The sequence below is a fragment of the Canis lupus genome, chromosome 5, assembly GCF_003254725.2.
Source record: "Canis lupus dingo isolate Sandy chromosome 5, ASM325472v2, whole genome shotgun sequence".
Classification (NCBI taxonomy): Eukaryota; Metazoa; Chordata; class Mammalia; order Carnivora; family Canidae; genus Canis; species Canis lupus.
The window spans coordinates 39,171,583-39,293,478 of NC_064247.1; the positions used below are offsets into that span (position 1 = coordinate 39,171,583).

General features: G+C 44.1%; 3 protein-coding genes and 1 long non-coding RNA gene across 13 annotated transcripts; 1 reads left to right on the plus strand and 3 right to left on the minus strand.

The window, feature by feature from the left end:
• Positions 1-27,545: 27,545 nt before the first annotated feature.
• TVP23C (trans-golgi network vesicle protein 23 homolog C) lies at positions 27,546-47,041 on the minus strand. Of its 5 annotated transcripts, none has more exons than XM_025428315.3 (7): positions 46,902-47,041; positions 41,969-42,051; positions 40,467-40,611; positions 35,950-36,039; positions 34,625-34,756; positions 30,536-30,664; positions 27,546-28,732 (listed from the first exon to the last, which is right to left on the minus strand). In XM_025428315.3, the coding sequence occupies exons 1-7, from the start codon at positions 46,911-46,913 to the stop codon at positions 28,706-28,708; spliced, it is 618 nt and encodes a 205-aa protein (XP_025284100.1). In that variant the 5' UTR covers positions 46,914-47,041; the 3' UTR covers positions 27,546-28,705. The 5 variants fall into 5 exon arrangements, with proteins under 5 accessions (XP_025284100.1, XP_025284098.1, XP_025284101.1 ...); XM_025428313.3 differs by lacking the exon at positions 46,902-47,041 and adding an exon at positions 46,368-46,503 and having other exon boundaries at positions 41,969-42,046; XM_025428316.3 differs by lacking the exon at positions 46,902-47,041 and adding an exon at positions 46,368-46,496.
• Positions 46,900-58,075, plus strand: LOC112647316 (uncharacterized). Its single transcript, XR_003128234.3, has 3 exons — positions 46,900-47,034; positions 47,624-47,778; positions 57,867-58,075. It is a non-coding gene; the product is annotated as an uncharacterized LOC112647316 (long non-coding RNA).
• On the minus strand, positions 50,478-86,551 carry FBXW10B (F-box and WD repeat domain containing 10B). Of its 6 annotated transcripts, XM_025428311.3 has the most exons (15): positions 85,607-86,551; positions 83,446-83,622; positions 82,279-82,479; positions 82,029-82,156; positions 81,185-81,307; positions 78,507-78,616; positions 77,023-77,223; positions 70,339-70,460; positions 67,366-67,514; positions 66,211-66,353; positions 60,074-60,232; positions 57,019-57,287; positions 56,067-56,222; positions 52,814-52,918; positions 51,322-51,347 (listed from the first exon to the last, which is right to left on the minus strand). In XM_025428311.3, the coding sequence occupies exons 1-14, from the start codon at positions 86,109-86,111 to the stop codon at positions 52,821-52,823; spliced, it is 2,541 nt and encodes an 846-aa protein (XP_025284096.1). In that variant the 5' UTR covers positions 86,112-86,551; the 3' UTR covers positions 51,322-51,347; positions 52,814-52,820. The 6 variants fall into 6 exon arrangements, with proteins under 6 accessions (XP_025284092.1, XP_025284093.1, XP_025284094.1 ...); XM_025428307.3 differs by lacking the exon at positions 52,814-52,918 and having other exon boundaries at positions 50,478-51,347; XM_025428308.3 differs by lacking the exon at positions 52,814-52,918 and having other exon boundaries at positions 50,478-51,347; positions 82,279-82,476; positions 85,607-86,339.
• Positions 86,552-91,299: 4,748 nt separating this feature from the next.
• On the minus strand, positions 91,300-115,728 carry TRIM16 (tripartite motif containing 16). Its single transcript, XM_025428304.3, has 6 exons — positions 115,020-115,728; positions 108,484-108,579; positions 104,469-104,702; positions 102,115-102,280; positions 101,573-101,668; positions 91,300-97,185 (listed from the first exon to the last, which is right to left on the minus strand). Exons 1-6 carry the CDS (start codon positions 115,641-115,643, stop codon positions 96,602-96,604), a joined length of 1,800 nt encoding a protein of 599 aa, XP_025284089.1. The 5' UTR covers positions 115,644-115,728; the 3' UTR covers positions 91,300-96,601.
• Between the last annotated feature and the right edge of the window lie 6,168 nt (positions 115,729-121,896).

Sequence of the window (121,896 nt, forward strand, 5' to 3'; positions counted from 1 at the left end):
GGCTCAGTGGTTGAGCGTCTGCCTTGAGCTCAGGGCGTGATCCTGGAGTCCCAGGGTCGAGTCCCGCATCAGGCTCCCAGGAAGCCTGCTTCCCCCTCTGCCTGTGTCTCTGCCTCTCTCTCTGGGTCCTCTGGGTCTCTCATGAATAAATAAATACATAATCTTTTTAAAAAATTTAAAAATATCAACATATTTTTTAAATGGGAAACCTATGTCACTGGCCCTTTTTATTTTAAGGATAATGGGAGGGACAGCCCAGTCCCCCCTTGGGACATGTGACCTTAGCCAGGCCACTTCCTGCATTTCAGAGCTTCCCAAAAGTTAATCACAGGTACCCGGCCTACTAAAGTTATATTTTATGGAGACACAATACAAGACTGGATGTCAAAGAGCTTTGAAAACCACAGAGCCAGACGGATGTGAGAGATTGTTATAGGCAAACAATGACATTACAGATGTGAAAGTGCTCGCCGCCCTCAAGAACAAGGATCCTATTCCACTCCAGTGTGTCACCATAATAGAGATAGAGTCCCCGGCTCTCGGGGCATAAATCTGCCCGGCTGGAAGCTTTCAGAGAATGTCAAAGTCATAACTCGTTAATAGCAAGGCATCTTAAAAGTCTCTACAGTTTTCAGGAACCCAATGGAACTGGCTTTAGATCTTGAAGAATTGGAATCATTAAGAAACATAAAATCCAGGATGCCTGGGTGGCTTAGTGGTTGAGAGTCTGCCTTTGGCTCAAGGTAATGATTCCGGGGTCATGGGGTGGAGCCTCAGGTCAGACTCCCTGCTCATCAAGGAGTCTGCTTCTCCCTCTCCTTCTGCCCCTCCCCACCCCCACTTGTGCTCTCTTGCTCTCTCTGTCAAATGAATAAATAAAATCTTAAGAAAAAAAAAAAGAAAGAAAGAAACAAAGTCGTAATAGAATTTTCAGTCCAACAATTTTGGGTGTCTGCACCGTACATAAACTGGAAGACAGGTTTTTATTTAATGGGTCCCATTTTCCCATTTCTCTCTGTTCTGATCAGAAAACTGGTCCAGTCTCTAAACTTTTCCAAATCAGAATAACCACTGATTCCACTGGAGAGCTCAAGAATACCATTAAACTCCTCATTTTCCCTTTCAGTAGTATTTTGTGACTCCAGGAAAATAACTTACTTGCAGTATCTAGCAGGCAATCTGATGTCTTAAAAGCATAATATCAGATTTAAATTACAGACATGCAAGGAAGACTCCAGGAATTCAAGATCACGGCTTCATCTGTGGCTATTTAGAGCCCTGGCTCTCAAACTACAGGGAGCTTCAGGATTACTGGACCACTTGTTAAGACACTGACTGCGGGGCACCTGGGTGGCTCAGTGATTGAGCATCTGCTCTTCGGCTCAGGTCGTGATCCTGGGGTCCTGAGACAGAGTCCCGAGCCAGGCTCCTTGCTCATTGAGGAGCCTGTTTCTCCCTCTGCCTGTGTCTCTGTCTCTCTCTGTGTGTCTCTCATGAATAAATAAAATCTTTAAAATATGTATATATTAAACGGCCCATAGAAGACCATTGAGACGTTACCATGAATGTGGTATACTTCCAATTTAGAACTCCTGGGTGACACTCCTGCTTCCCAACTCCTAAAGCACCCATGGAATGTCAAGCAAACCAACCCTACTACCACGACCAGACTTAATTGCACCAAAGGAAGGTGCCCAGATTAGAAGCCACACTGAATGCAGGAGAGCCCAGCCATCTGCTGCCCTGCTTGGGGTGGCTGGAGGAAGGTGGGGCGAGACCTTGGGTGTGTGCCCTCCCCTCCTGGGCTCTCATTTCTCCTTCTGCAAAGCGAGGATGCTAACTTCCACCAGTGCAGGAGCTCTTTTCCTCTCACTGCCATGAACACAGTGACTTTGTTCTTCCACATGCCACTCCTGGTCCCCTTTTCTCTGTGCTATGTGAGGAACTTGCCAGATTGTCAGATTTGAGTTGGGGAGGGCGGGGGATGTCGGGTGCTCAGAGAGCCTGAGAACAGCCCCCCTAGGAAACCAAGGCAGACTCAGGCAGTGGGGGGTCAGACCCAAATGGCAAAGAGCTTAGACAATGTCACATTGTGGAGTTTAAAAACATGCATTTTTTAGGAGCCTGGGCTTACTGAGTCAGCGATCTGGAACATTCTCAAGAGACTAAACATATCCCAAGAGTGGACTGAATTTTAAACTATGCTTTAAAAAACTTTCTATGTGAAAACAATTGGGCATTTTTTCTTCCAAAATGGTTCTGTGTTTTTCTTTATTTAGATTTTCACGCTGCAAATAAGAAGTATCGAGGGCGTTTCAAGCCTCAGACATGGCGTTGGAGGTCATGGCCCAAAGAGTCATCTGGTCCTAAGATGATATCCAGGGCACCAAGATTTATAGCCTTAAATCTCTCAAACAAATTACACTTTCAGAGCAAAGAGGTAGAATGCTTGCCCTTGCCCTTCTGATTGCCAGTTTGAGGGTTCTCTGTCACAGCATCCACTAGCAGGACACAAGGTTATTTTCAAGCAGGGGTTTGCAGCTGCCACATGCTTAGTTCCTGGTGTCACCTGCCTTCCCCGAGCAAGGCACGTGTGAAAGACCTGTACACAGCCCAAAGCAGCTGAAACGTTTACCCGAGTATCACCACCACCCTCACCGCCCTCCTCCCCACCCTCACCACCTTTCCCCAGTTCACAGTAAAATATGCTTGGACTCCCAAGAGGCCAAAGTTCGTGGTACTGAGAACCTGAACCAGGTAAACCACTGCCTGAATCTCAGCACGAAGCAGCAGGACCTGGCAGGAAAAAGTACCTCCCCCGATTTTCTCAAGTGTGCTCTGAATCCAGGGACAGACAGCAAGGGAGGCCCAGAGACCCAGGGTCGGTCACTAACGGGAAAACCACAGCACTAAGAAGCAGCCTCTGCACTTAGCCACGGGGGCTTCCCTTCTGCCCTTGATGGGGTGCAGCACCTTACCTTGGACTCACGAACTTGAATATGAATTTGGGGAGGATGCGATTCAGCCCATAGCATGTGCATGCAACACCCATGGATTGAGTACCTACTATGCGCCGGCCATGTGCTGGGTGCCGGGGATATGGAAATTAGTAAGACATGGACTCTGACGTTAAGGGGCGCCCCCTCGGGAGGGGCACAAAGGTCGACACATAATTGCAGTTCAGTGCAGGAGCTTCAGTCATAGAGGCACAGGGAGTGCTATGCGGGCAAAGAGAGCCTGAGAGCATCAGAGAAGGCTTCCTGGAGGAGGTGGCATCTAAGCAGAGTTCTTTTTCTTTAGTTTCTTGGGTTTTTTTTTTAAGATTTTATTTATTCAAGAGAGAGTGAGAGTGAGAGAGATCACAGAAGAAGAGAGAGAGAGAAGGAGAAGCAGACTCGCTGCTTAGCAAGGAGCCCGATGCTGGGTCTGATCCCACAACCCTGAGAGCATGACCTGAGCCGAAGGCACAGGCTTTACCAACTGAGCCACCCAGGCGCCTCTTCTTTTACTGGGCTTTTTATTGTAAAAGTTATAACTGGGGGCAACTGGGTGGCTCAGCTGGTTGACCATCTGACTCTTGATTTCAGTTCCGGTCATGATTTCAAGGTCACGAGATCAAGCCCCACCTTGGACTCCACACTCCACCCAGAGACTTGCTTGAGATTCTCTCTCTCCCTCTCCCTCTGCCCCTCCCCCACTCATGTGCACACTCTGTCTAAAATAAATAAATAAAACCTTTTTTTAAAAAAGAGTTCTACCTGGGCTCAATATAACAAATAGAATAATATAAAGGTTTATGAGGGGGGAAAAAAGTACTAATCTTCCCCTCGCTGCCTACAGTCCCTGCTTATAATTGAATAAAGGGTAACAGTTTCCTTTCCTGTGGGGCTTTGCTCGATGCTCCTACAAATCTATACGCACATATATGGAAGAGTCTTACTAGTTTTCTAAACTCTGCAGTAAAAATGCAATTATGCTGTGCACAGCACTCTGCGCCTTGGTTTTCCCAGTTAGCTCTATCTTAGCCGGTCCTCCAGAGGCCCCAGCTCATTCTCTTTAACCAGCTGTACCTAGAGCAGCTGTGGGCCTTTCTAGCATCTTCGCACTCAGTGTCAGGGCATCAATGCATTTTTTTTTTTACTTATTCATATTTTTCACTCAGTTGTATTTCAATTAGAAATCTCACTCTTGTCACAGGAGTGCGGTGGTCAGACCCTTGACAGCGTAGCATGCAGCTGTCTTCGACGACACCAGAGCAGATGGCCAGCAGTCTGGCTGCCTGACAGGCTCAGAAGTGCACACAATTCTTAATTCCTGCCTTTCGTTGTCAACCCTACAAATTAACAAGGTGGTTTTCACACCCCAGCTGGAATCTCAGGCAACATACCTAAGCGTTTGGGATGGATGGCACGAGGTGGCGGACTGCCAGCCAGAGGCTGCAGGCCAGCCCAGCCCAGCCAGTCTCTTCCCCATGCAGGTGGCACCAGGTGGCGCTGGGCAGGTGCACCTGCCAGGTCCAGGAAGGACCGAGCGCTGTGTGTCTGGCAGGGCTAACCTGGAGTGGAAGGTGTGGGGCTGTCGGGGTGTGAGCTCTGCGCAGAGCCTACTACTGTGTGATAAGCCAGTCGACGCTGCCACTGACCCAACTGGTCAGTCTGCCCAAGCCAGTTGGGGGCAGACCTGACATTTTATTCCTCCTGGAGGTCATTACAGGCCTGGATAAAATCTTCCACATTGGCTGGGCTGGGGATACCAGGTTCCCCTCACTGTAGGTCCCCCATCCCCCAGCAGTGTTCCCCTAGCCTGGCAAGAGGCCACACAGCCAGAGGTGGTGGACCTGAGCCCAGGCTGCCCTGTCCTTGGCCAGCTCGCTGGCCCACCTCATACCAGTCCTCGCTGTGATGGTATGACTGGCAGGATCGCTGTCCCGCAAAGCAGCACCATCCCTCCTCTCAGCAAGCACATGTGCCTCGTTGGGAGGCAGACACATGAGCAAGGACACCGGTGCTACACCAGACATCAATTTTATGCTGAAATGTCGCTAAAGTCATTTAGATTCAGAGAAGGGTGGGAATTGAGTATTTTTTTGGTTGCGTCTTTGTGAAGAACCGGAATCTAGAAAAGCCAGAAGGCAACTTTCTGAACACCAAGCCAAAGAGTTGAGATGGTAATGATCCTAAAATCCAGCTTTCGTCGTGTACCTCCCTTGCTCTGGGGTCCCTCCGTGTGTCCAGGGCAGACTGCGGACGTGAGCCAGGGGGTTACAGACAGCGTCAGGCCAGCAGGGCACCAGCAAGGAGGCAAGGGCAAGAATGGGGAAGGAATCTTGGTGATTGCTGTGAAGGAAATCCAAAGGGTCTGGTAACTGGTGTGAGGTGGGATGAAGACGGTCAGCTTAAGTCTGCTCGGGCCGCAGTAACAAAGTGCCCCAGACTGGGGGCCTCTAAAAACAGAAAATTTTTGTCTCACAGGTTTGGGGGCTAGAAATCCACAATCAAGGTGCTAACAGAGTGGCTCAGTGGCTAAGCATCTGCCTTTAGCTCAGGTCATGATCCTGGGGTCCCAAGATTGAGTCCCACATCAGGCTCCCTGCATGAAGCCTCTTTCTCCCTCTGCCTGTGTCTCTGCCTCTCTCTGTGTGTCTCTCATGGATAAATAAATAAAATGTTAAAAAAAAAAAAAAGGTGCTAAGGTAGGTGCTAGTAGGGTTGGTGTCTCTGGAGGCCTCCCTCCTTGATTTGCAGACAGCCACCTTCTCTCCGTGTATGTCTGTGCCCTAACCCCCTTATAAGGACAGCAGGCCTGTTGGATCAGGGCCCAGGTAATGCCCTCGTTTTAACTTACTCCCCCCTGTAAAGGGCCTGTCTCCAAAGACAGTCACATTCTGAGGGCTGGGGTTTAGGACTTCAAAATATGAATGTGGGGGCAGGGGGTGATTTAGTCCAGAACAGTTAGCAAGAGGAAAATGAGTTTGGTTCCAGGGAGACCAAGTCTTAAGGTGCGGCCAGACCTCCAAAGTATAAATGTCCAGCAGGCTGTTTTGTAGATCTGGGCATAATATTGAGGGGAGGCCATGGCCACATGCAACTAGAAGCAGCTGCTTGCACGTCCAACTCACAGTGTGTGCTGTCCGGGGAAGCATGCAGGCATGGCTTCTCACCCTCCACGTGAAAGTCCAGAAACTCCATCCCATCCATTCACCCACCGAGCTCTGACCAAACCCCAGTGAGTTAGTTCACGCTTGGCACACTCAAAAGAGACTCCTTTGTAAATGAGAGGGCCTGTTTACCAATTAAGCCACAGAAATTCCTGGAAGGATCATGAGCACCAGCCATCCCCCTGGGACATTCCTTCCTGTTGACCATTTGAACTTCTCTCCCCTTCCCCATCATCCTGCACTGATGAGAAGCTGACTGTGGCCCCAGGACTGGGCCCCACTCCTGTTCACACTCCTTTACTTTCAATCCTAAACATATCTTATTAATACTTTGCATCCTTCCCAGCATCTAACACAGTTTCTTTCTGTGCTCAACAAGTATGTGTTGATGGTCACGCAGGTGATCCCTCTTAGGGTCTGGCCCCTAAGAGGGTGCAGTGGAGCACTTAGGAGCCCAGGCCATGGGTCAGACTTCCCAGTCTGAATTCTGTTTCTGCCAAGTACAAGTTGCGTGAGTGGAGGAGAATCAGCTGCTCTGTGCCTCACTTCCCTCATCTTATCAAATAAAGGTGATGCTCAGGTAGCTAACCTCACATGGTCGTCATGAACATAAATGAGGTGATGGATGTAAAGTACTCAGAGCAGCGCAGGACAGTACAATTATATTATACAAGTGATGGCAATTTTTAATATCCATTGTGCGCTTGCTGCATTATCTAGTCTGTCTCATTAAATCACCAAGCAAGGGACACCTGGGAGGCTCAGTGGTTGAGCATCTGCCTTCGGCTCAGGTCATGATCCTGGGGTCCTGGGATCGAGTCCCGCACAGGATCCCTGCAGGAACCCTGCTTCTGCCCCTGCTTGTGTCTCTGCTTCTCTCTGTGTGTCTCTAATGAATAAATAAAATCTTTTAAAAAATCAATCAATCCACCGATCTCCCAGACACTATTTGAGATAAGTATTGCCAGCCCTGCTTAAAGAGGAAGCCATGTACCAGCAGCTATTCAACAGGTAACTGGCAGAGACAGAATGTGAGCCTAGAGCTGAGTCTTATGCTTTTTCTCTTTCTACTCCACAAATTAGGCTGGAGAGAATCCTCAGCCAAGAAGAATGGGTCCTCGGGCTCTTACAGAGAACCCCATGGATGCCAAGAGTCATGAGGTGGGGCTCTCACCCAAAACTAAGGGGTTCAAAGATGCCATCATGTCCCAGCTCCTACTCTATATGGTTGGGACCCTATACGCTAAATCAACATCACATCCAAGCTCAATAACTTTCTAATATGCAGCATCCAGAAGGCATCCCTAGTATTCAGTGCCCCCAAAATGTCCCCCTCGGCACCCATCCAAATCTCCAGCATGCCGACATGCCCACATAGCTCCAACTAGCAAAACAGATGACGGCTGGGCTCCCCAGCAGCTGGTCAAAAACATAGATCGTGACAAGGACAGGTTGTTACTGTGCCTTAGAGAATCGCAAGCATTCCTTCAGCCCCAGGATGGCGAACAGTAAGACACTGTAGGTACTAATTCTAATTAATTAGAAGACATCGTGGAGAATCAGTGTTTCCAGAGAATGTTGGCCGCTAAGACTGAGCTCAGTGGAAGAGATTGACTAGTGGTGTCTGCTGGGAGCACAGGACGGGAAGCAGCGCACCAGATGCACGTTTGCCAATTGCCAACCCTTCTTCAGCCACAGCGCTTCACGTCCACTCAGTTGTTGATGAAGCACCTGGTTATCTGTGTGGTTTATGACAACAACGTGGATATGACACATACGTGCAAAGGCACACGAAGATGAGAAATCAAATAAATATAAATGCAATTGCTATGTAGGGGAAATTCCTGGTTTTTTTAAAGATTTTATTTATTTATTCATGAGAGACACAGAAAGAGAGGCAGAGACACAGGCAGAGTGAGAAGCAGGCTCCCTGAGGGGAGCCCAATGTGGGACTCGATCCCAGGACCCCAGGATCACGACCTGAGCCGAAGGCAGATGCTTAACCACTGAGCCACCCAGGTACCCCAAAATTCCTGCTTTAAAACCTTAGGTACTCTTTTGTTTTATTTATGGGGTAGGGATGTCATGGATTCTTACTTTTCTCAACATTCTTCACAACACAGTCAGTTGGTGTCAGCTGCCTCTTATAGAGTCCAAGCTATAAAAAATTGAGCCATAAAAAATCTTGAGAATGGGCCCCGGATGTCACTTAGCTCAGTCCCTTGGCCACGGCAGGAACACTTCTGGCAACAACCGGACACACCTGTTCAGTCCCTTTATCGACCCTGCTGGACGAGGCAGCCAGTTGAACGTGATTGACATGACTGACATGATTGCCATGAAGCGTTTCCTTAGACTCAGCCAAAATCCTCTTCCTCTAAACTCTATCCATCTGCCCTACTTCTGTCTCCCAGAGCCATGTGGGACACGAATACTCTGCTCAACATGACAGGGTTTCTTTTTTTCCTTTTTTAAATTTTATTTATTTATTTATTTATTTATTTATTTGAGAGAGAGAGAAAGAGAGAGAGAGAGAGAAAGGAGGGGTAGAGGGAGAAAGAGACAACCTCAAGCAGACTCCCGCTGAGTGTGGAGCATGACACGGGGCTCAATCTCACGACCCTGAGATCATGACCCAAGTTGAAACTAATAGTCAGCTGCTTAACTGAGAGAGCCACCCAGGCACCTCATCGTGCCTACTTTTAATACCTGGATTTGAAAAAGGATCACACTGAAGTTCTAGAAAGATCTTTGGTCAGATAAAGTCCCAGTGACCAGGAAGCACATATATTTTGCCATTTAAACTTTAATATTAAAAAAAATAAAAATAGTAAAAAATAAATAAACTTTAATATTATGTGTGTTTAGGAGGCTGGGACTCCCAGGAAAGGTATTGGCATCTTGCTTGGCATTATCCGGTAAGGACAGGGCTGCCTTGTCAGATGAGGGGCCTGCTCACTTTCCACCTCATTAGTCTTTTCAAGCCTGGTTTTTTTGTTTGCAAAATGGTGGTAGTTATACCTGTTTCACAGAAATAGTGTGGAGTAAATGATCACATACTGCAAGTACCTGGTAACGAAAAGCTAGAGATTCAGATATAAGAGAATCTTTGGAGAACTTCTGGACCAAGCATTCTTACACATTACTTGTGGGAGGCAAAATGGGATGAGTCTCTAAAAAGTCTTAGTAATAACTTTCAAAATTGTAAATGTGTAGGAAAGAATGTTTTCTGGGGACTTTCATGTCCAGCCAAGATGTGGTTAACAAGGACTAGACTCAACCTCCCATAGAAAACTGGACAGGAGAGATGAAATAATTTTTTTCCAGGCATCAGACAACAGGCGGTGCATAACTGCAGTGGCTGAGAACAGGGAAGTAAATGAAGTGAGCCTTATAATCACCCTGGCTTTCTGCCTGGAGGCAATTTCTGACAATGAGATCAGGGAGGAGGAACCTAACCAGAGCCAGGATCAAAGATGATCTAAAGAAGGGAGAGTCCAGGCTAAGCAGGTGATCTCAAGTCTGGTCACCTGGGAACAGTGCAAGTCCTGGGTTGTTTAGCTGGGGGCAGGAAAGACTTGGGGGTGGGGGGGCGGTACATGCAAATTGTCTTCAGAGATTAGAAAGTGTGTCATGTTGGGGCACCTGGGCAGCTCAGCTGGCTGAATGTCCGACTCTTGATTTTGGCTCAGGTCTTGATTTCACTCCCCAACCCCCCCACCCAGCTAATGCTCTCTCTCAAAAAATAAATAAATCGTAAAAAAAAAAAAAAAAAAAAAAAGAGGGCAGCCCAGGTGGCTCAGCGGTTTAGCACCGCCTTCAGCCCAGGGCCTGATCCTGGAGTCCTGGGATCGAGTCCCATGTCGGGCTCCCTGCATGGAGCCTGCTTCTCCCTCTACCTGTGTCTCTGCCTCTGTGTGTGTCTCTCATGAATAAATAAATAAAATCTTTTAAAAAGAAAAGAAAAAAAAACTGGGCAAAATGGGAGAATTCTCTTTTAAAAATATAAAGAACTAAACAGGCTAAGAAGAATAGAAAAGACAATGAAAAAACAATGAAAGTAACTGAATCAGGAACTTAAAACACACATACACGCACACACACACACAGGCACACACATGCACACACCATCACCATGCTTAGAGTCTTACAAGCAGATTCTATCAAACATACAAGGAAGAGATAATCCATATTTTGCACAGATTGTTCCAAAGGAAGAAAAAAGATACAGTCCTGAGCTCCTTTTATAAAGCTGACATAACCTTGATACCTTCCTACAAAGAAAACACCAGGCTCAAGCAGTAACTCCAGCCACTGTGACCAAACACTACAGAAAACAGTATTTCCATCTTTACACAAAGAGGTCTATGATATTAAGAGGGAATGCCTGCCAACTCGCTTTACAAGGCAATCCTACCCTTGTAGTGAAATTCAATAGGACAGTTTAAGAAAGTAAAATTTCAAAAAAAAAAAAAAAAGTACAATTTCAGATCAATCTCACTCATAAACAGAGGGAAAAAATTATTTAAAATACAAAAGCAAACCCAATCCAGCCATACGTAAAAATGGTGAGGGGCACCTGGTTGGCTCAGTCGGTAGAGCACGCAACTCTTGATCTCAGGCTGTGAGTTCAAGCCCCACATTGGGCATGGGGCCTATTTAAAAAAAAAAAAAAAAATGAAGGATCATGAAACACACTGTATTTATTTCATGAGTGTAAGGTTAGTTTGACATTAGAAAATTATTTAATATAATTTACCACTAAAAGAGAAAATGACTCTCACAATGAGCACATAAAAAAAGTTTGATAACAATTCATTTCCCATTCATGACAAAATTCTCTCAGCAAGCAGGAAATAGACAGGAACTCCCCTATCTTGATAAATGGTATCTATAAAAATCCAATAGCAAATATATTTAATGGTAAAATGTTGAAAGCATTCCCTTTAATAACAGGAACAATACTATGCTATTACCACATCTTTACAACATTCTACCAGAGTTCCTAGCCAGTGGAGTGAGGCATAATCAGATGAATAATATAAACATTAGAAATAATCAAATTTATCTTTACTTGAAGTTTGCATGATTGTATACATAAAAATCCCAAAGGATTTATACAAAAAAAATCCTACAGTATGTTAAGTTTAAAACATTTAGGAAATGTGTTTGTAGGGGCACCTGGGTGGCTCAGTGCTCGAGTGTCTGCCTTCAGCTCAGGGCGTGATCCCAGGGTTCTGGGATCGAGTCCCACATCGGGCTCCCCACAGGGAGCCTGCTTCTCCCTCTGCCTGTGTCTCTGCCTCTCTCTGTATGTCTCTCATGAATAAATAAATATCTTTAAAAAAAAAGAAAAAGAAAAAAAAAGAAATGTGGTTGTAAAAGATACCATTTATGGTAACAACAAAAAAGGAAAAGTACCAGGGCACCTGGTTGGCTCAGTCAGTAGAGCATGCAATTCTTGATCTCCAGGTCATGAGTTCAAGCCCCACAGTGGGTACCTAACAATAAAGCTAACAAATATATAAAAGATCTCTGGAAAAAATTATAAAAATTTTATTTAAAAATTATCAGGGAATGAAGTTATATGCAACGTTCATGGATCAGAATAATTACTATTGAAAAGATGAGAATCCACCATGGGGTACCTGGGTGGCTCAGTCAGTTAAGTGTGAGAGATCGAGATCTCTCTCTCCATGTGCATTCACCAAGAAAAGGCTGTGTGAGAACAGTGAGAAGGTGGCCATCTGCAACCCAAGGAGAGAGTTCTCATCAAAAAACTGAATTGGCTGGCACCGATTAAGTGTCTACCTTGGGCTCAGGTCATGATCTCGGGGTCCTGGGATCGAGCCCCACATCAGGCTTCCCCACTCAGCAGGGAATCTGCTTCTCCCTCTTCCCACCACTCATGGGAAAGTGGAGAATATTTTGCCCACAATGAACCATGGCAACAGCAGGAAAGAATAGAAAAATTATGAGCAAGTAATATAATTCACTACAGATCTCTATGTAACACCATACCAAAAAAGTCTATATTAAAGGCTTAAAGACATAAATGTAAAATACAAAGTTATGAAACTTTTAGAAGAATATCTTTATGTCCTTAGGGAAAAAAAGAGGTTCCCAAGTATGAGACATAAAAAGAGAAACTGTTACAAAATGTGATAATTTCAATATTAAAATTAAAAACTTACTTTCAACAGGATTTCAAGATGGGACACAACATTTGCAACATGTATCATTGGCAAAGGATTTGTATCCAGAATACATAAAACATCCTTCCCAATATGGTATTACAAATTAGTAATAAAAAGGGAAAATTATTAACTGAATTATTCAGTACAAGGTGCTGAGACAATGGGCTGTCTATACGGGGAAATATAAAATGAGATCCCTACCTCACACTATACACCAAAATAAATTCTGAATTATTTAAAAAGCAAAATATGAAAAGCAACGCTTTCTCATTTTAAAAGAAAATCTTAGAGGGCCTGGGTGGTTCAGTCGGTTAAGCCTTTGCCTTCAGCTTAGGTCATGATCCCAGGGTCCTGGGATGGAGCCCCACATCGGGCTCCTTGCTCAGCAGGAAGCCTGCTTCTCCCACTCCTTCTGCCTCTCCTCCTGCTTGTGCTCTCTGTCAAATAAATAAAATATTTAAAAAATTATTAATAATAATAATAATAAAAGAAAATATTGGGTATCACTATGTACTACTTAAGGAGAGAGTATCTTAAATGAATACCAAAGAGACAAGTTTATAAAAGGAAAGACTGGTAAATCTGATTACATTAAAATTGTGTAAGTCAAAAAAACACACTGATCAAAGTTACAAGTGAAGTTATAGACTGGAAGAAGCTATTTGCAACACATGGCAGACAAAGGATAAATATCCAGAATATTTAAAATGTCCTATACACACCACAAAACTCAGCCCATTTGGAGAACAACCAGATGTTGCCGATGACTATAGCCCAGAGTGGGGTGCATAAGTGTACGCGTGTACCTGCGTACTACTCTCCATACCTTTGCATAATTCCTTGGACTTAAAATGCCCTTTTTATGTTTTGTTCCTGAAATTGGGAAAGAGTTCATGAAAATTAATATTTCTTTCTTTGGGCTTCTCTGGCTAATTCTACATCCTCAATAGACAAGCTTTAAAATATTATAATTCATTACGACCAGTATTGTACTAGTCTGCTTGGGTTGCCATAACAAAATGCCATCGGCCAGGTGGCTTATAAGTCCAAAATCAAAGTGCCAGCCAATTTGGTGTTTTGATGAGAACTCTCTCCTTGGCTTGCAGATGACCACCTTCTCACTGTGTTCTCATACAGCCTTTTCTTGGTGAGTGCACGTGGAGAGAGAGATCTCTCACCTACTCTTCTAAGGCCACCCATCCTATTGGATTAGGATCCCAGCCTTATGATTTTACTTAACCTTAAGTACTTCCATAAAGCCCTATCTCCATACCTGACCATCTGCCATAACTCCACTTCTGTCCTAGGTATTAGGGTATCTAGATGAGCGTGTGGTTGTTGCCAGGCTATCTCTGTAGGTAAGTCTAAGGAAGGGGGTAAAAGACAGGATTCTAGGAAGCAGTGTAATGTGATCCCAGAGAGAGGAAAAAATGTTCCAAGGTGTGTTTAAATTCTCAAGTAAGAGGTGACACCATTCGCTTTGATGTGGAGGTATGAAACAGATGGCCAAGGAAACTCCCCAAGGGAGTGTGTTTTTAGCCTAATATTTGCTAGATGCTTTCACCATCTGGGTAGCATCTGCTATCCCATCTCTGTTTTGTTTTGCTTCTTGTGTGTGTGTGCATTTTTTTTTTCTTTTTTCCAGAAGGGGCTGCCAAGGCTCAGAAGAATGCACAGGGCTGGTCTTTCGGCGGCCATAAGCACCAAGAGATCCATAGTTACTCACTCTTACCTAACCTTGGCAAGTTTTGCTGCTTGAAAACCTTTGTGCCTTCATTCCAAAATATGAACTTGTAACTAAGCATCAGTAGCTGAACAGACATGCCAGCAGAAGCCAAAAATCTAACAGTATATACACAGTGTCCTGCAAGGACGACCGCCCAGCTCTTGCTGGTGGCAGCCCTACTCATGGCCCCAGATGGCCATGACCATCAGCTGCTTTATCCTTATCTCCTGCTGCTCCATCTAGGGATCCCCCAAAGAAAGCTACCTGTGATTTGGGAACACTGGAAGTCCATAGCCTAGCCCAAATCTACAGTTGAAACCAAGACACATATGTTCACTTTCCCCTGGGCTGTTAGATGGTGGGCACATGCTCAGTAGACGTTTATTGAGTGCCACGAGGTGTCTGGCATGGGGCTATGCACTGAGAATATAAAATTAAACAAGAAAGCTAGGATCCCTCCTGCCATAGAGTTTACAGACACCTGGAAGGCCCTGACAGCTAGTTTTATGTGTCAACTTGTCTAGGCTGTAAGTACCCCGTTATTTAATCACACACTCATCTAGGCGTTGCTGGGAAGGTATTTTGTACATGTGATTAACATCCACAGTCTGTTGACTTTAAGTCAAAAGAGATTCCCTTCGGTAATGTGGGTGGGTTTTATCCAATTAGTTACAGGGCCTTAAGAGTAAAACTGAGAGTTTCCTGAAGAAAGTTGGCCTAGAGATTGCAACATGAGCTCCTTCCCGAGAGCGCTGGCCGCTGGTTGCCCTACAGATTTTGGACTTGCCACCTGCCACAACTGCGTAAGCAGCCAATTCCTTGAAATACATCTCTTTGCATGTGTGTGTGCATGAATTAGATGTACGAGCTCATCTGTAGAGACTTATTTCATGGGATGTATCCTGTTCAGATATGTAGATACAAAAATATGGGCAGAGATAGAGAGAGAGAGAGAGATACATTTCTCTCTCCTGCTGGTTCTGCTTCTCTGGAGAACCATGATTGATACAGGGAGACTCACATGTGCACAAGGCAGTGTCCCAAGTGCTAGGACCAGGAAGCAACATACGTGGTTTGCAGCCTAAGTCAGGATCTCCAGATCTGAAACTTGGATCCATCCACGGGACACACCAGGCCCCTTGGATCAATTCTTTAGGCCTCACTTTGCTCGCATGTAAATGGAGATAGTCCTCGCCTCCTCATAGGGTTATTGCAAGGGGTCAAAGTGGTTAACAATCTGGCCTACACTGGGTTGGGAGTATGGGGCCAGGATTTAAACTCAGGTCTGCCAGGCTCCAACTTGTGTATCCTTAACCCTTGCTCTGTCACCGCACTCTGTCTATTGTTCTGCAATAGACACTTTGCCATAGACAAACCCATACATTGTCATGGCTTCAACTACGCTCTGCAGAGATGCCTCTTAAATTTATTATACCTTAGGTCCAATCCTAAGGTAGAATTCCAGGTCTCCACTGCATTCCAGTACTTGGATGTGACCACTGGCTTCAAACCCAATGTATCTTATTTATTTTAGAGAGAGAGGGAGAAAGAGAGCAAGTGAGCAGGAGGAGGGGCAGAGGAAAAGAGAATCTCAAGCTGACTTGAGGTTGAGTGAGGAGCCCGACATGGGGCTCGATCTTACAACTCTGAGATCACAACCTGAGCTGAAACAAACAGTTGGGACACTTAACGACTATACCATTCAGGGGCCTCAAACCCAAACATATCTTAAACTCATCATCTTCCCCCACCATCAACAAATCCTGGCTTCATCACTCTCTACTTACATGATTCTGGGAAAACAACTGACCTTCTAATCCTCAGACTTCAGTTGGGGGCGGGGGGTGGGGAGGGTTGGCAAGCAGACAGACAGTTCTTATTTTTTTGTGTCTTATTTTTTATATCTCTGTGCCTGGTATATTGTAGGTACTAGATACACTATTTCATTTATTCATCCAGGATCTATTCACCAGCACTGATTTTAATTTAATTAATTGTACCACAAGAAACGTGAATTTAGTCCTAACTCACTACTTGCAGGCTAATTTTCCAAGAAAATCATTTCCCATTAAACCAAGTAAAAAAAGTGCTGCAATGGGCCGGTTTCGTTTACATTTTATGTTGGTGTATTGCCATCTAGTGGACAATGTGCAAGTTACAAGCAAAAAGAGGACGGGGGCGCCTGGGGTCATGAGTCTGTTTAAGCATCTGACTGGATTTCTCCTCAGGTCATGATCTCAAGGTTGTGAAATCAAGCCCCATGTCGGGCTCCACAATGGGCGTGGAGCCTGCTTAAGATTCTCTCTCTCTCTGCCCCTCTCCTTCTCTTAAAAAAAAATTTTTTTAAAGGAAAGAGCGGGCAAAGAAAAGCACCATCCTAGAAGAAATGTTTATAATTATGAAGACTGAGTCACACATGGCATTGTTGGATTTCAACAACCATCTGAGAAACATACAGGCCATGCCTTTTAAATATAACAAATTATAAATGAACACTATAGCAAATTACCAGCTCATATAATCTTATGATCCCTCACTTGTTCTAAGCCAAAACTCAAAATAAGAGAATCAGCATTCTTTCCTACAACTATTTTGCTACATCTGAATTCTCCATGCCATATGTTAGATGAGACTCTAAATTAAAGGGAAGCCACTCGACTAGGAGTTAGATTTCCTAACTGCTTTTCCTTTAACTGCTAAGAACTCTGTTTTCTTTTCTAAGTTACCATCATCAAGTGCTTACTGTGAGCTTGGGGCCATGCTGAATATTTGACATGGATTATCTCACTTAATCCTTGTGAATCCCTCCCCCTGCCAACTCAAGGGGTAGGTGATCTTACTTATGAGACTCAGCTTACCGCCTCATCTATAAAAATGGGATAAATGACTTGTTCAAAGTCAAAACCAGGACGTACAACTGGATCCGGGACCCAGGTGTGTCTGAGTCAAACACAGGTTCTTCATGATTGCATCTTTCCACATCCAACACTCCTGCCCAATTCCAACAATGTTGTGAGGACGAAACAAGTCATGGAGAGCACTTTTTGAAGAAACAGCAATGTTTGAAGGCTTATATGCAAAAGCTTACACAAATCGATGTAAAATGCTCTGTGTTCTAGTAGGACAACCATTACTTTACAAAAGTACCATTGTGGATTGGTCTTTCTCAGGAGTAATGTCCCCTCTTTCATTACTGATTTTAGTAATTTTGATCTTTTTTTTCCTAGTCAGTTGAGCTAAAAGTTTGTCAATTTTGTTGATGCTTTCAAAGAACCAATTTTGGTTTCTGTTAATTTTCTCTATTGTTCTCCTATTCTCTGTTTCTTTTAGCTCCTCTCTAATTTTTGGTATTTCTCTCCTTGCTTACTTTGGGTTTACTTGGCTCCTCTAGTTTCCTAACGTGAAAAATTGAGCTATTGATGGACTTTTTTTTTTTTTTTTTTTTTAGTTTTAGATTCATAGCCCAATTGAGAGGAAAATATAAAGATTTTTCATATCTCCCTGTCCTACAATCCATAACTTTCCACATGAGCAACACCCCTCACCAGAGTGGTATCTTTGTTAGAGTTGATGAACCTATATTGACACATCATCACCCAAAATCTATAGTTTTCCTTAGGGTTCACCTTTGCTGTTGTACATTCTGCATCTGGACAGATGTACAATGCCATGTATCTGTCATCATAGTATCACACACAGTATTTTCACAGCCCTAAAATTCATCCTTCCTCTCCACCCCAACCCTTAGCGACCACTGATCATTTTACTGTTCCCATAGTTTTTGCCTTTTCCAGAACTTCCTGTAGTTGGAATCATAATGTGCAATCTTTTCAGATTGGCTTTTCATTTGGTAATATGCATTTGCCTCCTCCATGTCTTTTTATGGCCCGATGGCTTTTTAGTAATGAATAATATTCCATGGTCTGGGGGGTGCCTGGGTGGCTCAGTCGGTTAAGTGTTCAACTCTTGATTTTGGTTCAGATCATGATCTCAGGGTCCTGAGATGGAGTGCTTCATCAGGCTCTGTGCTCAGCAGGGAGTCTACAGGAGATTCTCTCCCTCCCTCTTCCTTTGCCCCTCTCCCTCCACCCTAAAATAAATAACTTTTTTTTAAAGCAAGATATTGAAGTCTCCAACTACTATTGTTAGATTTCCTGACCACATCACCTTTCACTAGCAAAGCAACTCAATTTATCCTCCTCAACAACAGTTACCATTACAACAGTTACATTACACCAGAGTGCATGCCATGACCTGGTACTATGCTGAATATTCTATATGCACTATCTCTTAATCATTAAAATTACTAATAGCGAATCATCAGTAATAATACTTACTGAATTCTTTCTACCTTCAATTCTCTCAGTATTTGAATTTTGGAGCTCTGTTGCCAAGTGCATATATAACTGTTATGTCTTCCGTATGAATTGACCCTTTAACCAATATGTAATATCCTTCATCTCTTGTAGCAATTTTTTTGTCCATTTTGAATATGTCATCTTACAGCTTTCTGATCTCATCATTTCTGATGAGAAGCAAGCTTTTAATCTTTTTGAGCACCCTTTATATGTGATGGATTGTATTCTCTCATTGCTTTCAACATTCTGTCATTGGTTTTTGACAGTTTGACTGTTTGTGTTTAGATGTGGATCCCTTTGAGTTTATATTTAGAACTTGTGGGATCCCTGGGTGGCGCAGCGGTTTGGCGCCTGCCTTTGGCCCAGGGCACGATCCTAGAGACCCGGGATCGAATCCCACGTCGGGCTCCCGGTTCATGGAGCCTGCTTCTCCCTCTGCCTGTGTCTCTGCGCCTCTCTCTCTCTCTCTCTCTCTCTCTGTGTAACTATCATAAATAAATAAAAATTAAAAAAAAATGTTTATATTTAGAACTTGTTGAGCTTCTTAGATGTGCAGAATAATGGACGGGTTTTTTTTGCCCAAGCCCTTCATCAAATTTAGGAAGTTGTCAGTCATTAATTCTTCAACTGTTCTTTCTCCTCCTTCTCAGATGCCTATAATGTGTATATTGGTATACTTGTTGGTGTCCCACAGGTCCCTTAGGCCGTGTCCACTCTTCTTCATTCTTGTTTTGTTCTGCTCCTCAAACTGGATGACTACAGTTGTCCTAATTTCTAGTGTTCTAATTATTCATCTAACTGCTCAAAGCTGGTGAACTCTTCTTGTGAATTTTTCAGGTCAGTTATTTTACTTCTCAGTTCCAAGATTTCTACTTGGTTCCTTTTATTTTCACAATGTTTAATCTTTTTACTGATATTCTCATTTTGCACATAAGTAATTTTTATAGTTTCTTTTAGCTCTTTGAACATATTTCAGACAGTTAACTTAAAGTCTGGGTTTCAAATGGTTTCTGTCGATTTTTATCCCTGGTGTGTGAGCCATATTTTCTTGTTTCCTTCCATATCTCATAATTAGTTGAAAATTGGGTAATTAAAATAATATAAGGTGGCAATTCTGAAAAGCAGGTTTGTTGCCCTCTCAAGATTTTTTGTTCTTACAGAGATTTTTTCCGTGATTTTCTGTAAAGAATAGTTATTCTTTCTGCATTATTTGTCATGTGTAGCCACTGAATCTGTCAGCTTAGTCTTCAGCTAATAATTAGATAGGATGTGCTTAAGCACCTGAAGCAGTATCTCCCACCTTTTGCTGAGGGGAGCATGTGTACTAGAGCACATCTTCAACACTCTTGCAGTTTACAGCTCTGCCTAAGCCTTTATTTTTTCTGTTTGTGCAGAGCCTCAAGACCATCCAGAGCTGAAAGACTGGGGCCTTTTTAGGTCCTTCCTGAGCATGCAAATCCTGTATATGCATATGCTTTTCTGCATCTCTAGAAAAAGCTTAAAGCTTTTCAAAGCCTCCTAAGGACATCTCACTTTAAAACTTTTCAGTTTTTTGACCAGTCTCTTGTTTGCCCCAACTGACATCACCATTTCAGGCAGCTGTGCTGTTTACGCAATTATCACTGATTATTTCCAACAAACAACCTGCAGACAGGGTTTTTCTCAGTGAGTCATGTTAAATAAAGATAAACCCCTTGACTGGGATTTTTTAGGAAGCTGCAAGACACATTGAATAGTGACAATTCTTTTGTCTAACTTCATATCTATTTAGAGGAATTCCAAACTATTCCAGTGGTTGCTAGGCCATTGTCTTTCACAGTTACTGTGGTTCAGAGATGTTGGTTTTCAAGGCTACCACAGAGCTGGGCAAAGGCAGATGGGATCCAGACCAGTTAAAATACTACAAAGCTTATTGTTCTCACAGAGACCCAAACATTTTTCTTGAATACCTGTTCCTCAAATTGTTGCAATTCTTTGGTTAATTTCTGGAGTTTGAAAAAGTTGATTTTGACAATTTCTGCCAGTGTTCTCATTGCCTTTTATGGAGGATCAGAATTTCAGAGATCTTTACTTCACCATTCTTGAAACGCTTTTCCAGGATTTCTTTCGATAGAAAATGAGATACATAAGATTTCTCTTAATGCAATCAGCATATACTGAATTCACTTAGAACACCAGACATTTCACCTATGATATACCATCCAAATGAGAAAATTGTTTGGCTTCGCAAATTTCACAGAATATCAGCACTGGTTTCCAGAGTATGGCATCCACCTCCAGTAAGCATCACAGATTAGAACACCAGAATTCAAGCTCAAATTTATCTGCTCTTCAGTTCCACCTGAGCAAAGAGGACCTAAGGGACAGATTCTCCATTAATAACTGCCAAAAAACAGTGTTTCCTACCCCTTCAGACCCACAGCCACTTGTTATTACAAATATTTTTAAATGCCCTTTTCATTATTCTAACAAATGTATAGACAGACAATATAACTTACCTTGGGCATTTTTCTGAATCAGTATGTTTAATTATAACTTAGGGGAAATAAAAGGAATCAACTTCTGGTGATATGTAATTCAATATGAAAATAACTGGTCACAACTCCTGAAGACACAATAAAGTAGCTTGCATATAGGTATATATAATTACCATGAATGAGGCCACTGCAGATGCAGACCAACGCAGCTGCCATGATTTTGAATTCCAACTCAAATGCCATGAGCAATGCTGCCACTGGTGACAAGAATATTTACCAAATACCCTTGGTAAAGTACTGAACAAAGAGTACAACCTTCTCTTATGTGATAGTTGCATTTTTGGGTAAGTATGGCATATCTACAACAAATGTAAATTATAGCTGATACACATAAAATGGACTTACAATGTAGGCTCAGATAATTACTGTCAGTGCTCACCAGCTAAAGACCATGAGGAACAGAGCTATGGTCACACCAAGTTGGGTTTATTAGCACTCTTTGTACAAGGGAGACCCCACACCATGTGGGATGCCTCAGTATGAGGGTTTTAGGAAGGACTTATTCTAGGATTTGGGTTTGTGTTAGGCCCTTTCTAGAAGGGTTCCACAAATCATTAGGTTTACTCTGGACTGAGGACTTTGAGAAAACAAAGTAATTCTACAATCTAATCTGGAAGGTAGCACAACTAATTGGCAAAGCAGCAGCAGTCACTCATGTAAGCCAGGAAGGGGGGTGTTTGGTCATTTTTTTGTGGCTTACACAGTATTGTTTCTATACTCCAACATGATTGTAGTGTCCTTATTTTCGCCTTGCTCTATCATGGTCACAAAATGGCTTTGTCAGATGTTAGTGTTGAATAAAATTATTTATGTTCAACAGAACGCCATAGCCTTAGCTGTTAGGTTAAAGGTCAGCTTCCAGCAGACAACTGTGGGGGGAGGCATGCTTTCTTTTTCTCATTATAAACAAAATTTTCATGTAATTGTTTAGTGGGAGATACAGAAGTTTTCAGGGATGCAGGACAATATGGGGCTGTAGAGAACTGTCCTATGCTCTACAAGTGCCTGGCATCCCTAGGCTCCACACGTTAAAATATCACCCAGCAAAGTGACCAATCACTGTGTTAACCAACCCCTCTCCCCAAATTACAAAAACGCCCTCCCTTGGGGGTGGCACCATCCCCCTGAGAACCACTGCTGTGAATATCCTAAGTCCAATCCCCACATTATATTGAAGAATATATATATTAAGAATACATCAGACTACACCTTCATAGAACCATCTTACCCAGTTGTATTGAATGGCTTTTAGCCAACCCAGCAGCCAGTGTCCTCTACATAAAACCTCACATGAGAAATATGTAGTCAGCACTGCTAGTTGCCTATCCCTTTCTTTTTCCCCTAACAAAATCTCACATTTATGCAAGACAGCAATGTGCCTACCGAGGTATCTGCTTTTCCAGACTTCCTGACACCTGAGTGACATCATTTTGGCTAACAAGATGTGAGAAGCAGCAGGTCTTCTATAACTTCTGAGAAAGCTTTTTGCTTTTCTGATCAAAGAGGACAGATGCAACTAGAGCCTATAATCTTCTTCCTCAAAAATAGATGAGTCATCTTCAGCTGTGACAGTCATCTTGTGACCCTGAGGCGATGAGCATGGAGACAAAAACTCGCTCTCTAAAGAACTGTTCAGTAACCACATCAACATACTAGCAATAGCCCACTTCCAGACTTCCTTTGTGGAAAAATACACAGACCCTTTTTTTTATCTAAGCCACTATTATTTGTAGGATTTTCCATTACTTGTGGCTGAACAAATTATTAATAGAGGAAATCAAGTTACAACAGACATCTGATGGAATAAAAAAAAAATACATTATGTTAAGCCTTTAATATAATACTAAATTGGACAAAAAGCAGTGCTCAAACAACGTGTGGGAGAGGCGTTTGAGTGAAATCTTCATTTTTCCATAGCAGGAAGTCAACAGCTGATGTACCAAGTTGAAAAGCCAAGAAATATGTAAGTAGTGAAAGAATATTATTTAGAGGTATGGAAGTAAATACCCCAAAATATAAAAACAAAAGCAGTTGAAGACATTTGCTTCTGGAAGCAGAATTGAGTGAGATAAGATAGTTGCTTTTCTTTGTAGCCTCTGTAATACTTAATTTTCTGACTCCTGTGCTTTGTTTAAAAATTAATTATAGTGAAAAGTTCTATGAGAACTTTTTTTACTTTTTTTTTTTTTTTTTTTACTTTTCTCTTGGCAATAAATTGTAACTTCTTCAGGAAATTATAAGTGCCCTCCTTTCTTATGTAGAATAATATAAAGGTTTCAAGGAGTGCCTCCTGCTTCTCATAAGATATTATTTCTGGGCACCTGGGTGGCTCAGTGGTTGAACTTCTGCTTTTGGCTCAGGTAGCGATCCCTCGCAGGGAGCCTGCTTTTCCCTCTGCGTCTCTCATGAATAAATATATAAAATCTTTTTCTAAAAAGTAGATAATATTTCAATTTTATTTAACTGAAAACATATATTTTTAGAATGTGCTGTTCAAAACCAGCAATAGACTGAAGTTTGAAAATCACTGCACTATGGTAAAAATTGGCATAACTGAATTTCACCTGCAAATATACTGTTTGGCTTCACATGTGTTTCCTTCCTTTTTTTTTTTTTTCTTTTGAGAGAGAGAGCATGAACGGGGGAAGAGCAGAAGGAGAGGCAGAGGAGACTCTTAAGCAGGCTCCATGCTCAGTGCAGAGCACAAGAGGGGGCTGGATCTCAGGACTCTGAGATCATGACCTGAGCCAAAGTCAAGAGCTGGACACTTAACCAACTGAGCCATCTGGGTGCCCCATTTCTTATTTTTAAATTTAATTTATAAGCACTAAAATATCAGATTTCATGTAAACATCTAGACTTTTTCATTTCTCTTGAAAAACCAAAAACTCAAGCAACAGAGGGACTATATTCCTGAGTGGCAACAAATGGCTGAAATTGAGAAGCTTCTGGTCCCTCAGAAGGTGTGTAGACTCTCCTAGTTGACAGTTTTTAACTGGTCAACTCCATCTATCTGGTCCCACCTGCACTATAGGGATAAGGAATCCAATTTCTTTTCTTGCAAAAAGAAATAGCATGGAGCTGGGCGCCTGGGTGGCTCAGTCAGTTAGGCATCTGCCTTCAGCTCAGGTCATGATGTCCAAGTCCTGGGGTTGAGCCCCACATTGGGCTCCCAGCTCAGCGGGGAGCCTGGTTCTCCCTCTCCCTCTGCCCCTCCCCCTGCCTGTGCTCTGTGTGTGTGTGTGTGTCTCTCTCTAATGAATAAACAAAAAATCTTTTTAAAAAGTACCATGGAACAATAGAAAGCTTACTGAATGAGGACTTAAAAGTTGTCTAAGTGTGACTTATCAGTTGTGCAACTAATAAGTCAAAGTAGGCTAGTAAGTCATGTTGTGGGAACAAATGAACCAGGTAATCAATTGGCTTACCACACCAGAATTTTCTCACTTGCACTGTATGTCTCATAGGAGTAGGTAGGGAGATTCTGCTCTACAAGTCCCCCTGGGGACCCACACTGGCTTGAGCACCACAAGTTGCCACCAACGGAGAAGAAAGATTAGAGATTTTCCCTTCTTCACCCAGAAATGACACTGGTCACTTTTACTCTCATTTCATAACTACTCACATAGGCTCAATTAATTAAGGGAGCTGGGAAATGTAGAACAAATGGAATACTTGGTGAACATTACTATCTCTTAACACATGCAATCTTCTGTAAATTATCTTACTTATCTCACAGGGCACCTGAGTGGCTCAGTTGGTTAAGTATCCAACTTTTTTTTTTAAGATTTTATTTATTTGAAAGAGAAGAGCACATGAGCTACAGCAGGAGCAAGGAGGAGGGGCAGAGAGAGAATCAGACTCCTGCTAAGCAGGGAGCCCCACACAAAACTCGATCCCACAATCCTGGGATCATGACCTGAGCCGAAGGCAGACAACCAACTGAGCCACCCAGACACCTAAGCGCTGGACTCTTATTTTCAGCTCAGGTCATGACCTCAGGGTCCTGGGACTGAGCCACAGGACAGGCTCCATGCTCAACAGGGAATCTGCTTCTCTCTCACTCTCCCTCTCACTCTGCCCCTCCCCCTGATTGTATCCACTCTCTCTAAAATAAATAAATCTTTTTAACTGCACTACCAGGTATTTACACAAAGGACACAAAAATACTGATTCAAAGGGACACATACACACCCCAGTGTTTACAGCAACACTATCAACTACATAGTTTCCAAATTATGGAAAGAGCCCAATGTCCATCAACTGATGAACGGATAAAATAGATGTGGTGTATAGACAATGAATATTACACAGACATAAAGAGTGAAATCTTGCCATTTGCAACAACATGGATGGAACTAGAGGGTATTATGCTAAGCTAAGTAAGTCAGTCAGAAAAAGACAAGTACCAAATGATTTTACTTATAAGTGGAATTTAAGAAACAAAACAGATGAACATAGGTGAAGGGGAGAAAAAAAAAGGGGAGAGGAAAGCAAACCGTAAGAGATTCTTAAAGACAGAGAACAAACTGAGGGTTGATGGAGGGGGTGAAGAATGGGTTAAGTGGGTGATGGGTATTAAGGAGGGCACTGGTTGTGATGAGCACTGGGTGTTGTATGTAAGTGATGAACCACTGAATTCTACACCTGAAGCCAATTTTACCATACATGTTAACTAGAATTTAAGTTAAAAAACTGAAATTTAAAAAAATGAGATCATACACAAGAAATTTGATGAGCTCTAAAGGGTTATACAAATTTAAAAGGATCACAGAACCTATGGTGAAATTAATATGCTATCACATGTGCACGCATGCGCACACACACACACACCTTTGCCTATTTATTTCAGAGGTGTGGTCACAGAATAGGTACTCTGGGAGCTGTAAAATGCAATGTTGCTTTCATCTGAATGGCACCATGCAGCCAGTTCACCTGCACACGGCTTGGGTCCACATACCCTTCCCTTGGACTCAGGGGGACCCTGGTGACTGTGTCAACCACCAGGGAAGAGCAGAAGTAATGTTATGCGGATTCTCAAACCAGTCATAAGAACACCACGGGCTTCTCTTGCTCTTAGAATCCAGTTGCTAGGTTGGGAAGAAGGCCAAAGAAGCCTACACAGAGACCACACAAAGGGGTCACAAAGGTAGGTGTTTCAACAACAACCTAGCAGAGGTCTCAGCTAACAGGCCACATCAACTTCCAGGCCTGGGGCTGAAGACACCCCCTAGAGTTTCCTGCCCCTAGCCAATGTGTAAAGACAGGCCTTCAAATCTTCCCAGCTAAGCCCCAGATCCTTTTTTCTATATAGCAGAAAAAAGCTGACCCCACCAGGCTATTTCCAAATTCTTGTCCCACAGCAAATTCCTGTCCCACCACTAAATGTTTACGCAGCAGTGTGCCATCTTTAGCACCTATAACAGTAGCATAATTACCACACAGAGGAAAGGACAAAATACATGTTTACTGAATCATTACATCTCAAATGCTATACTTACAGAAACAATCCTAGGGGATGCTAAAAATATACTGTATTAATAAGAATTCCATTAGGCTATAGCAACAGAAAAGCTAAAACAGTTAACACTTCAACAAGCAAGAAGTTTGTTCCTCACCTAAAACTTCCGACGCTGCAGCTCAGGGCTGCTATTCCGGTCAAGGAGGGCTCAGACAATCCCTACCTTATTTCTGTTATTCATAAAAAGAGGCTTCCACCTCACAGTCCAAGATGACTGCTCAAGCTCCATCTATTATGTCTACATCTCACCTAGCAGGAAGGACATTTTTTTCAAGATTTTTTTTTTTTTTTTTTTTAATCTAGCTAGCTAACTATCTGACGTGGAGGAGCAGAGGGAAAGAAACTCAAACAGACTCCCGCTGAGTGCAAAGCCAGAGGCAGGGCTCGATCTCATGACCCTGAGGTCATGACCTGAGGTGAAATCAAGAGTCAAGAGTGGACACTTCACTGAACCAGCCAGGTGCCCCTAGACCCCTCCTTTTCAGAATACTTCCTGCAGGTACATCCATTGGCCAGAACATGCTCATGTAGCCACATTAAGCTACAGCAAGACAATCTGAAGAAAGCTCTCTATTGCCATGTCCCTGCTGATAAATGTCCTCCCTGGAGGATGGAAAAATGGACTCTGGGAAATAAGTCTGCCACATATTCCAAAATTCAATTCATACTTGGCTTAAGATTACAGTTTCAAATAATGACACAGCTACCTCAGGAACCATACCAGTGTGGCCCCTGTCAGACTCTCAGCTCTAAGGATTTAGTTCAGAGCTTTCTGATCAAACACATGTCTTTACAAGATTATCAACTTTCCTCACCAGATAGGTATAAGCAAAATGGCAAATAAGCACTTAATAAATTAATGAGTCTTGAGAAAGCAAAAGACATTTAGTGACAAATAATTCCTCTAAAAACAAAAACATATCCTGGTGGGTAATCTGTGTTTCCTTAGACAAGGCACTCGATCAACCTAAAGTCCCATCTCATCAGCTGTAAATAGGTATCACATGTAAGTGGTTTGTCGTGAGGATGAAAGATTACACGTGTTAAAGTGTTTTGTAAACAGCAGTTTTATACAAATATAAAGTTATGAACCTTCAAAGCTATCACTCCAATAAAGACACTTAATCAATTAAACATCTTTTTAAATTTTTTAACAATGTATAAATACATTCCACAAAATAATCTGTTGGTTAAAAGATTCCAACAAAGTTTACAGAACCAAGAACAGAATTTGTAGACTCCTACAACCATTTGTAGATTGTTTCATATATTGCTTTAAGAAATATCATTAATACAAATGCATGATTTACAATAGCCCCATTATAGCAAGAAAAAAAATAGATTCATAAAATGTTTCTTAGGCATTTATTATGCCAAGTATTTAAATGATTATTCTCACTATGACATAAGAATAATACTCTTTTAGTGATAAAAGATAGAATTCATTAGGCCAAAGACCACTGAAGAGCTTCCAGGAAGTTCCAAAGTAAAATCTGGCTCTCCCTTCCAAAAAATAAATAGAACAGCAGCAATCTCTAAGGTATCCCCTAAACATAAACCATGAAAATTCCATTTATATTAATTGGGCCTTAAGTACATGAGTTATTACAAATAAAAATAAAATTTACAAACTAGTTAACCACTGGCCCAAATTTGGTTTGTACCTGCCTGTGAGCGCCTAAGATGAGAAGTTTCATCACAAAGTATATATTATGTTGTAAAATTAACAATTACCTCTAACTTACACATAAGCCAAAGTGCTCACTCTTACCATGGAACCAAAACTTTCTTCTGGCAACAATCTACAGAAATAATATGTACACATCTAGAGTTCTGAGACAGACCGAGAACATCCTCCTACATCCTACTGGATCCAATTACAAAGGTCTCCCTTACAAATGTCCATGAACACACTTTCAGTAATCCGGGATATACAGGTTACAAGGACTATGTGCATACATATGTAAGTCGTGAACCAGTTTTGACAATGTTCCTGGCAACACCATACTTTCAAACCCGAAATGCTAGAAAGAAAATGAACAGTTGATGTGAAAACCACCTTTCCATTTTTTAAAGTAAATTTTAAACTGCAAAAACAAACCCAATGCTCCTCTTTGCAACATGTACTCAGTTTCAAAAGGTTCAGAGTCAAGAATCTCTTCAGTTGCTCCCCAGTGTAACAGAACACAGGAGCTTGCTTGCACTCTCCTCAGGAAGTCTGGTCTTCTCCAGCATTCTGCAAAAGAGAAAGAAATCCTTACTGTAAGTGAGAACTCTTTTACTTGGTGAACCAGACTTCAAAGCACGAGGAAAACATTCCCTATCCATCAGCAGAGCCAGCTGCTACACTACCTTACAGTGCATGGCCCAGTTACGTTAAAAATTCTGGACATGCCAGAGAAGCAATCGATGGTTCCACTGAGACATCCAGCAAGCCAATGTCATGTTAGCAGAGCACCACCAGGTGCCACGTAACTCCACTAACCCGACCCATGTTATGGCAGGGTCAAGGTTCAATTTCCCTGTGCTCAATGTCCCTCCCTGCTTTACAAACACTAAAAACCCAAAAGAAAAAAACTAATAAACACATGCTTGATGGGAACCTGGGTGGCTCAGTCGGTTAAGCTTCTGCCTTCAGCGCAGGTCATGACCTCAGGGTCCTTGGACAGAGTCCCACATCAGATGCCCTGCCCAGTGGGGAGTCTGCTTCTCCCTCTCCCTCTGCCTCTCCCTGCTGTTCCTGCACTCTCTCTCTCAAATGAATAAAATAAAATCTTTAAAACACACACACACACATTTGACAATAACCACACAGTGGACCACAGCAAAGGTCTATCTGGGACTGTGCAAAAATCCCTCAGGAGAAGAATCACGTCCCTACAAGACTATTCGTTTTCTGTACTTTTTATCATTTATACAAGAGAAACTGTACAGTGGAATGAAAGAACAATAAATTTCAAGAGAAAACAGGTGGGTTAGGCCCTAGCTAAGTATCATGTGTTGGTGGTATATCCTTAAGAAGTCACTCAATCCACCAGGGTACCAGCCATCTAAATGTAGTTCCTGGACCAGAAGCAACAGCACCACCTGGGAACTTGCTAGACGTGCCAATTATGAGACCCCACCCCAGGTCAACTTTGGGAGTAGGACTCAGCAAACTTTCTCTTAGACTTGTGGGTGATTCTTAGGCATGTCCAAGTTTGAAAACCATTATCTGGTATTATCTGCACAACCTACTGCACTTAAACAATTGGGAGGTATCATACAAAGTAGCTAGTCAATTTCTCCCAAGCTATTTAACCATTACTACTCACCTATGAACAGTACTTTTTCCACTGAAAACCCTGACTTAAATCTTCATACTGGGAAACTAGTTAAAACTTAATGTTCTAGAAAACAAACAAATAAATCTGAGTACTCTAAAACAATCTTTAATGATACAGTCTTATGTCTCTACTTGTTCTTACTATAAATCCTAAAATCATAATATACATTCTCCAAAACTGCTCATTTTAGAGCCACTAGAATTAATGGAAAGCTACTGAACTTAAAGCAAGTTTTTTAAGGCAATTTTTTAAAAACAGATTGTTATCAACGGTAAGTTATCCCTGTGGTTTTAAAATAATTTCAGGGCAGGGTGCCTGTGTGTCTCAGTCGGACTCTTGATTTCGGCTCAGGTCACTATCTCAGGGATGTGAAATCGAGCACCTGCTGAGAGATTCTCTCTCTCCCTCTCCATCAGCTCCTCCCCCCAACATTTTCTTTCTAAAATAATAAATAAATAAGAATAAAATAATCTCTGGGCACTGACAATACATTTCTAGAATGTCCTAAAAGTCAAGAGTAATTAACATAACTTTATCATCATCTCATAGTTAAAAAATATGTGCCTTAAAAAACCTACTTTTTTAAGTATTTCACAAATAGTAAGAAACTCTCTAAGAATTAGAAACTTCATAAAATACTCAATAAGAATTAGAAATGATTCCATCAGTCACTGGCCACATCAAAATTACCCTCACATCCAGAAAACACTTACTTGTCTTAAAAACTGCTTTCCAAGATAAGATGTAGCCATGTTGGTTAAATTCTTCCTGCTGCCCACCTTGCACCTGATATAGCCATACAGGTTGGCACCTTGTAGCACCACACCCATGATAACCACCGCCTGAAAGAAAAAATAATCAATGGTTACTGGCCTAAAAGTGACCTTTCTCTGTGCCAAAACAAAACACACATATGCCAAAAAACAAACAAACAAAAAGACACCAACAACAAAGCAGATTGTCATGGGAAAAAGAAGGAAAAGGAAGCTCATGGGTGGGGCTTGTGCCAAGGAGACTCCTTAACTTAGCAGAACAGACCTATCTAATACATGCTGAGAACAACACACTCATCATCCACCCAACAAATACTATATTAAACACATATGCTATATAGCAGACCCCATGGCAATGCAGTGGATGAATCGTTCTCTCTCTAATATTTTATGTGCATCTGCAAATAAAGATTTATAAAAATTAAATAAATGAGATTCAGAAGAGGCTCAAATGTTAATTATCCCTTTAACAATCATGAGAGAATGGCCAAGAGATAAAGCTCAACAAACCAGGAGCATGCGGAAGGGCATCTCTGCTCCAAGCTGACGTGTGTGACAACTGGCTTCTGGGGAAGCAAAGCAGAGTAGCAAGGCAGCAATCAACAGGTGTTTGCCTTCTGTGATGAGCAGGGTGCAGGGGGAGGCCTAGGAGGAAACGCACTTTGGCAGAGTGGTTTCTTCCTTGGCCACATCTAGGAACCTACAGGTGACCCCACTAAGAACATTAAAGACTGAGAATAAAAAACTCAAGCCTACTTTTTAAATATCATGGAAGAAAAGTGCATTAGGACAATGTGAGGAGGTCTCATGGGTGGACCTCCACCCATGGAGGGGTGGGCTAAGTTCTTCTGTTAAAGGCCAGATAACAAATATTTTAGGGGGCCAAGGGATCTCTGTTGCAAACACTCAACTCTGCCTTTCTGGCCCAAAAGCTGCCACAGACAATACATAAACAGACAAGGCTAGGCTCCAATAAAAAGTTACAAAAACAGGGATCCCTGGGTGGCGCAGCGGTTTGGCGCCTGCCTTTGGCCCAGGGCGCGATCCTGGAGACCCGGGATCGAATCCCACGTCAGGCTCCCGGTGCGTGGAGCCTGCTTCTCCCTCTGCCTGTGTCTCTGCCTCTCTCTCTCTCTCTCTCTCTCTCTGTGTGACTATCCTAAATAAATAAATAAAATATTAAAAAAAAAAAAAAGTTACAAAAACAGGTGTTGGGCTGGATTTGGCCCATAGGCCATCGTTTGCCAACCCCTGCTCTAGAATAAACAACTCCTCAACCCATCGGCTGTTAAAAGGATTACCCAGGAAATATTTCTATCTGTAAAAAGCAACACAGCTAAACAGAGTCTCTCTCTCCAATCCAGACTTACTCTCCTTAATCCTTAAGGAGCTGTACAGCTGATTTTAAGGAAGTTAGAGGATTTGAATGTTTAATTAAGGAATAGATTCAAATTCCTAGTAAAAGTAGATTTGTACTTGCTATTTAAAACTTGTGTTTCACAGAAATAAACACATTAGAATTAAACAAGGTTAGTTACCTAAATAAATATAAAACTGTATTTTTATTTAAATAAATCTCTTTCAACTTCTCATGCCTCTCAAACTGGGACACTCCTAATATGCCAGGGATCACCTGAATGCATAGACTGAGCATGAGTCCTGCAACACATTTTAAAATGTATTTATAAGTTAAGCAGACATCTGGTTTAAGATGGTTATAGGAAAGCCAGACATCAAGATCTCTCTATCCCTAATATATAATAGTTTTTTTAAATACATAGGTTTAAAAGAGATTTTTTTTAAAGTCTTAAAAAAAAAAAGGCAAACAAGCTGATGCTAATAAATATTTTAAAAGAGGTGGGGGGGGGGGTGCTGGTGGTGGGAGAAAGAGCCAGCTTGGTTTTGCTCTATACAACTCCTAGCTCTAATGGAAATTTAACTGATGATCACTACCCCCAACACCTTAGAGGCAGAAGTTCAAAGTATATAGACAGCTCTGAGAAAAAAATGCAAAAAGAGACATGACTCCTACCACATAACACAAGCTACAAATCCCAGCAGTTTGCCATGAGATGGATGCCCCCTCTGATAAGGAGAAGGAGAAGAAGGACTGGCAATCATTAAGTCCATGTTCTCAGCAGAACAGGGGTAGGAAGAGGTTCCTGGAGAGCCTGAGTGACACCCCCTTACCACCCTGTAGTCTTCACCCAGGATCCCAAGCCACCTTTTTCTGCATAACCTGTCCCAGTTCTGTTTGAGGGAAGTGGAAACAGTGCTAGAGAAGAACGGGGCTGACTCCCCCATATGGATGATAAGGCTCCAGGGCCTCACAAATGAACTAAAGCACCAGTATGGAGCACATGCCCACCCAGGACAAAGAACTGCACTATCTAAGAGAAGGCAAAACTCAAGCAAGCAAATAAGTAAGTCTATAACCAACAGAAATCCAAAAGCAGAAGCCGGGAAGAGAAGTGGGAGAAAGAAGTGTGCCATCTTTCACAGCAGGAAACCAGCACATATTCACTACATTTCCTAATCCACGAAAAGAGGGTGTGATACAAACATAAAGGAAGAGAGACCTGCTAGAAAAACTAAAAATACAGAATAAACCTTCCCAACCCCAAGAAAGAATGTATGTGCATATACAACGAAAAAAAAAAAAAAGACCCTATATAGCAAAATAGAGACAAGAATATTAAAAATACAAGGAAAAACATAAAGCCAAAATATACCTGATATCAGTAAATGTTAAAGTCAACTATGAAAAAACAAGATTCATGGTTTGGGTCAAGTGACAGATTATATTTTCCAAAGATGTAGCAATAATACCTGTCCCACATGCTTTTCTAGAACCTCATCAAGCTACAGAGCTTATTTCCCATTCCCTTGAATGAGGACAGGTGGCAAAAGTGATGATTTCTGAACCTAGATTGTTCTCATGGCCTGAATTGTGTCTCCCCAAAATTCTAATGTTGGAAGTCCTAATCCTAGCACCTTAGAATGTCACTGTACTTGGACACAGACTTTTAAAAGAGGTAATAAAGGTAAAAATGAGGCCACTAGGGTGGACCCTAATCCAGTATGACTGGTGTCTTTGTAAAAAGAGATTAGGACGGACGTGCATAGAGGAAAGACCACGTGAAGGAAAAGATGGCCATCCACAAGCCAAGGACAGAGGCCTCACAAAGAAGAAATCAACCCTGCCAACATCTTGATCTGGGATTTCTAGCCTCCAGAACCGAGAAAATGTTCTGTTACTTAAGCCCCCTAGAATGCAGTACTTTGTTATGGCAATTGTAGCAAATAACACAGCTGTAAAAGGCAACTCACCCTCTGAGCTGAGACACTCCAGATTAGAGCTATGACCCTCCAAGGAAACAGTCTAACTGCCATGAGAACCACCATGCTGTGAGGATGCCCAAAATGGCCTTGTGGTGAGACAATGTGGAGAAGCCACAAGACCTCATGAAGAGATGCCTTAGCAGCCTCCAGCCACTGCCTAGCTGCAACCACATGGACCCCAACCCACAGTTTCCCAGGCAAATCCTCTCCAAGCTCCTGAACCAGAGAAACAGTGAGAGATAATAAAACAGCTCTTATTTCAAGCCACTACATCCTGGGAAGATTTACAACATAAGCAATAGACAACCAGAATAAGTTACCAGCTAATATTTTCAGAAAAGCCCATTCTGTTAGTTCCAAACCAAGCTAACCATTTTTGTTTGGCATTTATTGAACATCCCCATCCAACAAGATAATACTGCAATAAATATATGGTGACCTCTGTACAAGGCAGTTGTTAAATCAAAAACTCTGTTAGGCACTTGGGGAATCAGTGAAATGGGATCTTTAAGAGGATTCTGCTCTCCAGTTCAGAGAGCAAGGAGAGTTGGGGACTAGAACTTGGGAAATGTGTGATGGAGCTGCCTATTCAATAGAGGTCCCTAATGTTAACATAGGTGGTTGCTTCTGGTGATTATTCATCAGTCTTCCTAACGAATCAGTCGGTACATCCTCACTGATACTCACCAACCACTTCACTCGGAAGGAGAAAAGCGCGCTAAAGGCAAATATCACCCACAGCACAGGACAGGCAATAAGTCCTAACCAAAAGATTCTTGATTCGGCCTCAGAAACTGTTTTACTCTCTTGAGCAGATGCCTAAAAAAGAACATGAACTTAATAAACCAATATTTTAGCACTTATCAGTAAAAAGTTTAACATTTTTAATTAAAAATACCTTAATTTAAAATTCAAATAAATTAATACAGATGATTCAAGTCCCAAGTTAGAACCCCCCCCCCCCCCAAGGACAGTTAACATATTTACCACTATTTAATTTTAGGAACTAGCTTAAATGTGCTTTAACTCGAGAATTTTGTATTTTCAGTTCAGAATGGACAGTCTGTCATGACCCAAGATGGTAAAGGGTTGTTTCTGACAGGCTTCTGTTCAATTCTTCTTGCACTCTACTGTTTATTCATAAGAAAGCTTTGAATCGCACCATACGAGGTAATGTTCAAGGCAATGAAGGCTACAGTCACCCTGGAGACTAAAATCAAGTCAGGGACCAGAGAAAGAAATGGAATTGGGATTTTGGACAATGACCAAAATGTCTTAGCAATACCAAGAAATTTTAAAGGGTGGTAAGCTGCTTCCATATAGAGTAGTAATATAAAAGGAATATTACTGAGCACAATACTGTGTTCTCAGAAGTGTTGTCAAGGCCTTTCCAAGCAGAAGGCAAACAACTTAATCAGTAGTGTCCAGGAATTCTGTCCTCTGCCTCCCAGGCTGACTTCTCCAAACTGAACGTTCGCTACAGATAAGCAGGCCAACCCAAAACAGATCAGCCTCCCCGAGGGTTCCTGAAGGCAGAAGCTTGAAGAACCCTGTTCTGGTTGACTCAGACTTTCTATCTACTTATAATCCCTCTTCTTTTCTTTTTCCTGCCCACATGTGGGAGTGAACCATGGGAGCAAGAACAGAAAAAGGTGCTGGAAGCAGTTATCTGCTGACAGGGAGAGATCCCTGGAGACATCAGGCACAGCCACACAAAGCTAAGAGACCACAGAGATCATTTAGGAGCAGCCCCTAGATAAGCAGCTTAGCACACAGTACAAACTGACCCCAAATCCTTTCTCAGAGGCTTCTTTCCTGTATGTGCCTTACTTCCAACCTCAATTAGACAGAAAACGCAGATAGTTTGAGAAGGCCGTCTGGTTTAGTGCTGACAAGCCAAGCGATCCGGTTAGTACTTTTCATCGTGAATCCCCCACCCAAAAATATTCAAATGTAATCTACACATAACTTATTGAATGACATTTTGGAAAAAAGGGGGGAGGGGGATTTACCTTCCTGGACTCAAACACCCAATGGCTTTTTCCATCTTCATCTATATGATTCCACCAACGCAGACCAACCATGAGTCTACCGGTGACATTCTGATAAAGATTAACATACACACATTTTAAAAGCATTGTTTAAAAGACCTACCATAAGGTCATATCTTAGTGCAACATATCACAAACCCAAAAAATCTTCGGCTTTTCCTCCATAATACCCAGTTAACAAAGACCACCAGGTAGGCCTGGACATAAAAAATAAAGAAAACGCAACAGCAGGACCAGCAGGGGTGGAGGTGACAGGGTAAGTTTATCAATAAACATCACCCTAGGGTGCCTGGGTACTCAGTCAGTTGAGCATCTGCCTTTGGCTCAGGTCATGATCCCGGGGGTCCTAGGATCCAGCCCCACACCGGGCTCCCTACTCAGCAAGGGAGGGGTGGGGGGCTGCTTCTCCTTCTCCCTCTGGTTCTCTCTCTCTCTCTTTCTCTCTCTCTCACTGTCTCACATAAGTAAATAGAATCTTTAAAAAAAAAAAAAAAGAAGAAGAAGAAAAAAGTTTCTATCAATTATAAGCCACCCAGACTATGGTACTGTTTATAGCAGCCCAAACTGATTAGACAGTGGTGATAGACCAAGGCTTTTTTTCCTCTTATTAATGTAATAAACTACTTTAATAGCTCTCTCAATCTTTATTTACTCAACTAATATTTATTGAGCACCTACTCTGTGCTACAAATAAAATGGTGACTAACAGATACCACCCCTGTCCTCATGGAGCTTCAAGTGTTATGGGGGAGAGAGGCAGTGAACCAATGCACAAATGTGCTGCCACCAACTATAGTTAAGTGCGGTGAGGGAGAAGTGCAGGATGCCTTAAGTAAGAGGAGAACAGGGAAATCTGATCTAGTCTGGGAGTCAGAAAATGTCTCCCTGAGGAATCAACTTTGGGAATGAGATTTAAAGGATAAGCAGGAGCCACTAATGCAGAAGAGTGTTAATTAGAGGTACCCACTAACAGATTCAGGAGTTCTGTGAACTTGGTGAGGAAAAAAAATTCTATCTTCATTTTCACTAACTTCCAGCTGAAATTCAGTTTATCTTTATATTATAAATGTAGACAATAAACCCCAGTAGAATTATCAGTACCTGTGACTTGGACCAATAAAAACCAGGATATTATTTGCATTGTATTAGACCTGCTGCATGTATCACAAAATCGTGCTTATGCTCATCACGGCTTGGGAAGCAATTAGACCTGCCTCTAGATCTTCTTGTTAATGCATTCGTAAAGAAGCACATAGTACAAAATCAGAAATTTGCCTTTCTTAATGTTTTCATTATATGTCAAAATAAGTGACTTCCTTCGTAATCCTACATATTTTCCTTCGTGTATTTAAAAGCGCTCATAGAAAATAAATAAATAGATAGATAGATAGATAGATAGATAGATAGATAGATAGATAGCGTTCAAAGCTTCGTGAGACTGTGAAACCAGTCTCACATGGCACAAAAAAGGTTAGGGATCCTGGGGCCATGGTGATGGGGGGTTAGAACAATATTCCAGAAGAACAGTCGGCACAGAGCTCTGAGGAAGAAAGTAACATAGATAGATTTATAGGACTTGGTGACTGACCGGATTGGGAGTAGGAAGTAGGAAGAAGGCAATTCCTATGACTGATTTGCTCAAGTTAAAAACCAGTGACTCAAAAAAAATAATAATAAATTAAAAAAATAAAAATAAAATAAAAAAATAAAATAAAAACCAGTGACTCGAGACCCTGTGAAAGGGAGCACGAACAGAAGAGCAACATCTCGGGGCCAGAGGAGAACAGTGAGATTCCATCCAAGCGGGGTGAATCTGAGGTTCCTTCAAGACAATGAGGTGAGACCATCAAGAGGACAGACAGATGGGTCTGCAGCTGTGAGGGTAGGCCTGGGCTGGCAACTGAGGTCTGGGGGTCACACAGCTCACAGACCACCGGAAATCAGAAGCACAGACATACTGCCCAGGAAAGGAACACGGAAAGAGAAGAAAAAGAGGAGCCTTCACGCCAAAATCCGTATTGAAGAAAAAGGCTAAGGAAAAGAAAAGAGCTGGTAGGAAAGACGGAGGACAGCTAGAGGCCGATTTTACTGGCATTTTCGAACACCTTCTCAGAATATTTTCACACTGTTTTCCCATTTCCCCATTCTTTACATTTCTGCTTTGATCATTAGATTATTTTCCAAATTTCTCTTGGGCTTATTGTTTTTTGTTTTTGAAGCTTCTGGACCTCTAATAATAAAAACCTTTAGTCTGCCATTTTTCCTCCGAGTTCAGCCTTCAACACATTCTGAAAGTTTCGATCATTGACACTAACTTATAAATAATCTGTATTTATAGTCTGTTTCCTGTTTAAGCCAAGAGCTTTCACCAGGTTGGCTTTAATTTGTAATTCGGATTTTAAAAACCTTTTTTTTTTTAGATTTTATTTATTTGAGAGAGAGCACAGAGATCGAGAGAATGAGTAGGGGGAGGGGCACCTGGTCATTTCATTCAGATCCTTTAGACCTTATTTTTTTGTCGCTTTGATGTGTTAGACTCCTGTCACAATAATTTTCCCCACCTCCCTCTAGAGCTTCTAACAGTTTCTCCCTACACACGGTTGGAAGGAATGTCACTCTGTGAATGGTCCTCACTGTGACTCATAAGATGAGCTTCTCTGTTCCCCTAAGTGCTGTCTTACTCTCTATTTAGTCTGATCATATTACAAATACCAGGTTTCTTTTTGTTTCAGTTGGGCTGATTATGATTACTATCTTTGTGTCCTTTTACTTTTTCTAATGCCACCATTTTAGTTAGATCCTTCGGTTGGAACTTTTGATTTCTGACCCAATCTTCAAATTTTTGTCTCTTAAAGAGAGTTTAATCAAATTACATTTAGTATTATAACTAATTTGCTACTACTTCCATCACCTTGCACTCTGCCTTGTGACATTTAAGCTTTGCTTTCCTTCTCTTACTATGTGAACTATGCTTTAGTTGCTCCTAGCCTCTCCAACACTGTAGAAGATACACAACTTATTTTAAATTTTATTAAGTTACTATTAAAATTCTAAAACGATTAGTTAACCTTTTTTAGTGTCAGAAAAGGAATAAAACAAAAACCCCATAGAGGCTATTACATTTAAAATTGCTTTAATAATCTTTTATTTGCCTCTTATTTTTATTAATAAGTTAAAATTAAAAAATTAAAAATTAATCTCATTTGCCAAGTGCACTGAGGTTTATAAAGATCGTGATGCATCTCTGTTCTAACAAGTTTCCCAACCGGGCCTCCCCCTTCTACCAAGTCCATTTAATAATTTCCCTATTCTTGACTTCTTAATTTTACATCGTATCTCAATGGTTTGGATATCTATAAGTAATTCTGCCACAGATAAAAGTGATATTTCTAAAGCCCCTGTTTAAAAATAAAAAAGAAAGAAAGAAGTTTATCAGAAAATATACTTTTGGGCAACGTTTTTTTAAAACTCTAAGCCCAGAAGGATTTAATTTATTTATAAACATTGGGAAATGACCAGGAAGAACTGACCAAAGGCCTAGTTCTCTTTGGCTAAACAGAGATTACATGAAAACAAAAAGAAACATTCCTCAAAACAAAATTGTGACTGGGATACAGTAAACACTGCAGAGCATAAAGCAACAGAAGAAATTCAAAGAAAGACAAGCCAAAGACAGCACAAAAGAAAAGCCTACATAAAAAGAGACCTTTATAATCCTCATTCTCAGCATTTCGCAGCGTGTGGAAGCTGGCCAGCACCAAGCCAGCCACTTTCAGTGTCTGTAAGAATCCAGAGGTCTAAAAATGGTGGATCTGCAGACTGTGAATATTGTAACATCTTCCTGGTTTTTGAATCAATATACATCTCTCTGAAATCCCAAAATTAGCTTTTGGTTCTTTTTTTTTTTTTTTTTTTTGGTATTGTTACCTTTGATTTTTTTTTTCCTCACCATTTTACTAGGAAAATTTCAAGATACACAGAAAAGTCAACTTTTACAGTTACCACCCACTTAGCTATTACTAGAGTCTACATTTAATATTTAATATTAATATAGTTACTTTATCCTATGTTATATGTCCATCTACCCAAGTACCTGTCTATTCATCTATCTCTCCACCTATCACTCATTTGAGTGTAAAGCCACTTACTCCCTCCTATCCCTTACAACAGTTTCTGAACCTCAGCACTATTGACATTTTGGGCCAGGTAATTAAGCAAAACAGGAGGTATGAATGAGAAGCAGTATCTTCCCCGGCTGCTTATCACATTTTGTCTGTTTCATTTTATAGCTGATGTAGGCTGACATAAGGCAGAGACAAATCAGTGGTATTAACACGATGAGGGCTGACATAGGTAACAAAAAGATAACTAATCTAACACAAATCCAAACTGTTAAGAGTAATTTTTTTTCACTTTTTACATATCATTCAATCTCATCATATTAAATACAATGTTAAAATAAAAATGATTAAACCTACCTTGACTGCCCAAAAGTCACATGACAACAACAAGATAATTGTCACCATACAGGCAATAAAGCTGCTGCTGAACAATTCACAGAGAAGATAGACTACAATTGCACTGACTCGAAAGAATAAATGGAAAAATGATGCCACTGGATGTCTGAAAACCAAAACAAAATAAAAGAAATGCAATTACATTTCACCACAGGTACTGCAGACGGAGATGAATGTTTCAGCCATAACATAACCATGCAGAGTTTTGTCAAAGCAAAAGAAATGACTTGAGGAAGAAGCAAACCGCCTACCTCTCTTTTTTCCTAAGTCCCATTATTTGACTAGACCCTGTTGTCACAGAAAATACACTATGGAAACAGGACTTTAATACCTCACTGAATATAAGCTTTCACAAAATATATAATGAGAAACTTTGCCGATCTTGGAGAATTAAGAAAACTATACTCTTAGGATTAAAATCCTATCTTCACATAAAAAACTCATTCTGGAGCACCTGGCTGGCTCAGTCAGAAGAGTGTGTGACTCTTGATCTTGGGGTCTTGAGGCAAAGAAATTACTTAAAAAAATAAAAAATAAAAGAATTCCTGGGCCCTCAGGAAATCACTTCAGGCTTTAAGGCAAAGTAACTATCAGGTAGACCTGTTTTTAACAGCTTTATTGAGATATAATCCACATACCATACAATTCATCTATCTAAAGTGTATATCCCAATGTTTTTTTGGTATAATCACAGAACTGTGCAATCACCACAATCACTCTCAGAACTTTTTCATTACCCCAAAAGAAACTGTGTCCCCACTGGCAGTCCCTCCTCACCAACCCCAACCCCACCCCATCCAGTCATAAGGCACCACTAATATATTGCTGCCTCTACACATTGGCCTCTACACTGGCAGTCCCTCCTCACCAACCCCAACCCCAACCCCACCCCATCCAGTCATAAGGCACCTAATATATTGCTGCCTCTACACATTGGCCAATTCTGGACATTTCACATAGATGAAATCATACATTATGTGGTCTTTTATGACTGGCATCTCTCACTTAGCATAACATTTTCAAAGGTCAGGTAGACTTTGTAGTAAGCAAATTTCTTTAGAGGGAACTAAATTTGGAATAGAAATATGTTTGGCTTGACATGTTCATGTTATTTTATTGATAAAACACATGATTTTGAAATTTACATAGTAAACCAAACTGGAATGGGTCTACAGAAACTAAAGAAATGGTATGTTCTTGGTAAACAGGAGCTAGAAGTAAAAATACCAATGATCACAAAATCGGATTCACAGATGTGAAAACTCGGCAATGAGTAAAATTCCATATGCCAGTTATTCCCAAAGCAAATCTGAAAGGTCCTCTTTGTCTCAGATCAAAGCTCAAACTAGTGATGTCCACTATTCATAAGGACATAACAAGCGTTCTGCCTCGAATCCCATCAGCTGGTGCCCATCTACAGACAGAACAGCACTGGGCACTCACACAACTCTTAAACCTCCTACCTGATCTTGGATTTTTTTGGTCTGTTACTCGTCTCCTCTTCCGCATCAAACAGGGAAACATCCTCAGTGTCGTCATTACTGTCCTAGCAGGAAAATTAAATCTCCATGAAGTAAGGTGAAATTCAGTACCCACGTGCCTCCCACAAAGAAGGCAGCACGCCAAAAAAAAAAAAAAAAAAAAAAAGAGGCAGCACGCCAGTCCAAATGGAAGACAAGAGTAAGACACTGTCATGGACATCAGGGAGTTCACAACCTAGGGAAAGGGCACCCCAAGATCATGTGGCAACGAGCCATCACTCCCCGCTGCTGAGCCCTATGAGAAAACCCAGGGGTGCCAATGATGCTCCTGCAAACTTCCCACGTGCGCTCTCAGCGGCTCTCTCCCCAGCCACAGCGAAAGCAGAGACCATCGGGGACACATTCGATGCTTTTGGCTCCTTCATGAAACCATCTGCCTATAATATCCTTGTTTCCCTGGCCCCTTCTCACCCTTCGATTTTTAGCCAAAGTGAACGCAAACTGTTGGTCTTGGAATCTCCTGCCTCCTTGGGGGCTTAACTCCATCAATTTTCCCTTTATTTACACTTCCTTGTCTCTTCGGCTCTTCCAATTGGATCTTTCCAATCAGGAAATGAACTTTTTCAGGTGTCATTTATTTCTTGAACAAGATGTTTTAAAAACCCTCATCCTGAACCTCCCCTTCTCTCTTTGGCATTGGTCCCACTAGGCATTCCTCCCTTTCACAGCCTTAGATTCTAAGTGGCTAAGATCCCAACTCATTGCTTCAGCCTCAACCACAACAAACCTGCTTTTACACCTTGCCTAGTGCCAGCCATCCACCACTCACCTGTCTTTACCTCATCCCTGCCAGACTCCAGACCCTCATTACCCACAGAAGTCATCTCCCTTTTTTTTTTTTTTTTTTTAAAGATTTTATTTATTTACTCATGGGAGACACACAGAGAGAGAGGCGGAGATTCAGGCAGACGCAGAAGCAGACTCCCTGCAGGGAGCCTGATACGGCACTAGATCCCAAGACCCTAGGATCACAACCTGAGCCAAAGACAGACACTCAGCCACTGAGCCACCCAGGTGCCACAGAAGCGATCTCCCTAATGTGAGCCACACCAGGTCATTCCCCTCTGCAAATCTGTTCAGTGGTTCTCCTCCATGTATAAGATAAAACTTAACTCCTCCATGCATAGTACAAGACGTCTCATGATCTGATCCCCCTACTTATCTTCAGACTGTCCCTCCCACTGAGTAATGCAGCAGCACCACTGCTACATGTTCTCTGAAAACACCATGGTCTCCCATCTGTCTCCCTTTCTCATGTGTTCTCCACACAGAAAACTCTTCCTGTCTCCATCCTCTACATAGCTCACCATTAGGCAACACCAGATCTCTTTCTAATTTCAGCTAAAATACTGAAAGAACTAAGAAACTTTCACTGAAATCCCCAGGCTTCCCATTTCCCATGTTCCCACAGCACCAGGACAAATGCTCACCTGCACAACCATCTCAAGGTACCTGCAGGTCTCCAATGACTACCTCCATCTAGACTCTATGCTACAGGAGAGCAGGGAGTGTCACTCCTCGTGCACTGCATTGTAGTAAGTCCTAGTGTCCAGTAGAGCACCCTGCCAGGTGGTACAGTATTTATTGAAGGCAACAGCGAATGCACAAAGGAGGTGACTGCAGACTATGATCAGAGACAGGAGAAATACAAGTGCAAATGAGAGCAGGGGAAGCAAGAAGCTCATTTCTGTTAGTGAGTTCTGGAAGAGGGCTTCTGTGCTGGGCACTGACAGAGCAAGGGGGCCCCCTGTTCACACAAGGGACTTGGTGTATTTTCAAAGGCAGAAAGTAGAAATACACAGGTATATATAGGGAATGGCCAAGAAGTCCACATGGTAAGTGAACAGTGAGAGAAGCAGAACAAGAGCTAAAGCTTTAAAAGGAAAATGGACTCAGAGATCGGAGACCAGTAGTTCTCAACCTTGGTCTATAGGCTGGAATTGCCTAAGGTGCTTTTAAAAAGGAAACAAAACAAAACAAACAAACCCTGATGTTTGGGTCCCCACCCCAAGGTTCAGATGTAATTGGTCTGGGGAGTGGTCTGGGCATCTGGATTTTTTTAAACTCCCCTCCCCAAGATGATAAAAATGTGCAGCCAAGACTGAGATCCACTGTATGATGCTATGGATTGAGACTTCCGCCCTTGATCCCAACAGTCCACAATTTACATCCAGCAGCCAGGGTGACCTTTCACACTTAGATTATCAACCTCCTGACAACCTAGAGGACTTTGAAAAACTGACTCCCTATCAGGACCCATGGTGATCTAGCCCCGCCCACTTCTAAGACCTTATCTCCGGACACCCCCTTCACGATCTGTATGCACTGAATAATGCTTCCTCTCCCTCCTGCCAAAGACACCCTGGTTCTAATGCCTGGAATTCATAAATATGTCAATTTACTTAGCAAAAAGATTTTTTGCAGATGTGACTGAATTAAGGATCTTGAGTGGGGAAGTGGAGCCTAGATTATACAGGTGGGCCCAACGATGTAATTACAATGGTCTTTATAGAGGAACAGAGGAGGGTCAGAGTCAGAGAGGGTACTGAGACCATGAAATGCAGAAGTCAGAGAGATTTGAAGATGGAAGAAGACCACTAGCCAGGAATGCAAGTGGCCTCTAGAAGCTAGAAACAGCAAGGACAAATCTAAGATTCTCTCCTAGAGCCTCCAGAAGGAACACAACTCAGCCAATACCTTCAGGTTAGCCAGCCCTCAGGACTCATTTTGGACTTCTGACCCAGAACTGTGATGTGATAAATCTGAATTAAGCCACTAAATTTATGATAATCTGCAGCAACAGGAAACCTATAGAGTAACTGTGCCCATGCCACACTAAGTCTTCTTTTTAATTCCTTGAACATGCCAAATTTGCACCCCACTGGGTCCTTTTACATTTGTTCTATCTAGTTCTTCCTAGAACACTCTTTTCTCTTACCCTGTTCTTTGTAAAACTGGCTTATTAAATAAATACCGAGCGCCAAGCACTGTTTTTAAGTGGTACACCCTGTAATAAGAAAAAAGACAAATAGTTCTGCACTTTTGGAGCTGCCTTTACCAAGATGGGGAAGGCTGTGGGCACATCAGGGCGAAATTAAGAGTTTTGAACTTTAAGCTGAAGATTCTGATATTAAGAACTTTAAAAAAAAAATTGAGAATAGGAACCATTAGCATGTCCTGCGCACAGGACTATCACATTCCAATTTAGGTATTAAAAGGAAAATTCTGGGGCAGCCCCGGTGGTGTAGCAGTTTAGCTACTAGCCCAGGGCGTGATCCTGGAGACCTGGGATCAAGTCCCACTTCGGGCTCCCTGCATGGAGCCTGCTTCTCCCTCTGCCTGTGTGTCCCTGCCTCTCTCTCTATGTCTCTCTGAATAAATAAAAAAAAATTTAAAAAAAGGAAAATTCTGGCTACTGTATGGAGACTCTGGGAGGGAGAGGGAAAGACAAAGACACAAAGCTATGAGGCTGGTTTAGGATTCTAATCCTAATAACGGAGTCAAGAGGTAATGGGTTGCTCTAGGGTGGATGCATTGGAGGCAGTGAAATGAAGTGGACGCCTGGGTGGCTCAGTCCATTAAGCTTCCAGCTCTGGTCGTGATCCCAAGATCAGGCCTTGAGCAGGCAGCCTGCTTCTCCCTCTCCCTCCGCCTGCCTTTCCCCCTGCTTGTGCTCTCTCCCTGTCAAATAAATAATAAAATCTTAAATTAAAAAAAAAAATGGGAACAGTCAGCATGGTGTTTTTCTTCAGCCTGGGTTCACGTTCTGAAAGCGGAATCTAACCATCATTGGAGGGACGTCTGGGTGGCTCCGAAGCTGAGCATCTGCCTTCGGCTCAGGGCGTGACCCCGGAGGTCCCGGGATCGAGTCCCAGGTCGGGTTCCCTGCGTGGAGCCTGGGTTCCTCTGCCTCTGTCTCTTCCTCTCTGTGTCTCTCATGAATAAATAATTAAAAATCCTTAAAAAAATAATAATAACCATCATTGGATCTTCTCCACTCAAGCGACCTCCTCAGAGTGGTCTTTTCTGACCATAAATTCTAAGGTTGTCCTGTTTCTCTGATACTTGCCACATCACTGTGTGTTTGCCCTCATTACCTGAAAACCTCCTCAGCTATGTGACTTATTCTCTCCTCCCACCCCCGGCACCGTAAGCCTGTCTGTCTGTACTGCTCACAGCCCTATCCCAGGCCCAGAACAGTGAGTGCCAGGCCCATAGTAATCCCTCAGTAAGAAAAAAGTACCTACATTTTTTAGTGAAAGTGCACTATAAGCAGCAAAAAAGTTTCTAGCATGGGAAGAGATTATTAAATGATTCTTACTCATCTGGTCGCAAACGGCAACTAACTCTTAAGGGCACAGATGCGATCACCAAAGTGGTAACAATCACCACTGGCGTCACTCCGGCAACGGACGCACGGAGGCAACGGACGCACGGAGGCCAAGGCTCCATCCCTGGCGGTGCCTCCTCCTCGCACTGGACGGCGGAGCAGCCCTCGGAGTCCCGGAACGGCTGGGGAAAGCCGGACCACCCGCAACTTCACACCTGAGAGCGTCCCCGCAGCCCGGCACCCGCGCCGCCCAGCGCCCCGCGTCGGCGGCCACGGGGCTTCTGCACAGGCGCAGCCGGGCCACCCTCCTCCACCACAGGCCTCGGGGCTCCCGACCGCGCTCCCGGACACGCGCCCGCGGCCCTCGCCCCCCCGCGGCCCCCACTCCCAGGCTGGGGCTGCAAGCGGGGCTGCAGGCTCAAGGGCCCGGGGCCGCCACACTGGCGCCCCTCGGACCCGGCAGGCCCGGCGCCCAGCCACACCCACACCCACACCCGCCCTCCAGGCGCGCCCGCAGCCCCTCACCTGCTGCAACATGACGGCCCTGCGCCAGCCCCACTTCCGGGAGCCACGTCAGCCCCGCAGCTGACGCGACGCGGTCGCCACGGGAGGGGCGGGACAAAGGACAAGCGCGGACCGTTCCCACTTCCGCTTCCAGGTGCTTCCCAAGGGGCGTGACTGCGGGGGCGGGGCGAGCACGTGGGCGGGGCATCCGGGGCGGAGCGCGAGGCCGGTTGGGGTCTCGGGGGCGGGGCGAGGGCGTGGGCGGGGCGAGCTGGGGCGGAGCGCGAGGCCGGTTGGGGGGTCTCGGGGGCGGGGCGAGGGCGTGGGCGGGGCGAGCTGGGGCGGAGCGCGAGGCCGGTTGGGGTCTCGGGGGCGGGGCGAGGGCGTGGGCGGGGCGAGCTGGGGCGGAGCGCGAGGCCGGTTGGGGGTCTCGGGGGCGGGGCGAGGGTGTGGGCGGGGCAAGCTGGGGCGGAGCGCGAGGTGGCGGGCGGCGGGCGGCGGGCGGCGGGGGTCTGGGCGAGCGCAGGGAGGGACTCGGCTCCCGTTAGCCGGCTGCGAAGCGAGGACTGAGCGGGGGCGGAGGGCTGGTCCCAGCGGAGCGAAAGACCCTGGCGAGAGCATCCCCAAGGCTCCATCCGTGACCTGAGAGCAAGGGGCGTGGGGCCCTATTGTTTCACAGTTGCATTGTGTTTGAATGTTTTACAGCATATGTTCATGTACTGTATGTGTACCCTAAATTGTAGAAGCAACTGAAAAAAGATAAACGTGCTCCTGTAAAGAGGCGGGAAGGTGCTAAGAAGAAACGAGATGGAGGGCTCTAAATGCAGGGAGGAAGACAGGCCAGGAAACAGGAAGGAACAGAGGTTGAGAGCGTGGGTTTGAGTCCCTGCATCTCCAGGTACTAGCTGCCCAGCTAGCTTCTACGTCCATCGCTCCCCAGTTATAAAGTGGGGATGAAAACAGTATCCCAGGGCAGCCCGGGTGGCTCGGCGGTTTAGCGCCGCCTTCAGTCCAGGGCGTGATCCTGGAGACCTGGGATCGAGTCCCCTGTCCATATTGGGCTCCCTGCTTCTCCCTCTGCCTGTGTCTCTGCCTCTCTCTCAATCTGTGTCTCTCAAAATCTTTAAAAAAAAAAGGAAGAAAATGGTATCCCAGTAGGGTAAACGTGCTTACTAAATGGAATTCTTATTACTGCTTTTAAGTTTAATCGCTGGAGGTATCATTTCACTCCGTGAAGGACCTGAAATTCAACGACTTTACGTCATCTCTGACACTGTGATTATAATAGTGTGATTGTAACAATAGCCTATCTGCCCAGCCTACATCAAAGTGCTGTTGGGAGACTCATGGAATTAACACATTTCCTTCATGGAGGGGATCCCTTCCATAGAAATCACAATTTTTACATGGCTATTTATTAGTGCTGCGTTAATTTACTTGAGAGTGAGCAGGGAGGAAGAGAGAGAGAAACTGAAGCTGATGCCACAGAGAGCGCAGAGCCAACTCAGGGCTGTATCCCAGGACTCTGAGATCATGACCTGAGCTGAAATCAAGAGTTGGTTGCTTACTGGACTGAGCCACCCAAGCACCCCTGCATTCTATCTGAATCTATTACTTCCTATGTCAAAAAAGCTTGGTTCAGTCTACCTGCTGTGCAGGCAAAAGCCCAATTCTTCCCTACTGTGTTTTTCCACTATCTCCTTTACTCTTCCCATAAAGCACTTCTCTTCTGGTCACTAGATGCGTGGAAGTTTCTTCCCCACGCCAAGCAATTTTCTGGAATACCAGCTGGGTATCCTACAATTCAATTCAATTCTGACAGTATCTATCTATCAGGAGATAGAAGCCAGATCCCACAGGTTATAGGCTCAGTCCCAGAAGACCCTCACACACATGTGTTTGCACTCTCTCACACACACACTCTTCAGATGCCACTTGGAGGCCCAGTTTCTCACCTGGGCTTCTGACCAACTGGCTATAGATCAAAGGTTCCAATGACCTCCTTCTTAAGTTCAATTAATTTGCTAGAGGGGCTCACAGAACTCAGGGAAACATTTACTTACCTGTATTAAAAGACACAGATGAACAACCAAATAAAGACATACAAGGCAGGGCAGCCCTGGTGGCTCAGCGGTTTAGCGCTGCCTTCAGCCCAGGGTGTGATCCTGGAAACCTGGGATCGAGTCCCACGTCGGGCTCCCTGCATGGAGCCTGCTTCTCCCTCTGCCTGTGTCTCTGCCTCTCTCTCTCTCATAGAGAGAGAATTGCATAAATAAATAAATTTTTTTTTAAAAAGACATATAGGGCAAGGTCTGAGAGAGTCTGTGGAGTTGGGGTGTGTCACCTTCCCCATGTGTTCACCAACCTGGAAACTCTCTGAGCCCCATGCTATTGAGATTTTTATGGCGGCTTCATCACAGTAGGTATCATGGATCATGAACTCCATTTCCAGCCACTCTCTCCTCTCTGAAGGAAGGGGGGGGGGCGCTAAAATCTCTAACCTTCTAATCCTGACTTGGTCTTTCCGGTGACCAGCCCCCATCCAGGAGCCATCCAGGAGCTCACTCTGAGTCCCCTCATTAGAACAAAAGATGCTCCTAGTGGTCATATCAGTTAGGAATTTATAAGGGTTTCAGAAGCTCTGTGCCAGGAACTGGGGGCAGAGACCAATATATATTTTCCATTATTTCACACCATACTGTGGTCATGCTGAGCCATCAAGGAGAAGCCACCCCTTTGGATAGGGCTTGAGCTCTCCAATGGGCCATAACTCCCATAGTGTACTACATTTTTTTTCTTTAATTACTTGCCTCGTCCCTGACATCATCCTTGGAAGGTCTAAGTGGAAACATCAACACATTTGATATGAGTGTCCTTCTTTGAAGAAAAGACAAATATGCTTAATTCTGTTCCACAGGAGTTAGCTCTGAGAAGGAAAAGAATACATAATGTTCTCAAATGCAATAGGTCAGCCCTACTAAGGGCCTCTCCTTTTATTTTTTTTTTTTGTTTTTGTTTTTTGTTTTTTTATTTATTTATTTATGATAGTCACACAGAGAGAGAGAGAGAGAGGCAGAGACATAGGCAGAGGGAGAAGCAGGCTCCATGCACCGGGAGCCCGACATGGGATTCAATCCCGGGTCTCCAGGATCGCGCCCCGGGCCAAAGGCAGGCGCTAAACCGCTGTGCCACCCAGGGATCCCAGGGCCTCTCCTTTTAGATTAACTGGACTCATTGAGCTTCATCAGGCTTCAGTGCAAAAATACCAGGGAATTCCAATGCATTATTCCGATACAGTATTATCAGTTCATTTGCTATCAGAATAATAGCACTAAATTGGTGGTGATGAGTGGTATTTAATTTTCCAATGATCACTTTCCCATCTCCCACCAGTGATGTTGGGCTTTCATAAGTTTCATTAAATGGTTTTCAGTGGGAACACAGATGGCAATCTCTCCCAGTAACCCCACCCCACCCCCGTTTTCTTGATGATAGTATCAATTCTTTGGTTCTTAGGAAGATAATTAAGACTACCCACATCGCCAAGGTATAGTCCAAAACAAACAAACAAGCAAAACAAAAGGCCAAACACCAACATCCACTTGGTTCTCTGTTTATTTTAAGATGTTCATTTCCCAAGGCTGGTTCAGATAAACATGTTTTGTCCAAGTTCAGGGGCTGCTGTTTTCCCTCGCTTCATGAAATTATCGATAGGTAGCCCTTTGATTTTCCTGATCCATGCAGCTTTGCTGGCTTTTTCTGGATTGACCACTCCACTGGGCTCTCTGGCCTGATACTCCTTCATCTTGGCTTCCCCATACTCTTTCTCCTCCTTTACCGTCAACAACATGAACTCAGTGTTCATTCTAAAGGGATCAAGGGTCTTGTAGAAGCGAGGTCGTTCTTTCTTGACAGACTTGGTTGTCATGCCCATTGGTGGAGCCAGCATGCGGTTGGGTTTAATAACCTGCAGGCTGGTTAATGGGCTGAAGTTGCGCACGGTCCCATCGATGGAGCTGGTCGCCTGGTCTTCACCCCTGAGGCTGCTCTCGAATCTGGGGCGGATAATCACAGGCTGGGGTATGGTGGACTGGACCCTGGGACTGTGCAAAGAGTTCTTCAGGTTGGGCTGCAGTTTCTGGATCTCAAGGGGAATATTGGTTTGTTTCACATTGATGGGAGGGTGGTTCCACCTCAACCTATCGACTGCGTGTTGGACTGATTTTCCTTTGAAACTCAGGACCTTCCTTGGATGGGAAATTGAAGGTCCCCAGGCATCAATGACTTGGGTTTGGGGCCTCCGGGGATAGGCAAACTCCCCTGAATTATGAGCCTGCTGCAGGGCATTAACTGTCAGAAGGAACTGATCTGGCGACATAGGGATTTGCCAGCGCTTTTTCTTTGAACGCCTGATCAAGTCTCCAGGAGTTTTGAGTTGTCCTTCTTTTTGTACTTTTTCCCCATCCTCTAGTTTTTCAGAAAGAGAAAACAAAAGCAAGTCAGAGTGTTCCATGAAAACCAGTAAGTAGTTATGCATGAAAATTAAACCCATTCTAATGGCTGTGCAAACTGAGGTCTTTGTTATCCAATGGCCATGCCAAGATGTGGACAAAAATCCTCTGTGACACTGGAAATGATGACATATTCAACACAACAAGTGTTTAATAAATCTCCTAGAACCTGAGGACAAGTGTGTATTAAACTCTAGATATGCATGTTTTGGAGGGAAGGGATATAATCCCAGTATTTCACACATTTTGAAACCTCCCTGTAGGAGGGAGCTTCACCCCTCTTTTATGATTCACAGAAAATAGGCCTTCTAAATTTATAGTAATGAGGGATGCCTGGATGGCTCAATGGTTGAGCATCTGCCTTCGGCTCAGGGCCTGATCCCATGGACCTGGGATCAACCCTGCATCAGGTTCCCTGCTCAGTGGGGAGCCTGCTTCTCCCTCTGTCCATGTCTCTGCCTCTCTCTCTGTGTCTCTCATGAATAAATAAATATTTTAAAAACATAAAATAAAAAAATAAATTTATAGTAATGAATCTCTAAACAAAAATTGTATCATAAAGTTTGATCTCCGTCTTATTGATTACTAATCAAACTTGATTCTAAATGATCTTTGGGCATTTCCAAAACCAAAACAGCCTCCAAAATATATATCACCTCTAGGAAATGCAAAATATCACAACATAACCAAAAAGTGCAATTTCTGAAAAGGAGTTCCTAAAATGTTTTTGAGTAATAGCAGCAGTTCCAAAAGCCACTTGACATGAACAAGAGATTCACTCTAGCATACTAATACAATCAAGGCTTCCAAGATGCTAAATACCTATGAAGTAACAAGGATGTCTTCACACATGAGCAAATCTATTTTATCTCTCCCATTTGGGCTTTTCAATCCCTACAATACCTCACAGATATACTGAAAGCATTATCCCCATTTTTTAAAAAAGATTTTGTTTATTTATTCATGAGAGACACCCAGAGAGAAGCAGAGACACAGGCAGAGGGAGAAGCAGGCTCCCTGCAGGGAGCCCAATGTGGGACTTGATCCCAGGACTCCGGAATCATGACCTGAGCCAAAGGCAGACGCTCAACCACGGAGCTACCTGGGTGCCCTGCATTATCCCCATTTTACAAAAGGAATAACTCAGTCATGAAAAATAGAAGTTATTTGTCTAGTCCAACCTAACAATTAAAAGTCTGTATCCCAAATTATGTCAATGCATAACTAGCAAATAAAACGCAAAGTGCACTGAGCATATAATTTTCCTTGACAAAAAGGGCTTTATCCCAAGATGTTTGTGTATGGGAATACTAAGAAGGAAGTTTCAAATATCTCCCTGTCTACTTTGTTAGAAAAATAATATCTCATTAAATTATTAAATGTTGTGGGGAACCTGGGGTGGCTCAATGGTTGAGCGTCTACCTTTGGCTCAGGGTGCGATTCCAGATAGGATCAAGTCCTTCATGGGCTCACCGTAGGGAGCCTGCTTCTCCCTCTGCTTATGTGTCTGCATCTCTCTTTGTGTCTCTCATGAATAAATAAATAAAAATCTTTTTAAAAATTATTAAATATTGTTAAATCATTAAATATTATTTAATAATTACAGTATTAAATGATTATATTACATATTATTACATTCCTGTTAAATTGTAAAATATTAAGTATTTTTACTAAAGCATACAAAAATAAAATTAAGATGTCAAAATCTGTCCTTCTAATCTCATAATAAACCACTCTGCATGTGTGTGTGAAAACATACATAGCTTTTCTCCTCTAAGAAAAAGAATTGTGTCGGGGCACCTGAATGCCTGAGTCAGCTAAGCGTCTGACTTGACTTTAGCTCAGGTCACAAGATTGAGCCCCACCCAAGTCAGGCTCCCAGCTCAGCGTAGAGTCAGCTTGAGATTCTCTCCTTCTCCCTCTGCCCCGCCCCCACACTGTCTCTAAAATAAATAAATAAACAAAATCTTAAAAAAAAAAGGAATTGTGTTGAAAAAGTGGGGTTAGAAGGAAATACCTCAACTTAATAAAGACCATATATGAAAAACCCACAGCTAACATACTCAGTGGTGACACACACACACACATATACAGAAGAATATTACGTAGTCATTAAAAAGGATGAAATTATGCCATTTGAGACAACATAGATTGATCTGGAGGGTATTATGCTAAGTTCAATAAGTCAGACCAAGAAAGACAAACACCACATGATTTCACTCACAAGTGAACAAGTGAAACTTAAAAAAAAAAAAAAGAATAAACAAAAAGTAGAATCAGACCTAAAAATACAGAGCACAACCTTATGTGCAAGTAGTTGTGCAAGTGGTGGGGAAATGAGCAAAATGGGTGAAGGGAAGTGAGAGATACAGGCTTCCAGTAAAGAAATGAATGAAGTCTCAGGAATAAAAGGCACAGCATAAGGATTACAGTCAATGATATTGTAATAGAGTTGTATGGAGACAAATGGCAGCTACACTTGTGGTGAACAGGGTGTCATATACAAATCTGTCAAATCCTTATGTTGTACATCTGAAGCTAATGGAACGCTGTGGGTCAACTATACTCAAATTTTTTTTTAAGGAATTGTGATGACTCATTGTTCATTAATGTGTCTTTTTTTGTATAAGAATATATTGTGAATCTCTAAGTCACTATATGTGGATCCTCATGATACAATTTTTAGCTAGTAGATCATATTCCACAGTATGAATTTTTCTTTATCAACTTAGTCATTGCCCACTGGTGGACATTTCATTTGTTAGTGATCAACTTTAAAGAAATGCAAATACTATTTTTATTTATCACATAAGCAAGTGCAAAATTATGGATAAGCAAGTACAAAACTATGGATAACACCCAGTTTGGGCATGGATGCAATGGGAGTTCTCATGCATTGTTGGTGGGACTGTAAGTTGATGAATCATTTTTTAAGGATGACTGTGGCAATATCCTTCTGAATTTTTTCTATTTTTATTTTTTTATTTCTTAAGAAAACACCCTCAAGGCAGGGCTTAAACTCATGACCCTGAGATCAAGACCTGAGTTGAGATCAAGAGTCAGATGCTTAACCAACTGAGCCACCCAGGTGCTCCTCTAATTTTTTTTAATCCAAAGAAAATAATCAGTTATGCTAGTGTTATCTTCTTTTTTCATTATTTTAAAACATTTTAATTCCAGTATAGTGAACATACAGTATTATGTTAGCTTCAGGTATACAATATAGTAATTCAATCATTCTATACATTACCTAGTACTCATCATGACAAGCGTACTCTTCATCCCCTCCACCTATTTTACCCATCCCCCCTACCCACCTCCTCTCTGGTCACCATCAGTTTATTCTCTACAGTTAGGGGTCTGGTTTTGGTCTTTATTTCTTTGTTTGTTTTGCTTTGTTTCTTAAATTTCACAAAAAAGTGAAATCATATGGTATTTGTTCTTCTCTGACTGACTTATTTCACTTAGCATTATACCTAGATCCAAATGGAAATATTTTTCCTTTTTATAGCTAAGTAATATTCCAGTGTGTGTGTGTGTGTGTGTGTGTGTGTGTGTGTGTGTATGTACCACCTCTTCTTTTTTTTCCAATTCTTTTTAAATTTATTTATATGTGAGAGAGAGCATGAGCAGGAAGGACAGAGGGAGAGGGAGAGAGAATCTGAAGCAGACTCTGCGCAGAGCATGGAGCCTGATTGCAGGGCTAGATCTCACAACCCTGAGATCATGACCTGAGCGAAAACCAAGAATCAGTCACCTATATATCTGAGCTGCCCAGGCACCCCTATACCACCTCTTCTTTATCCATTCATCTATTGATGGACACTCGGGGAACTTCCATAGTTTGGCTATTGTAAATAATGCTGCAGTAAACAAGGATGTAATATCTTTCCAATTTTTATAGGTTTATTTATTTATTTACTTACTTACTTATTTATTTTAGAGAGAGAGCCCAAGCAGGGGTAGAGGGAGAAAGAGAGAAAAGCAGATTCCCCACTAAGTGCAGAGCCTGCTGTGAGGCTCAATCTCACGACTCTGAGATCATGACCTGAGCTGAAATCAAGAGTCAGATGCTTCACCAGCTGAGCCATCCAGGTGCCCCAATATCTTTCTAATTTTTAAGGGCAGTTATCCTTTGCCTCCGCATTGCCACTCCTAAGACTTTACACTATAGATATACCTCTATGGGTACATAAACATTAGGTATATTCAAGGATGCCCATTGTTAGTATAGCCCTCCTGAAACTTAGTTTTACCCTCACCTTGAAGCTGGTCTTTATAGGGAATTTGATTCAAAGAACCACTATTACATTAGCAAAAAATATTTGAAAGCAATCTAAATTTTTACCAAAGTCTCTCTCAAAAACAACAAAGGGATGTCCTATTCATGATGACACACCAGTCCAAGAAGTGAGAAGTCTCAGTGGCAGGCATGGGAGGCAGCCTGTGAGCCCTAAACTGGAAACACAGCTCTTCCAAAGGTTTTCATGCTGGACCTCAAGTTAGTAAGGAAAACCAATAACCCTTCAGCAAAGTCAGACATTTTACCCACTCTGAATTCTCAAAGATAAGCAAAGTCATTGACTTGCTGAAAAACTAGACAGGACAGACCAAGTGAGCAATAGAGAGACAGGGAGGGAGAGGATCTTGCCCCTGATCTGGAATAAAATATCACCATTGGTTGTATCTCCTGTGAGGGATTTTGTTTCAGAACTCTCTTGTCCACCATCTATGCCATTTGCTTCCTTAGAAACAGGACTTGCTCTCTTCTTGCCATCTCTCCGGGGCGATTTTAACTTTCCTTGACTTTGAGGTGCCTCTAATAACACTTCTAAAGGAAGATTAAGGAGGAAATCATAGTAATTACATAATTCAGTTAGGTCTAAATAATGGGGGCATAGCTGGTAATTTGGCTGATTTTCACCCAAACTATCACCTTGTTGTTTGTCGTCAGGTGACACTAGGTAAGTCGTCTGGAGCCTGAGGTCTGCATCACCTCCTGCCTCTTCTCTCACCCACTTTTTCAACTGATTGTCAAGCTTTAGGCATTATCTAAACCTACTGGTCTCTCTTTTCAAGACAGAGCTCATCATTTGTCGTGTAACACACCTGGACGCGATCTCTTGATGTTCTCTCTAGAGCCGCAGATCCAGTTTCACATAACAAATATGGGACAAGTGAAAGGAAGGAGTCTGGCATTCCACACACCACTCACACGCATGTACACACACGCGCATCTGCTTCCTACTAGTATTCTCTGGGTATGCATGTTATCAACCAGGGCTCTAGAGATAATACATTCTGCATAGAACATTTTTCTATGGTATAATAATATCTTGTCTCTGTTCTAAGGAAATAATTATGCAATCTATGTTTGAATGGGGGTGGAGAGCGTTGGTTGTTTTTCGTTTTAATGGCAAGTGGTAAGGGCCAGTATCATCTACTGTACAAAGATTCTAGTATGTTTGTAAACCCAGGTCTTGAAAATCAGGAGATTCTCTTGAGCTGGAGAATGGTCTCCCACCTTCCTTAAAGGTTCTCATACAGAAAAACTAGTCCTGCCAGCCCCCCCTCCCCAGGTGGTTCATCGGGTACCACTGAGGTGGCCTAGGATGCAGCTCTCTTACCTGTAGGTACCTTGGTTGCCTTGAGGAAAACTCGGGACCTGTAGGGTTTACTTAATAAGGACTCCTGGGCCACAGTTTGTTTACTGGACATGGAGTCCTTCAGGCTGAAAACCTGAGTGCTAGACCTGGAGAGAATTTCTGTGAGGCCATTTTCTTCCCAGTCATCCTCTTTATCCTTCTTCTTTTGTTTGGCCCGGTCCGGAGCATACTGCCACTTTATATTCTCAAACTGGAACATGAGAATATTGCTCTCCGTGTTGATCACCATCCTGGAACCAAAACAACAAGATTGCCCACAAAAGGCAAGGAGGCCACAACTACCCGGCCTCCAGCATTTCAAATACTGTCCCATCTGGGGCAGCCCCAGTGGCGCAGTGGTTTAGCACCGCCTGCAGCCAAGGGTGTGATCCTGGAGACCCAGGATCGAGTCCCATGTTGGGTTACCTGCATGGAGCCTGCTTCTCCCTCTGCCTGCTTCTCCCTCTGCCTGTGTCTCTGCCTCTCTATCTCTCTCATGAATAAATAAATAAAGTCTTTAAAAAAAAACAAAACAAATACTGTCCCATCCAATGCTAAGCCCAAGGGCCTAAGAAATGACTCTACAAACAGGATGGTGGAGGTGATTGGAGGGTCTGGAGCCATGAATGGTAGCAGGCCAGGCAACAGGGGTAATTCTCTTTAAAATTAACTGTAAGCAGGGTACATATGTTTTGATCACTTCACTTTTCAAGGTAAAATATTTTAAAATAAATTTCCGTTCATAGAGTGAGTGCCAAGTCCCTAGGGTGCCCAAAGCAGAAAGGTTAGGTACTCATTAATGTCTTAAAATTCACTCTTTTTTTTTTTAGGGCACAGCATCCAAATGCCATGTTTCGGGGATCCCTGGGTGGCGCAGCGGTTTGGCGCCTGCCTTTGGCCCAGGGCGCGATCCTGGAGACCTGGGATCGAATCCCATGTCGGGCTCCCGGTGCATGGAGCCTGCTTCTCCCTCTGCCTGTGTCTCTGCCTCTCTCTCTGTGTGTGTGTGACTATCATAAATAAATAAAGATTAAAAAAAATCAAATGTCATGTTTCATTGCTGTGATGGGGGTAAGGAAAATTCTGTAATGGGGAGGAATTTGCTCCCTCGTTGACCCTCCAGCCAACTCTCCATCCCTCTATCATTCCAGGGTCCCTTTGCATGTTCTACATTTAAACAAAACAGCTGCATTTTTATAAAGCAGGATGATTTCCATCTTCCCTAATCCACATTTCTATGCCCTGGTAGGAAAAGAACTCCAAACCTGAGCCCCCCAGCAGGGCCCCGGCCCCCCAACCACCCACTGGTTTCTGTTGTCCACAATGCTCATAGATCTACTCTGTGCCTTGATCTCCTGGAACCATAAACAAGAAATGGCAATACCAGGCGTAGGTTCCTTTCTGCTCTGAAATGCTGAATTTGAACCCCGTAACTGTCAGCATCAACTCTCTGTAAAAGTGGCTTGTTTTGGTTAGAAATGCTAGAATGAAATTTGGGGAATCATTCCAATTAGGAATCCCTTTTGGACTCCACTTTTACTCAGGTTCAGAGGAAATTGTCTCTCTTTGGATGTCATAAAAAAGAAAAGGGGATCCCTGGGTGGCGCAGCGGTTTGGCACCTGCCTTTGGCCCAGGGCGCGATCCTGGAGACCCAGGATCGAATCCCATGTCGGGCTCCCAGTGCATGGAGCCTGCTTCTCCCTCCGCCTGTGTCTCTGCCTCTCTCTCTCTCTCTCTCTCTCTCTGTGTGTGTGACTATCATAAATAAATAAATAAATAAAAGGTCAGGGGACTCCTGGGTGGCTCTGCAGTTAAGCATCTGCCTTTGGTTCAGAGCGTGATCCTGGGGTCCAGGATTGAATCCTGCATCGGGCTCCTTGTGGGAAGCCTGCTTCTCCTTCTGCCTATGTTTCTGCCTCTCTCTCTCTCTCTCTCATAAATAAGAAAGAAAGAAAGAAAAGAAAAGAAAAGAAAAGAAAAGAAAAGAGAAAGAAAGAGGGATCCCTGGGTGGCGCAGTGGTTTAGCACCTGCCCTTGGCCCAGGGCGCGATCCTGGAGACCGGGGATTGAATCCCACGTCGGGCTCCCGGTGCATGGAGCCTGCTTCTCCCTCTGCCTATGTCTCTGCCTCTCTCTCTCTCTCTCTCTCTCTGTGTGTGTGTGTGTGTGTGTGTGGCTATCATAAATAAATAAAAAATTAGAAAGAAAGAAAGAAAGAAAGAAAGAAAGAAAGAAAGAAAGAAAGAAAGAAAGAAAGAAAGAAAGAAAGAAAGAAAGAAAGAAAGAAAGAAAGAAAGAAAGAAAGAAAGAAGAAAGAGAAAAGGTCAGAGGTGATTTTTTTTAATGGGATTATTACCTGGTAACTGAAAAGTGTCCCTTTATTGAGAATTCTTACCAACCCTGCCCCTTTAAGATGGGAAATAGCACTAGTATAGTAGCATTAAAAGGAAGGCAATTAGGCTCAGGAAAATTAACTGATTTCAACTGAGCCGGTGCAAAAGTTAATTCTATTTGGGCATTTTCACAAAATATTGCCTTCAACCTAGCCTATGACAAATACAATACTACCTAGAGATAGTCACAATTCTGGTTTCTGTAAACTAACCTGCTCAGCTCTGCCCCACTGAACACTGGACCCCCTGCTAATACCATCCCATACCCTCCTATGAGTCTCTTTGCACCAGGAGTGAGTATCAGAGACAGAAGGTCAGAAAAAGAACGCTCTGCAAGCAACAGGGGCTACACATCGACAGCGGAGCCACACTGTACTCACTGCCTGATTAGCCCAGACATCCAGGACAACTTAAGAGTAATGCAAACCCTGCTTGCTAAGTTTTGTGCAAAGTCTGATTAGCCACTCTCCCAAAATTATTATTGCCTTTCTACAGCCAAAGTATTAACTTTCTACAGCTAACATTGTAGGGGGAGCACCCACTCTCGCCTACTGCCGGCAAATGCAGGGCTGGTGTCCCAGAGGAGAAGAAAATCATCCAAACGAAAGAGCTCAAGGCTCTGACCTCCACGCCTACCACCCACCTGTTGCCCTGAATAAAGAAGGACAGCACAGGATCACCTCTGCCATTGGCTTTCATCACCTTCAGACAGTTCCCATTTAGGAAATTGTAAATGCGGATCTTGCCATCTGCACAGGCACTGATTACCCGGAGGAAGAGTAGAGCCACGTGGAGCACTTCCCTGGAAAGGAACAGAGCAACAGGCAGTACATGTCGGCTGTCAAACTGCTGGGGTTTGTTTGTAAGCTTGGGGTATGTTGTGGGCATGGCTGGGAGGCTTTGGTCACAACTGCCCTGCATGTGATGTTTGCCATCATTTCATAATTCTGGATGCAAACCTTTAACCTTCAAGACATGGTTGTGCCCTCTCCTCCCCTTCTGCTGTAAGTTTTCCACCAATCTGGTCGCAGTGCCACAGGATAGCAAGAAGCAAAGGCTTAGGTCATGGGTTTGTGGGATTTTTTTGTCTTTTGTTTTGTCTGATCATAGATTATCACATATTTCCTCTTACAATTTGGTTCCTACCTGCTGGTTTCTACAAAAGTCATGCAGAGTAGTGCTTGATGTTTTGATTACTTTTCAAGCAGCATTTATAGATAAAGAACAGAACAGATGGGAAAATGATCATCTTTATATGAAGCAAAAACCTGATATTTCAGCAGTTTCATTGAGGGTCTTAAATTGATGGCTTCTGTTCTTTCAGTGAAATATCCCAAAAGAAAATTGTTCCCAGGGATGAGAGCTCCCTTTTGTGGTAACCAGCAGAAACAGAGAGAGGACCAGGAGGCTTAGATGCCTCCAACAAAACCTTCCTACCACGGCTGTGGCCAAGTGGGACTCCAGGAGTGTGGAATATTCAATTCTGCAAAATACAATTACCCCATTCCTGTTAAGGATACTATAAAGTTGAATTTGGTGCCACCAATTTGTTAGATCTTATGTGCAAAGCAAGTCCTTTGATCCCTGCCATCTGTACCCATCCAAGTCCATCCATGGCCCAACTCATGTGCTACCTTCTCCATAAAGTCACACTTTATTTCCATTTCCCCTTTCCCATAGACACATGCACAAACCTCAGGTACACTGTTAGATTCTCTTGGGCAGAACACATGTCTTACTCATCTTTGCATGCCCAGCACCTAACACAAGTCCTAGCCCATAGAAGGTCCTCAATAAATATCTGTTGAAAAGGCAAGTGTCAGCTCAAGTTTCAGAGTATGATCATTGATACAGTAGATTCAAAGAATGACATCCACCCCATACCATTTGGCCTTAGCCCTGAATCATATCTAAGGGCCAGATTAAGACGTTTCAAAGCCCCAACTTCTAGCAAAACAGAAACAACAAAGACTTTGAAAGGCAGCAGCATGCTTAGCATGTTAAAGGACAACAAAAAGGCCAATGTGGCTCATGTGATAGATCAATCAATCAAATGATGACTCACTCCACAGTGTAAAATAAGTATAAGAAAGTCCAACAAAGTTCTAGTTTTATTTTTAAGATGGAAACATAAAGCATTTATTGGTGCCTTAAATGCATCTTAGTCTACTTGTAGGAAAATCCAGAGCTAGGAGAGATACCCTATGATAGAAGGGTTTGTCTCTTTCAAAAGTATCTATTTTGATCTTGCAGAGCTAGACCTGCACTTCTCATAGGCTCTGATGACATTTGGTAGTTCAGCCTATACCATTATAGCCTCGTGATGGAAAGCATGGGCTCTGGGATCAGAAAACCTGGGATCAAAACTTGATTCTACCACTTACTGACTGTGTAACTTTGAGAAAGTACCATAACCTCTCAGTCTTTAGTTTTCTCCTCTATGAAAAGGGGTTAAAGGGCAGCCTGGGTGGCTCAGCGGTTTAGCACCGCTTTCAGCCCAGGGCATGATCCTGGAGACCCAGGATCAAGTCCCACGTCAGGCTCCCTGCATGGGGCCTGCTTCTCCCTCTGCCTGTGTCTCTGCCTCTCTCTTTCTGTGTGTGTCTCTCATTGAATAAATAAATAAAATATTTTTTAAAAATGAAATGAAAAATGGAGGGTTAGTGATTTCTGCCTCAGAGGACTGCTGTCAGGATTAAATTAATGAAGGCACCTTTCAGACAGCCCAGTATCAACCCAATAATGATTATTATGATCCTATCATAGCCCAGTCTCCTTTCAGATTTTATCTCACCCTAGAAATAAGTCATTTCTTTCTTAAGTCTCCTTTTTTGTTCCTTCTTTATCAAAAGACACTGCAGAGAGTGATGTCAGGAAGAATAGTGGAAGGAACTCCAAAATCCTTCCACAAAACCCTTCCATAAAAGCAATGAAAAAACTAGCAAAAACTATCACACTCAATTTTTTCAGAACTCTGGAAAATAACCAAAGGCTTACAGCAACCCAAAGAGCACTCAGACAAAAAAGAATGGCTTTGTCCCAGTACAAAGAGTGAACTTTTGATATATTGACTTACCCGACATGGTCCCATTTCCAACCCCCAGCTCAGTGGTAACCATGAAAATAACAGCCCACATTCCTGGCACTAGAGGAAACAGAACAAATTTCCTTTACAACAAACTTCCTTTACAGCCTCTCTCAAGGCTTCCTGGAAGACTGGCTCAAGAAGTTTGTCTTTATTTTGCCATAGTAGGAACTCACCCAATGCTAAAGCCACTAACTTGGCCGATGGGGGGAGGGGGACAGGTGGAGGGGGCACAGTATTCCTTGAAATCCTTCATAGGCAATTATTGTAGTCACTGCTGCCTAAGGCAATAGATATCCATTAGATCAAACATTACACTAACCAAAAAGCTTTAAAGTTAAAACCAGGAAATAAAATGTCCATAAGGATTTTGAAAAGTTCAGGCATATTCTTGGGACTCTATGTGGCCATATACAGGGTTGTACACATACTGAGGAAAGACCTGAAAAAGCCCTAAGCTCTCACTCTTAGCTGACCTTAATATTCTCCACAAGCAAAAGTAAGAGCAGAGTTGTAAACTGTCTGGCTGATTGAAAGTTTCCCTCAACAGGCACACAGAGCTCCTTGGCAAAGAGTGGGAGATATTTTACTTCCAGGTGTTCAAATAAACCTTATTCCAGTCAGTGCACTACCCAGCTAATAGAATAGAGGTTTCAGCAGTCAAACAAGACACCTATACAGACTCACTAAACAAACACACAATAAAAAACACAACCAACCCTGGGAATGGGGAAGAATATGATTTCCAGAGACATCATATTAAAATATGCCAAACGCCCAGTTTTCAAATATATATATATATATAAAGCATAATAAGATACTAAAGATTATAGAGAGGAAAAAATTTAATCAATAGCAACCATCTACAAGGAAGCCTAATGGTTGGACTTTCAAGACAAAGACTTTAAATCATCTATTCTAAACATGTTCAAATAGCAAATACATGTCTACAAAACTAAAAGAAAGTATGAGAATAGTGTCTCACCAAATAGAGAATACCAATAGAGTTAGAAAATACTTTTTAAAATGTTCAAATAGAAATTCTGGAGTTGAAAACTATAATAACTGAAATGAAAATCCACTAGAGGGACTCAACAGCACATTTATGTAGGCAGAAGAAGCAAAAGACTTGAAGAGGGGTCAATTTAGATTTTCCAGTCCAAAGAACAGAAAGAAAAAAGAATGAAGACCAATGAAGAGAACCTCAGAAGCCTGTGACATCATTAAACATCAACACATCATACTAAGAGTTCCAGAAAGAAAGGAGAGAAAGACGCAGAAATATTTGAAGAAGTAATACCCAAAAGCTTTCCAAATATAATGAAAAACATTAATCTACAAATCCAAGAAGCTCAACAAACCCAAACTGTGATAAAGTTAAGAATTCCACATCTAGATATATCATAATCAAACTGTAAAAAGCCAAAGTCCAAGACAATATTGAAAGCATCAAGAGAGAAGCACCTCATCCCATAAAAAGGATTAACAACTGATTTTTCATCAGAAACCAACAGAAACTATGGAGTCCAAAGGCAATGAAATGACATACTCAAAGTGTTGGAAGGAAAAAAAATAACTGTAAACCAAGAATTCTATATCCATCAAAAGCATCCTCAAAAATGGAGAAATTAAGACATTCACAAATAATCAACACTGAGAGTTCATACTAGCAAGAAATGCTATACAGGTTCCTTCAGGTTGGAATGAAAGGGCATTAGATAGAATTCAAATCCACATGAAGAAACAAAAGAGCATCAGTAGAGGTAACTACCAATGTAAAAGACAGTATAAATGTGGGGTTTTTTGTTTAAAAGTCTTTTTTGGGGGATCCCTGGGTGGCTCAGCGGTTTAGTGCCTGCCTTCGGCCCAGGGCGTGATCCTGGAGTCCCAGGATCAAGTCCCACATCAGGCTCCCTGCACGGAGCCTGCTTCTCCCTCTACTTGTGTCTCTGCCTCTCTCTGTGTCTCTCATGAATAAATTTTAAAAATTAAAAAAAAAACATTTGGATCAAGAAGACAGAAGGAAGACCCTTTTCTTCAGTTCTTCTTCCACCAAAGGACAGATAGCATGACACCTACATTGTATTCAAAAGATGGGTAACAGTCCCATCGTTAGATCCCTCCAGCAAGGCAATCTGCAAATTGGTCCTCATTACCAATCAATTAGAAACATTTATTGAGCACTTCCACGTGCACACCACTACTACAGTTGAGTGGAAGAGGGGCCTCACAAACAAGAACACTGACCATGTCCTCCCCATGTCTATGGATTTGCTGTAACTGTGAAGGTATCAAGGACCAATGTGAATGAGATGTTGAGGTTGTCATTCAATGGCAATAGAATGGTCTGAGAAGGTCTCATTGCTGAGGTGGAGTAGGAGGCTCCCAGGTTGACAGAATGGCTACCAAACTTCGAGGTTTGCTGGGAACAGGTTCTTTTCCAATACCTAAACTAAATCCTACAGAATCGTGCTTGGAAGGTTTTAAAAACATATAGTTAAAATTTTCAGGTGATGTCATAAATATTGACTCTTTCAAGTTTTGATGATCCAGATAACATGCTAAGAGGCTTACTGGTCATCACATAAAGGTTGGATAAATCACGGAACAGAAGCCCTGCCCAGCACACACTCATCAATAATGTAGTCATACACCACCAAGAGTAAACATACACATGTATACTCAAATCCCCTCCTACCTCCCACAAAGTCAGCGTGTCTGCTCAAGAGGTTCTTACGAAGATATGAGGAAATCTAGGGCCATATTTTACTAAACAACTATCCCCAATAGATCCCCTAGAAGATCCATTTATACTTTTAATCAATTAAGATAGTATTTTGTTTCCCTAGAGTTTTTAATAGTGCACTCAGGGGAAGAAGCACCATTTGTAGTGTATAAGAGTGACATAGCCTATAAACCCATGGCCATGGCAGAACCATTAACTGACCACAATATCCTTTCCAAACAAGCTCAGATGTGACCTCAGACTACTTCTTAATTGGCTCCAAGCAGCCACCACCACTAAATTGGGATTGGAATTGTAAAATGAGATCCATTTGCTGTCCTAGAATAAAACGTAGCCAACATGGGGCACCTGGGTGGCTCAGTCAGCTAAGCATCTGCCTCCAGCTTAGGTCATGATCCTAGAATCCTAGGATTGAACCCCATGTCAGACTCCCTGCTCTGCTTCCCCCTCTCTCTCTGCTCCTCCCCCCGTTCATGCTTTCTCTCTCTCAAATAAATGAATAAAAGCTTAAAAAGAAAGAATGTCACCAACAGACTCAGATGAAAGCTCCTTTTTCAAGCCCTTATTTTTAAAACTTTGGCACTTGGATGATTTTAAGCCTTTGTGAACATAAGCTTCTTGGGGTAAAGACCAACTCCAAGTATTTTGTTTATTAGAACTGGCATTTTTGGGGACAGTTCTGCCAATATTCATAAGTTTGGTAGACAACAGATATAAACGTATCATGTGTGTCATAAACATAACATTTCAATAATTCCTCAAAGTCCACATCTAGTACTGCTATTTCTTAAGAGAAATAAGTGACAGTGGGAGATGAAATGGCCAAATGGGGGCAGAGTGGGGATAAGTAACAGGCAGAGGGGACAAAAGGTCAGCAGAGAGCAGAAGGGACCAATCTGCCAAAAACCAAAGTGTAGGCTATGAGGGAAAAGGCTTTCCTGGTACCTACTTTGGATGCTTGAAGGCCATGAGGCACCGCTCATACTTTCCCACCATGCTCCAGGCCATGACCAGGCCATCAGCACTTCCCGAGAGGAGATGCCACTGGTCAAAGCACAGGCACTTCACGGCTCCCTCGTGGCCACTGAGAGTCTGCAAGAGAAGATGCCTCTGTTTCCAGCCCATCTTCAACTCAGATTGCGAGTTCTCCAAGGGCCAAAGCTGAAGGCTTCTTTAGGTGAATTGCAAAGCCACACTCTGCCAATCCATGACTACCACTCACTTGGTATTTACCGGAGCCAACTTTACTTTTGTTCTAATAAGGCTAGTGGTGTCCATGCCTCCCTCTCTCCAGAGCTCTGTTCCCATTGAAGGAAGAATGTGGTCAGGGAGAGGCCTTGCTCTTGGTGGATCTGTAGCTGGGAACAGGTCTCATCTTCCTGGAATACTAGAGAGGGCCAGAATTCACCACCCTCTGCTGCCGCAAGGTGTAGAAGGTGTAGGGCCAGGCATTCCATCCCCAGTTCCTTGCCAAGACCAGAGGACACCTGGGGTGTCCCTGCACCTGTAACTGCTGGTTAGACCATGGTGACAACAAGATTGATGGGAAAAAATCCACCACCCAGGCCAGCAGATTCTCACTGTGCTCCTGTGCTCCTGGCACAAATGTATCTCACCACCACCCACTAGGGCCAGGGGGGTTTCAAACCCAACATTTTTGTGTGTGTGAACATTCAAGCACTTCCAAGACAGCCAGTGTTCTCTTTTCACCAGAGAGTGAAGAGAAAAACCACTGTGACTTTGTTTGTTCCCTTACCCCATGCAAGAGTTGGGGTAAAATGTTCTAGAAAAGGAAAAGTCAGTTTACCTCTGCTATTAAAAGACCCTGAACCCATATATCATACCGAGTCAGAATGTAGCCTTCTACCACCACCTCCATGAAAATGTGGGTCATGTGATCCTTGACCCTCCACTGACTCCAAATGGCCCCCTTTGGTGGAGGGCAAGGAGGAGCTTCCACATCAGCTCTTCAGGACCACCCTTTTGGAGACTGTAAGTTGATAGCTTTAGGGATTCTGGGGAGCTCCATGGGGGAGGCCGTGAGTCTCATCCAGTCCATCACCACTAGGGTGCCCCTTCCCCCCACAACTTACTTCCCTCTCACCTTTACTAGCTGGGCCATGACAATGTGCCACACTTTGACCAAGCCCCGCTCGCAACTGCTCACGATGTAGGTGTCGTTGATCCTGGTGGCCAAGATGGGGTCTTTGTGTTTAAATGTCTTCAGACACTTCCCTGTTTCTATGTCCCACTCTGAAAGGGAAGGGAAGGGGAAGAAGAGGGGCATGAAGGCAGGTTAAGGTAGAGTTCCATACCCCATCACAGAAGCCAAGCCCATCAAGTCAGACCCTAGAAGGCCATCACCCAGCCCAGCAGGCTCACCAACAGCTCTGTGTGCCTCCAACTAGAGCTCCCGACCATGGGCCCCTGGGAGAGCCAGCAATGCACACACCTTGCCTCTAAACCTAGAATTTTGTGTTGGGGTCCAAGTGCTAGACAGCTCATCTCTAATAAGCCTCCTTCTTGAGCCTGAAAACTACTTGCTATTGAGTGGACTCCAAGAAAATCAAGGCATGTGTTCATGGCATCATTGCTTCCAGACACTATTCTCCTGACTCACTCTTTCTACCCCCCAAAGAAAAGAAAGCTATCTATCCTTATTTACATTTTAAAATATTTCTGAATCTGACTTTTGGATTTTACTAACTGACAGATTGCCACAGCTGGGGGCAGGCTTAATGCTGCTTCTATATAGATGGTGCTGGAGCAACTGTCTAGCGTACTGTAAGTGTTGGGAAGTATGAAAGTAGAAAGGTAGGTGGGAAAACAGAGCTTAAGGAAAAAACTGAAATTAGGCACCACAAATTCATCAGGCCCAAAGCACCTCTCAGGCAACAGGATGCATAATCTAAGACAAAATAATAACCACAGCTGATACTTAACCTATAGCACTTACGAGCCAGGCACCATTACAAGTGCTTGACATGTATTAACTCCTCTTCACAAGACAATTACTATCATTATTCCCCACCACACAGATGGGGAAACAGGCATAGAGGGGTTCAGTAACCTGGTCAAGATCATGCAGATGATAAGCAGATAGAGCTGGGTTTCAAATCCAAAGATTCTGGATCCAGAAGCCATGCTCTTAACCACATACATTAGATTAACCCTAACATATAAGAATGTTTTTCTTCATGTATTTTTACATATCCATTAGCCCTTTTATCCAATTAGAAAGAAGAAAATTGAGAGGCACTTGGCTGGCCTAGTAGGTGGAGCAAGAGACTCTTTATCTTGCGGTTGTGAGCTTGAGCCCCACATTGGGCATAGAGATTACTTAAAAATAAAATCTTCAAAAAAAAAAAAAAAAGGAGAAAGTTAGAAGATAAATTAAAAGAATCTATGGGGCATTCCAGGTGGCTCAGCGGTTTAGCGCCACCTTCACCCCAGGGCCTGATCCTGGGGACTCAGGGTTGAGTCCCACATCAGGCTCCCTGCATGGAGCTGGCTTCTCCCTCTGCCTGTGTCTCTGCCCCGCCCCCCCCCCCCCCGTGTGTGTGTGTGTGTGTGTGTGTGTGTGTGTGTGTGTGTGTGTCATGAATAAATAAATAAAATCTTTAAAAAAAAGAAAAGAAAAGAATCTGTGGGAAGGTGCCCTTGTTTAAAAATTTAACAAAGGGCGCCTGGGTAGTTCAGTAGCCAAGCATCTGCCTTTGGCTCAGAGCATGATCCCGGGGTCCTGGGATCAAGTCCCGCATCAGGCTCCCTGCATGGAGCCTGCTTCTCCCTCTACCTGTGTCTCTGCCTTTCTGTGTGTGTCTCTCATGAATAAATAAATAAAATCTTTTTTAAAATAAATAAATAAAAACTTAACAAGTGGGAGGTTACATTTCAGATCTCTAATTGTCTCTTTTTCCTTCTATTTTGGTAACCGAGGCAGGTGGGAGGACCCCAGGGGAAGTAGGCAGGCTGGGGTCTGGGGCTAGGATTCTATAGGATAAAGCTCATGATGCAGAAGGCCCTTGATAATTTGGCCTCAACAAACTAACTAGCCTTATGTCCAACACCACATGCTGTAGTCCAGCCATACCAAGCAAGGGGAAGTTCTAGAAATACATCATTTTTTCAACCTTCTGTGAATTTGCCTGTGCTGTGCCTTCTGCTTATAATGTTATATATTCTCCCTCTGCCTGTAGAACTATTTATCCTCAAGGCTGCACTCAAATAGCACCCTGTCTGTGGTGCTTTCCCTGTTACTCTTATTTCTATGGTCCCTTAGAATTTCACATGTTGGGGTGCCTGGGTGGCTTAGTCAGTTAAGCATCTGCCTTTGGCTCAGGTCATGATCTCAAGGTCCTGGGATAGAGCCCAGCATCAGATTCCATGCTCAATGGGGAGTCTGCTTGTCCCTCTCCCTCTCTCTCTGCCCCTCCCCCTGCTCATGCTCTCTCAATCTCTCTTTCTCTCAAGTAAATGAAAATCTTAAAAAAAAAAAAAAAGAATTCCATGTGTTGGTTAGGAACACATGATTTAGAGTCAGACAGCCCTGGGTTCAAGTCCCCACTCTACCACTCAGCAGCTCCAATTCAGGGCAAGTTGTTTTTCTCTCTGAATTTTAGATTCTTCATCTGTATCCATGCCATAGGCTTCTTGTGAGGGTTAAATAATCAATATGTGTAAAGCATCTATGTCAATCACAAAATTAGTATTCAATAAATGGCAGCTGTTATTATTCACATATTTATTATAGCCTCCATTGCATACTCATGTATCTATCCCCATTAAGAGATTATGAGCCTCTTGAGGAAATAAAAAGCCATATTGAAAGGGCCATATTATATTCATTTTTTACCTTAGCACCTAGCAGTGTCTAATATATTGTAGGTATTCCATAAATAGTCGTTAAATGAATGGATCAATAGATACGTGGATGAATGAATGAATGGATGGTTCGATGGATGGTTGGATGGATGGATAAAAGAATGTCTTCCTATAGAAATGAGCAAAACAAGTATTTTGACAACCCATGGATTTGGGGAAATTTCTGAGAAAGTTTAAGGAATTTCTTTCTCACCTTTCACCTGGCAATCTCTTGCTCCAGATACGAGCCTGTTCTTATATAAATCCATGCAAGTGATTGTCCCCTGGTGGCCATTGAAGATTCGTATACAAGCCCCACTTTTCAGATCCCAGAATCTGTGGAATCAGGCCAAAAAAAAATGTTTTTGAGATTTTTCTGAGGGCCCAAAGGGATCATACTGTATATGACTTCCCTTAGATCAACATTTGTTGAAAGGCAGCAAAATTCGTGGTCAAGCTTAGAGTCAGAGGTCTGGATTTGAATCCCAGTTGCAGCTTTGGGAAAGTTACTTAATTTGAATCCCGGTGTGACTTTGGGAAAATTACTTAATTTCTGTGTAAGCTTCATTTCCTCATTGGCAGAATATAAATGATAACTATGATAGTTACACGTCATTGGGGTTTTGTGAAGAATTAAATACACAAATGCAATGATTGTCAACTAGGAGTGATTTCCACCCCTAGGGGACATTTGATAATGTCTGAAGACACTTGGCTGTCTCAAGTGGGAAGAGAGATGCTACTGTTATCTAGTGCATAGAGTCCCAGGATATTGCTAAACATCCTCTAATGCACAGGATAGCCTCCACATGAAGTATTTTACAGTCCCAAACTGAGAAACCCTGCATTAATTCATGTAACATTGGAGCAATGATCAACATGTAGAAAATGCTTAATAAGTGTTGGTTGGTATTAGGTGGAAGAGTTTCTAGAATTACCATCAGGCTTAAAATCCATGGCACTGATTCAACAGTAGGGCTGATTTTCAAATAAGAACAAAAGAACAATTTACTTCAGTCACTTAGATCTAAAATATTTTATGTGTATTTCTAAGACATATCTAAGAGATATATAGGAACATGTATGAGTCACACCATTTTTAATAAGCAAACCTGCCTGAGGTCTTTGAACTATCACTGATACCTCCACTTCAGCCAGTTTGCTTTTGTGACAGGGCAAAGTGTAATATTAAGATATTGGGCTCTGGGATCCCTGGGAGGCACAGCGGTTTGGCGCCTGCCTTTGGCCCAGGGCGCGATCCTGGAGACCCGGGATCAAATCCCACGTCGGGCTCCCGGTGCATGGAGCCTGCTTCTCCCTCTGCCTATGTCTCTGCCTCTCTCTCTCTCTCTCTGTGACTATCATAAATAAATAAAAATTAAAAAAAAAAAGATATTGGGCTCTGAAGCCAGGTTGTCTGAGGTACAATCCCAGGTCCAACACTTACTAGCCGCATGATCTTGGATAAGTTAATGAACCACTCTATCTCAGTTTCCTCACATGGAAATTGGAGATAATAATGATAGTTACTACCTCATAGAGTTATTATGAGACTCGGCACATAATAAACAATTAATAAATGTTTCTTTTGTTTTTCTTTGAATGTGCTAAGCTTTTTCTTCCAATATTCCCAAAGGTCCTGTGGCTTTAGCTGTCTGTCAGAGCCTGCTATGCACCCACAGTGCATTTAATGATATCCCACTGGCCTGGAAAAAAGCAAGTTTTGAATTTCTGTTTCTAGCAACATGGCCAACCACGTGTTCAGGTTGTTTTTCTTAATTTGTGCAGAAAAGATATTTGATAAACACTTTTAGAGAAATAGGAATAGGGATACCTGGCTGGCTCAGTCAGAAGGGCATGTGACTCTGATCTTAGAGTGGTAAGTTCAAGCTACGTTTTGGGTACAAAGATTACTTAAATAAATAAATAAATAAATAAATAAATAAATAAGCTTTAAAAAAAATAAAGAAAAATAGGAATAGGAATAGAAGGAACTTCCTTGATTCCACAAACTTATAAACAAAGAGTCATAACAGCAAGCATTATACTTAGTGAAAAAACTATAGATGTACTCCCTTCAAAAAGGAGAACAAGATAAAGATGCCTGCTCTCACTGCTTCTGCTTAACTGGAAGGTCTAGGTAAAGTCAGAAAGAAAGAAAAAGAAAAAAGTAGCATATAAGTATTAGAAAATAAGATAATTATCGTAATTATTTCTGTTTGAAAGACTATCAGCATAGAAAAACCAAATCAGCACACATACTTTTAAAACTAATAAGAGAGGTTAGCAAGGTTACTGGATACAAGAACAATCTATAAAAAATCAATATCATTGGTATAGAGATACCAGCAATAATCAATTTGAAAATATAAACAAAAATAAGATACTATTCACAATAGCAATAAACTTATATAAAGTTTATAGATATTAGGGATCCCTGGGTGGCGCAGCGGTTTGGCGCCTGCCTTTGGCCCGGGGCACGATCCTGGAGACCCGGGATCGAATCCCACGTCGGGCTCCCGGTGCATGGAGCCTGCTTCTCCCTCTGCCTATGTCTCTGCCTCTCTCTCTCTCTCTCTCTGACTATCATAAATAAATAATAAAAAATAAAAATAAAAAAAAATTAAAAAAAAAAGTTTATAGATATTAAATAATAATACACAGACTTAAAAAGAATAGATAGACTTTTATAAATAAAATTTTAATATTTTTTAAAGAATTTATTTCCAAGTAATCTTTACATTGAACGTGGGGCTTTAACTCACAACCCTAAGATTAAGAGTCGCATGCTCTACTGATTGAGCCAGCCAGGGACCCCTATAAATAAAACCTTAAAGGTCTAAGAAAGAAAAAAGAAATGAATGTGTTGACCAAATTAGTCAATAAACTCAATGCAACCACAATCAAAAGTCTAGTTTATATTTAAGTTAATGAACCTACTCTAAAAACTAAAAAAGATATATACTCTAGCTAAGTTACATTAAAAAGAATAAAAGTAAAAAAAAAAAAGAAAGAAGAAGAAAAGTAAAGAGTAGAACTTGCCCTACCATCATATATTATAACATTATCCTAATGCATAGTTAAAAACAAAACAAATTAAAAGCTAGAATGTTCCTGATTGACATCTCAGCAAGTTATTTTGTGGGTATCAACAAGGTTATTCTCAATTTTTACGGGAAGAATAAATCCTAGAATCGCCAACACAATACCAATGGAGGGAAACAAAGTTGGAAAACTGACACTACTTGACCTCAAGACTTACTGCAAAACTATAGTAGTCAAGATGGTGTGGTATTGGTTAAAGAACAAATAGATCAATCAATGAAACTAAATAGAGAGCCCAGAAAGAAATTAGCAGAAATATAGTCAACTGGTTACAAAGATAATACAATGAAACAATAGTCGTTTTAACAAATGCTACTGCAACAACCCATAAGCAAAAAAAGTGAATGTAGGCACCGACCTAACACCCTTCACAAAAATTAACTCAAAATGAATCACAGACTTAAATGCAAAGTGTAAAACTGTAATACTCCTAAAAGATAATGTAAGAGAGAACTAGCTGACCTCGGGTATGGCAATGATTTTTTTAGATAAAACACCAAAAGCACAATCAATGAAAAGAGATAATTGATAGGCTAGACTTCATTAAAATTAAAATTTCTGCTCTGCAAATGACAATGTCAAGAAAGTGAGAAGATAAGCCACAGACTAGAAGAAAATATTTGCAAAAGGCACATCTGATAAGTACTACTATCTGAAATATACCAAGAACTCTTAAATCTCGACAATGAGAAAACAACTCTGGGATGCCTGGGTGGTCCAGCAGTTGAGCCTTTAGCTCAGGATTATGATCTCAGGGTCCTGAGATCAAGTCCCGCATTGGGCTCCCTGCAGGGAGCCTGCTTCTCCCTCTGCCTGTGTCTCTCCCTCTCTCTGTGTGTCTCTCATGAATAAATACATAAAATCTTTAAAAAAAAAAAGACAATAATTCTGATACTAGAATGATGGATACATGTCATTATACATTCGCCCAAATTCATAAAATGTATAGCACCAAGAGTGAACCTAAGGTAAACTGTGGATTTGGGGTGATTGTGATGTGTCAATAGATGTTCGCCAATTGTAACAAATGCCCCACTCTGGTGGGGGATGTTGGTAATGGGGAAGGCTGTGAATATAGGGGAGCACAAGGTATATGGGAAATCTCAGTATTCTCCTCTCAAATTTGCTGTGAACCTAAAACAGCTACATAGAAATTGTCTTTTTTTAAAGATATTTTTGATGCAAGATCAGAAAAACAAACCAATAGTCTAGAATAGAGAACTCACAGAGACACTCTCATGTATGTGTGGGGAAATTACCATGTGATAAAGAAGGTACCACAAGTCAGTGGAGGACACGTAGATTCCTTACTAAATGTTGCTGTGGGGGAAATTGCTTGCTTTATTTCAAAATAAATAAATGAAATGGAAATTCTACCTAACACCACGTACCAAGTTGGACTTGGTTAGGTTAAAGAACTTAATCTTAAATAGGTTAAAGAACTGAATGTAAAAGGTCAAACTATAAAGTTAATAGGACAAGGGGTGCCTGACTGGCTCAGTTGGAAGAATGTGCAACTCTTGATCTTGGGGTCATGAGCTCAAGCCCCACACGGGGTGTAGTGATCATTTAAATAAATAAATAAACTTTTAAAAAACTTAAAAACTCAAGTTAATAGGACAAACTATTTTTTTAAGATTTTATTTATTTATTCATGAGAGACACACAGAGAGAGAGGCAGAGGAAGAAGCAGGCTCTGTGCAGGGAGCCTGATGTGGGACTCGATCCCAGGACTCCAGGATCACACCCTGGGCCAAAGGCAGGCACTAAACCACTGAGCCACACAGGCGTCCCAGGACAAACTATTTTAAAATATCTTTGTGAACTAGGACTAGAAAGACTCATAGACAGAAGATTAAAAGTATGGATAAACTGATACATTTTATTACAGCAATATAAATAATTTTTATTCAGCAAAGGACACTATAAACAAAGTTAATGGAGTGATGAAGGAATAGATGATATTTGCAATTTTTAAAATGACAAGGGACTAATAATACAAAGAAGAAAATGTAGAACTGCAAATCAAGAAGAAAATTAGAGGAACCCCAGTAGAAAAACAGGAAAAAGATACAATCAGGCCATTTATAAAAGAGAAAGCAAACTTATTAGTAATCAAAGTATACAAATGGAAATGATTTTACACATATCCATCTGGTATTTGGATGCACATATCCAATATTTTGAAAAAGGAAATTAAAATCTAGATGATGCCCAGTGTTGGTAGGGAAAGAGATACAAGAGGTCTGCTAGTGAGAATATGGACCCATACAGTCACCGTGGACTCCAGTTAGTACTTGGTCAAATCAGGTAGCACCTACCCTATATCCCAGCAAGTCCATTCCTAGGTATATATACCTAAGAAATCTCATAATGTCAATAAGGGGACAAAGATGCTCAAAGCAGCATTATTTGGAGCAAGCTGGTGTCCTTCACTCGGGAAGCAAGCAGGTGAAACATATTGGAGTACTACATGACTAACCAGGTGGTAATGGGTACATCTTTGAAACATAGGATGAGGGACACCTGGGTGTCTCAGTGGTTGAGCAAGTGCCTTCAGCTCAGGGCATGATCCCAGGGTCCTGAGATAGAGTCCCACAGGAGCCTGCTTCTCCCTCTGCCTGTGTCTCTGCCTCTCTCCCCGTATTTGGGGACAAGATCAACATTTAAACCAATGGACATCCAGTAAAGCAGATTGCCCTTCATAATGTGCATGGGCCTCATCCAATCAAATGAAGGCCTAAAGAGAACAAAAAGAACAACCTCCCCTTACTCCAACAGCGGGATTCTCCAGCAGACCACCTGCAGATTCATCGGCACCCTCAACTCTCCTGGGTCTCCACCCTGTGGGCCCACACTGTAGATTTGAGACTTTGCAGTCTCCATAATCACGTGAGACAATTTAGTATAATAAATCTCTTTATATATATATAAAGACACACATCTCACTGGTTCTCTTTCTCTGGAAACCTTAATACACACATATAAGAGTATGCCCAACCTCATTAGTAATTAAAGAAGCTATGATTAAAACCACAATAAAGATTATTTAAAGCCCATCAGATTGACATTTAATATCATTGGTCTTGAACATTTAAAAGTGTTGGTGGGATCTAGAAGAAGGGATCCTCTCATACCCTGCTGATGAGAGTGTAACTTAATGCAACCGTTTTGGAAAATAATTTAGCACTCCTACCAAGAAATTGCACTACAGGGGCACCTGGGTGGCTCAGTGGTAGAGCGTCTGCCTTTGGCTCAGGTTGTGATCTTGGGGTTCAGGGATCCAGTCCCGCATCAGGCTCCCTGCAGGAAGCCTGCTTCTCCCTCTGTCTATGTCTCTGCCTCTCTCTGTGTGTCTCTCATGAATAAATAGTAAAATCTTTAAAATATGTTTATATGTGTATATGTGTGTGTGTGTACATTTTCAAACACTATTTTGCTCCTAAAGCATATTTCACACCCACAGAAAACTACTTTCCCCTGAGGAATCTATAAAAAGAAATACAGCCATCATCTAAGAGTGCTAGAAAAGATACATTCTGATTCACAGCCTTCAACTAGAAAGTAGCCTGATAATAGCTATAAATCTATCTCATTCAAAGTTTAAACAGTATACAAATTATTGGTTTTTACCTGGACAAATAAAGAAGAAATATTATGGGATATTCAAGAAATCAGTATCATTTAAGGTAACTTTTCAAAAAATACGAAAAGGAAAAAGCATGCATGCTTCTTCCACAAACTGACTTTGGGCCTTGGGTAGGGTGGACCACGACTCCCTCAGACCACTCACCTGATACTCAGGTCATAACTCCCGCTTAGCAGAAAGTTCTCCTCCTCACACAAGAAGAGAGTGCGGACACTCCCAGCATGGCCTCGGAACTCGATGGGTAACTCCTTTACTTGTATGACATCTAGAAGCTGGATCTTACGGTTGGATGACACTGCCACCAAATCTCCCCCAGAATAGTGGATGACTCTGTTTCGGTCCCACCTGAGTTGCCAGGGAAAAAGATGATCCATGAAAGAAGAGTTAGTGTCCTTCCAAGAACTCCCTTAGGATGGTGGCTGTCACCCTCAGCAATAATATAATGGAAAGTTCAAGGCCTTCTGACAAGGGATATAGCAGAAGGCACATCCTTGGCTGACCCTTACCTCATACTATACCAAAAAGCCATTTTAGGTTGAAACCTAAAGACAAGGGGTCCCTGAGTGGCTCAGTCAGTTAAGCATCTGCCTTTGGCTCAAGTCATGATCCCAGGGTCCTGGGATGGAGCCCTGCATCCGGCTCAGGGAGTCTGCTTCTCTCTCTCCTCCTCCCCCTGCTTATGTTCTCTCTCTCTCTCTCTCACTCTCTCAAGTAAATGAATAAAATCTTTTAAAAAAACTAAAAACAGACAAAACCATGAAAAAATCTGCTAGTGTATGATAAATCCCCAAGAGAACAGAATATGCATCATTTCCCAAACTTATTTGACCATGGGAAGCCCTATACCAACTGCATATCCCACTGTTTCTTTTGTTGTTGTTTCTCTTAACCAATATCCAATGAGCACATATCAGGTTCCAAGTCCTGTGCTAACACAGGAAACACAAAGATGAATTAGATGTGGATCTTGCCTACAATGAGCTTGTAGTCCAGTAAAACAGGGTAAGTTAAATTAATTTTCCAATCATAAGACTTTCAGCAAGTAGATAAAATATGAGCGAGATGACCAAATCATTTATAGTCCAAACTGAGACTTTGTTATTGTGAAAGGGGACACTATTATTAATAACCCCAGGACCACAGAGTAAAGCGGGATTTTTTTTAAGATTTTATTTATTTATTCATGAGAGACACAGAGAAAGAGGCAGAGACACAGGCAGAGGGAGAAGCAGGCTCCCTGCAGGGAACCTGATATGGGACTCGATCCCAGAACCCTGGGATCATGACCTGAGCCAAAGGCAGACACTTAATGAATTGAGCAACCTAGGCACCCCAAAACAATGAAAATATTTCAAAAAAAGCAATGCTATCATGCACATGACTTGTGTGAATGACCACTGATCAGTACACCAAAAATTATAACAGGAGAGCATCCTCCGCCCACTGCGAAGAATGGTGCAAACATCCAGCATCTATGCTCCGGAGGGATCTCATGTTCATGGTGGGCCAGAGCTTGATGTGATGAAGGACTGCCTTCCCAAGTGAACAGGGGTCATGGGAATCCTAAAGACACCGTTGTGGATGATTCAAGGGTCCCTGAAGACCTGGATTCTGACCCCGGTACCTACGTGTCAGAGAGAATGCGGATATTATAAGTCCCACAGAAGATATTTCTCTCTTCCATCTGGACCTGCTGAGTTTCCTGGTTCTGGTATGCGGCCCACAGGTTGTAGTCATTCTAACAAGGGAACACTCGGAGTCAAAGCACAGTGGCAACTTTACCGGGCCCCAAATATGCACCCCCTAAGGTCTTCCCCGGCAAGGACAAAAGGGCCCAAGGATTCTTCCTCTTTGGGCTGTGGCTCCTCATGGGAGGGACCCATGAGCAAGCACCATAGTAATCCACAGTGAGTCAAGGTTCCTGACTCATCCTTCATCTCCTTGTAATTTCCATGTGTTCTGATTCCATGAACTTTCAAGGTCACTGATCACTCAACTTTTCCAAAAATGAGCTCCCAAAGGGTAATGCTCGTGAAATAAAATCACAGGTGCCCCCTGACAAGCTATGTTGCAGAAGTCGGGGTTTTGTGGTTATGCTGCATACGCCTGACAGTACAAAGTGTGCTGGTGGGAACTCAAGCAGTATGTGAAATCACAGCCACACACTCCATGCGTTCGTGCCTGGAAGTCTGCGCACATAGGCAAGCTTGATTTCTCCTTTCTCCAGGATCACGGCCCGGCTGCAGGCAGCGCTAAACCGCTGCCTGCGCCCCTGGGGCTGCCCGGTCCTTCCTTTTTAAAAGCTCCTTCCTTCCTTCCTCTCTCCTTCCCCCTCCCTCCCTCCCTCCCTCCCTCCCTTTCTTCCCTCCATCCCTCTCTCCCTCCATGGCACACTCTGAGCCACTATGGCATGCCAGACATGCTAAATTCTGGCATAGATGACTCTACCAGACTCTCAGCTTCACTCCTCTTTCCAGCCATACTCTTCACCCTCAAATAGCAGGAAATGACAACCATGATAGCAGGAAACTGAAAATCAGGGTGAATTTATCATGAAACCAAAGAAGACCACAGCATCACGTTTAGATCTGGGAACATCTCTTCAAGGTCTCCTTCCCACCTAGACTTCTCAATGCCTATAGACTCTTCCTGGGGATGCCCATTTTTCTCAGCTCAATCTCCTTCTTGATCTCTAACCAAGTAGTGTTGTTCACCTAAAAGCCTCTCCCCAGAATCTGTCAACCAACTTCCCCTCCCATGTCCAAGTAGCTCTGATATCCTGCCTTGAATTAATCAAGACTTCCTTGACTTCTCACGGCCTGGGCTGGAATCCCTTGGCTCTTGTTCATCAGCTAAGCTTTGAAAGCCTAGAAGCTCCATGGTGGAGTCATTGGGAGCAGAAACACCTGATTCCAATCCCAGCTCTGCCACTGACCAGCTAGGAGACCCTTGGCAAGTTCTGGAACATCACAGCCTTCATTTCCACATCCATAAACTGAGAGCAAGGGTATCTCCTTGATCTACAGTGAAGATCAAGTGAATGATGTATACGAAGCCCTTGGCACCACACCTGGCACACTGGTCAAGCTCAGTGCCCATGGCAATCACCACCCCTCAGAAGCACTCACCTATACCTTTCCCTAGCAGACCTCCTAATTGTCTTGCTCCCTCATGTGTTCTCATCTGTTTCTCTCTCTTTTCTTAAATTAGAACATTTCTAAAATATCAAACACTGCCCAGGTAGTCCTTTTTGGTTGGGCAATTACTAGCTATGTCACCTAAAGAAGAAGGGTGTTAGTTTTCTTATACTTAGAGCAACAAGCTCAGAAAGAGCAAGTCAGTGTGTATCTCTGTCACTCTATCTGGGAGACCTGAAACTCTCTGTGCCTCAGTCTCTTCATCTGTAAAATAGGTAAAGAGACCAACGCAAAGACAAAAAACAATTGCAAGTCAAATGAAGTCCACCAAAGTATTTTTCTTTAGCCCACATAGATTTTTTTAAAATGCTCTTAATTAGTTGCCAGCATTTAAGGAAAATGAGAGACGTCACAAGATAACTCAGATTTCTAACCTCTGTTTAAAGCTCAGATGGCTAAGGAGGTTGAGGACCACAGTCTCTTATGGCAATTATCAGCCGGAGCTGAATAGCAACCAGCCCCTTCAGGTGGAGAGAGAACTCTCCAGCTAATCCCGCTCTGTCACACCTGTTCACACCACCAACCTCCCCTCATTCATGTGACCTGTCTCGTCTCTACAGATATATGAACTAGATGGTCTCTCTGGTCCCTTCTATCTCTCAAATTCTAACTCCTACTACACAGCTTCCCTATGAGAAGCTAGAGTCTGGCCACCCCTCATTAAGTATCCTTTTTTGTCCACTGGATAGATTTCAGAACAGAAGGCCTCTGAGTAGAGAATTGGGGACAGGAATATGACGGTTTTAGGAATGACCGCCATGTCTGGAAAAACTGTATATAGAGCTCAGAGTCTTTTATCTGCTCTTCATCGTTGCCTGAGATTTCCTGGGGGGGTCTATGGTTAAGACTCCCAGCTATTACTGACATCCACTCATTTAACAGATGAGGAATTTAAGGCTGAAGGAGAGGAAGTCACTCGCTTGAGGACACACACCACAGGACTCTGGTCTTCCTTAGGGAACGTTGCCTCCCATCCCCTAAATCCATGCACTACATCCTATATCCTCCCACTTTCTCTACCTTCATGTGACTGCTGAGTCTGGACTCCAGCACAACTAATGAGAACAGGACACTCACAGTGACTTGCCCCAGATGCCACTGCAACCCACCTTGGTTCTCAGTTTCCATTTCTGATTTTTCACACGTATGCACTTCCCATCATCGGTCATTTTAGGAACTGGGATAAAAAGCTTATTGGCATAATTGGGATCGATTCCCGTTGTGTAGGATCCCTGAGGAAAAAAATAAACATAGAATGGTTGTCTTGGCCCCTACTCTCCAAGAGGAGGGGGAAATCTAATGCTTGGCAAGATCTGAAGGGTGGGTAAACTCTGGCGAAGGAAGGCCTAGGCCTGGCCCGTTAGGCCATTAGTGCGCACAGATTGGCGTAAGGTGGATAAGGAATACCAAACACCTGGAGGGACACCGGTGAGAAATGGCCGCAGTTCTCCGCTTCCCAGAGTATGGCCCACCTCATAACGCCTGCCTCTTCTTGTCTTCTGATATCTGTCTCTTCTGGGAAAAATTCAAGCTACCAAGGACCCATGATTCAGGTTAAGGCTTCAGGCAGGAAACAGAAGTAAAACTGCCAGAGCTAGACACTATCCAGGAGAATTGCATTTTAACCTAAGAATATACTTAGTGGTCTTCGAAACATCTGCAGACCATATGGGGAAAACAACCCCCTGCTCTGTGAGGTTTCAGAAAGGCTCTGCCTCTCTCTTCCTGAGAGGTTTCTATACATGCTGTCCCTGCTGGATGCACTGGCAATGGGGTGATTAGTGGGGAGTCCAGACACAAAGGAGGTGACTACGGAAGCCTACAAAGCAGCAAATGTGGAGCAGGAGACCGAACAAGGCTCTACGAAATAGACCAGAAAGGCCCACAGTCAGGCCAACCTCAACACAGAAATGAGGCTGGTGTCCAGAGCGACCTTCCCTAGACAGGAAGTACCTGCAAGAAGGCAATATGGTTCTGAATGAAAGTATGCATCGACAAATCCATCTTGACTTGCTGAGCGAGGGCGGCCCAGTGCTGGCTCACAGAAGTGCACCTGTTCAGGCTGTTTTTATCCAGCATACCTGGGGAAAACAAAACAAAACAAAACAAAACAAAACAAAACAAAACAAAACAAAAAACCTGGACCTGGGAACCTCCCAACTGAGCTGTGATGAGCAGCATCTCAAGAAATAGCCCAGCGTACTTAGAATATATTTGGAGAGGTGGATGGGCAGGTAACGGATGAAGTCTCGGTATTTGCTGACTCCAGAAGACAGGTCTTTGACGACATCCAAGTCAACCAACAGATCCGAGGGGGTGCTTTCTGCCTTGGACATGCCCACTTTTCTGGAAAACAGCTTATTCATCTCGGAAATACACCGGAGTGAACTCTTCCGTTGTCCTTCTAGAGGAAAGCCAGAGAGGGGTTTGGATGAGATTGTCTCTATGGTAACTCCAGGCCAAAAGAAGCTCTCAGCAAACCCTCTCCCGGGAAATGAAGCTCATCGGAATTCACCCTCAGACCACTGGATTTCTGTCATCTCTTCTGCCAAACTGGAAATAACAATCTCCCCACCAAATACACGAGGACTTTTCAGCCTTCCCAGTTCAAGGAGATGCCAGTAGAATCAAAGCCCCGCTCAGGTGAGATGGCCTTGTGCCTAGAAGTTCCTTAAACTATCCCAAGGAAAAAATGTGAACAATTTTGTAAAGGGAGCAATGAATGAAATGATTCGGTCAAGTGTTGATAACTATTGAAGTTGAGTGATGGTTATGTGGGGTGGTTATCAGACGGTCTTATCTGTTTAAGAGATCTGGAAGTTTCCAGATAAAAAGTGCTTCGTGTTTCTTGTAATTATGTCATGCAGAGCTCTCACTTCACAAACCAACTTAGGAGAGCCTTGAGGTTGGGTTCCAGCTCCCCACTGCTTTTGTTTCCTCCTTAAGACTGAATCCAATGCTGCTGCAAACAATAGTCACCGGTAGGCTAACTTCTAGAGGTGTCCACCTCACCAAAGGTCAGGGGCCAGATGAGGGATGGTGGCCCTGGGGCAGAAGGAGACTCCAAGGGAAACCCTTTGATAGCTTCCTTTCTGAGCTCTATTTTCAGATGTCTCTCAGAGACACCAGGATGGAGAAGCGAAAACATGGCCTTTAGGGTTGTCATGACTGCCTTCAATCCTTGCTTCTTCCCTACTTGATGTGGGATTCAATGACGTAACAACTCCTGGTGCCCAACTCTTGGTGCCCAGTGAATGTTCAATTCCCAAATCTCCCACCCCCAGATGCCACTGCCCTAGCCGGCTGCTCCAACTCCATCAGGACTTCCCGAGCTCGTGTCTATTAACTTTCTTGCTACAAGCTGACTTACCAGTATTAGACGCTTCACCCTCTGTGTTCTCAAACAAATTTTCTTTCCCTAAAGTTCTGGACAAAGGGAAGGATGTATTCCTGGTGCTGGCTGCCCAGAAAACACCTGAGGTCTCAGTCTGCGGGTTGTAGTCTTTCTCAGGGAAGAAAAACAAATCACTGGTGTCTTGATTGAGGCCTGAAAAGCAAAGGGCCAGGACAAGGTTGTTCTTTAAGAGGGGGTGTGGAGGAAAGGAGGTGAGATAAACTTTTATTTCTACTTGCTTCTCTTTGATCTACGTGAAATGGACCGGGCCAGTTATGTCTGGTTTTTACCGAGGGGCAGGGGGGACTCCGAGTTTCTATGTAAAAATTGCCAAAACTCTTGTTAGGTTTTGCCAGCCCATCTACAATGCAAATTATCTCAGAGCCCCATATAAAGGAGAAGAGGGCTGTGGGCAGGAGCTGAAAGTGGGACAATTTTTCTGCAGTGCCTGCTTAATTTTCTTCAACAATATCAGTAACCGCCCTCGAGTCAAATTAGAAAAAGAATTTAAGATTTTATTTATTTATTCATGAAACACAGAGAGAGAGAGAGAGAGGCAGAGGGAGAAGCAGGCTCCAGACAGGGAACCCGATGTGGGACTCGATCCTGGGACTCTGGGATCATGACCTGAGCCGAAGGCAGAGGCTCAACCACTGAGCCACCCAGGTGCCCCTCAAATTAGAAAATTTAACTTAAGAAACATGCTCCCCTAGGAAAGAGGGAAGCTTGTTTCAATCACTAACTGGGCTCCCACAACTCCAGTCCAAGTGCCTGACCCCTATGGTGGGTGGTGAAAGCCTTCCAGGGGGAAACCACAGAATGCTGTGTGTGTACAAGCCAGGCCTTCTGGAGTCTTCCGGCTCCTGGAGGGAGCAGCAAGCCGTAGGACACGTTCCGTTGGGGAGACCTGGTTTCCAAGCCCCCTCCTGCATGACCCAGGCCGCACCACTCAAAGTTCAGTGTCCCTGAACTTTGGCTTCCTTATCTACAAAATTAAGGAGCTGGACTGGTGGATCTCTGATCTAATTTGCAGGATGCTCTGATTTTTCTTTTTTCACCATCTCCAATCTAGATTTTTATTCTTTTACTTCCCTAACCCACCAAAGAAAACACATGGGATCTCAGTGTCCCCTGGGTTATCTAGCTTTGAAATTCTTTTGGATGCTAATAGTCTACAAATATGACCACAAAACAGGTCTCTGGACATTTAGAAAATCCCCACCTTCAAGAGCTCAACACTGAGATGCTGAGACTCCTCCATCTGATGGCTCCTCTCAGCCTTCTCCCACCCCACCCCCCACCAATCCTGGGCTGGATCCCCCCCTTTAATCTCTTGCCTCTTTGCTGGTTTCTTTTGCTTTCCCCATCCAGGTGGTTAAACATTTCTAAGACACTCTCACCCACACCCTAGACCAATGGCTCTCAAGGTGAGGTCCCCAGACCAGCAGCAGCAAACTAGGAACTTTTTAGAAACGCAAATCTCACGTCCACCACTGAGCTGCAGAATCGGGAGTACTGGGGGAGGGTCCCAGCCCCGGGCTTTCAAAAGGCTTCCCAGAGAATGTGATGCAAGCTAAAGTTTGAGAAGGCCTGCCCTGCCCTTATGAGGCCCCTTTGCTGTCTCCAGCCTCAGACAGACCCCTCTGCCAGGTTGGAATTTATGCACCAGAAGGAAGATGGTGGAACAAATGGGCAAAAGCCCTAAACTTTGACCTCTTGGCCTGGCTTCTGTGCAGTGCAAACTGAAGGGCAAAAGAATTCAGAAGCCATCCCCTTCGGTCCCTACCGAACCCAGTCTAAACCCTAAGCCAGTAATGCAGGAACCACACCACACCAGAAAGCAGTAGAGGTGCCGACCAGCCGTACGTGGGCCTAAGTCCATTTTCAGTGCCTGACCGTTACAAGTTCTATGCCTCCTTCTGCGTTTGCATGTTATACTTTTCTAGAAGGAAGTCACGTTCAGTGATTTCTCCTTTGGGAAACAGGACCGCATGTCGGGATGTCAGGCTGAGGAACTCTATCCTGCATTCTGGAAAATCCCCATCTACCTAAGCTTGTCCACACCTCTGGTCCCTATGCGGCCTGGCTTCCCAGTCTTCGGAGGGCCCCTCCGGTCTCCACCCGTGGCCTTGTTTACCTGAGACGTTGTTCCTCTCTCTCAGAAACAGGACTCTGATGACATTGGCAGCAGTGAGCAATAACTTGGGGTCGCACATTTGCAGCAGCAAGAGCGTGTAATTTGCCTTGGTCCGGTGGGTGCTTTTCCCAAACCAGTACAGGATCTCCCTCATCTTCTGTTCTACCGTTTTGTCCAACATCTGGTTCAGGGAAGACTTGACGATTTTCCCCTCCTTCCTGCTGAGGTTGATCCGGGAGCGGCTGTAGATGAAATCCTTCCCCTGCGTGGTCTGCAAGATAGTCTGAAAATAGTGCAACAGATACAAGCTATCCAGCTGCTTCAGGATGCTAACTAGAAACCGCTTCTGGGGCACCTCTCCGATCCTTTGGAACCACTCTTTGGTAGAGAAGATCTTCCAAGCCAAGACGCATGTTTCACACTTCTGGCACACGGGGACAGAACTGTCCCCCTTCTCACAACGAAAGTAGGGGGCATTCCTGAGCCTTGAGTCCAGGTTTTCCATGATCCTGAGATGACCAGCTCATTTTATCCTTGCCTGTTGTCAACCCTACCAAACACCAGAGGGTACAGGAGAAGCTGATACATATCCCAGTTGAGCCTTTTCTATTATAAACATTTCCCAGAGGAAAGGTAAACCTGTTGGATGGAAAGCTTCTCTCTCCCAGAAACTGCCGGTAGAAGTCTGGCTTTTTGTACTGACCTCCTAGGAAACATGGCTTTACCGTAAGTCTCCTAAACCGGGCACTGCCTAGGAGGAGGCAGTTGCTGTATATTCTGAAAGAGCTGGTCATCTCATTTCTAGAACAACCAGAGGAGTGTTAGTCAAATTGAAGGAATACAGGCACCCCTTTTAAAGGAAAAAAAAAAAATACATATATCATGTGGAGCTTCGATTGTTATTAATGACTTCTAAATATTCATGGATATAAAACTGGATGCAGGGATCCCTGGGTGGCGCAGCGGTTTGGCGCCTGCCTTTGGCCCAGGGCGCGATCCTGGAGACCCGGGATCGAATCCCACATCAGGCTCCCGGTGCATGGAGCCTGCTTCTCCCTCGGCCTATGTCTCTGCCTCTCTCTCTCTCTCTCTGTGACTATCATAAATAAATAAAAAAAAATAAATAAATAAATAAATAAAACTGGATGCAGGGGCACCTGGGGGGCTCAGTGGTTGAGCATCTGCTCAAGTCGTGATCCCCCCGTCCTGGGATGGAGTTCCCCACAGGGAGCCTGCTTCTCCCTCTGCCTGTGTCTCTGCCTTTCTCTGTGTCTCTCATGAATAAATAAGTAGTTTTTTTTTAATTGGATGTAAACTTCCTACATGTATAGCTGTTTGGTTATGAGGCAACTATCCCAATGATCTTGAATATGTTTATATTCGTTTTCTAAACCCATCGATGAACTGAAAATGCAGATGTTTAATATGAATGTAAGTTGTTTCACTGCTTCAGGATGCTAACCAGAAACCTCTGCTGGGAAGCACTCCTTCATGGGAAAAATTTCACACAGCCTCAATGCCTTACACGAGGATGTGTGTCTGGGTGGCAGACACAATCAAGGGGGTCACCGCTTGGGGTGCATTAAATTGAACACAAACCCAAAGAAGTGATTGAAAGTAAAGAACTTTTGATTGCTTGGCACAAGCAAGGAGACGGGAGATAGCTCTCAAAACACTGTCTGTCTGTGGGATTAGTGCAAGAAGCTTTCATTCAGTATAATAGGGGGCAGGGGCAAGGAGTTTGCATACATATTAAGGAATTTATATGTATTCTATTTTTTAGGCGTCTTGGTTCAATTGCTCATGCCTAGCATGTCCACAGGCTCGTGCATGCATTACATCCAAAAAATGGCAGAAAATTCTGCCCTTGGGTGGAGATCTTAGTATCGTAATAAGCTAAAGGTAAGTTCACAAGTGGGGAGACAGGTGCAGGGGCAGGGGTAGGGTTGGATCTGTGCAGATCCTCAGCTCCAAGCTGGCTCAAACTGGCTCCTGTAGGAGCATCAGGAGAAATACCTAGCTAGCTGCTCTCAGGTGAAACACCCAGCTTGGCAGCTCACTGACAGGAAACGCTGGTTCTGCAAAACACAACGCATTCCTTCCTTGGCTGTTGGCCTCTTGTCCGTTCCCCCTCTTCCTTCTGCTGCTAGCTTTCAGCCCTCTGATTTCAGTACCTTGGGGTTGCATCCCAGCCAACAGTACAGCCGAGTGAAGAAGAGAGAGCGGTCTGGGCCCAGACTCCTGGGTTTGGACGCCAGCCCAGCTGCTTACTAGCTCTGTGTGCACAAGCACAGTACTTAACCCCCTGTGCCTCAGTCTGCTCATCTGTAAAACAGACGAGTTCCTACCTCAGAGTCTTTTTTTTTTTTTTGAGGATTAAATGAGATAATATACACAAAGCACTTAAAAGACTGTCTGTTAATATTCAGCCCTCCCTAACTGCTAACTACTGTCCTGTTGTTGTCATTGGGATCATTGTTCTGGGCAGCCAAGTAAGCAAAGCGTGCTACATACAATCTTTACACGAGTGCATGTGCATACAGTGAGGTGCATGTGAAGAAATGCATGTGTCTGTGCATGTTTTTAAAAGAATAATTTCAAAGGGGCACGTGGGAGGAGGCTCAGTCGGTTAAGCATCTGGACTCTTGATTTCAGCTCAGGTCATGATCTCAGGGTTGTGAGATTGAGCCCCCCATTGGGCTCCGTGATCAGCGTGGAGCCTGCTCAAGATTTTCTCTCTCCCTCTCCCTCGGCCCCTCCCCTACTTTCTCCTCTCCCTCTCTAAAAAAAAAAAAAAAAAAAAAAAAATACAGCTACCTTCTAGGATTAGATCAGATATGAGACCAGTCATCACTGCTCTTGTTCTTATCATTATTTCCCTAGGTTAAGCCAAAATGTTTGCAATAACTGAGCATTTCTGGTGCCCACGCCTGGAGCCCTGGCACAGTTAGAGAAAGGGATTGAATATCATTGCCCAGCTTGGTGTCAATGGCAGTCACACGCAAGGGTTGGGGTTAGGGACAGGAATCAGGCTGGGGAAGAGATCTGTACCAACAGCTCAGCCTCTTCTGTCTGAATTAGTATCTGGAGAAAAGGTGAAAAGTGGATTAACATCTAAACGACCAATTGGGAAGGCCAGACACAGGATGATGGTCAGGAGGAAAGAGCACCCAGACACAGAGCACAGAGCCCTGGGGTGTACAAGCAGGAGACACACTACCCCCCAGACCTGCTACAAACTGGAAGTAGCTTGGTTTTAAAGATCCAACTATATTAGGATTTTAATCTGTGAGGCTGATGAACATCGAGGACGTTTTAGGGGCACCTAGGTGGCTGAGGTTGAGCATCCACTTTCAGCTCAGGTTGTGATCCCAGGGTCCTGGGATTGAGCCCCACATTAAGCTCCCTGCCCAGTGGGAAATCTGCTTTTTCCTCTCCCTCTGCCTGCTGCTCCCCCGCTCGTTCTCTCTCTCTCTCTCTCTCTCTCTCTCTCTCTCTCATAAATAAATAAAATCTTTTTTTTTTAATCCACCCAACTCAGTGTTTATTCCATGCTGAAGGCCATCTGTGGCCCAGTGGCAGAGCACAAACCTGGGAGTCAGAAGGGACTGGCTGGAACCCCACAGCTGTTCCTTACTAGCTGTGTGATCTTGAACAAGCAACTCAAGCCTCTCTGAGTCCCCATTTTCTTATCTGCAGAAGACACATAATCCCCACCCTTGCAGGGTGTTGTTCTATGAGGACTAGATTAATTGAAGTAGGTAAGCATGGAAGTTACTTCTGCTGCCTCTCCATTCCACTCACCACCCTGACACAGATACACACACATACACACAAATGCACACACAGCATCTTACCTGGCGCACGCAGGGAAGATGAAGCCATTTAGGATCTGGTGTTCCTTTAGAAAGTGCTCTCGGTGGAGGGCAGGACAGGGTGACCAGATGGGATAAGCCAATGGTGGGGAACTGGTGCCAGTGTACCCAAAAAGGGAAGGCAGACAAGTAGGTCTCATCAGAGTTAAGACCCAAGAGAGGAAAACATTTCTCAATGGAAGTCTTTGGGGCTGAGAAGTACACCTGGAGATTTCTCGAATATCCAGGCTACCAACAGCCTGGAGCTTTCATGCTTTTTTTTTTTTTTTAATGTTTATTTATTTATTTATTTGTGAGAGACACACTGAGAGAGAGGCAGAGACACAGGCAGAGGGAGAAACAGGCTCCATGCAGGGAGTCCGATGTGGGACTCGATCCCCAGACCCCAGGATCATGCCCTGGGCTGAAGGCAGCACTAAACCACTGAGCCACCCAGGTGTCCCAAGCCTGAAGGTTTGATGCCAGTCCCCTGGCTGTCCTTTCTGCCCTGTGTTATTCTGTTTTGTTCCCAATTCTGATTAAATCGTCTTCCCATACGGCCCCAATCTCTACTTCTTTTTTCCCACCCTCTCGTTCGGTTTGGAGAACCCCAGAAAGCACGGCTGCCCAGCTCCACCCAGCTCTGCTGCCCGTCTCTAACTTTGCACCTGAGGTTCTACTGTTCGTGTGCACAGCCACCTGCCCTGGCTCAGCCAGCAGGAAGTCAGGAAAGCCCTCAGGTGCCCAAGTAGTAGGCTGTGTGTGGGATGAAACCAGGCTGGGCTACAGCCAGTTACATGCCTCTGAACGATTCACTTGCCACTCTCGGCCTGCTCTTCCTCTGTAAAATGGAGATCGTACCTCTGTCTGGCTCACAGTGAGTGTCAGGGTCAGATGAATGGATGTATTTGAAGGGCCCCGTATGGGGCACCTGGGTGGCTCAGTGGTTGAGCATCTGCCTTCCGCTCAGGTTGTGATCCAGGGGTCCTCCCTGCAGGGAGCCTACTTCTCCCTCTGCCTGTGTCTCTGCCTCTCTCTGTGTGTCTCTCATGAATAAATAAAAACTTTAATTTAAAACAAAAAAACTGCTTATACTAAAGCTCACAGACACTTGTTACCAGTAGTTGAAGAGTGGAAAGGGTTAAGGAGAAGCTATAGATGTAAACCAGTTGTTCTCAAACATACTTGTGCTCCAGAATCCCCTTGAGGCCTTATTAAAACAGATTGCTAGGCCCAGCCCCCAGAATTCCGGATTCCTAAACCCAGCCTGGGAGCCCAGGAATTTACATTTCTATTAACCTTCTGGATGGTGCTGAGGCTGTTGGTGGGAAAACCACATTTTAGAAGCACCAATATAAGCTATGCTTGTGTTTCAAAATCTGTGAACAGAACTTCATTTTAAAAATAAACACAGGGGGATCCCCAGGTGGCTCAGCAGTTTAGAACCTGCCTTTGGCCCGGGGTATGATCCTGGGGTCCTGGGATCAAGTCCCACGTCGAGCTCCCTGCATGGAGCCTGCATCTCCCTCTGCCTGTGTTTCTGCCTCTCTCTCTCTCTCTCTCTCTCTCTCTCTCTCTCTCATAAATAAATAAAATATTTTTAAAAATAATCTAAGCTTTTTGTGGCTCAATGGTTGAGCATCTGCCTTTGGCTCAGGTCATGATCCCGGGGTCCTGGGATGGAGTCCCACATCGGGCTCCCCGCAGGGAGTCTGCTTCTCCCTCTGCCTGTGTCTCTGCCTCTCTCTGTGCATCTCTGATGATAGATGATAGATAGATAGATAGATAGATAGATAGATAGATAGATTCTTTTTAAAATAAAAATAAACTATGCTATAGTAGTTTTGCAATCTTTTTAAAAAGATTTATTTGTAAGTAATCTCTACATCCAATGTGGGGCTCGAACTCACAACCCAGACATCAAGAGTCCCTTGTTCTACCGACTGAGCCAGTCAGGCGACCCCGGTTTATAGTCTTTTAATGGGTTCTAGCTATACATTTGTCTTTGATGAACACATGATATGTTGGTTAAGGGTACCAAAGTGATCACTGGTGTTTTATGAATAAAGAAGGGCCAGGTTTTAGGGCTGGCTGCACTCTGAAAGACTCGTGGAGAGTCCGATGTTTTACAGATGGAGAAAACGAGGCCCCAGATGGTTGAGACAGCTAAATATCACTGGTAGAATGCCCAAGTTGAAGAAGAGAGTGACCAGTAATACATTCCAGTGGACAGAGGACGTAGTGGTCTGGGGCAATGGTGAACACTGACTTCCCTGAACTGGGACCAAGAAACCCTACAGTCCTAGTGGCTCATTCGAGGAACAGATCAAGGACAGCAGACATGGAGACAAAATGAGAAAAAGAATAAAAAGAGTCATCTCCATCTGACAGCCTTGCTCCTTACCCTGCCCACTGCAAGGATCCTGGCCCTGACCAGCACTGGCTGTGGCTACTGAGATCAGCACAGAGTTTGCTTGGCAAAAAGCAAAAAGAAAGCTGAATTGAAGAATTGGTGAGAACCATCAAATGGACAATACTGTCAAATGGAAACATGTGGCTGTTTAAGAGTAAGAAAAATTTCTAACAAGCAGACTCCATACCTTTTGGGTTATTGTTCCATTAAAGCAACTCATAGTACAGATAAGTTGGTCGCACAGACCAGGCCTCTTAGTCTTCCCCGAGAGAGCTGGACAAAACAGACCAGGAGCCCACCTGTGAGCAGAGTTCTGCTCCCAGGACTCTGGGCTGCTGGACACTTTGCCACAGCACCTGCTCACCCTCCCGACTGGCCCGGGGTCCTACCCATACTTCCAGCAGCCACAGCCAGAGCCCCAAGGTAGAGGCTAGCAACCAGACACGCGAAACCCATCACCCTGCCTTAACATCACTGCATAAAGCCTGGAGCATCCTGTGGGAAAATAAACATCAAACATCAACCTTGAAACTGCCTGAATGGAAGATGGGGCCAGGATGCAGGGAAGACGGCATGGGAGATATGGCTAGAACAGAAGAAAGGATGACAAGGGTTTTTACAGAAACTTCTGGAAGCACGTTATCATTTGAAAAGGCTGAGAACACTGAATCGTGATAGCTCAAAGCATCTCAGATAGATCAAGGGGTTCATTGAAGTTTGTAGTAGTTTAGTAGGATCTTTGGAAAATTATTTTTATATGAGTTTTTTATATATAAACACACACACTTTTCCTCCCAAGGAATCAGGGTCACTACATTAATTAATCTGGGGGGAAAGTCATTAATTTAGGGGAAAGGACTTTGACCTCAAATGCCTGATCACAGCTATCCTGACCCTCAGTCTTTGTTAGATGACCTGTTTGCCCTCTTCTTTTCCAGTACCTGGCCTCCCCTCTCCAGGGAGACTGGATTTACTCAAGTCTGTAGAATAAGCCAGAAATGAAGATAAAGACGAAGCATGTCCCAACAAAGACTGGACGACCAGTCACTCTACCATAGTGTGTGTCCTGCATGTATACATCAGATGTACATGACATAGTAGCCCCCCCTGCAAGGCCACCTACCCTACCACCAACGCATCGCATCGCGGATGCAGAGAGAGGGGAGTCGTGCTCAAATATGATGGATTTAGAAGCAAAAAATGTGCACACTACCATTTCTTCCATTTATATCTTTGGCTAATGGGGCTGGAGTTGTGAATCTTAAAATGAGGGCAGTTGGCTGTAAAGATTGAGAGCCATCAGATAGATGGTCAGTCAACAACACAATATAAAATTCAAGACAGCCCCCAAAAACGTTAAAGACAGTACATTAGACATGGAACTGAGGGATGTATTCCATACTGCCTTGTCTGATATTATCTTGAATAGATTTCTTTTTTTTAGCCTAAGATTTTTTTTTCTAAGATTTTATTTTTAAGTAATCTCTACACCCAACGTGGGGTTAAACTCACAACCCTGAGATCAAGTCATTTGCTCTACTGACTGAGCCAACCAGGTGCCCCTGGTTGGGATAAGAATAGTAGATTCCTATTTAGCTCTTCAGTTTCAATCATTTTCACTTCAACTTAAATCAAATTATTGGGGGGCACCTGGGTGGCTTAGTGCTTGAGCATCTGCCTTTGGCTCAGGTCATGATCCCAGGGTCCTGGGATCAAGTCCCACATCAGGCCCCCCAAAGGGAGCCTGCTTCTCCCTCTTCCAATGTCTCTGCCTCTCTCTGTGTGTCTCTCATGAATAAATAAATAAAATCTTTTTAAAATTTAAATAAATACATAAACTAACTTCTTGGGGCGCCTGGGTGTCTCCATCGGATAAGCGTCCAAGTCTTGACTTCAGCTCAGGTCTTGATCTCATATGGTTGGTTGTAGGACGAAACCCTGCATCCAGCTCTGCGCTCAGCAGGAAGTTTGCTCCAGATTCTCTCTCTTCCTCTCCATCTACCCCTCCCACCCACTCTATGTCTCTCTCCCTCTCTAATTAATTAAAAAATAAATCAACTTCTTATGATCAAAAGATACAGCTAGTTATGTTTTGAGTCACTATATCTTAGTGCTTAGCATAATGGTTTGCCTGTTATAAAAGCCACGTATGTTGAGTCAATTTGATTTGAGGACAGTCACTCCAAAAACATGCTGAACCGGGTTAGAGAAATAAGGGCTACACACCTGAGCCAAAATTCATATCTCATCATTTCATCCCAAATCTTAGGAGAACATGGGAATTTACTCAGATTCCAAGACATTCCTGGAAAAGAATGCCATATGCATTTGAATTTCAAAAAGTTGAGACAAGAACGATTACGTAATGGCTAAAATTATATTCTGACTCTACAATCAAATGGTCTAGTAATGGAACAAAACAACCATGCGCCAAAAGGAGTTCCTGATGAGTTCAGATTTGTTTTTTTTTCCAAACGCGTCTACACAATTGAAGAGGAAATAAATGTAGGTAAACACAGAAGGGTGACGCGTGCACACACACACACACACAGTTTGGGGGAAATGGCAGAGTATAAAATAGGCCTTGTTCTCATGTTTTATTCTTCTTTTAAATTTGTTCATTTTAGGCAATTCCAGTTTGGGGACCAAAAATAAGAAAAAAAGAAAAATGACCCTCAGTTGAAGCCATAACAGAAAGAAAGTAGATGTTTCTCTCAATTTTGCTTTGATCTTTTATATCAAGAAGGGAGGTGCTGACACTGAAACTGAACAAAAAGAGCTGGCAGAGAAATGAAGTTCAAGTCAGTGGAGGAGACACCCTAAAGTTTCCTTTCTAAGAGCTCAGGCACTCTGACCTAAATAAATTACATCTCACAACATGGACACTGTTTACCAATGTGACCAAAAGCTAGGCAGTAATAATATGCAAGAAATTAGGGGAAAAAAAAGAAATTAGGAAAAGTGGTAGAGGTTGGAGGACACATAAAACTCTTGGCTTTTAAAAACAAAAATAAGGTAGATTATGGAAATGACAGACTCATCAACTCGATGTTAACTCACAGCAGAATCTTAAAATGGTTTAATCAAGCAGTTGGCAAGCATTTAGAAAATAAAGCAGCCAGCACCAATAACCCACAGAGGCTCAATAAATACAAGGCAGGCCATATGATCTCATTTTCTCTTTTGAGAGCATTGTGAGACAAGTGGAGCAAGGAAACCCAGACGTGTCTTGATTACTGCCTTTGGAAAAAGTCCTTCCTGGTGTCTGGTGGATAAAGGGCTAAAAGTGAGTTTTAAAACTGGGCTGTATTAGTGTTTTACCAAAGTATAACTTACTGAATAACTAAACCCAAAATGTATGAACTGGGGGCTGCCAGATTCCATATCTGGCCCTACCCTGATCAATATGTATCAGCAAGAGGAACACTTCAGAAGAAATGTTTACCAACTCTGTAGGTGATACCAGGATAGGAAGGAGTGTTCATCTATTAGGCACAGCATCATGAATCAAAAGTGTCTCAGCAAGCAGCAGTGATGCAATGAAATTTTAAATTCAAGTAAAAAAAGATTAACTCAATAAAATTCAAATTTAAAAAAATACGATAAAAAATTCAAATCCTATAGTGTATAAATCCTTGGATATAAATACAGGATGGGGTCTCTGGAAACAAGACAAGTGACACAAAGAAATGTACTCTTGAAAAAGGACTATCAGACGGTTGAAGAGGAAGAGACTTGCTTTGATACACTTCATAGGAAAAGATCCAGAAGTTATGAAGGAAAGTGGGAAATGTAGTGTGAAAACAAGACTACTTCCCTGGAGGATATGATATGCATGAGAATTGTCTTCAAATATTTGAAGGACTGGCCTCTGAATGAGAGATCAGACAAGTCCACATCTCGAGGTGAGACTCTCCTCAGAGGTCACAGGGATGAAGACTTGGACTCTGTTAAGATATTTCTTATCATCTTCACTATCCAAGACTAGGATGAGCTGTTGTGTGAGGTAGTGAGGTCCCTGCTGCATGGCCCAGCCAGAAAGAGTGCGTACAAAGATGCCGAGTGTTTAAGATGCTTGATGTCCCCACCAAGGAGTTCTTCGTGTAGCTTATTTCCTTACACACAATACCCATGATCTAATAAGGAGGGCAGTAAGGTGTAGTGGTTAAAATCTCCACGTCAGCTTGCTCAGGTTCGAATCCCAGCTGTGCCAATTACTCACCGTGTGAGCACAATGACTGTGAGCAAGTTAACTAACCCCCCTCCCCGGACCACAGGGGCCCCCTCTGCAAAATGAGGATGATACGAGCCTCCTCCCCAAGGGGAGGCTGTGAAGGTGGAATCAATGGCCATGCAGCATCCAGAATAGTGTCTGTGGCGTAGGAAATGCAAAATAGAGTTTGCAACGGATTATGCATGATTGCTCTGCAATCTTTTTGATCATCTGAGGATTCCTGGTCACTGAGTCCAGGCACAGTGTGACATTCACCGGACCGAACAGGAGAATTTCACTAGAAGATGAGAAACAGGGTGTAGGTACCTAGGGAGTGCTATACAATAGGGAACAGCACAGCAGGGAGCAAAAGGGAAAAGCCAGGGACCTCCCTCCTGGTGCAGGGACTCCCGTGATTCCTAAAGCCAGCTACCACTGGCAGATGTTTCCATCTCCAAGTCACCCTTAAGATGCAAGCTGCCACCCCATCTTGGTGGTCAGCAAGAGTCGGGGGTCTAGGGAGCAGCCTGGACGGAAGTTGGCATGGGCTTCTCGGGCTCCTCCCCCAGATCCATGATCCGGATGGCATTTTCCTTCTTGGAAAGCCAGAAGGCAGGGTAGACTGGCTCTGAAAACCGGCACTCGAACTTGTGAATCAGAGTCACGGCATCAGGCTCCACACCATAGAAGGAGAGGATCCCTCCTGGAAAGTCGACATAGACCCCCAGCCTCCGGAAAGGGCTGGCTTTGAGCGGTGTTTCCGTGTCACTGTGCCAGGCTGTGAACTCCTTTCCGTTCCAGTGGAGGCTCCACGAGAAGTTGTTTCCAGAAATGCAACTGTTGCGTTCCTCCCCTTTCCGATCAATGCCTTTGCAGGTCAGGCCAACGTAGGTGCCCGCCCCGGAGATCTCTACCTCAAAATAGTACCTGCGTAGGTACAGGCTCTGTTGGGACAGCACCTGTCGCCAGTGCACAAACCTGCTGGGGAGGTCCGGGTAGGGATGCTCCCAGGGCGTGGTGTTGGTGACCTTGCGATTGTCCTCCTGCAGCCGCAGATACCTGTGTGCCGTGTCCGGGTCAAAGGAGATGTCACATGCATCTGAGGGGATGAAGAAGGGCAGGCAGGCAGGTCAGGAACTGGCCGCTGCTTGGGACAGAACACTTCCAACCCAGCCCACCTCCCAAGTATGAATCAACATCCCTCTCCTCTTCTCTGTTTGCACAGGTCGATGCTCCCCGCAAAAAAGAGGTGGGCAAAAACCAGAGAACAGAGACCACAAGTCACTCTACCTCCTTCCTTCTGAAAGTTCAGATTGCTTGGCATTTACTGTGTTATCTGTGGAACTGAATCAAGAAATAAAATCTGGGACGCCTGGGTGGCTCAGTGGTTGAGCGTCTGCCTTTGGCTCAGATCATGATCCCAGGGTCTTGGGATCGAGTCCCGCATCGGGCTTCCTTCATGGAGCCTGCTTCTCCCTCTGCCTGTGTTTCTGCCTCAGAGTGTGTGTGTGTGTGTCTCTCTCATGAATAAATAAATAAAATCTTTTTTAAAAAAAGAAAGAAAAAAGAAAATCTGCTGGTCTAGTCATTTGTTCATTCAACGAGTATGTATTGAAAGCCATGCACTATTCACTATTCTCAGTGTCAGCAAGGGCTTGTGAAAACAGGCACTCACACATCCACACTTGAGTCATTTTTTTTTTTTTAATTTGACCAACATTTAGCTGGGTAAACTCTCAAACGTTCCCTGAAACATATTCTCTTCCTGATTCCAGAGAAAAAAAAAGTAAAGGCACCTCCATGCACCCCGTTGCTCAAGTCACACTAAAGTTATTTTTGAAATTTCTTTCCCGTCATCCTCACCACCTGCTTCCCCCACACAGACAGCATCAACTCTGTAGATTCCTCTTCTGTCCAAACTACTGCTTCACCCCCAACCTAGTCCAGAATAGACTAGATTGCTGACCATGCTGCTCTGTCTTGAACCTCTTCCAGCACTTCTCTGCCACAAGGCCACGGAGCATGTTTCAGGGTGTAGGCTTAGGTATTTCATGTCATCCCAGCTTCAAGACCCCGATTGGTGCCTCTTGCCCATGGAATAAAGCAGTGATCCCTCCTCCCAGCCTGCACAGCCGTGCATGACTGGCCCTTGCCTGTGTCCCCAGCTTTGTCTCCTGCCCACTAGCCCTGGATTGCCATGCTCCAGGCACCCTGACCTCAGAAGCATGCAACCCTGAGCCCACTTCAGGGGTTTAGCCCAGACCATTCCCTCTATGACATGATCATCGCCCTCACCTGGGCCTAGGTGATTCCTACAGATCCTTTCAAATTGTAGCTAAGGGTTCGTGTCCTCAAAGAGGCTCTCTGCGACTCTCCACCACTTTCTCTCAGAGCACTCTCGTTTCTCAAGCTTCATGGTACTCAACACAATGTGTATACTCCATTTATTTATGTGTTTTTTTCATGCTTATCTTCCTCCTAATCTCTACACTCCACATTTCACATAGGACTCTATCCCGGTGTTCTAGCTCAGAGAAGATGTTCAGAATATATTTTCCAAATGAACTAGCGCATTTGAGTCTATTTGAAATCTATTAATATAAAAAATTATTTGGATTAAGCAGAGTTTTCCAAATTCCTTTGTGTCTAGGTAAAGAAATTCTTTTTTTTTTTTAATCTAAGAAGTTAAAAGGAAAAATGAAGGAAGGAGTGCCTGGGTGGCTCAGTTGGTTGAGTGTCCAACTCTTGATTTCGGCTCAGGTCATGATATCAGGGTTGTGAGATCAAGCCCTGTGTCATGATCTATGCTCAGCGTGGAGACTGCTTGAGATTCATTCTCTCTCTCTCTCTCTCTCCCTCTGCCTCTCCTCCAGTTCTCTCTCCCTCTCTCTTAAAAATAAATTTTAAAAAATTTTAAAAAGGAACAAGGAATGTGAACTGAGGACCTAGATATATAGGTGCTCACTTTGGCAGCATATATATAAAATGGGAATGATACAGAAATTAGCAATGTCCAGGTGACATGCAAATTCATGAAGTGTTCCTTATTTTTGAAGACAGTCAAAGGTACAAAGTTCTAGTTAAATAAGTCCAGGGGATGTCATGTACAGCATGGTGACTATACTTAAAAATACCATATTGCATATTTGCAAGTTGCTAAGAGAGTAGATCTCAAAAGTTCTCATCATAAGAAAAAAGAAGTCGGTAACTACGTGAGGTGATGATTTTTTTTAAAGATTTTATGTATTTATTCATGAGAGACACAGAGGGAGAGAGGCAGAGACATAGGCAGAGAGATAAGCAGGCTCCCTGTGGTGAGCCCAGTGTGGGACTTGATCCCAGAACCCCAGGATCAGACCCTGAGCCAAAGGCAGATGCTCAACTGCTGAGCCACCCAGGAGTCCCCATGTGATAGATGTTAACCAAACTTATTGTGATGATCATTTCACAATATATGCATATGTCAAATTATTATATTGTACACCTAAAACTAATAAAAGTCGTATGTCAATAATATCTCAAAAATGTGTTTTAAAAAGGCATCTTTTTTCAAAGATTTATTTATTTTAGAAAGAGAGAGAGTGAGCATGAGTGAGGGGAGGAGCAGAGGCAGAGAAATAGAAGCAGACTCCCTGCCGATTGGGGGACCCAATGTGGGGCTTAATCTCACAATCCTGAGAGATTATGACCTGAGCCAAAACCAAGAGTCAGACAGACACCCAACCAACTGAGCCACCCAGGCACCTGAAAAAAGGCATATTTTTAAAACTACCTGCAGCTCTGTGTTCCTAAAATAGCACCAGTAGCTCTGGTTCCCAATAGCACCAGCAGCAGACTTTTACTGACCAACTCCTTTGGCAATCCTTAACATCCAGGTATTGAACGATAACATTCTTCTCATCTAAGGGCATCCAGAACTTCGTGGCAAGTAGGTGACTCAATGTCTTGGGACAAGAAAGTCAGAATGGGTCTGGAATATTCTGTTAGTGCCAGAAAGCAACGATACTTTTCAGGATTTCAAGGGCGGAATGCCAATACCTAAAGGAGAAAGAGTGGCAGGGCGCCTGGGTGGCTCCATCGGTTCTGAGCAGCTGACACTTGGTTTCAGCTCTAGTCATGATCTCAGGGTCCTGGGACAGGCCACACATAGGGCTCTACACTCAGCAAGGAGGCTGCTTGAGATTCTCTCTTTCCCTCTCCTTCAGCCCCTCATCTCACTCTAAAATAATCTCTCTCTAAAATAAGTCTAATTAAAAAAAAAAAAAAAAAAAAAAACGGTTGAAAGGAGAAAGAGTGGCTCCCACTTATCAAGTTGGCAGTTTGAGCCACACGACTTTGACAGGTCGAACAATCTGAGTCTATAAAAGGCTCAAAGTTCATAATGATACCCAAAGAGGCAAAGTTAATATTAGGTGTGAAAAAAAGACTTCTGTAATGGCAAAGAAGATAGGTTATAATAGGATACACTTCATATTTATCTTCATGTTAAGAATAAGGGCTGTTTGGTTTCTTTTTTTTTTTTTTTTTTTTCGGTTTCTTGTACTAATTACATCTGTGTATAAAAATACAGATGTGCTTCTGTTGGGAAGCAGGAGAGAATAAATAAAGGAAACTGTGTAAGTAAAGAGGTCCTGGGAAAACGCAGAAGCTGTGGGCAAAAACAGAGACAGTCCTCGGAACCCGAGGCTCCATGTGATAACTGGAAAAAAAGGGGGTCTAACAGTCAACCAGTGGTCACCCCCAGGAAACCAGCAGTAGCAGGGTTCAACGGCATGTTCCAAAAAGATTAATTCACCAAATGTCATAAAAATGAGTCTCAACATTTTGAGTCTCAACAGTCCTGCCTCTCTTGGGACTTGCTAAGTACCGACCAGAAATACAGTGTTTTAAAAAATGCTAACAACAACAGCAACAAAAAACATGGGAACAGACCAGGTCAACACCACATCATGACAGGACAATGGGTTATGCAATTCCAGCTGAGCCAGACTTCAAAGGGAGTCATTTGGTAACTAGCCAGGATCTTCCAAAGTGCCAAGCTCACAAAAGACAAAGTAAGGGACAGGACCCAGACTGGGGGAGTCTAAGGAGGCAGGAAAACGTCTGTGACCCTAGATCGGACTATGGGTCAGAAAAAGGACATTAGTTGGAACGCCTGGTGAAACACTTGAATAATTCTACAGATTAGATAATAGCAGTGTAACAACATTCATTTCCTGGTTTTGGTCAATGCACTGCAGTTATACAGAGTGTTAATGTTTGGAGAAATTGGATGAAAGGTATGCAAGAATTCTTTGTCCTGTTTTTGTAAATCTGAAATTCCCTCCAAGATGAAAAGTAAAAATAAAAAGTTTTTTAATGTTCCATTTAGGAGTAGACCTGAGGTTGCAAGAATCTGAAACTTTCATGAAGGCCGATGCTCTTGCTCCAACAGAGCAAAACACTAACATCAAATAAGTGGTTGAGGGAAGCTGTTTGCAACTTACATTGGAGGAACTGTTGCCTGGTGCTGGGTTCAGGTTTTGAGGTCCAATACTTGCGCTCGATAACAGCAGACACGTGAGTGCTGATATTATATTCCTCTAGGAAATCAGAGAGTTATGAATGCACACCTGTCCAGGTGGTGAGAACCTAAGAAGCAGGACATCCCAGCCACTCTTCCCTTGGCTCCCCGGGAGAAAACAAAGAGCTGCACTCTAGTCGTGTCAGAGACAATCATGCTCAGTGGGTGATTTCTCTCATGGGTGTGAAGCAAAATATGCTGGAAAATGATCTCAGAATGGCTTAGATTTCACTTAAAAGTATAGGTGTTAGCAACCTCTGAAACTAGTCATAGAAATTTCACCCAGTTGCGGGATGTACTAGCTCAGCTTCTCTGGATCTCAATAATAAAATAAAACCATCATGGTAAGTGTCCCTTAGCAACCCATCTGGCCAAAGGATGGCTTTGAAAATTCCCTGATTTGCCCTCCCTCACATTCTGAGGAAAACACATACCACAGCCCAGGACTCAGACAGCTTTCCTCACCTTCCTTGGAGAAATCCTGGAGCTTCTCCTTGTAGTTCTGCAGCAACTGGATTAAATGCACCGTGGAGTCTGTGATGACCCTGCGGATGCCCGAGAGCTTATCTTTGAGTCCTATGTAAACACTGGGGAAAGCACTGTCCTCCGTGTTCGTAAACTTGCAGTACTCCTGCAGGAAGGGGAACGTGGCAAACTTGCCTTCATTTCTGTATTTCTGAAACTGGTCTGCTCTCATTACATCACCTCCTGCATCTGCAAAATGGGTTGATGGTAATGTGCCCTTCACAAAGCAAGCATGCACAACATGTCTGGCTCAGGACCCAACAGCATAGCAAGCTATTTACGGTTTTTGGGGGGTTTTGGGGTTTTTTTGGGGGGGGAGATTGTGGTTGTTTTTCTTTAACTAGGAAATGGGCTTTTAAAAACCAAGAGAGACACACACAAAAAGAAAAAGAAAAAAAATAAGAATCAAGAGAGCTAGCTGCCTGGGAACAGCTCCAATGCACCTCCCAGACTACAGACCAAGAACAAAAACAAGGTGTGTGCCAACAGCCCAAATAGCAACAGTAGCATTCCTGCCTGCTACATTCATTCCTGAAGGACTTTTTTTCTTTCTTTTTTTAGAAAAATTTTTAGAGGTTTTATTTCTTTATTTGAGAAAGAGCGACAGAGAGAGAGAGAGAGAAAGACCGAGCTCAGGGGGAGGGGCAGAGGGAGAGGGAGAAGCAAGCCCCACCCCAGGGGCCCCACCCCCACCCCACCCCCACCCCACCCACATGGGGCTTGATCCCAGGACCCCAGGTTCCTGACTTGAGCCCAAGGCAGACACTTACCAGACTGAGCCACCCAAGCACCCCTGTTTTTCAGAATTTAAACACCAGCCATGGCTTATGGGAGGGGTGAGTGGAGGAGCAGGTGCAGCACTTGGAAGATCCAGGACCAAGTCCTCAGACAGGAATGCTGCCTCTGCCTTGTCCGTTCAATCCCATACACAGGCTCTCTCTAATTTTTGCACTGTGCTTTAGAATTTGAACAGTGCTTTCAGGTACATATTCATATTAAATTGCCTAAGCTTCAAATCAACTGGGTGATCAGGAAAGGCTGCTTTCAGATGCAACACAGTATCAAAATCCAAACTCAGCTGGAGCATTGCAGGCCCACTGGCTATAGCAGAAAACTTAGCAATAGAAACAGCTGCTTCTGTTGAGCCCCAGTGGCTCAGGGGTTTAGCGCTGCCTTCAGTGTGATCCTGGAGACCCAGGATCGAGTCCCCCATGGGGCTCCCTGCATGGAGCCTGCTTCTCCCTCTGCTTGTGTCTCTGCCTCTCTCTGTGTGTGTCTCTCATGAATAAGTAAAATCTTAAAAAAGAAAGAAAGAAAAAACAATTGTACCAAAATGGTTAGGTAGAGAAAGAGAAGAAAAAGGCCAACCCACAGGATAGATAGAAAGGTAAGCATTTTGGGGCACCTGGGTGGCTCAGTCGGTGAAGTGTCTGCCTTCGGCTCAAGGCTGTAATCCCAGGGTCCTGGGATTGAGCCCCAGGTCAGAGTCCTGGGATCGGGCCCTGGGTTAGGGTACTGGCTCGGGGCTGGGGGGCCTCCTTCTCCCACCCACACCTCTGGCTCATGCTCTCTCTTTCCCTCAAATAAATAATCTTTTAAAAAAATAATAAAGGAGGAAAGTTATTGACTCTGGCCTGATTGTCTGACAAATGAGGCATTTGAGACCTAGAGAGGTTAAGTGACTTAGTTAATAACCACGCAGCTATCTAGTGACACATCTGGGATGATGGAATTTATACCCAATCTCTGCAAGATTACGCGTCCTTCAGATGTGGCCCTAATGGCACGAGGCTTAGTGTATAAGGAATCGCCCTGTAATAAACGTCCCATCTCTGCTGAGCCTTACTAGCTCAACCAGCACATGCAGCCCTCTCTGAAGGGCAAGAGGTCTCCAGCCTCACCCCTGCCAGGTACACTGATCTCAGCTCATCACTTCCCCGCTGAAATCCTCCACTGGCGTAGGTGACTTGGAGCAGAGGAACAAAGTTCTCTCACAGCCAGATGCCTGCCTGGCCAGGCCAGCCTCACCTCCATCCCTAAGTGCTCAGCAACCCACGCCCCAGCCTTAGGAAAGCGCTTTATTCCCCCCAAATCAGCTGCGCTTTCTTAAACCCCTTTACCTGTGCATAGGCCGTTCTCTCCCCGCAGCTCCCCGTGCACCCCACTATCAAAGAGCAGTTCCATTCCCACATTCCCCACATCTGCCACAGGCCTAGCAGAGTAAGGGTGCTCCCCGGCACTGGCGGCCCGATGCCTCTGCCTCCGCCCCCCTCGCCTCCCCCCTGCCCTCGTACCTCCAGAAACAGGACAGTGTTGCTGATGGCAGCGATCCTCTCCAGCTCCTGCTGCCTCTTCTCCATCTGTGCGCCCCTGTGCTCCAGGTGAGTCTTGATGCCGTTGGCCTGGCTCAGAGCCGCTTGCTCCTTCTCCTCCAAGAAGAGCATCACGTCGGCCTGGGCCTTCCTCATGGCAGCAAGCAGTTCCCCAAACTGCTCCTCGGCCACCACCTTCACCTCTGACACGGACATCTGGGGAGGGAGGGGCAGTGAAGAACATGCTAGCAAGGCGTTCACTCTTCTTGAAGCTCAGCACACAGGGCCCTAAACCCGAGAAACCCGTAAGGTAGGGAGTGATTTTCTATTGTAAAAGGAAGGTTTTATTCGCCTATGAACCCTGGGGTGCTGGAAAAAGCGGATTTGCCCTCCAGGGTAATTCGCCATCATCAACCTTGTCTCTCAGACTTCTTCTTTATTTTTAAAGATTTTGTTTATTTATTCAGGAGAGACGCAGAGACACAGGCAGAGGGAGAAGCAGGTTCCCTGTGGGGAGCCCGATGTGGGACTGGAGCCCAGGTCCCCTGGATCACGACCTGAGCCGAAGGCAGATACTCAACCCCTGAGCCACCCAGGTGTCCCATCATCTCTCAGTCATTCGATGATCTCTGAGAACCCTGCCAGCTCTGACAGTCTGGGGTTACCATTCAAGTATCCAAAATCATTTCTCCTACCAGGGCAATGCATGTATTCAGTATACTTGATGGTTATATTTCTTGAAGGGAAATTGATCATTTAGCTTCTCTGAACAAATCAGGAGCATGAATTCGCTTTCTCTGCGTTTCATGGCATCATGAGTCCATCGAACTGAATACACATGGAAGCTCACGGTTTCTGTACCAGGCACAAAATGTTTAGGGTGTGGGTAGGTGGCCTTGGCACCTGAGCACGGCAATACGAGCATACCCCGGGCAGGAGGAAGGGGGTGTCCAAATAAAATACAAAGCGACCGTGTGATAAACACTAAGGGTTTGCATGATGGCATGTAGGCATGTGCATGTGTACTTTCTACCCTTTCACAGGATGAACATCCTTTAGAAATGCCTTCAGTCATCATCATATTTATAACATCAGGCCAAGTGTAAATGCTTTCCTCTGTCCTTTGCTAGTTCTTAAGGACCGGTGCTAACAGCTCCCTCGGATACTGTCCAGTTTAAACTTCATCCAACTGTCTTAGACACACTTTCCTTTGCTCATATTCTCCTCACCTCATTCCACAGCCCACAGTGTGTTCTCTACCTGCCTCAATCTACCCGCACCATCATCCCCACCCACACCAATCCCATCTGAGGGCAATCAGAGCAACCCCTCCAGGGCTGTTTTTCTGTTCCCCCTCCTGAGAGTAAGGGCCATCCCTGGTTTTGGGAGCCCAAACAACAGATAGCTCGCAGGCTGAGGCTGCTAGGGCAGCTCTGTCCCCTGGCAGGAAGGATGGGGAGGGGAAGAGGAGAATTAGAAGGGCCTGGAAAGGGAAGGACTCAGAAAGGTTGGCACTCTGGGCCCAAGGGCATGTGGAAGCCTCAAGGTCTGGAGGGAGATGGGAAGAAATGATGCCACCAGGCAGGAGGAGCTCTGCTTGGCTGGGGACTCTGCTTGGCCAGGACTCAGGAATACAAGCCCACAAGTGAGCCTAGGGGTGGCCCAGTCTTTGATCTACTGGGAAAGGAAGGAAGGGGAAGGGAAGCAAGGGCATCTCTACTGGGGGCAGGGAGATGGGTAGAGCCTCTCTACATTGTGATTTTCATGCCAACTGCCCCATCACTTCGTGGTTTCCTCAAGGCTGGGGCAGCTGAACAGAATTAGAAACAAATGAGCCTGTAATAGGGACTAAGTAGGAAGGCAGATGGGAGATCTTCTCCAAATTCCTCAAGCCCAGACATAGAAGAGCTTGTAGAGAAGAGCAGCTGTCGTGTATGTGCCCAACGTTAAATTTCTCATCCCTGAAGCACCAATTTCAAAAGGCATCCATCTGGAATAAACATATTGCCAGCTGTGGGACACAGCTAAGAGCAGCACAACCAGATAAGGAATCGGGCCACCCCCACCCATGAAGCTTCCTCTTTCAGAAAGCCCTGAAATCTAGACAACTGACCCCTTGAGTGACCCTGCTTCTTCCCAAGCCTGAATTCCTGCTCTTATGCTTTAAATAAGCCAACTAAGAGTGAACCCATGAAACCCTCGACACCCGCCTTCAACTCCAGGAAAGGCAGATCCCAGGTCTGTACCTCTCCCTCCCTCTCTTTTCCTGTGACCTTGAAGTAGGGCAGTGTGGCCCTCAGGCAGCGTTCTGTGCCTTCCAGGACCTTTGAGTAATAAACTTTGTTCTCCAAATCGCCCTGACAGTTTCTTGCTGACATGAGTCTGGCAATCACAAATTTCTCATGGAAGCACCACACCATGAAGCTGAGAAGTATGAATCTTAAAGAATCCACATCCCTCTCCTCCACCAAGGCCCTCCTGAGGAAGAAAGCTTGGACTGAAGTTGGAGGATTGACTCTTCTGCTGTCAAATGTGACCTCTCCTTCCTAAACCATTTTACGGAGAAATACTTCTTCCTTGCATGTAAATGGAATGTGCAAAGGATTCTATTTACCACCAAAATAATGACAAGTAAAGACCAAAGAGAGGAGGGGCCACAAGCATATCAAAGTATCGAAGTTTATGGTTTAGAGAGATGGAGGTTGGTACACGTGCCTCTAAATGTCCTGAGTTTCTTAGGTTGAGGGAACAACAATTCCAGGTTCCTGTTCCATCAATCTGGGGGCCCCAGACCAGTCTTGTTACCTCTTGGTGCATACATGTCCCTTGTACATGTTGGCCATTGTGATAACTACCTCCCCAAGTTACCACACAATTATGGGAAGAGCTGAGTAGGAATGGAAGTGTCTGAAAAATAAAGGGCTAGAAAAAAAAGGCAAGATGCTCATGTGGTTCTCTAGATTATCTTGAGCCTGGAAATCAACAATATCTGAAGATTTATAAGACTTTAAAGGGACAATTCTTTTTCTTATTTTCATAAGATGATGTGAGTGCAAAAGAGGTATTGATCTTTCACAGCCAGTTAGTTGTAAACACCGAGAAGGAGAAAATTAAATTAAAATGGATACATGCATCAGACGTGGATGGATGGATGGAAGGATGGATGGATAGTTGGATCGAATCATTCATGGAATGCAAAGATGCTGCTACTGAGTCACTACGATAGCTTAGGTGTTTTGCATTCTTTTCTGAGTGATGGTTTGGCTTTCCACTAATGAGAAGTATTTGTGGAACTGTTTGGGTGTACTTAGAGTTTATATGGAAACTGGCCATAAACCAGAGAGACTAAAAGCAAGCAGCCTGGCACACAATTGGCCTTATTAAGTTACCATCCACTAAGCAAGCAGTTCTCCACACCTTTTTCTGGTTTCCAGCACACAGGACTGGTGACACTGCCATGCAAAACACCCTCCTATCATAGGAGAAGCCCTGAGTCTGTCTGATTCTCAGACTTCTAGCTAGATATCCTCTCCACTCCCCGACACACACCTTTTTACTCATCAAAAAAGGATAAGCAAGTGTAAAAACAAGAATGCTGTTATAATAGGATTAATCTTGCTCCTACAATGTTTTTTTTTTTTTAACATTTAATTTCTTTGCGAGAGACGCAGAGAGAGAGGCAGAGACACAGGCAGAGGGAGAAGCAGGCTCCCTGCAGGGATCCTGATATGGGACTCCATTCCAGGACCCCAGGATCATGACCTGAGCCAAAGGCAGACTCTCAACTGCTAAGCCACCCAGGTGTCCCTCCTACGCTGTATCTGTAAACAGAAATCACTTGCCAATTTTGAACCTTAAACTAATTTCATAGCAAAAGCCCATGGACCAGGAGGGTAGGCCTGCAACCCCGTGTCCCAAAAGGCCAGATGGGCCTGACTGAGCCTACAGCAGCAGCCAGGTGTGCTGACACATGGCAGGTGACCCAGAACAGCCTTACCAAAACAGATTTGTGATTTGCTTGGAGCCTGGCGATGGCATTCTCATTCAACCTGAGTTTCCGTTCCAGTTCTAACTGGGTCTCCCGGAGCTCAGCCTAAGAAGAGAGAAAAACGGTGTTGAGGAGTGTACATAGAATGTCCCTAGGAGCCATGGGGCTATCCACCCTTCTTGCATGGTAAGGAGAATAAGGAGTATTTGACCTTGGGAGCTGCCTCAGAAGCCAGCCTGGGGGGCCTCAAAGGGACATGAAAGGTCAGCTGTGTGGGGATCCCTGGGTGGCTGAGTGGTTTAGTGCCTGCCTTTGGCCCAGGTGTGATCCTGGAGTCCCGGGATCGAGTCTCACGTCGGGCTCCCTGCGTGGAGCCTGCTCCTCCCTCTGCCTGTATCTCTGCCTCTCTCTCTCTCTCTCATGAATAAATAAATAAAATCTTTAAAAAAAAAAAAAAAAAAGGTCAGCTGTGTGCAGCGCCTCCTGGGGCTGAACTCAACACGAATAGGCCAAAAATGCCTCGAGCACATACATTGTGCTGTGCTGGTCTGATGACTTCCAGAATTTAGCTGGATGACCTCCTATTACCCTGACCACACCCCCATTAGCTAAGTACCACTGACCCCATTTCACAGATGATAACAACCAGCGTCACACGGTTCATCAGTAGAGTCCAGCCCAGCCCCTCTGCCCCCAGAATAACCTAACAAGGAGTATGAGCCGGAGCCAAGGGTGGGGACCCTACCTTTTGTTTTCTTTTTTTTTTTTTAAAGATTTTATTTGTTTATTCATGAGAGACACAGAGAGAGAGGCAGAGACACAGGCAGAGGGAGAAGCAGGCTCCCTGCGAGGAGCCTTATGCCAGACTCGATCCCTGGACCCTGGGATCATGCCCTGAGCTAAAGTCAGACACTCAACCTCAGAGCCACCCAGGCATCCCGACCCCAGCTTTTCTACGTAGCAGCTGATCCTCTGGAAAAATCTTCTTAACATCTCCAGACATCCATTTCTTCACCTGCGAAATGGGGATAACTAAATTGGGATAACTCCCAACACATGGGGGTTTTGTAAAGACTTAGTGAGATAGCATGTGTTAATGCGAATGTGTTCTAGAAGCTGGCACGCTGTATGTGCTCCCCAAATGCCATCATGGGTGCACTTCTTCTTGACCATTGCTACCATGGCCACTTTCCATCACACACTCATCACTCCTGAAGGGGGGCAGAGCCAGCCCTCCTGGCCTAGGCCAGTGCCTGCCTGAGAACCTCGGGTCTGCCTCTCTGACCCCACTGCCTGCTTCATTCTCCCCTCCCAAGACTCCCTAAGCACTTTCTGCCAAGAAGTGTGCCAAGGCATGATACCCAAACCTTTGCAGCCTTCGAAGGCCTTACAAGGGCATGAGTCAGCAAAAAAAGAAAAGAATAGCTTTAAAGGCTTTCAATAGGTTATGTCAGCACTGGAAGCTGTGCCATTTGCACCCTAAGGAAACTCAGAAGGCAAAATGGGTCTCTGCTTTTTCCCACCGAAGCCTGGCAGAAGTGCCCCGCCCCCAACTCTCCACCATCCAGAGGCCTCCCCTCACTCTGCAGAAGGCAGATAACTTCCTTATTTTGTTTTGCTGGGGATCTGGGATGCTGACTTGGAGCTGGGGGAGCTTTGTGACCCCTCACCCCTGCCCCCGACACCTGTTTAGGTATGGGGGAAGGGTCTGGCCTATTTGGTGGTAGTCTTTATTACACAGTGACCTGTTCCAGGGAAGGGGGAAACACAAAGTGCTTGTTTAACGGTAGTGAGCACACTCTGAACACAACCAAACAATGGGCGTCGGCAGCCCCAGCATGATCCAGAGCCACAGGGAGACTCCCAGAGAGGAACCAGGGAGAGGGCTCTCTCCCCTGCCTGCAGATTGCCATAAAAGGAGAAAAGGACTCCTAAGTCCCTATAGGGGACCTCTCTAAGTGAGTCACCCCAAGCAAGGGAAGGCACTCGGGATTGCCACAAAGGTGGAGTCACTTTGGGAGACCTGTATCTCCAGTTATTCCTGTTCTGAGAAAAGGACAGGCTGCCTCGGGCTCTGGCTTTAGGGTTTACCAAGATGTCAGCCATCCACCCACTCTGGGGCCAGGGTGGACCTTACGCAGAAGTTGGATGGTGGTGCCCATGAGTGCAGACAGCCCTATATTGATGAGCATGGGGGTCCTGTCTACTTCTTTTTTTTTTTTTTAAGATTTTATTTATTTATTCATGAGAGAGAGAGAGAGAGAGAGAAAGAGAGGCAGAGACACAGGCAGAGGGAGAACCAGGGTCCACACAGGGAGCCCGATGTGGGACTCGATCCCAGGTCTCCAGGATCACAACCTGGGCTGAACGCAGCGCTAAACCGCTAAGCCACCTGGGCTGCCCCGGGTCCTACCTACTTCAATGAGGTAATGACAAATGTGGTGTAAAAGGTATAGTATTTGGGGTGTGAAGGCCTATCAGATCTCTGTCAAATCATTTCTCTTCTCCTCTGGTGCAGGGCCACGGGAATGGGTTAACAGAGTTGTTCTTGCTTCTACCTACAGGGGAAAGTAGCACCCAGAGCTTGGGGGTCAGACATGGGGTTAGAGATGCAGAGAGGACTAACGGAAGAATGAGAAGAGGAAATTGCAGCTGGTCCAGGTTCCTCTGTATTTCCAGCCACACGAGCAGGCGGCCCTGCTGGACAGTTTGTGTGTAGGTAGCACCAGAGCTCCACCTGGCCTGGTTCCATTCCTCAGACAATTGGCCAGAACCTACCATATGCCAGTCCAGTCAAGTAGGACACCCTCCCTGCTCCTGAAAGGCATACAGCCTGGTAGAATGTTTAAGGAAAAAAAAAAAAAAAAAAAAAAAAGTTATGTAACACTGAGCCCAAGGCATCCCTCAGAATTTCTAGAAGAAATTCTTTTCCTGAGTGCCCTCCACCCTGTGTGTGTTTTGGCTGCCATCAAACAGGCTATTTATGATGCTGGTTAACTGCTCCCCCGAGAAGCATGACTACTTGTGCCTTACAGAAACTTGCCTCCTGCTCTACATGGAGTCACTTCCAGTTCCTGAACTTTCTGGAACCAATGCTGAGGCGCAATGTGATGTGGCCTGTCCCTAGTAGACCCATGATCTGAGGCAGATCTTCCCACCTCCAAGAACCCAGTCCTGACCTCACTCCCGCTGACAACTCCATCTTGGAAAATGGAGCGGTTCTGTGGCCTCAGCCCTTTGGTACTTGAGAGGAGCCACAGAACATGCCTTGGCTTCCTCATTAGAGTCCAAGCTCTAATGGACAGACAGTGCAGCCTGTCGATGGGAAGCAATCCATGATGCTTGATAAGCTTGAGGAAGAATAGGAAAGACCCACATACATTTCCTGAGTCAGAACAGGAACATGGCCAAAGGATCCAAGTTTTAATAGGCACGCATGCATGAATGCACGTACACAGCAAGGCCGGCTGACCTTGAAAGCAAAGGGGCCTTAGGAAGCTGGCCTGGAGCGGCCATCAGTCCCATTCAGGAAGACTTGAGGTGTGGGGGGTATTTCTGGAAGCCCAGCAGGATAGAAGATCAAAGATCAAAGAACAAAGAATACCCACCTCCAAAATCCAGAATTTTTGCCCATTGGCATAGTTAGAGACCAGGGGAGCTTCAGCAGGGGCTCACTTGGTTCACCTGCAGATCTGGCCATGCAGGTTCTCAGCTACTTTTGTCCTCGTGGCTGACCCTGCCATTTATACTTTCCTACAAAAACACGCCTGCTTGAATAATTAGCCCTTAACACCATCCAAAGTGACCTTCTGCAAGCTGCTCCAGCAGGCTGGGCCTAGCTGAAGGGGATACGAGGCTTCTGGAGCCTTCATTATGTCTCTAGTAAAGCTTTCAAAATAATCCTGGTGGCATTTGCAGTCTCATCAAGCCACTGTGTCTTCGGGGCTGGTCTCTTGGCCTCCTTACAAGAAATCTTTTGGTTCCTAAGACTTGGCAGAGCCATCTAGAGTGTGGCTGTACTTATGAAGTAAACTTGCTCTCTGAGCCGAAAACAAGGACACAAGATAGAAAAGACGAGAGCTCTTATGCAGACCAGAAAGGTAGAGGTTTTGAACTGGGGTCCTCACCAAAAATCTGGGGTATGAGGCTATTGGGTTGTACATGTAGCCGTGATGGCTTTTCAACACCAAAAATTGCCCTGGAGCCCTTTACCCAGTTCTTATTTTACCTTACACAGCCCTCCCCTAGGTTGCCTGAATTTGGGATTCTGTATATGCTCTACTGCACTCTTCCCTAACTCTGTGATGCACCAGTTGGTTGACACTGTGTTTAAAATTCATATTGCATCTCTACTGGTTCAGACACAAAATTTCTGAAAGGAAACAGAAGAAAGCAGAGATAGTAGTGTTTGCCTGAGGAAGGAGGTAGGGGGGGATCCAGGATGAGAGGGAGACCTTTTCCTGATATAATCTATTACAACGCTTGGTGGAGATGGCCTTTCAACATGTATATGCATCACTTCTTCCAGTTAAATATAGTAACATTCAGATATTATACCCAAAAAGAACAGCAGTTTACTTTGTCTTAATATCTCTGCTCTGTGTGTGGCAGAATTTTGGTACAAAAAAAAAAAAAAAAAAGCAAGGTTATAATATTGTGATCTTGGGGTCTTCTACTCATGTTCCCATGTAGGGTGGCTTTCCAAAAGCATCCTCTCCTCACTCCATGACTTAGTTATCTGTATGCGTTTGACAAAATGTGAAGATAAAAAGAATTGCCACCCTGTAGAGTTATCTGAGGACTGAATGAGAAAATCCACCTTCGGCACACAGCAATGCTCCATGAAGCCCATTTTGCTCAACCATCTGTTGATACAGAGCATCTCCGTGGTTAAAGAAAAGCATTACACAGAACCTCGTCCTGGTTATGAGAGGCAGTGTACTGCTTTCCTGACAGGACATTCCCTGACTCCAGAAAAAATGAAAGCAATTGGCAAGTGGCTTCCTGAGCTGGGAATGGTGACTCACTGGCATCTGGAGCTTTCCAGAACAATTCCCACTAACACCAGATAAAATTCTATGCCTGAGAAAAGACATGGAGGAGGGGCCCTGGCAAGTAAAGTGCCTTTCCCAGAAAGCCCTTCCCCTTGCTGCCCAGGAACATTGGACCAAGGAGTTGTCCGGGGTCTCCCGCCCTGTGCTGTGCAAACAGGGAGCTGCCAGCGGTATGAATGTAAGGAATGTGGGAGAAAAGTCAACTACACTACTCCCACTAAGAAAGAAAATAAAGTACTCATGGAAACTCCAAGTATGGGGATCCCTGGGGGGCTCAGCCGTTTAGCACCTGCCTTTGGCCCAGGCTGTGATCCTGGAGTCCTGGGATCGGGTCCCATATCGGGCTCCCGGCATGCAGCCTGCTTCTCCCTCTGCCTCTCTCTCTCTCTCTCTCTCTCTCTCTCTCTCATGAATAAATAAATAAAATCTTTTTTTAATAAAAAAAAAAAAAAGGAAAGTCCAAGTATGAGAAACAAGGAATACAAAGTAGCTAAATTGGGGCACCTGGGTGGCTCCCCTAGTTAAGCATCTGCTTTCTGCTGGGGTTATGATCCCCAGGTCCTGGGATCGAGCCTGGCATTGGGCTCCCTGCTCTGTGAGGACCCTGCTTCTCCCTCGCCCTCTGGCTGTTGCTCTGCCTGCTTGTTCGTTTTCTCTCTCTCTCTCTATCTCTCTGTCAAATAAATAAGTAAAATCTTAAAAAAAAAAAAAAAAAGGTAGCTAAATCCATTCCCAAGAACTTCTCCATGTTTTCAGCTTTAGGGTAAAGAAAAACTGGTTGTTCCAGAAAACATCCTATCTGATGGGAATTAAATTACAGGCTGTGAGCATGGTGTTTCTTGGTCCCTCCTGGTACCTCTATCTGATGAGGAATTTCTATTTTCCCTAAGTTAAGCCCTCCTTGACATGGTACCTGGGGGTAAGTTTCCAATTCTATGCTACCTTAGTGGTTTTCAAGCTCTCAGATTTCACACCAGGTTATCTCTAGAGGAGCACTTTCTACTGGTCTCCCATTTAGGGTAAAGGGGAAAAGAAAAGAGATATTAAAAGTTAAAAAAAAAAAAAAAGACTTTTTTTTCTCTTGAATTTCTGCCAAGATTTCGTTTCACAATTGCCACACAGATCCAGCCAGAAGGAGACGTCACTGCCCTAAGCCCCACAAGTCCTGCACCCCACACCCAAACACACATCCGTCACCGAAGGCTGAGTGAGAGACAGGTAAGCAGCAGGCATGAGGGACAGAGGGACACACACACAGAGACAGTCCAGGAGCAGCAGGTCGGAGATGGGAGTAGAGTGACCTACTTCAGTTTCCAAAGTCAAGTGCAATAGATATTTACCCTGGAGGAACAGCCAAGCGCTAGGGCTGGAGCCCTTGTCAGGACCCAGGAGCACAGAAGCCAAGCCGGCAGCCCCGGGGGCGGTGGCCCAGCCTCTCCCTGCGCCCACCACCTCCCCACCACCCCCTCCTGGATGGACCCCAGCACTCGCCTCCTTGTCCCTGCGGGCGGCATCCAAGGAGACCCAGGCGTGGCCCTTGTGCTCCTCCTGGCCACACTCCTGGCAGATGCACTGCGCATCGGGGCGGCAGAAGGCCACCAGTGGGCTGCGGTGGGCAGGGCAGGTGCGCAGGTCCCGGTCCTTCACGGGCTCGGTCAGCTGGTGGCTGTGCAGCTTGCTGTTCTCCTGGTGAGGCCGCAGGTGCTCCTCGCAATAATTCACCATGCAGGTCAGGCAGGACTTGACGGCCTTCACCCTGCCCGTCCCCAGGCAGAAGTCACACAGGACCTCCGCCTCCCCTTCGCTGGCAGGACTCCCCTCTGTCTCCTCCTGGGGGCTCCCCGGGGAGCCCAGGTCCTCTTCTTCTGCCGGGCTGCCCGACCCAGAGTCTGAGCTGACGGTGGCCAGAGAGTGAGCGGTGATCCCGGGCAGTGGCCCTGGAGCCATCAGCTCCAGCTCAGCCATTTGGAAGACTCTGGCGCTGAAACTGCCCTTCCTCTGCCCCTCGGCCCTGGGTCTTGTACAGCCCAAGTCCACCGAGAAAACCACGCCTATAGGATTGCAGCTGTCACTGGAGTTTAACTGTTTCCGCCCTCCCGGAGGAAGCTCAGTCATCACTTTGCCCGAGGCTTGGACGGCCGCCAGCTGCAGTGATGACGAGGCAGCGAGGTTGTTCAGGCTGAGGACGGCAGCTCAGAAGTCTCTCCATGGGCTCCGGCCCCTCCTAGGCCTAGCCCCGAAACTTCTCTTCTTGTGTGAATCATTTGCTCCCCATAGGCTCAGCCACAGACCACATGTGTCTATGGTCGCTCTGGAAAGAATTAGAGATTCCTGAGCTCTGCTGTGAAAAGCCTACATTGCTTTATGAGACTGGCCAGGCAAAATTTTTGTTTGTATTTTTTCAAGTGATCTAAAGTGTCAGGACTTCAACGATAGGACAGCCCTTTATCCCGTCCCATCTCATAGAACTGGACATGAGGCACCTAAGAAAGGAATGTAGGTCCCTGACCCTGACCTTGCCCATACTGCCTTCTCGCAAATGGGTATTCGGGGAGTCAGGGAAGAATGTGTCTCCTTCCACAAAAAGCTCCATTCAGACAGCTCTCCCAGCTACATGTCCCACCCCAAGGTTCCTAGAAAGAGGAATGTAGCAAGAAACAGTCCCTTTGTCCACCTAATAAGATGTTCCTGGGCATGGTGTATGAGTTTCCTTATGCTGCCATCATGAAATACCACAGACTGGTTTATAGAAACAACAGAAGGGGCACTTGGGTGGCTCAGAGGTTGAACATCTGCCTTAGGCTCAGGGCATGATCCCACAGTCCTGGGATAAAGTCCTGCATCAGGCTCCCCTGCAGGGAGCCTGCTTTTCCCTTTGCTATCTCTCTGTGTCTCTAACGAATAAATAAATAAAATATTTAAATAAATAAATAAATAAATAAATACCCTGTCTCCAAATACAATCATATTATGAGGTCCTGGGGTTTAGGAGTTCAACATATGAATTTGGGAGAGAAAGACAGAATTCAGCCCATAACACATGGCCAAAGGATGAGACAGGAAGCATCCAGCTCCTTAAAAGAAAGGAGCTCCCAGGGATCACCACTGGATAGGGATACACAGTGTACTTAGTATCTGCCACATGGGCACCAAGGCACCCAGGATGATTCCAGGGTGCCTGGACCCCAACATCTGTATCTTGGAGGAGAGGTTCTACAGCTTCCCCCCCAAAAAAATTTCTTTAGATATACTCAAGGGGATTTGGAAAGCTTATGAAACAGGGAAAGAATGGGGAAGGGGACTCTGGTGCAGTCCATCCCTGGGATCTGGGATTGAGGTGGCTCCATGGCTCTCCACCTCCAGGGTGAGCTCTGTAGGATCTCGGTTAAACCAGACAAACCAAGGAACATTTCTTGTCACTGACCAGGATGTGCCAAAAATTCAAGAAATCCAGAGGCTGCTTGGAGTTGGAAGGCATTAAGGTTGCAAAAATCTATGGAGTATCCTCAGAAAGTTAAAAATAGAACTACCCTATGACCCAGCAATTGCCCTACTAGGTATTTACCAAAGGATACAAACACAGTGATTCAAAGGGGCGCCTGCACCCCCAATGTTTATAGCAGCAATGCCCACAATAGCCAAACTATGGAAAGAGCCCATCTGTCAATGGACAGATGAATGGATAAAGAAGATGTGGTGTATATATACATATATATACATGTATATATAACAGAATACTACTAAGCCATCAAAAAAATAAAATCTTACCATTTGCAACAACGTGAATGGAACTAGAGGGTATTACGCTAAGCAAAATAAGTCAATCAGAGACAAATATATGATTTCACTCATATGTGGAATTTGAGAAACAAAACAAAGGATCATAGGGGAAGGGAGGGAAAAACAAAATAGGATGAAATCAGAGAGGGAGACAAGCCATAAAAGAGTCTCAACTGTAGGAAACAAACTGAGGGTCACTGGAGGGGAAGGGGATAGGGGGATCGGGTAACTGAGTGATGGGCATGAAGGAGGGCACGTGATGTAATGAGCACCGGGTGTTACATAAGACTGATGAATCACTAAACTCTACCTTTGAAACTAACAGTAGATTCTATGAGAATTAATTGATTTTAAATAAATTTTTTTAAAGTGGGGGAAAAAAGATTGTAAAAATCTGTTTCAGCTGTAGCCCTGAATATATTTTCAGCATGCATAGGATATTCATATCATAATTGCCTAAAAGCAGTCCTTTCCAGCAATGTAAAGTTCCTAAGTGTCCCTGTCCTGACCACTGTTGTCCACTGGTGAAGATCCCACCAGAAGAGGTTTCCCTGATTTAATTTCATGGTTCTCAGATCTCCACCCAGGAGGGAAAGGAGCTGACTTCTGCAGGCCGTCACTGCTCTCAGGGCTTTCTCCAATTATAGCAGACGGGGCTGCTTCTCTTTCCACCTGTTTGTTGGAATGACCTGCTGCTGAAGCAGAGCTGGTCCACCCACAGGCACAGAGCCTGTGATCTCTCTAGGGAGGAGGAAGAAAAGTGGCTGCTCTGCTCTACAGGCCCCAGAGCCTCAGCGGCTGATGAGCGGCTGTTGAAGCAGCCTGGTGTCCACCTGGCCTCTCTCATTCATTCCTTCATCTCATTCCCACTCTCCTTTCACAAATTATTTCCCTGCCTGCCCCTCCTCTATTGCCAGTCCTATAGGGCAGCTTGGGGGCATATTCAGACCTTCTCTGGGTCTGCACTGGGGAGCCTAAGCTAGTAGGTGGTCTGCAGCAGCAGCAGCAGCAGCAGCAGCAGCATGGAAAATAGGAAATCTGGATTTCAGTCCCCGCCTGGCCTGAGAAAATCTCTTGTCCCCATAAAACCTGAGTTTCCTCACCCATAAAATGAGCATGTCAGGGGGCACCTTGGGGGCTCAGTGGTTGAGCGTCTGCCTTTGGCTTAGGGTGTGATCCCGGGGTCCTGGGATCGAGTCCCACATCGGGCTCCCCGCAGGAAGCCAGCTTCTCCCTCTGCCTGTGTCTCTGCCTCTCTCTCTCTCTCTCTCTCTCTCTCTGTGTGTGTGTGTGTGTGTGTGTGTGTGTGTGTCATGAATAAATAAATAAAACCTTAAAAAAAAATCAGCCTGAGTCAGGGCTGGCAAATAAATTCCTGGCTTGGCTCTCTGGAGCATTGTGCTATCTCTGACTTCACATCTGAGCTTACTGGGAGAGTGGAGATTGTCTGGAGGCCCACATCTAGCCCTCTGGGGACCACAGAATTCATCACAGCTTCTAAATTCTTCCACTGCCAGGTCTTGAAGCAGAGCCTTCCAGGTGATGACTTCCAGGAGAGCCCTGAGCTCTGACCCTGCTTCCAGGGAATGTAATGCATCTCATCGGGCCAAGTGGTAGTTTGGTATTCCTTTCCAGAATTAAGGGAGGTGTCCCTACCCAGAATTTTGAGGGCTCGAATTCTAAGAATCCACGTGGCATGTGATTTGTAGGTAAGCGGGTAATTATTAATCAATCATCCAAGTGACCTTGTGACAATCCCACAAACTGGCAAATTCCCTAAAAAGTATATAAACAATAAATGCCAGCAGATTCCCTCTGATGTGAGGAACAAAGGCAGAAGGAAATGTAGATAAAATGAAATATCCTTATAACCTGCAGCCCATTGACAAATACTTGAGGCAGAGGGAGTGTAATGTTCCTCCAGGAAACTCCCTGCCATCTTAGTATTAATGCCTTGCTAGAGGGAAAAGCAACTTTAGCTTGATAACAGTCAGGCCTCCAGGATCCTGAGTCTTCCTTAGCATATAAAAGTCCTTTTGGAAACCTCCCTTTGTCCTTCTGTCCCTCAGCTCCAAAGTATACAATCCGCCACCCCTCACAGCCCCAGTGCAGCTTTTTCTGTCCACAGGTCCTGTTCTCATGTTTTAATAAAACCACCTTTTCGCACTAAGGACTTCTCAAGAATTCTTTCCTAGCCGTAGTTCCCAAACCCCAACACTCCAAACCACATCACCTCGTTTGTGGGTTCGAAGTCATCATCTCCAAGAATCTGGAACAATTCAAGAGGTTTCTTAACCTAAAGACTCTATATGGCAGTTTCTGGCTAAAGAAACTCCTCAAGCTTTTCTAAGCAAACAGCCTCATCCCGTCTGTCTCTTCAAAAATTTCACCAGATTTTTTTCATTTGTGTCTCTGCTGAGCCACGCAAGAGCTGTGATTCACAAATGTAGGTAATATCTGTCTGTGAGCCTGCAGAAATTAAGAAAAATCAGCCCATCAGACTGAGAAAATGAGAATAATATAATAAAATTGCTACAAATCTGAATTTGATTGATTTTAAGGGATAATACTTTATTGAGACTGTGTCCTGTGCCCTTTTCTGGAAGTCAACATCTCATCTTTTATGAAACTGGGGATAATAGTGGGGGTAGAAATTATCACTTTGCCGTTTTTCTGCCAAAATCCCAGAGTCTGAGAATCATGGAACTGGAAGCATAGATTGTTCTTCCAGAAACCAGCCTAGACTTTTCCTGGTTCACCTGGGGTTGTGGGCTTAATGGAATTTCTGGCTTGGGATCGTTCTCAGCAAAGAGGTCCCCATTTCTCCTTTTCTCCTAAGATCAGAAGACAGTCTCTTGGGTTGTTTTGGTGGTGAGTTACTGCTGGCAAAACAGGAGAACAAACAGAAGGGGAAAACAGAGCTTAGGGACTAGAAGGATCATTGCACTTAGTTTCAGAGCATGATGGTTGTAAGCAGCCCCCACCTCGGCACTCCCAGCCTCCTATCTCTTTGTGAGGGGGTAGTGACTGGTCCCGCTCCCCGCCCCCCACTCCAGGAAGGAGGGGGTACCTCAAGCCTTCCCTTCACAAACAGCCTGAAGGGCTCTTGCTGTTGGCAGGAGAAAACCGGCCCAGCGTCAGCTTCAACTTAACTTTAGCTACAGACATCCTCCAATTGTTGAGGAGCATGAATTTCCTCTGCCCTTTGAGGCTCTCTAGCCAGGCTAAGACTCAAATTGACATGAGACCGACTAACAGGAGAAGATCAAATTTACTTTTGTACAAACAGGGAATCTACGCAGACTTGGAAATTCCAAAGACAGGCAAAATGAGGTCTCTGTGTCGTTCTGAACTAAGGAGAAGGGGGTAGGCGACTCTGGCTTCAAAGGGCAAAAATGTAAATCACAAGACAATGAACAACAGTTAGTTAATATTTGGTAAATAAATGTTTGCTGGATCACTGGGGAACAATGGGACATAGAGGACTTTGGTCACACAAGCCTTCTTAGGATCCTGCCTGTCCATGGTACCTAGTTCACACCATCCTGTAGCTCTCCAGGGTGATAGTTCTCCTTCTGGAGCAGGTCCTCTGTCTGAATTCTTTTAGGCAGTTGTGGGGGAGGTAAAGAGCTTTTCCTGAATCTGCTAGTGTTTTATTGCTGTTGAACTCAAAACAATTTCCATGCCAAAGTGGCTGTTCTTGAGGAGGCCTGCCCTGGCCCCCTCCACGGTGAAGGAAGTGCAGTAAGGTTATTTCCTCCCTAAGCCGCAGAAGGGCTAATACTGGGTTGCTCCCAGGCTCCCTCTTGTTTGCCAGTGAGGTGTGGCTGTGATACACCTTGACCATCTCTTCTCAAACAACCCAGGCTTTCAAGGCCAGGGTCAGCAGCTGGTTTACCCAGAGACCACATCTTAGGGAATCTTCAGCACTCTGGAAATGGAGAGCTGAGGAATTTGACCACACTCTCCAGTTTTGTTTGATTGCTGTTTGTTTTATTTTTTTATTTAATTTTATTTATTTATTCATGAGAGACACAGAGAGAGAGGCAGAGACACTGGCAGAGGGAGAAGCAGGCTCCCCACAGGGAGCCCAACGTGAGACCCGATCCCAGGACCCCGGGACCATGACCTGAGCCAAAGGCAGATGCCCAACCACTAAGCCACCCAGGAGTCCCTGTTTTGTTTTGTTTGAGAGAGAGTGTGTGTGTATGCACACGTGCTGGCAGAAAGGAGAGGGAATGAGGGCACACAGGCAGAGAGAATTTTAAGCTGGCTCCACCATCAGGGCAGAGTTCAATCCCATGACCCTGAGATCATGACCTGAGCCAAAATCAAGACTCAGATGCTTAACCTACTGAGCCACCCAGGCTCCCCTCTCCAGCTCTTAATAGATTACAGAGCCTTATGTGGTACATAGTTAGCATATTTGTTCAACCACATTCTATTGAATCTCCATATCAACCTCCATAAAAACAAACCTAAAGCACTTACACAAATTAAATTCTTGTTATCTTTATGTGTTAGATCTAAAAATGGCAAAATAACCTACAGGTAACAAATGAGATAAATCTTTTAAAACAGGTAACAA

Coding starts and splice junctions, on each gene's coding strand:
- TVP23C (XM_025428313.3), bottom strand. CDS start 46,498: ATGGAGCCTTGGCCTCCGTGCGTCCGTTGCCTCCGTGCGTCCGTTGCC. Junction 34,757..35,949: donor GGGTGTTTGAGTCCAGGAAG/GTAAATCCCCCT, acceptor GTTCTTTTTTAG/GCATCTGCTCAAGAGAGTAA. Junction 30,665..34,624: donor CCTTCCGAGTGAAGTGGTTG/GTGAGTATCAGT, acceptor TTTTTCTTTCAG/GCGGTGGTTATCATGGGTGT.
- FBXW10B (XM_025428307.3), bottom strand. CDS start 86,111: ATGGAAAACCTGGACTCAAGGCTCAGGAATGCCCCCTACTTTCGTTGT. Junction 83,623..85,606: donor AGAGAGGAACAACGTCTCAG/GTAAACAAGGCC, acceptor TTTGCTTTTCAG/GCCTCAATCAAGACACCAGT. Junction 77,224..78,506: donor ATCCGCATTCTCTCTGACAC/GTAGGTACCGGG, acceptor CTGGCAACTCAG/GTGGGACCGAAACAGAGTCA.
- TRIM16 (XM_025428304.3), bottom strand. CDS start 115,643: ATGACTGAGCTTCCTCCGGGAGGGCGGAAACAGTTAAACTCCAGTGAC. Junction 101,669..102,114: donor CCAGGATTTCTCCAAGGAAG/GTGAGGAAAGCT, acceptor CTGATTTCCTAG/AGGAATATAATATCAGCACT. Junction 97,186..101,572: donor CAGGCAACAGTTCCTCCAAT/GTAAGTTGCAAA, acceptor TCATCCCCTCAG/ATGCATGTGACATCTCCTTT.